Source organism: Camelus ferus, chromosome 18 (genome assembly GCF_009834535.1).
Source record: "Camelus ferus isolate YT-003-E chromosome 18, BCGSAC_Cfer_1.0, whole genome shotgun sequence".
NCBI lineage: Eukaryota > Metazoa > Chordata > Mammalia > Artiodactyla > Camelidae > Camelus > Camelus ferus.
The window spans coordinates 25108589-25230484 of record NC_045713.1 but is presented as its reverse complement, the minus strand read 5'-3'; the positions used below and the strand labels follow the sequence as shown (position 1 = coordinate 25230484).

Sequence of the window (121896 nt, the reverse complement as noted above, 5' to 3'; positions counted from 1 at the left end):
TTAACTGGGTGTTTCGTGTTTTTATATGCTACGTCTGGCAGCCATGACACCTTATAGCTCAAATGGGTAGAGTGGGACCAATTCACCCTATCTTGGCTCCAGGAGCCGTAAGGTGATCCATGCTTGGCCAGTCAGTGCATCCCATCCCCATCACTCATAGAGGCTGGTTCGGAGACGGGGGATATGGGCTTCAGTTCTGGAAATCTGGCTTACACCAATTGAAAAAGAGATTTGTTCTTTTTGTTGGGGTTGCTAAGCTGTGAAAGGCAGCTCTTGGGCTCCAACAAATGAGAAACTGAACAAGAATGAAGTCAAGGGAGGAAAAACAATTGAGGGATGGAGAGAAAGGCAGAAAGAAGAGATTAAACCTTAATGACATTATTAGGGGTCCTGGAACCAGCCTCACTGCATTTTACCTTCATCTAGGCTCCCTAATGTTGATGGAACAGTTGGGGACTGTCTTGATGGCGGTGCAATTGATGATAACAATAATGATGCGACCGAGTTGAAGGCGAAACCATCAGTGGGGATGGTTATGGGAGAGATCAATCTTAATCATGGTGGTGGTGGAAAGAGTGATGGAGTAGAAGGGTGTGTAAAATCAAGGGGAGGATATGTTCTTGCTGGTGATAGTTCTGTTCAGGGTGCTCCTGCTGCTGCTAATGAAGAGGAGGATGTCAGTGATGATGATAAAGAGGGTGTCCGCAGCAGAGTGGAGCGGCCGCCGGAGATGCCTGACGCTCTGTTCTGAGGAGCAGGCGGTGCGATGGAGCCAGCCAGGCCAAAGAAACAGAAGCAGCCAGAGCGTGAGGAAAAGCGGGTTTTGGGTCTGGTGTTGCTGCGCAGGGAGAACTGGGTTCCCACGACTGTGGAGGGACCACCCCCCAGAGATTCTGGCATTGCTCGGGTACCACTTGCTGGAGCAGCAGAAGGCCCTGCCCAAGGGGTCGGGGAGGCAGTGACCCCACAGGGAAGGGGTGCTGTGGCAGCCGCTGCACTTGCTGCTACCCCCAGCACCGCCTGAGCCCCAACTCGGCATCCCGCAGGATGCCGACTCCACCCAAGCTCTGGTTAATGATCCTCTCCACAATTCATCAACTTTTGGGTCTTGGTGCAATGCTTCCTTAAGACTATGTCACAAGAGTGCCAAGATTTAGATCTCTCAGCCATAAGGTCATCTTCCAGGGGCCCTGGCAGGGCAGCTCCGGGGGGTGGTCATCTCCATCTTCTAGAAGCTTCTTCCCTGTACTGCTTTCTGCCATATGATTATGATTATTTTCTCAACATTCCTTGCGTTGAAAAGGCTCGGAAGCCTACACCATACACTTCTTAAGGGCAGGGGCTGTGTTTGAGTTGTTTACGGCTATATTTGTAATATAAACTATAGTGTCTGTCACATAGTAGGCGCTCAAGAACTACTTCTCGACATAATGAAAGGTTTTATTGTGGTGGTGGTGACGGTAGTACTGGCGGTGGCAGTGAGGGTGAGGAACAAAGACTTTGGGGGTAGGGGTGATGGACTCAGAGGACCCGGCCTAGCCCATTGCTTTAAAAAAGCTTTTATAGAAACCAAATCTGTCTTTTCCCTCTGTAGCCAGCCTAGAAAAATCAACTGAAGGTGGATTTTGGAGGAAGGGTGATTGAAGCTGGAGGGAGAGGCTATTGAGGATTACCTCCAATCCTTAGGGGGACTGTTATGTCCATCCTGTCTGTCCTTCTTACTCCCCCAATTTGTGAGAAGGCCGCCCTCCCTTCCCCACACCACCCAGTCTTTAGAACTCGGCCAGTGGGGAGCCCGGCGCTGTGCGCAACGGAGGAGGGGGCGCATGGTTTGCTGTGCCGGGAGCCGCGGGAAGGGCGGCGGAGGGGACTCCTGGAGCATCGGGCGGTAAGAGGGAAACTGAGATCATGGTGTCGGGAGAGAGAGGGCTGGAGAGGAAAGGCAGAGGCCCAGCAAAGTAGGGAACAGCCGGGGGTTCGTGGAGAGTGAGGGGAGGGACAGGAGGGAGAAGGGGCTGGGGGAAAGTGAGGAGCGGGCGTGAGAGGGTGCGCTTGGGCTGGGAGTGGAGGGCTGAGGTAGCGTTCAGGCTGGGATGGGGTCTGAGGGAGGAGTCCTTGCAGGTCCTAGCGCGCAGGTGAGGGGCTGAGGGGCGGAGCCAGGGTCGAAGGGAGGGATCGCGGTCCAGAGGCCGGGGTTCCGACTCGAAGCTCGCAGGCACCGGGGGCGGTGCTGGGTTGGGTTCCGGCTCGGCGATGCGGGTGCACCTGGGCGCGCTGGCCGGCGCGGCGGCGCTGACCGGGGCGCTGAGCTTCGCGCTCCTGGCAGCCGCCATCGGCACGGACTTCTGGTACATCATTGACACCGAGCGGCTGGAGAGGAGCAGCCCCGGGGTGCAGGACCCGGCAGGGGCCGCCAACAGCAGCCAGCTCGAACCTCTGAGCTCGCACTCCGGTCTCTGGCGGACCTGCCGGGGTAAGGATGCACCCAGGGACCCGAGGCGCTGGCGGCCAACGACCCTCGCGTGGCGCACGGCTGGCCTGGAACCTGTTGCTTGGCGCGCCCCCCTCCCCCAAGCCCCAGAGCGCAAAACTCGGTGTGTGCGGCGGGAGAGGAAGGTGGGCAGAGGGCTGGGGCTGCCGTCGCCCTTCCGAGAGGGGCTCTAGCTCCTCCGCGCCCGCCCTCCGGCGTGGACCATCCAGGGCGGGTGAGGGCGAAGCCGCGGGCCGGGGTCCGGACTCCGGGGCCCCCGCCAACCGATTCCTCTGTCCCATGCAGTCCAGAGCCCGTGCGCGCCGCTGATGAACCCCTTCTGGCAGGAGAACGTGACCGTCAGCGACTCGAGCCGACAACTTCTCAGTGAGTCCCGGGAGGGTGGGATGAGGAAGAATCCGGGGCTGGACACCAGTTTTGGGAGCTTTTCTCCAAAGAGCAGGCCGGGGCACGGCGGCGGGAGCTGCCGGGGCAGCTTCTGACACCGGCGGGGGGGAAATGGGGTTAGGGGCATGGGGCGCGGCCCTCTTGCTCCACCTGTAACGTTGTGTGGTTGGGGATTCATTCGACAAACGTTGACTGCAGGCTTTCTGCGGGTCAGGCACCGAGCAGGTTATGAAGCCCCAGGCCATGCGCTCAAGGGGCTGGCAGATGAGCTGGCGAGACCGAGGTGGATGCGCGCAGTAATATTTTAGAGTGACAAGCAGCACGAGGGAGCGTGGCTGGGAGGCCGAGGAGACACCTGAACCAGCCGAGGAGGTGACTGTTGAACAGATAGGTCTTATCCCACAGACCAGAAGGCACAGCCCCTGTCGGCCTTCTCTGCATCCTCAATGTTGAGGACAAGCGCTTGGCAGCAGCAGGGATGTAGTAAATATTTGTTGACTGCTTCAAGGGAGGCAACCAGAAGGCAGAGAATAGCCCCCTCTCCTCAGGGGCTCTGTGCCTGTTGTTCATGGCTGATTTCCCAGTGCCTGGCACAGTGCTTGGAACTCAGTAAAGGCGTGAGGACTGAATGTGAGAAAGCAAACAGGCTGAATAAACACTGGAAGAAGGAGGGATAGAAAAGTAATAGTTGAAATTACTGAGGCTTGCAGCCGGCCAGATACAAAACTGAACACTTTCCATCTGTGTTTTCATTTAATCCTCATAGACTCCCTACAAAGTTATTGTCATCTCCATTTTAATCTTTGTTTTTCCATTGAGGAAATTGAGGCCCAGAGAGGTACCATAGAAAGAACCTGATGAGGAAATGAGGACTGAGTTCCACAGACCTTGAAAAGTGTGGGCAGTTTTTGATAGACTTACTGAGGCTTGGGCATGTGACTCGTAAGAATAAAGACAAGACCCCAGCATGGCCCAAAAAAGCTTCCAGGATCCCTTTCCAACTCCACTCTCCCCTTTGCTCCTTCCTCACCAACAATGCTGGCCTTGGGCCAGTTTCTGGAACGTGCCAAGTTTCTTCCCACCACAGGGACTTTGCACATGTTATTCCCACCACCTGGAGTCTTCCTGTTCCCATTGTTCCAACTTGACTTGGTTAGCTCCTACTCATGGTACAGGTTGTGTGACATTTTTAGAGTTAAAGTCTGACTCTTTCGTTAGACCATGAACTCCATGAAGGCAGAGACCATATCCATATTGCCACTGCTGGATTCCCAGTATTTATCATAGAGCCTGGCAGAGGGGTCCACGAGCCAAGGTTTGCTGAGCAGGTGTGAGAGTGAATGCAAACTCTATTATTTAGAGGTGGAACTCAGTCCGTATTTGTTGATTGAATGAGTAAATGAATGAACCAGACCGTTTCTCTAAAGTCCAGCGGTATGTTGGGAAATATTAAACAACTGGCTCTCTGGAGGAGGGGAGAGTCTTGATTTGTGGCACTTGCCAATTTCTGTGGTGTATATATTCCTATTGTGGTCAATTTCAAGCTGGCAACATGATGTCAACTGACTCCCCAAATGCCTGAAAATGTAACAATTGACTCTGATACAGTCTAGCTCCAGCACACCTCTGTGTAAAGTTCCACTGAGGGAGATGTCCCCCAGACGCCTGGAACCTGAGGGGGTCGAGGAAAGGAAGCGGCCTCACAGACTCTGTCCTCAGCCCCAGGCTGCACCAGGAGGAACTTTGGGTGTTCTCGGAGCACTGCTTCAGGAATAATCAAGAATTTCTGTCCATGAAGTGAGGGAGATGGGGGTCAAATCCCAGCTCAGACCCTTACCAGGACCCTCTGTGATCCTGGGGTAGGCATCTTAACCTCTGAGCCTCAGTTTCCACATCTGTCAGTTTTTAAATTTATTTATTATTATTATTTGGGGTGTGGAAGGGAGGTAATTAGGTTTATTTATTTTTATTGGAGGCACTGGGGATCGAACCCAGGACCTTGTGCATGCTAGGCATACACTCTACTGGGCAATACCCTCCCCTTCCACATCTATCAGAATGAGACATAGAACCAGGAGGGGGTGTGGTCAAGAGTCCACAAGCTAGCTGGATGAAAAACTTGACCTTACCCAGGACCTCATCTAGTACCTGGTTGTCGTGGGATCTCTCTGTCTTATGAAGGAATAATTTGATATAAAAGTGCTAGATATGTAGTAAGTGCTCAATAAACACTAGTCCTCTTTACCATTCCTTCCAGCTTCTCTTAGATGTCATTACAGCTATGGTGTGCTGGCCCCTGGCTGGGCTGGGTGCTGGCATTCAGTCTAGGGTGAATTGGATGGTTAACTACAGTTGGCACTGGTCTGGACTCTTTGTGAAACTTGGTAATGCACCAACCCTGTGTGCTGCAGGATTTTGAGAAACAGGCAAAACTCACATTCACAGTCTGTTCGTCTGTTCACTCCTTGGATCCAGGTCTAACCCCCAGCTTCACCACCAACTAGATGTGTGGCCCTGGGCAAATTCCTGTACCTCTCTAAGCCTCAGTTCCCTCATGGGCAAAATGAAGGTAACTGTCATCTCCCTTCATAACGTTACTGCGAGGGTGAAATGGGAGAGCGTATTTAAAGAGCCTCACACAGTGTCTGGCCCCTGCGTGTCATAAGTGTTAGCTGCTATTATTACCATTGTATCGTCCATGACAGACAGGAGGCTGCCCCTTCAGACTGCGTGCTTGCTGCAAATCACCCCTGGAGAGAACTTTCCCCCAGAATCTCTATCCCCAGGAAGAGTTTAGAATGTTGTCCAAGTTCTTTTATTATATGAAGATGTTTCATTCCTTTTAGAACCTGCTGCAGAGCCCAGAGAAGAGAGAGGCCAGTTGACAAGCAGCACGTTCTGCGAGTCAGCGTCCTAGACAAAGCTTTGCTGGGGGGTGGGGTATAGGAAAACCCACTGATTCTCCTTCTAAGAAAACCCACGCAGGCAGCTGACTTTAGTACCCAATAAAAATCTTACCTTGCTTGGATATTTTGTCTTCCTGATTAGCTCTGGGGATGTCATAGGTTTGGTTCCTTGGCTAGGGACTGGAATTAATTTTGCTGAGGGGCGGGGAATGGTCATCAAATTCAGCACAGTTTAGATAAAAGAGCCATAGTCTAGAACCAACCAGACTAGCTGTATCAGCCAGGAGTGTCTTGGTGGCAAGTGACAGAAACTCAAATTATACTCGTTTTAACCAGAAAAGGAATTGCTGGTCCACTAACTGAAAAGCTCGAGCCTGCTGGGATCCAGAGAACTAAACTCAACTTCCTTCCTCTCCTTTCTGGGCTTTGCTTCTGTCTGGGTTCTGCATTCAGCCAAATCTCCTCCGGTCTTGGCAACCAAGCAGAATGAGCCTGTTGCCCAATAATTCTGCAAAACCTCCAGGCAGGTCTCTCACTGGGCCAGACTGGATCACATTCCCAGGTCTGAACCAATCACTGTGGCCAAGGGGATGCAATGTGCTGATTGGCCAGGCTGAGTCAAGTGCCTCTTGTAGCACGTGTCCGGGGGGGTGGGGTGGGTGGGTCAGCCTCATCATAGATAAGGGCCCACTTCTCACCAGCCGTGGGACTTCTGGCCAGTCACCTGCTTCCATAAATGGGCTGTTTTGAGATGAAATGAGATCATATAAGCAGAGCACCCAGCATGGTACTACCTAAAGTTCTCCAGTTGTGGTCTCCTCCTTCTCTAAGTCATATTGCCTCCCTGAGCCTCAGGCTTCTCATCTGTAAAACAGAGCTAATCACATTTGTTTGTGTACTTGGCACATACTTATTTCACTCCTGGCACCGGGCTAGCTGCCAGGGACAGATCGTGGTGAGACTGGTGGGGTCCCTGCCACATAGAACTTAGTGTCTAGTGCAGGAGGCAGATAATCAACACATGGACCAATGACTAAATAAGCAAAAAATGGCTTCAACTAGTAGTAAGTGTCACAAAGAGAATACAACAGGCACGTGATAAAAGGTGGTGGGGAAAACTTTCAACGGAGTGGTTGAAGGGCAGTAAACTGAGTCAGTGCTTAGAGAACAGGTGCTGTGTGCCGGACCCTGTCCTTCGCTCTTTACATGTTTCAACCCATTTAATCTTCAAAACAGTTCCATGATCCTCCTTACTTTTCAAACGAGGAAACCGAGGCACAGAGAGGTTAGGTAACTTAACAAGGTTCGCACAGTAACTGCTGGATTTGGGATTTGGACTCAGGCAGTTTCTACTCTTTTGGAGTGATGCTATACTGAGTGTAATTTCAGTAGAACGTGAGTGTGCTAAGATCAGAGGCCGTGGCAGTCCAGAGGAAAAGTTCCTAGCCTGTTTCTTGCATTCTGAGTCCCATTCTCCCACACTGCCTCCTTCAGTGTTTTATTTTTTTTGTAAGAAGACTGTTATCAGGTCCATCTTGCTATGCAACAAGCCCCAGGCCTAAAAGCTGGATTTCTCCTCAGCGTGGATCATGGAACTACGTGTGACCCCTGCTCATCTCTCCAGGGGCAAGAGATACAGGCGTGCTTCCTGATACCTTCTGCATTGGGGTCCTGGTACACCCCCTCTCCTCTTTTGGGAACACTGTCCTCCACCTCTCAGCCCTCATCTTACCTCCAGGTCTCAGCTGAGATCTCCCCCAGCCCTTCCTAACTTCTAGGCTGGGTTAAGCACCCCTAAACTTTGTCAGCTTTGTCAGTGGTTCTCTTCCAGCTCTGACACCTCACAGCTCATCAATCTTGAGCAACTGACGTAAGTACCCTGAACCTCAGTTTTCTCATTTGTGAAATGGGAATTAAAAACTCCTACCTGGTGGAGCCTCAGGTATTTGAGGACAAGAAAGGAAAAATTATTCTCACATTCAGTACTCATGACAGCTTGGCAAATCAGAGCCCATGGTCCAACTGACAGGTGAGGAAATGGGCTTTTAAGAGATAATGTTGTTTGCCTGGTAAGAGATGGAGTCAGGATTTGAAGCCAGGTCTTTGTAGAGTCCGGCTCTTTTCCATATCGCAACATCGCACCTTGGAGATCATGAAATAACTAAGATGCAGCCCCCATCCTCAAGGAAGCCATGTTCTGGTGACAACAGACTCCAAATATTACAAAAATTGAAAAAGAAAAATCCACTTCCTTACCAGGCGTAATAGGACTGAATAGCTCTGAGCATCTCCTGGAGTCTCAAAGTCACACTGAAAGATAATGACATTTCACCCTTTGGGAAAAAGTTCCCGAGACTTTCTTCTTTTGCCAGCGCTTCTGATGTTTCTGGAGAATGACACATCTCTGTTCTCTTTAAGAGCAGAACTATTACTTCACTCACCCACCCCGGGGCGTCCAGACCTCGTAAGCATTCCGGAAGCCTGGTTTTCCCATTGAGCTGTTCTTCAAACAATGTGATAATGGAACATTCACAGTTTTCCTTGGCTTGAACATCTTGCCTTTTTTCTGGTTTGCTTCTCCTTGCAACAATGTATTTCTGAGTCAAAAAGATCTCCTGCACCTGGGTACCCATTTGCTCTTGATGAAACAATGACATGTCAACATTATCAATATTATTCATTCTATTCTGTAATCTTAGCTCTCAAGTGTTGAGCTCCTACTGTCTTGGACTGAAAGGCACCGCTCCCCAAAAGGTATGTCCACGTCCTAACACTTGGTACCTGTGAATGGGACCTCACTTGGAAAAAGAGTCTTTGCAGATGTAATTGAGTTAAGGCTCTTGAGATGAGATCACTGAAGATTAACTCGTGGGCTTGAAATCCTACGACAGGTATCCTTGTAAGAAAAGGAGCATCACAGAGGACAGAAAAGAAGTTCATAAGAAGAGGGAGGTAGACACTGGAGCCAAGGAACGCCAGGGATTGCCAGCAATGCCCAGAAGCCGGAAGAAGGGAGGAAGGATCCTCCCCTAGAGCCTCTGGAGGCTCTAGGTTCTGCCGACACCGTGATTTTGGACTTAGGGCCTCCAGAACTGTGACAGAATAAATTCCTGCTGCTATTAAGACACCTAGTTGGCAGTAATTTGTCATGTCAGCTCTAGGAAATGAAAACCACCACCTCATCTATAGAAGTGCCCCCTGCTCACCACCCAGCCCATTTTTCTGCATCATCACGCTCATTACCTTGGTGACACGTGGTCTGGAATTATCCCCTTTGTTTCCTGCAGGTCTGTCTCCTGGACTGGACTATGGTCTCCATGAGGGCAGAGACTTTGTCCCCTGCAGCGTCCCCAGGCCCTACGTGGCCTGTAGACATTTGTTTCTGAATGAGATGTGGCTGGAGATGGGGGGCACTTCCAAGTAGCGCAGAACGCGGAATCAATATTCGTGTCCCCAGACGGCAGTCCTGAAAATCAAAAAATAACAAAGACTAAGGCACATGAAAAAAAAGAAAACCCACCAAAACCCCCCAAAAAACTAAACCAAATTTCAGCAGGAGAGCTTACAACGCTCCCAGGGGGAGCCCCAGTTCTTGCCCGGACATTTAATTGAACGAGTACGTGGAGGCAGCCGGCAGCGTGTCTGGGGACCTCACATGCGGGGCTGTCGGGCCCAACCAACTCCAGGAAACCTCATTAATTTCTAAATGAGAAATGATTTCATTTCTCAGCCATCGTCTGGGGGCAATGCCGTGCAGGGGACAGATCTTACCGAGCCAGGTTCCCACACCAGCTGCTGTGCGTCCTTGCCCAAGATTTTTCCTTAAGAAAGGAGGGAACGAAGGAGGGGAGGGAGGGAGGGAAGGAGGAAAGACAACTACAGGTCTTGTCCCCTGTAATCACATTTTGTGCTGCGACAGCCCTGGGAGGGAGATCAGCCTTGTTTCCTTGACTCGCCAAGGAAGAGACTTGAAGACAAGGACCCTTGTCCCTAATGAGGTCACATTCAGGGGTACCTGCTGGACATGAATTTGGGAGCCACCTTTCAACCCACTACATCCCTCTGCTGTCTACTCTCAGTATAGCGACCAGGGCGACCTTTAGAAACTGAAGTTAAATCCTCTGATTCTTCTGCCCTAAACTGTCTGGTGGCCCCATCTCATTCAGAGAGACGTTCAGAATCTTCGCCCCCTCCCTTCTGCACGGCTGCCTCCCTCCCCTCCTTCAGGTCTTGCCTCGAATGTCACTTCCTCAGTGGAGCCACTGCTCTGGCCCCTCCCCTGCTTTATTCACTCCCCTCCTCATGTGTCTGTCACCGTCTCTCAACTCTGTCGTTTATTTGTTCGCTGCCTGACTCCACGCACTAGAACGTCAGCCCCACCAGGGCAGGAGTCTTGGCGGATCTGCCGCTGAATCCACCGAGCCGGGGACAGTGCCTGGCACAAAGCCCGCACTCCACACGCATGTGCTGAATGAATAAGCGAATGAGTGACAGTACCTCACAGGGTGCGTGAGAATTAAGTGAGATGATACTTACACAGCACAAAGCCTGGCCCGGCTGAACCTCAATAACTGTTGTTATTTATTAATAACATTATCATTATCGGCATTAGTAGTAGCAGTAGTGTTAATTTCCCCCCCAGTATTTGGGTGCTGGCCCACAGGAGGTGCTCAGTGAATGTTTGCTGACTGACTGAAGGATGTTAGTAACCAGCTGTCCTCCTCTCTCCCCTAAGCCATGCACGGGACGTTCGTGATTCTGCTGCCACTCAGCCTGATCCTGATGGTTTTTGGGGGGATGATGGGGTTTCTGAGTTTCCTCCTGCGAGCCTCCCTCCTCCTCCTGCTCACGGGGACCCTCTTCCTCTTTGGAGGTAGGTGCCCACCCTGCACAGGGCCTGGGTTCCAGGAGGGGCTGCACACAAACACTCAGAAGGGAAGAGGGTGAGGGTACCATCACCTCTAGGGCTTGGTCCCCCCTCCCGTGACCTCACAGCTGGAAGCGATGAGTGCTTTCCAGCCCAGGGTCCCTGGGTCTGTGGTCCCAGGAGAGAAGCAGCTGGGTGAGAGCAGGTTCTGAGAATTGCCTTCATTATTTCACAAAAGAAGCTGTGTTGTGAGAGCTTCAGCATCAGGGCTGCGGGCTAGCAGGAGATCCTCACTCTCTCATGTGCCCCTGCCATCCTGAATTGAGTTTAATTGATTAAATGCTGTCCTGACACGTGATTGATTAAAATCAGGCAATGGCTGGATTTCATAGATGGGATTCAGCACAAGGCTGGTCATTTTTTAAGATTAGCAGATTATGGGATTAGCAGAGTTTGCGATTAGCAGATACAAACTACTAGATATAAAGTAGATAAATAAGGTTCTACTCTATAACACAGGGAACTACATTCAATATCTTGTAATAACCTATAATGAAAAAAAAATTTAACTGAATCACTTTGCTAAACACCAGAAACTAATACAACATTGTAAATCAACTCTACTTCAATAAAATAAAAAAACCAAAAACAAAACAAAAACAAGAACAGTGATGACACATACACTCGGAGGGGAAAAAATAAAAGGAATGCCTGGAGGTGAGAATGCTCTGAGGCTCCATCTCCTCCAACCACCTGCTATTATTAGTATTGGCATTTATAATTCACTGAGTGACTCATTCTCCAAACAGCTCCTCCCCAGTAGAATTCTCCCTGATGGAGAAATTCTGTAATTTGTCACGAATCAGACTACAAGCACCTGATGTGTGGCAAGTGCCAATGAGGGGCTGAGACGTTCATTTAAATTAATTTAAGTTTAAATAGCCACGTGCGCCAGTGCCTATGGGACTGGATGGCGCATTTTAATTAAACACGGATGGAGACTCGCTGTGTGCTAGGTGCTGTTCTGGGTGCTGGCAAATCCAAGGTGAGCCCTTTGAGAACTCACAATTGGGGCAGACAGATATTTGTTAAGTTTGCTTGTTTCATAAATAAATGCAAAATTGCAACCCTGCCTGGGGTAGTGAGGGAGGGCTGGGCGGTGCTGTGAATCAACGGGGGTGTGCCCAGCTCCAGCGCTGGGATGCGGGGATGGATGGGAGTTACTGTGGTAGGAGGGGAGGAGGGTGCCCTGGGCAGAGGGACCAGCAGTGGGAGGGAGGGGTTTGATCTACTCTCCTCTGTTGCCCTTGCAGCCCTAGTGACCCTCGCTGGCATCAGCATCTACATCGCATATTCAGCTGCCGCCTTCCGGGAGGCGCTGTGTCTCCTGGAGGAGAAGGCCCTCCTGGACCAGGTGGACATCCGCTTTGGCTGGTCCCTGGCCCTGGGCTGGATCAGCTTCGTCGCCGAGTTGCTCACTGGGGCGGCCTTCCTGGTGGCAGCCCGCGTGCTGAGCCTGAGACGGAGGCAGGACCAGGCCATCTGAGCCTGGATGCCTGGTCGTGATGGGAGGGAGGGGCTTGGCCTGGGGGCCTCATGGACCCATCCAGGTGGGCTGTGGCCTCCTCTTGCACAAAGGCCACCACCTGAGAGCTGCTGTGGACTGAGCTCTCGGCCTGGCTGTCATCTCAGTGCTGCCTGGCGGGGTATGTGCTGAGTCCATGCATGTGTGCGTCCGTGTGGGCTGGAGGAGGCCGAGGGAGTGCAGAATCCACAATAAAACAGAAACACCCTCTTCGTAATATACAGAACTTACCAACTGCAACCTCCCTGTGCCTCCTTTGGCTTCATTTCATCCTTACCTCTGCCCTTTGGATGAGCTCCTCCTCTTTGTTAAGGAAATGGAGGACCAGAGAGGTTAGGTACATTTTGAAAAGACACACGGCAAGCTAGTGGCATAATCTTGGCACTCTCTCCAAGATCAGCACTCTCTCCTTTATCACAGCTTTTCTGAGCAGGTCCGTGGCCAGCTGGCTGCGATGCGGTTCCTGTGTGTAGAGGATGCTGCATCTCAGACACTGGGCTCCATGCTTCACGTGACCTGGAACCAGGCAGGAGGGCACTGTGGGAAACCCTGAGGGAAGACAGCGGAGATCTGGGCTTCTCAGCAAGCAGGTGGCAGATGTGTCCTCTCTGACCCCAGCCAGGCTCAGGCTCACCTGGTCGAGTCCTGAGTCTCGAGCAGAAAAGGCTCAGTTGGTGTGATGATTCTCAGTGGCCAGCGACTTGCTTTTGAAACAACACAGAGTCATCCCAGAGATGAAAGCCCCTCTTGGACAGTCAGGTAGTCAGTGGTCCCCTTCATGCGTCACTTCATAGATGTCAGGAGGCCTCCGAGGGAGGAGCTGAAGGATCAGCAAGCTGGCGATGAGCAGGCAGGGAGACAGGCAAACCTGTGATGCCCAAGACAGACTCATCAGCAAGCTCACCAGGAGAGGGAAGAATCACCAGCACTCACAGTGCAGAAGAATAATCCTTATAATCTTGCCATGATTGTCACTCTGACATCACCCTCACCACGACGTCATTACTTTCACTCTGACATCACCATCCTGACCGTGACTTCATTACCTTCACTCTGACATCCTCCTCCTCATCAGAGCATGACCATCGCTGTGACTTCATCGTCCTTCCCACGGCATGATCATTCTCACAGCTGACATCCATTGTGTCATCCCCTGCTGTGCACCTGCACTGCTCTACATGCCCATCCGTCAACCAGTCGTTCAACAAACACCCACTGGAAGCCCGTTTCATGCTAGTGACCCTGCCAGAACAAGCCCTTGCTCTCTGAGCTGCCACACCATTGAGGAGAGACGGAGGCAGATGAAACACATGGTTGTCGGCGAAGACTATGGAGATAAGCGGTGCAGGGTTCAGGTGAGGGAACTGAGGCACAGACGGGTTAGGGAGAGAAAGGTACATCTGGGACTGAAATTCAGATCTGCCGGATTCCAAGATGACTCTTTCCATTTCTGCCGACCCTGTCTGCTCGTGGGTTCAGGATATTGCTGCTGCTTCCCTTTTGGTCTTGCTGGAAAAGCACAAATTGAGTGGACTGCTCACAAGCTCCCCCCTGTGGTGAGTGAGGACGGTTGCAAAATCAGTTACTAGGCTGGGCAAGAGAGATGAAAAAAGTTTTCACAAAGTTGAGAGCAACCGTGCTAGTGAGAGGGTGGTCTTTGCCGCCACCTGCTGGGCATATGGTAGAACTGCGTCAGAGGCTGGACTTGATCTCAAATTGGTCCAAGGACATTTGTTTTCAGCCCTGAGTGTCCAGCAATAGATTAACACTGGAGGGCAGGAGTTCTCAACTGAGGCGATTCGCTGCTCCCTCTCTACCTGGGGCTTTTGGGGATGTCTGGACACAATTTTGGTAGTCATCACTGGGAACGAGTGCTACTGGCATCTAGAGGGTATGCTCAACGTCCACAGTGCACAGGACGCCCCCACAACAAAGGCTTTCCTACTCCACGTGCCAACAGCGCCCAGGGTGAGAAACCCTGCTAGAGGAATGGAAAGGAGTAACAGGAGAAAGCACATGTGTACTCAAGGAACTGACAACATAGTTGAAAATAATCTCATGCATTCAATAAATATTTCCTAAACACCTGCTAAGTGTCAAGAACTGTTCTGGGGTCTGAGGACACGTTAGTGGGGATGGATGACAAGACCCCTGCCGTTACGTGGAAACAGACGGTACATACATGAACCAAGAGTACGTATGAGAAATTCACATAGCGAAGAAAACAGGGTCATGAGATGGAGGCTGGCTGGGAGGCACTACTCTAGGAAGGATAGTCAGGGAGGGCCTCTTGGAGGAGGTGGCATTGTGCTGAGACTCAAATGAGAAACCTGCCATGTGGGGAAACATCAGACCAGGCAGGTGACAGCAAGTGCAAAGGTCCTGAGGTGGGAAAAAGCTTATGTGTTTGAGGAAAAGTAAGAAGGAGCGTCGAGGGAGAGTGGTAAGAAGTGAAGTTAGAGAGGTGAGAAGGAGGCAGAGGAGGTGGACTGGGTGGTGCCCATGGTCCAAGGTAGGAGGTGTTGATGATTAAGCTGGATTTGGGATTCTATTCTATCCCATCCCATCCCATCTCATTCCTATTTGGGAGCAATGGGACACCTCCAGAGATGATGCAGACGTGCATCGGCTTGAAGACAACAGTTCTCAACCCACATTTCACATTAGCATCATCCAGGGACTTTAAAATATAACCAAACTTCTAGCAACTGAGCCCAAAGGAATCAAAACCTCAAAAGTGGGCTTGGGCACTGGTATTTTAAAAAAGTTCCCCACATGACTGTGCTGTGCAGTGAGGGTGAGAACCACAGCTGAAGACCCTTTGTCCCACTCCTGAGCATGTATCAGGAGAAAACTCTAATTTGAAAAGATACATGCCCCCCAACATTCATAGCAGCATTATTTACAATAGTAAAGACATGGAAACAATCTAAATGTCCATTGACAGATGACTGGATAAAGAAGATGTGGTATACGTATTATACAATGGAATACTACTCAGCCATAAAAAAGAAAACAATGCCATTGGCAGTAACATGGATAGACCTAGAGATTACCATACTAAGTGAAGTAAGTCAGACAGAGAAAGACAAATACCATATGACATCACTTGTATGTGGAAACTTAAGAAATGATACAAACGAGCTTATTCACAAAACAGAAGCAGACTTATAGACATAGAAAACAAACTTATGGTTACCAAAGGGAAAGGGGTTGGGAAGGGATAAATTGGGAGTTTGTGATTAACAGATGCACTCTACTGTCTATAAAATAAATAACAAAGTCCTACTGTATAGCATAGGGAACTATGTTCAATATCTTGTAGTAACCTATAATGAAAAAATATATATATATACAACTGAATCACTATGCTGTACACCAGAAACTAACACAACATTATACATCAAATATACTTCATTAAAAAAAAACTCAAATGCTGGGAAATTCAACAACTGAAAAAAAAAAAAAAAAGACCCTTTGGTCTGGTGAGCGGAGAGCAGAAGGCAGAGAGGGGCTTCTCCCATCATCCAGGTGAGCGATGAAAGGTCGGACCAGGTGGAGGCATGGCTTAGATTCAGGGTGGGCTCTGAGGATTGAGGGGAGGTGACTTTTACTTATAAAAAGGTAAACAGGACAAGAAGGAGGGGTGAGCAGGTGTGTCCCCTTTGCTGTGGGACCTCAGCCCGGACCTGTGTGCTTTGCTCCAGATCTGGCTGGACCCCCTGCCATGGACAGTCCATGGTACTGGGCCACTCCCCTCTCAGAGGGGACTCTACCTGGCAGTGAAGAGTCATTCATTCACTCGCCCATTAATCTGTCATTTACTCACTGATTCATCCATCCTCCCTCCCTCCATCCATCCATCCATGAATTTGTTCATCATTTATATATTCATGCACTCATTCACTCATCTCTTCATTCACTTCTTCACTCATACACTCATTTATTCATCTGCTTATTCAGTCATTCCCTAATTCATACACTTGTCATTGACTTGTTCGCTTATCCATCCATCACTCATTCCCTCATGGCTTCACTCACTCATACATTTATCACTCCGTTCACTCATTCGTTTAACAACTACTTACTGGAGGTCAGATGTACTGTTTGGAAAACTGGGGGTTTAGCCGTGAACAAAAGTGGCCAAAACCCCTGTCCTCACAGAGCTGACATGTTTGAGACAGACAACCAACATTATGGGTAAAACAGGGTAAGCCACCTAGGAAGAGGTTCTATAATGAAGTGGAGGAGGGGACAGGGACAGGTGTTCAGGGAGTGTGACCTAGGCAGTGACTACAGTGTCCCATATGGTGCTCTGCTGAGCAGGACTGAAGGACCTCTTGGACCTAATTTCACACTGATTAATCAGTTCATGAGCGTTTTCTGGGCCCTGACTGTAGAGTCAGGGAGGGGAGTCTCCCTGGAGGCCAGACAGAGGAGGCTGAGTGAAGACGCAGCCTCAGTGTCTCCAAGCTGACCTCGTGCCTCTTCCCAGAGAGGCGCCTCAGTGCTGAGAGGATCCCGGACACGGCGAGGGGAGGAGTCCAGGGGAGCCCAGATCTCACAGAGCAGACACCGCTGCCCCATTTTGCAGATGAGGAGCCTGAGGACCCGGAAGGAGAGGACTCCCTACCGGTGGGAGAACCAGGACCCAGACCCCGTCTCACCCAGTGTTGTCATCTGTTTTCTTTCTCTGACAGCCCGGGGCGGCTGGCTCCCCTCCCTAAGAGTCAGTGGCCTGGATTTCACTTACAGGGAAAGAGGGAGCAACCCTTGGTCTTGCTCATCCTCCCCATGAATGACACCCAAAGGCTGGGACGCTGATATGAGGCCTCTGTGAGCGCTGGGGAGACACGTCACCTCTGCCCTGTTCTGGCAGCGGCCTGCGCTTTCCCAAGTATTTACAATTAGGTCCCCCTGGAGCGTATGGAGGATGGCAGTGGGTGGTAGGGAGAGACAGAGGGAAGGACAGAACAACAGGTGGACACACACACACAAACAAGAGACCCAGAGGCACACGAAGTAAAAGAGATAAAGACAGGCAGAAACAGAGAGGGCTGGACGGCAGGCTGCGGAAGACAGTGAAGGGTGGGGCTGCGTCCCGAGAGAAAGAAGAGAGAAACAGGAAAGAAGGGCAGAGACCCCGAGGGAGGAACAGAGAGAAATGGGAAGCAGAAAAAACCAAGAAACGGACAACGAAAAACCAGAGACGCAGAGGACTCAGGCAGCGGCGAGACTCTCGGATTCAGAGGGTGGCGGAAAGAAAGGCGACGGTGAGCTTGTCCCTCGCTGGCAGGCAACCTGGGGAGACCCCCTGCGGCCCCCAAGGCAGCGCAGACCCGCGGCCCTCCTTCCACCAACGGCCCTGGAGCCCTGGCTTTCCCCCTTCCCGGGACAGACTGGTCACCTGGCTCGGGGCGTGGGGGTAGGGGGGAGTCCCCGATGCTCTGGAATTTGAAGGCCTCTTGGGATGCAGGGGCTACTGGACTGGGAACGGATGAGGAGGAAGAAGAGACCGGAGAAGTAGGAAGACTGGGATGAGGAGGCGCAAAGACGCAAACAGCATCCACTGTGCACCCACTGCACACCAGGCACTCCTCACCCGCGTGATGGGGCTGGATTCTCACAGCAGCCCCGAGGCCGGCGCGGCGGGCCCCGGGCTGCTGATCGGGACGCACAGCCTCCGGGAGGCCGGTGGCCCGCCGGTACCACACAGTCCTCCGCACAGAGCCAGGCTTCAGAGCAGGGTCATCGATGCCCAAGCTCTGCTTCTCTGCTTTGTGTGGTCCCACCTGCATTTCACCTCTTCTCTGATTCTCCTGGGCGGGGGCGTACATTTTATTCTCAACCTTGTTACGTCAGCCGTGGGGGCCGTGGGAGGACGGGGCTGGGGGAGGACGCAGCCCCAGGGGCGCAGCACGTGTTTTGCCATCTCCTTCTGCCGTCCTGCGTGCTGGGTGGGTCCGGCCACTGGAGGAAGGGGTTTCTCCAAGGTGCGAAGATGCTTGTCCCAGTCTCTCACCATCGCGGTTGCCCAAATCTCTGTCCTGGAGGATAGCAGATGCTTCTCCAGCAGGGGCTCTAAGACCCCACCAGGATCGCATCTCAGCCCAGCTTAGACTAGGGAGCCATGAGAAATCAAGAGAGGTCCGAGGAAGGCCGGAGCAGCCTGATGCACCTACTCCAGCTCAGTGGTGTGGCTGTGGGGAGGTCCCTGCCTCCCTCTGGGCCTGTGTCTTCTTGCCTGTAAAACGGTCCCATCTATTGTCCTTCCCAAGCCCTCTTTACCCAATTCAGTCCCACAAATGTCTCCTGAGAGCCTTTTTGTGCCAAATCATCTGCCAGGTAGTGGGGACACACCAGTGAGGAAAACAGATGGTCACGAGGTCCCGATAAATCGGTCAGTTGCAGATGTGATTTTGAGGTCTAGGAGGTCTGCTTCGGGGCATGGCATCCACTGTTCTGCTGGCCTTCTGGTGGCCAGAGTTATCCCACCACCCTCTCTTTTAAGCAGGGGCCCCCACTCAGGGGAGGAGAGACTTTGTGAGGCTGAGGCGGCCAGGAGGCGTGGTTTAGGGAGGCTGGGGTGTGGGGTCAGGCAGCCCAGCACCCGGGAGCTCCCTCCTCTACTTCACAGATGTGTGACTTGGGGAAGTTCCTTCTCCTTTTTGAGCCCCAGTTTCTCATCTACCAGCGGCTGTGTGCTTGTCACAGGAGGACTGACAGATGGCAAAAGAGGAAGCCACCTCACCGCTGCTCAGATGTCCCAGATTGTCCCTGGGAAGCGTCTCCCCAGTGCTCAGCCATGAGTCACTGTCATTTGCTCTGGCCTCTTGTAGAAGACTCCTGGGAACACCGTTTAGGGTGGGACACCCAGCACGCAGGCCCTTCTCACACCGCGGAGCACGTTAGAGTTCTCCACTCAGGCTCCTGCTTCCCATCGGAGCCTTGCTGCTGCCCTGCAAGGAATGGGCAGCCGCCACGGTCCCCACTGAGGGACACACCTGCAGAGGCTCAGTGAGGCCAAGGATGCACCAAGGTCATCGACCCAGCACTGAGACTCAGCACCGGTCTTCTGATGGCTGAGCCAGGCCCCATGCTTCTGCCTGGCCGCCCAGCATCTGGGTCTGGGGACCCCCTGTGACACCGACTGTGGCGCGGCTGCACCTGGGACTCCTGGGTTTCGAATGCGTGCAGCTCTTTCGTCACAACCTCATTAAATCGACAGCCTTGTGCCTGCAGTGCGTGGGGACCTCTTCCTGAAAGGAGGACATGGGGATTCTGTCAGAACATCGACATTTGTTCCATATTCATTTCTATTTCCTCAATTAGAAATGCTTAATTTAACGGAATACTTGGAGCCTCAGAGGAGGAACAAGCATGTGATGACTAATAAAATATTTATACGCTGGGAGAGCTGATTCCCCCATCCCCTGCCTCCTTGCTCCTTTGTGGGGCTCCCTCCCTCCTGCGCCCCCCTGGGTTATTGAGTCATTGTTTGGAAGCAGCCTCGGGGAGCCCGAGGGGCCAGGTGATGGCTCTCCTGTGATTCCCGGAGGCAGCCATTGGTTTTTCTCCTCACCTGGAACTTGGTCCTGATTTTGCACCACGGAACCAGATGGTGTCAGACCTGGATGGGATAATGTCCGCATCTGAGCTTCACCTTTGACCCATGAGGTCCTTAGAGGTGAGGTGTGTGCTCAGGGCGCTGTAGTTGCTGGCCTCACAAGGGGACTGTTGTGGGTTCAAGGGTATATACTCCAGAAGATATGCTGAAGTCATAACTCTAGTACCTGTAAATGTGACCTTATTTGGAAAGAGGGTCTTTGCATTTGTAATTAGATTAATTAAGATGAGGTCATGCTGGATTGGGGTAGACCCCAAATCTAGTGACTGGTGTCTTTATAAGAAGGTCATCGGGAGACACAGATACCCAGAGAGGAGGCCAGGTGAAGACAGAGGCAGAGATTGGCGTGATGCTGCCCTAAGCCCAGGAACGCCTGGGGCCACCAGGAAGGATCCTATCCTTGAGTCATCAGAGGGAACACGGCCCTCCTGACACCTTGATTTTGGACTTTCAGCCTCTACAACTGTGAGAGATGCATTTCTGTTGTTCTAAGCTGCCCAGTTTGGGGGTACTTTGTTATGGCAGTCCTGGGAGAGTAATACAGGCACCATAACAGGGTGTTTTTTAAAAAATATATATTTTTGTTGAAGTATAGTCAGTTTACAATGTTGTGTCAATTTCTGGTGTACAGCACAGTACTTCAGTCATACAGGAAATATACCTATGTATATATTCGTTTTCATATTCTTTTTAACCATAAGTTGCTACAAGATATTAAATATAGCTCCCTGTGCTCTACAGTATAAACTTGTTGTTCCTCTATTTTATATATAGTAGTTCGTGTCTGCAAATCTCAAACTCCCGATTTATCCCTTCCCACCGCCTTTCCCCCCCAGTAACCACAAGTTTGTCTTCTGTGTCTGTGAGTCTGTTTCCAGGGTGGTTTTAAACATCAGAATAATAGTAACAGCTACACCATCAAGTACTTCCACGTGCTGCGATCCCGGCTCTCCTTCAGTCCTAAGCTGCCTGTGAGGCCGGCGCTGTTACTGTCTCTTCCACGATGAGGAGACTGAGGCTTAGGGATGGGAAGCAGCTGCCCAAGCATGCACCCCTGGTGAGAGGGGGGTCTGGGGCTGGGCTGAGGCTGGGTGAGTGGCATCTGTGCCCTCGAGCACCACCCCTGCCTGTTTTCTTTGCTGCTGTGTAACAAATTGCCCCCTTCTCTGCAAACCGTGGCTGAAACCAGCAATGACTCTTTTACATCTCTTGTGGTCTTTGAAGGTCAAGAATTCAGGAAGGGCCCAGCTGGTGGTTCTGGTTTAGTCTCCTGTGCAGCGGCTGGGCCTGGAGCAGCGGCTGGGCCTGGAGCAGCGGCTGGGCCTGGAGCAGCAGCTGGGCCTGGAGCAGCAGAGGGAGCAGCGGCTGGGCCTGGAGCAGCAGAGGGAGCAGCGGCTGGGTCTGGAGCAGCAGAGGGAGCAGCGGCTGGGCCTGGAGCAGCAGGGGGAGCAGCCCAGCAGGCTGAGGGCTCCTCCCTCTCCGTGTCTCCTCGGGGTCTCTCTGCCTGGCCTAGATTGGGCTCCCTCACAACGCAGTGGCAGCAGGGCGGCCAGAGGCTCAGGGGTCCAGTGCAGGTGCTCCAGGGAGCAAGGCATGAGCTGTGCTGCCTTTTGCAGCTTAGCCTCAGAGCCGTGTGCGCCCCTCTGCTGCCGCCACAGGCCTGTCCTGATTCACGGGGAGGGAACACGCCCCCCCCCCCCGACCTCCCTGGGAAGAGTCTCAGGGGCACTTCCTAAGAAGAACATGGGGGATTGGAGGCAGTGTTGGAAGCATCTTCAGATGACACCCCCTGCCACCCTCTCCAAGAGTAACCTGCTTTCTTAGTCCTCACTCATTCACTGTTTCCACCTGCAAGGTCTCAGCCGCACGCCTGCTCCAGTCCCCAGCAAAATCCCAATGATTTATCCGAGTCCTCAGCAAGAGAGAAGGCTGCAGGGAGAGGCAGGGGCCAGATCGTGGAAGTCACAGAGAGGAGCACAGAGGCCAGTGGGGAGGTTTTTTAGAAACTGGTAAAATACATACAGAGTAAAACTGGCCATTTAAACATTTTTAAAATGCACAATTCAGTGGCATTTAGCACCTTCACAATGTTATGCAACCATCACCACCATCTAGTCACAGAACGTTTTCATCACCCTAAAAGGAAATTCTGTACCAAATGGGCAACTTTATGGAGGCGGTGACACTTTTGTGATCCTCTAGAAAGATCTCTCTGCCCATTGCTGGGGTGATGGGCTGAAGGGGAGGCTGGTGGGGCTGGAGGGATGAAGGCCAGCAAAGTGGCTGCTACTCGTGTAGATGGGAGAACGAGGTGGCCCAAACGGGGCAGAGGTGATGGGAAGGTGAGAAGAATTCACAGCTGGCGGCGAGGCAGTCGGATTGCTGAAGCTGGTGAGTGGGTGATGTGGGCAGATGATACCAGCTTCCCAGATGGAACCATAATGTGAGCGGAGCTGTGATTTACAGAGCTGGAAGATGCCGGAAGGCAAGCTGACTGGTGGTACTGGGGGAGAGGAACAGGCAGTGAGTTCATTCTGGAGGATATTGAGTTTGAGACTCTGGGGGACATCCACGTGGCCACGCCCAGGAGGCAGTTGGCAATACTTCTTAGGACAGAAGGTTGGATCAACCAGGACTTCTCGGCCTCCACCCTGGTGACGTCTGAGCCCAGGGGACTCTGTGCTGTGAGGGCCACTCTGCACACTGCAGGATGTTGTACCATCTCTGAACTCTACTCAGTAGATGCCAGCTGCACCCCCTTCCCAGTCACGATTGTCAAAAATATATCCAGATCCTGCCAACTGTCCCTTGGGGGGCACGATTGCCCTGGTTGAGAACTATTTGGTCCAAAGCTTTGGAGGGTCACCTGTGTCTAGACGGCAGTGTAAGCCTTTGGGATCCTTGAGACGCTCAGAGGGTCAGTGAGAGAGAGGAGAGGCCCCATGTGTCCGTGATAAACACCAGCTCTAATGGGGCAAAACTGAGGAGAGCACAAGGCTTATGGAGAAGGACGGACCACGGAGAAGGAAGGACAGAAAACCCCAGAAATGGGCAGATCGTGGTGCTGTGTGCTACCCACACCCCCCTGTGTCCACTGATCCCTGAGTTCCTATTTGTACTTTGGGGCTGGGGGTGGTGGGGGCTTCAGAGCAGGCTGGCTCAGAGCACAGGCCGCATGTGTTATGGTGGACGGATGCCTCAAGCTCCTTGTGCCTGCACTTCCTCCGCCGTAAGACAAGGTTAATGTCAGTAACCGCCTTGGGTGGGGGGGGGTGATTACACGCGCAGATGCCGCACAGAGCTTAGAACGGGGCTTCTGCTCTGTAAGGGTAAACCCGTGTCGCTGTCCTCAGGGTTCTGCTCATTTCCGGACCTCGGACCTCGCCTTCACTTCATGGATTTGATTAACTCCATGATTCATACATTCAGTGAATACATATGGGAGACTTTGCACTCCCCCTGGGGGTAGAGAAGTGAGCAGAATGAAACAGACCCCGCCCCACAGAAAGCCTGGTTTGGGGAGGGCTGGGGGAGACAGACATTAATCAAGTGTCACGCGCATAATTACAAACGGAGACAAGCGCTGTGACGAAGGGCGTGAGGCTACGAGAGGCCAAGATGCAGACGCCTGCTCTGCCCAGCTCTGGGGCAGCTTCTGAGTTTGTGGGGCCCCAACACTCCACCAAGGGAACAATTCCAGGCCGGAAGCCCTCTCAAAGGCTTCTCTCATTGTCCTGGAGAAAGGAGTCCTGTGAAGCAGTCTTAGGACCTGTGCTTTCTACTGAAGGGGGGTTTGGTCCCTTCACATTTAGCTTTGGATTGAAATGCCAAGGACTCAAAATAGGGATGAGAATGCCGAAAAACAGAGGCAGCATTAAAGGTGTTTCCTTCACCTCCTGGCTCTTCTGGAGAGAACCGCCTGCTGGTACAGGCTGATATTAGTACTGATGGTGGGGGACAGGGGACACATACACACACACCTTCCCTGAAGCATTTTCCTGGCAGGATGGATGCCACCTGGTGTGACAGAAAGAACTCCTGGTTAAAGGCTCAGAGATTTGAACCCTAGTCCAGTCTCTACATCCAAGCCCATGGAATGACCTTGAGCTCAGGCCGTCCCCCTCCTGGACACTAAACGTTCAGTCACTCTTGCACTGGAGTCCAGGCCTTGGGGTGGAGCCCCGCGTGGAGAGGGGGCCTGGGGGAAGGGCAGGGTCAGATCCCATCTTCACTTAAAGATGCTGTTTTTCTGTTCATTATGGATATATGGAGGATAATTTGATTTAAAAGCACTGCACCACAGTGTTGTTTATCTGGATGAGTGAGTCACGTGGTGCTCCCTTCTGTTTCGCACGCAGGGCCAGTGCTCCACTTGCCTCACCCTGGTTCTGATCCACGTGGGCCTCCTGCTGGCCCCACCCTTTATCTTGGGGGTATTGGGGTTGAAAATGTCCTTCTGGACATTTGGAGGACATCTTAGGGCTTTCAAAGCTCGTGCACTTTTGAGATCTCTTTTCGAAACTTTGGCTGCCCCAGAGAACACTCAGTACGTGGGCTGTTGGTCACCCATTCACAGATGAAGAAACTGAGGTCCAGGGAAAGGAAACAGCTTACTCAGGTTCATAGATCAAGCTACCAAACATGGGAACTAGGATCAGATCCCAGATCAGGTGGATTTTTCTGTTCCATCCCCTGGACAGTTTGGCAGGCACAGTTTAATGGAGCAGTAGATGACGTCAATAATATATTATTACTTTTCCCATTCACAACGTATTCATTATAGAAAATTTGAAACATACTTTTAAGCAACAGAAAGAGAATAAAAATCTCTACGGGTCCACCACTCAGTGATGATGCGTGTGAACATTTTGGTTTATTTCCTTCTTGTCTTTATATACACTTAGCTATTCTTGATAAAGGCACACAAACATCCTTAACTAGATGGTTTTCTTTAATTCTTCCAGCATCTGCATGTTCCCCTTTCATCCTCAGGCATATCTTTAAGTTTCACTAAAGTAGCTGCTCATACAAACAAGGCCACCACCAGCCCACAGGGTACTGTTGGGTAAATTAGCAAAAGTCTCCCCTCCAGGTAGGGGCATATAGCTCAGCAGGTGGAACCAGAAAATGTCCTTCTGCAAACCAGCCCTGCACCAGGGCACACAGTCTGGTGAGCAGGTGCAGTTTGTATTTCACCCCCACCTTGGGTCCTCGGAGGGAGGCCCTTGTGCAGTGCACTACCTGCCCAACCATATGTGGTAGCCCTGGGCACAAAAGCATTCTTGAAGAAGGTAGGCATTTCTGAATCTTTTTAGAGGATATCAGTATTAATCAAAGATTCATGCGAAATTCATGCAGATGATAAAATTACAGTTGAAGTAAGCGGGGCAATGAGCCCAAACACCTTTGATTCCAGAGTTCTTTTTAAAATCTCTCTTCCAAACGAATTGCCCATTTCTGTCACCCTGGTATCTAGCAAAATACTTGACATGGAGAAAATGCTCTGTATTTGTAAAACTGAATTGAAATGCATAGTGTGGTGGTTCTAAAACTGTCTGAAGATTCTTTGACACTCATCCTCTGGGAAGGTGGAGTCTAATTTCCTCTTCTTTTAAATAGGGGCTGGTCTTCATGATTTGCCTCCAAACAATAGGTACTGGAAGTACTGTTGCGTGACTTCTGAGGCTGGGTCAGAAAAGACAGCACGGCTTCTGCCTGGATCCACCTTCGCCTGCTTCTCCAGACGTGAGGAGGCAGAACTGAGCTGCCATGTTGTGAGGAAGCCCAAGCAGCCACGTGGAGGGACCACATGGCGTGTTGTAGCTCCAGGCCCAGAGGAGGTCCTGGCTGATCGCCAGCATCAGTCCCTGGACGTGAGAGGGGGTGACCCAGATGATTCCAGCCTCCAGCCTCCAGCCTCCAAGCTGCACCAGCTGAGGCTGAGTGGAGCAGAGACGAGCTGCCTGCACCCAGCCCTGCCTACTTGTAGATTCATCAGCAAAATAAATGTGGTCACAGTGATAAGGCACTCAGTTTTGGGGTCGTTTGCTACGTAGCACTAGACAAATAGAACAGTACTCTGTGGAACATTGCGTTGATAGCAGAGGCTGTGGGTGTCTGCCCATCTCCTTTTGGCCTTCGTCATTTCCCCTTCTGTGCTGATGGCTTTCTGCCAGGCTCTACGACTCTCTCTCTGTTTGAGGGCACTCTTCGGCCTCAGGAGTCTACTTGGCCAATACCTGGGGTAGCTGGAAGTGCAGGGGAGCTGCGACCCCTTGGACCAGCTCTTAACCTACTGATGGGTGGAGCTTGTAGCTACTCCAGCCCCCTCGCCTTCAGATGGGACAGCCTTAGGTTTGTCTAATGACAGATTACATCAGTGGAATGGCCAATGAGGAGAAAGAAGATGAAATTAGGGTAGTAACTTAAAAATTTTATTTGCAAAGTGCTATCCTGTTTGCAAATCCCCTTCCTGCCTTTATCACATCACATGAGAAGCGTGGAGCCCATCTGCTGGTAAAGAACAGTCATTTCTACCTCCAGGAGAGGTAGAGACTTGCTGGTAAATGACGATGCAACTACTCGAATCCTCACCTCCTGATTCTTTTAACTCCATGGGCTTTTTCAGTTCTCTTGAATGAGTCCTCTGGCTGCAGGTACCCACAGAAGGGACCACCTGTTGCCAGATTTTTCCAGAACTCCAATTTCGATGTACTATAAGATGATGCCGATTAAATCACAGGTCTTGGTTTGGAAAGTGGGAGCTCTGAGCCAGAGCCCCAGGGTCAGCTTAGTGTTTCTTAGACTGGAAGGATGCAGCAGTGGTGCTCAATAGTCCTGTGTTCCCTTGGCATTTCTATCCTGGCCTCTCAGCCCAGCAAAGGGCAAGCAACAAAGGAAATGATGAGAAGGCAGAAGAAAACCCAGTGGGAAGCCAGAACCTCGGCCGGATTAGCAAGTGACCAGAACTAAGTCATCAAAGGGCCCAGATGAAAGGATGAAGATCACTCAGGGAGAGTTTAAACACAGGCTGCTTAGGTGGTAAGAGACCTAAAGTGAGGGATCAAAGACGGCTTCAGGACCACAGCGAGGCCAGCCGAGAGCCGCATCAGCCTGTGAGGGCTGCGAGCAGGGCAGGGCTGGGGTGGGGTGAGGCGAGGGTGGGAGCGGGGGTAGGTTGCGCTGACACAGCAAAGCTTCACCTTCAAGCTGGAGGCAGAAGTCCCGGAGTTGGAGAACTCGGGAGAACTCCTAGGTCGTAGCCATCATCTTTTGTTGTTGTTGTTATTTTTCCTTTGTGTTTTGAAATTATAGGCTCATGGGAAATTGCAAAAATAGTACACAGAGTCCCATGGACCCCAGTGGTGACATCCTGTGTAACCGCAGTACAACATTAATGTCAGGAACTTGACCCTGGGGCAGTGCTGACGGGACTGCAGACCTTACTTCTGTGTGTGCGGGTACAGTTCTAAGCGGTTTCCGCCTACCTGTGGATTCCTGTCACCACCACTGTCGTCGAGACTCATCACCGCAAAGGAACTCCCTTGTGCACCTATTTATAGTCGCATCGTCACCGCCACCCCGTGTCTGACGGGGTAACCACTACTGCATTTCCCATCTCCAGAGTTTTGTCCTTTAGGGAATATGACATGAGCGGGCTCAGACTCTATGTAGTCTCTTGAGACTGGCTCGTCTTCACCTAGCACAGTGCCTGTGAGATTTGTCCATATTTGCCTGTATTCACAGCTCCTTCCTTTCCATTCCTGAGTGGCTGTCAGGATGCCAACAGCATGGATGTCACACAGCCAGCTTATCCAGTACACCCACTGAAGGACGTGAGAGGGCTGCCCAGCTTTCGGCAATTATGACCACTGCTTTCATTGAACGGCACATGTGCTTAAAGGGGGAGGCTCCTCCCACAAACATCCCTAAGAAACATACTGTTAAGTTTAATTTAAGGGTATTGATTCAGATGCCCCCATGTCAGCTGGGGATCCTTTGCAAGGGTCTGCAAGAAGAATTTGTCTCATGCCTCCAGGACAGCAAGGACATGTATTTCAACTGTTGGTAGGCTTTTGTCCAAGGGAGCTGAAAATCCTGTCACTTATGGAGTTTCATGCTTTGCTTTGGCCACTGGGAAGCTGAGTTTGTGGTCAACAAGAGGGAGGGAGCAGGAAAGTGGGAGAAACTGATCACCTTTGTTAGTCTTTGGGCATCTTGAGTGTCAGAGCTGTGAACAGTCCATCCTTGTACCTCTACATGCCAAGCACAAGGCAGGATGCAGAATAGCTGAGCCCAGTGATGCTGACTCCACCTTTTACTGTGGTTCCCTCCTGGTTGCGGGGAGCAGTAGGCTCTCTGTCCAGTGGACCCGGCCAGGACCACAGGGCAGGGGGAGCCCATGAGCGTGTGTGGATGTGGGAGTAGGGGAAGGCAAGCCTTTGGAGACTTGAGAGGTGGACTGACAAGAGGGACTCAGATTTCAGATTTCAAAGAACAGGAAAACAAATTCTGATGACCAAGCTTTTTCCCTACCCATTTTTTATCTCGCCAAGTAAGTCCATCAACCACCCAAACACACACTCACACACACAAATCTACATACAAAAATATAATCACTACCATTTCCTGTCCCTGACCATGTCTCCCTCAAACAGACACACACACACACACACACACACACACTCAGCATCAGTATCACCCAGGAACTTGTTAGAAGCGCACACTGTCAGTCCTCTGGGTGATGCTGATGAGTATGAAAGTTTGAGGACCATCGAACTAGAAGAACACGTCAGGGTGTAACTTGACAACAACGTATTATAGATAAAGTACATTGAGGAAAGAGGAAAACAGTTACAGAGGAAAGGTGCAGAACGGGCCTAATTAAATCAAAGAGAGAAGCATCCTGATAAAAACAGTCCACGAGTGGGTACCGCGTGGAAAGACATAATGCCGAGACCACAGTACTTCAGTGCTGAGCAGCACAGTGTAAGATGCTGGGAGCAGAGTAGCCACATGGAAGAGACACAGTCATGTTTTATTTATGGCTACGAGGAGAACAGCGTATGTTTTGCTGGGAGCAGCTATTTTTCAAATGTCTGTAGATGTGATTGGGCTGAACAAAGTACAAATTAATTTAAATGCATCGCTGAACTTACCATAACTTTTGCTGTGATGTGTTTTCTCAGACAATTTATACTGAAACTACTGTCGGGAAATTTCTGAAGATTAAAACGGGGTCCCCGTATGCAAAACAGTTATTCTAGCCCAATGGCCTGTAGGATAAAATCTAAACTTATCAGCAAGGTCTGCTTCTCTGTGTTTCATGATCTAGCCTTTCTTGTCTTAATAGGCTGGTCACTCACTGACACCCACCCCCCCCCAGCCCCCACCATTCCACTGTTGTCCTCTGGCAATATCACTTCACATTCTTGAAGCAAACTGATGAATTCCGCTACCAGTTCTGCTAAGACCCCACTCAACATCACTACTTCCAGCGAACCTCTTCCCAGCTTCCCCAGGAAGCCTCGTGGTTTGCTTTCCCTAATCCCATGGCACCCAGGACACGCCTCCATCATGGCAGGTGCCTGCACTGGGCTGGAATATGTCTGCTTCCCAGTAGATAATGAATTCCTTCAGTGAGGGGATTGTGTGTTCTTTCTTTTCTGTGTACATAGGACCTGGCTTAATGCCTGTCTCATAGTTAACACTCAACAGATATTTGCTGAGTATGTTCACTGCTTAAACAAATTACGCCTGTTATTTATCTAAAAGGTGCACTTATCTGTTAAGTCAGGCATAAAGCAGGCATTAGAGGGTATATCCTTTGCAGCCCAACTATATGAAGTTGCTTGCAAGATCAATGATGAATAAAATGAGAAATAGACCAGTCAATTGGAAATAGAAAACAATAACAATAATAAAATCACAGAGAGGAAAAGAGAAAATTAATCAGAAAAATCCTAGACTAGTAATGTTGTGCTGATGAAGCATGGCATTTAACTTTGAGCTTCCTGGCAGTCTAGGCAAAGAGGGAAATTGTGGGTTATATAAGTTGGTTTGATCAATGAATCAAAGTGGTTCATCAAGAGAGATGAGTGGTTTCATGCCAGGAATTTACTGTATAGTTCCCTAAAGATCAGCAAAGTGTTAGATTAGTAGTTACAAATGACATTTATTCATTCATTCTTCACATATTTTGAGGCATCTTCTATCCTAGAAGCTGTAGATGCTGTGTTACAGAGATGAAAAGATACGTTCATGTTTTAGTGCAGGAGAGAGAGGAAGTGACTCATAAAATAGTAAGAGTGTGATAAGCTCTGTGTTAGATGGGACGTCAGGAGGCTTTGGGAACCCAAGGCAGACATCTTAGCTGTGGGTAAGGAGGGGAGGCTTTCAGAAGGATGATATGTGAGCGGAGTTTTGAAGGATGAGTCATGTCGGCCAGATGAAGAAGTGGGTGGGAAGGGGGTGGGAATGGATGTCCCAGCAGTTTGAGCATCAAGTGCAAAGGTCTGGAGGAATGAAGACGCAATGGACTGCATGTTTGTGTCCTGTCCCCCCACCCCCCCACCAATTTATATGTTGACATCCTAACCCTGATGTGATGATATGAGGAGGTGGGGCTTTTGGAGATAATTAGATCACGGAGGTGGAGCCTTTCTGGATGGGATTAGTGCCTTTATAAAAAGAGACCCCAGAAAGCTCTCTTACACTCTTTTAGCCATGTGAGGACACAACAAGGAGACAGTCTGCACCCCAGAAGAGGACTCTCATCAGAACCCAACCATGTTGGTACCCTGGTCTTAGACTTCCAGACTCCAGAACTGTAAGAAGTAAATGCCTCTTGTTTATAAACCACTCAGTCTATGGAGCTTTGTTATAGCAGCCCAAACGGACCTAGACTGGTGCACTGGAGAAACTGCAAGCAATGTGGGCTTGAAGCCTGGGGCATGTGTGTGTGTTGGGGGGGAGCAAGAGGAGAAACTGACAAGGGAAGCAAGCAAGTGTCTGAACACAAAGGATCCTGAATGACACAAAAGAACCATGGTCTTTGGGTTCTGCTGAGCATGAAACGGGGAGCAGTGAAATAATTTTAAAAGGGGCAGTGAGGCAGTCTGTCATATGTTTAGAAGATGCAGAAATGCAGAATAGCCCAGCTTTGCTCTGGAGTCAGCCCACGCCAGCCCAAAATTTCTTTGCTGTGAGGCCAAGCGCTTTGAAAACACTGAAGCCTGAACTGACATCAATTATGCTGAAAGGGGGAAAAATTAATTAAAAGTTTTCGAAGAGCTCTATTCTGCCTTCTCTATTTTCATGTTATCTGCAATGCTGCTTTTTCTGCTGGCTGGGAGTTATTACAGTATAACATTTTCATGTTGCTTGTAGGGTAATTATGTCAAATATATGGGAGATGATAAGCAGCAGTTTGTATTATTCTGTGATTAATCTCCATACATTCTGGCATTTCAATCTGGCCTCAGCAGACTAGGTTTGCTAAACTCTGGTGTAAAAGGAGGATGCGGGGGAAGAGCTGGGAGGGCTGGGGAGTTGCCAGTGAGGTGGTTCTGGCTGGAAATACCTCAGTTCTTCAAAGCACCCACCAAGCCCAGGCTTCACGGTTCATGCTCTCGCCAAGACTCATTCAGCCTGGTGCTTCTGGAAGCATGATCTTCAACTACCTTTGTTAGATTCACCTGGGATGCTGTGTCCAAGGCACACTCCTGTCCCTCGTCCCTCAACCCATAAAATCAGCATGACTCTGGCCCAGGAATCTGCATTTCCAACCACCCTACTACCCCCAAATCATTATTTTCTCTTTCTTCAATAAACATTTATTGGTCATCTACTAGGCACATATCCTAGGTATCTGGTTTCTTTCTTCCTTTTTTTTTTTTTTCTTAAATTGAAGTATAGCCGATTTACAATGCTGTGTTAGGCTCTAGTGTAGAGCACAGTGATTCAGTTACACACACATATTCTTTTCCATTTAGGTTACTACAAGCTGTTGAATCTAGTTCCCTGTGCTATACAGTAGGACCTTGTTGTTTATCCCAAATCATTCTTGGATACTTAAAGTTTTCCAACAGCTAATCTAGATCACAGTGAATTGACTCAATTTTTTGAAAACCCCAAATCAAATATGAAGGTTTTCCAAGATGGTGTTGAAGGAAGGAGCCAACTGTGGGATTAAATGCTAGCTTGGATGACCAGGGGAGATCCTAGCATCTCCTTCTCTGGATTTCTTTTAAAATATGAATTAGATGATATTGGTTTGTTGCCACCAAGGATAGGATAAAGCATGTCGTGTAAGACATTAAAAAAGAGGAAACAGAATATGAGCATTGGTTCTGGACGAAAAGTTTGGGAACAGGCCCTAAAGCTGGAAGACAGCCTGGAGCAGGGGCACCGCTGTGGAGGAGCTGAGAAGGGGCTGGCTTCCCGTCCGTGTTGGACAAGGGACTCGCAGTTCCCAAATGCAGCTCTTCTGCCAAGTTCACTTTGGCAGACTTCAGTAACCTCTGCTCTGACAGGCAAGAAATATTGTGGCCCATGTCGGGTTCTCTTTGGTCTATGATTTATTGATGGAGAGTATGAAATTTTCATTAAAACAGACTGCTGTTTCTCATTCATTTGTCACATTTTTAATTTATGTTTTAAAACATTAATAAAACCGACACAATTAATTATTTTTTGAAATGTCAAACACATTGAAGATGTGGGCTTGGTAGAACAGGATTTCCTGGTGTAGCGGAGGGAGGAATTGGGTCAAGGAAGCAATCTGTTGGTGACACTGAAAACTTTTCCCTCCCTGAACCCCATGGCCAGTTTAACGGTCTCTGGTCTCTTAATGGATGTTGTGGTTTACAAAGTACTTTCATTTTCTTTATCTCGAGATATTATTTGGTGTGGCCTGGGGACAGTCCTGGTTTACCCTTGTGGTCCTGGCACTATTGACAGTGTTCACTGTTTCTGTTTGGGTGACAATTGTACAGTGTTCTGCGTCTAAGACTGCAAGGGCTTTTGCGCTAGATTAATTGGTTCAAGTTCTTGCTGACCACATCACCTTCTTTAGCCCGTTTCCGCATTTGTAGAGAGGAGGTAACAGCTAAGACCGATTTTATGTGATTATTATGAGTTTAGATGAGATAATGTGACAAGACTCCACATGTACAGTGCTTGGCATACAGCAGGTGATTAGTATATGATTGCTGCTGTCTTATGTGTGGTCATTATTATCATTGAGACTCTGCTCATTTTAAATATTTATTTAGGCACTAAGTTATTCAATCAAATTTATTGAGTCCTTCCTTATATTCCAGGTATTTGGCTGGGGACTGGAGAGACAGTGATGAACTACTTTTTTTTTAAGTCACAAATATATACAGTATAAATTATACAATTTAAATATAACACAGATGTAACTATTACATTAAAATATGTTTTTGGACACTGAATGGTCTGTAAAAATTGGGTGAATTTTGGGGGGGTTACAAACACTTATTCTATAGCATTCTGCCCCTGGCCCCCTCAACGTTCATGTCTTTCTCATATGCAAAATATATTAATTTCATCCCAACAGCCCCCGGATCGCAACTTGTACACAGTGAAGTATATAAAACATAAAAGCACAACACACACATGCCTTGTCTGGGTTAATACAATTAGATAGCCCCAAATTCCATAAACAGACTCGGGTATGCACTGAGCTGTCTCTCTCCAGCCTCAGGCCCCTGGCCCTTGGGTCTTTTCCCAGGAACAACCAGCAACACCGATTCTTTGGGTCCCCCAGAGCAAGTATATTTATATATTCTTCCTACTCTACCTTACTTTTTCTTTTCACTTCTTTTTCTTCCTCTTTTTTTTTTAAACACAAATGGGAGCAAAGTAAACACTGGTCTAACCTGGCTTTTTACACTTAACAACTGATCTTGAAGATTGTTCCATATCAGTACACAAAAAAGCTTTCTTGTTCTTTTTACAGCCACTTTTTGATAGCTGTGTGGATGTCAATGGTGAATTATTAATGGTGAATCAGTACAATGGAAAACTTCTGCAGGGTTTTGCTGTCATGAAAGGAAGTTTCCGGCATAGAATAGAATGAAGGGAAAAAGCCAGATTATAGTTGAGCACATCTACTACCATGTTTATGTAAAATGGAATATATACATGTATGTGGATATCTATGTAAATTGGGAAGAATGTTCATTAGAATATCCAAATCAGTGTTTTAGTCCCTTTGGGTTGCTAAATCAAAAATACCATAGACTGAGTAGTATATAAACAATAGAAATTTATTTCTTACAGTTCTGGAGGCTGGGAAGTCCAAGATCAAAGTGCCAGCCAATCTGGCGTCTGAGGAGGGTCTGTTTTTTCGTTCATAGCCAGCTGTCTTCTCTCTTTGTCGTCACATGGCAGAAGAGGTGAGGGAGCTCTCTGGGGTCTCTTTGGTAATAGTACTAATTGCATTCGTGAGGGCCCCACCCTTGTGACCTAATCTCCTCCCAAAGATCCCACCTCCTAATACCATCACCTCAGGGGTTAGGGTTTCAGCATATGAATTTTGGGGGAGCTACAAACATGTAGTCTATAGCATTCCACCCCTGACCCCCCAAATTCATGTCTTTCTCACATGCAAAACATATTAATTACATCCCAACAGCTCCCACATCTTCACTCATTCCAGCATCAGCTTTAAAGTCTCATCTACATCAGGAATGGGGGAGACTCGAAGTCCGATTCAACCTGAGGCAAAATGCTCCCCAGCTATGAACTATGTGAAACCAACAGATTGTGTTCTTCTGAAACACACAAGGGCGGGCAGGTGGAGGACAGACATTTCCATTCCCAAAGCGAGCGGAGAGAAATAGAAAGAAGAGAAAAGCAACAGGACCTGAAGAAGTCCAAACTAGGAGGCCAACTGTATGAGATCTTAAGGCTGGAGAATTAATTTGGCTCAACGCTCAGCCCTCCAGGCCCGCTGGGGCGGTGGTCCCATCCCCAGACACACTGTGCTGCCTTTTGCTGCAGGCTGAGGATAGAGGACACAGACCAGGAATGGTGGTGGTCCCCAGAACCTCAGCTGTGCGCCCACTCTTTCCTGACACTCATCTCCGTGGCTGGCTGCCTGGCATATCGTCAATGCCTTAGACATGCTGCAGATAAAAGGAAACGTGTCTGTACATAAAGAAGCCAGAATGGCTTTGTCAGAGGGACCTTCAAATCCACTCTAATTTGTTTTAGAAGCTCATTTGCAGACTTCATTACTTTAGCTGATTTTAGTAATAAATTCGTTGTGACTCTCCCCATTGCTAGCCATGGTTCACCAGCGCCGGATGCCTCTGCCCAAATCAACCTCCTCGTCTTACAGATGATGATGTTTATTCCCTGGACTCTTCCTGGAGTAGAGGACAAGGCTTGGTGAATTTAGTGGTGTTCAGATTAATACATGAAGAGCTCTCAAAGCATGCAGTCCCTGGGGGAGACTTCCACTGAGGATCATGAGGACTTAAGGGGGAAGGGACTTACCTAAGATCAAACCAAAGAGCCAGGGCTAGAACCAGGGTATCAGTCCTCCATGCTTGGGGACTTTCTATGGCACCGTATTCCATACACCCCCAAGAAGAACATAAAGGACGGGAGGGCTGTCTGTGCTATGAGCCTTCAGTTCCTTCATCTTGACTTGATGAGAATTCTGCAGGTGATGTCCCCGCAATGAAGGATTCGGTGCCATGCCGCATTCATCACAGAACTCCTAAGAGCAGTGCCTACAGTTTGGAAATCCTTTTTCCTTGACAAATGATATATTTCATTTATTTCCCACGATCTTCTTGCATTATTTCAATATTATTAATACTCGGCAAATATATTAAAAAAGTAATAAACTGGCAATTATGATTGTGCTATGGACCCCAAACTGCAATTATTCATTACATTTCAATTATTAACTTCACTTCAAATGTCTTTCAGCAAAGACTGCAAAAAGAAAAAAAAATCGCGATGAAACTCTGCGCTGGATCCTGGAAACCCATGTTTCACTCAGACTTGACATTGCTCTGATTTATCTGCTATCTCAGGGCTAAAGGAATCAAAATAATAACAAAAAATCTTCCTCTTTACTTAATAAACAATAACCATCAACACTTGATATTTCTAGGGAGCTTTTTTAACCCTTCCTGAGACTTAGCATCTATTCTTGTATTTTATTTGAAAACAGTGGTCATGAAGAGTGTGGGTCCAGGATGATTCCAGCAGACTGACTGGGGACGCTGAGGCACGGAGAAGCCCAGGGATTAGGCAGGGCAGACACCTACTGCCCAGATTCCCTCCAAATAACATCCCCTCCTCCAATGGCATCTCAGCACCAGCCTCAGTTCCAAGATGACTCCTGACCCCAGGATGAAGTCAGTCACTGAAGAAGGTGAAGATGGTGGCGATGATGGGAGAAGCTGTTCGCTGGACTTGCACTCGGTCCTAAGTACTGGGCATGCGTGGCCTTGTCTAATCTTCCCAAGAAAATCTCCACAGGGAAGAGACCATCATAGCCCCATTTTACGGGAAGGTTAGGAGACCTGTCCAAGGCCCCACAGCTAGTATCTAAGTAGTAAAGCCATAACAACCGCACTTCCACCAACAATGGTGATGGCGATGGCTACATGAATCCATGGAGACCATGTGCCAAGCACAGTACTCAGCGTGTTGCATGTGCCGCCTTGTTCAGTCCTCACCACAAGCCCATGGGGTACATGGCACTCTCACCCCCATTATATAAACAAGGATCCTGAGACTTAAAGAAGACTAAAGAGATTGCTGAAGGTCAGTAACAACCACTGCCTCGCCCACCTCGCCCACCTGCTCCTCCAACACCCCCACCAAGGACCTATGCACATCGTCCCATTTCTCCCAAAGAAGAAATTAACGATGGGTTAACTTCTACCAGCGTTGAGGCCTTGGAGAGATCCTCTTTTGAGAATGTGGCTCAAGATTTGCCCTCAAAGCAGTCCTATATCCTCCACCCCCACCGTCTCTCATGTTGCCCCTGGAGGATAAGTGATAGCTATAAAGGATATGAGGAATTTCATTTTTTAAAAATAAGCAAATTGTATTAAATTTTAATGGTGGTCATTATGGGCTGGTTTGTCTCTGGTGCTTAAGTGAGTCCTTCAGTCCCCTTTGAAGAGTTCCATTTGTACAGATTAATTGTCTGCAATTTTGTCGGGCACGTCCTCATCCCAGTCATCGGCACTGCAAAGCCTTGTCCCCATCTGGGCAGAGCTCAGTGATGTAGCGCTTTGGCCTTTAAAATATGCACAATAAATATTTTAGATTTGCTGACGAATGACTTGCTCTCACTACAAGGCTGCAGAGTTTGCAGGGATTGAAGGAGGAGGAGGTTGAGTGAATTTTGGAATGAGAGCCACTTCAGGCTTCCCAGAGAGGTGCTGGGTATCCGGCGAGTGGAGCGGCTTTCCCAGCCAGATGCCACTGTAGCTGGGGTCCTGCTGGCTTTCCGAAATGCTACACAGTGTCCTTCTTGTGGGTGGGCATCACCCTCCCAGGATGACTCTCTTCCAAGGTGCACAGAATAGGCACTTTTTACCGCATTCATTTGACAAGTCAATTTTCCATTGAAACATCCAGTGGAATCTTTAGAGCTAAGGACCAGATCATGCCACTCACCTGCTTAATACGTTCCAGAGTTTCCTGTTACACTTAGAATAAATTCCTAACTCCTGACCAGGGACCTAGAAGGCCCTGCATGATCTACCCCCACTGCTCCTCTGACCACTTCACCTACTCATTGCCCATCACTCACAATACTCCAGCCACACGGGTCCTTGCTTATCTTCTGTAAACACGCAGAGCATGTTTCTGCCTCAGGATCTTTGCACTTGCTGCTCCCTCTTCACAGAATGCTCTGCCTCAGCATCTTCCCATGGCTGCCTCCTTTTGCTCATCTAGATCTCAATTCAAATGTTCCCTCTACTGTCAGAAAGAATATGCTTGAGCACCAATCTAAAGTAGGGGAGATTCCACCATTTGCACTACTCTCCATCCAATTATCTTATTTTATCAACTCTTATCACTATTTGAACTTGTTTGTTCGTTTTGTTTATTTCTGTGTGCTTTACTTGTTCGTTATCTGTCTCTTCCACACTAATGTAAGCCCCATGGATGTAGGGCCTTGATCCACATTGTTCATCACTGTACCCTCACTGCCTAGAATGTAGCCCAGCACGTTGTCAGTGTTCAGAGCACATCTGTTAATGAAGGAGTGGTTATTTCTCGAGCACTCATGATCGGCAGGCTGGGTGCTGGGAATATAGCATTAAATGACACAAATGTGGCTCCTTTTAAGCGAACATTTTATATTCTAGTAAAAGTCTTCGGTCTTTGACCTTCTAAAGTTCAGATAACAAGCTTTCAGGCAGACCCTCCCAGGCAGGAGTGACCGGGGTCCAAGTTTGGGCATGGTACTGGGGTCAGATCCTGAAGTCCTAGAGATTTCAGTTGTTGGGAGAGTTTTTAGGGATCATAATAGCCAAACTTTCCTATTTACAAGGCTCAGAGAGAGGGAATGAACTGAGCAAGTTCACACAGCAGGTTGGAGCTTTACTTCAGAGAACTAAAACACAGAACTTTTGACTCTGGAATTGCCTTTGTTCAATTTCATCATCCTGACCTTCAGGTCTTGGTTCTGAAAGGCTCTGGTTTGACCCAATAGTCTACATATTGTTTCAAAAGAAGATTTACACTAGCATATTCCAATATAACCTATCAAAACAAGATAGGTATGTTGCAGATGGCCAACAGGCACATGAAAAGATGCTCAGTATCACCAATTATCAGAGAAATGCAAATCAAAACTACAATGAGGTATCACCTCACACCAGTCAGAATGGCCATCACTAAAATGTCCACAAACAATAAATGCTGGAGAGGATGTGGAGAAAACAGAACCTTCCTACATTGTTGGTGGGAATGTAATTTGGTGCAGCCACTATGGAAAACAATATGGAGATTCATTAAAAAACAAAAAATGGAGTTACCATATGATCCAGCAATCCCACTCCTGGGCATATATCCAGAGAAAAATCTAACTTGAAAAGATATATGCACCCTAATGTTCAGAGAAGCACTATTTACAATAGCCGAGACATGAAAGCAACCTAAATGTCCACCGACAGTTGAATGGATAAAGATGTTGTGTGTGTGCATATATATATATATATATATATATTATATATGCACACACACACATACACAATGGAATACTACTCAGCCATAAAAAGGAATGAAATAATGCCATTTGCAGGAACACAGATGGACCTAGAGATTATCATACTAAGCGAAGTAAGTCAGACAGAGAAGGACAAATATCATGTATCACTTATATGCGGAATCTAAAAATAAGACATAAATGAACTTATTTACAAAATGGAAATGGACCCATGGACATAGAAAACAAACTTGTGGTTACCAAAGGAAAAAGGAGGGGAGGGATAAATTAGGATTTGGGATTAGCAGATACAAACTACTATATATGAAATAGGTAAACAACAAGGACCTACTGTGTAGCACAGGGAACTATATTCAATAGCCTGTAATAACCTATAATGAAAAATAATATGAAAAAGAATATACATACATATGTATAACTGAATCACTATGCTGAACCCCGGAAACTAACACAACATTGTAAATCAACTATACTTCAATTAAAAAAAAAACCTAGAAAAAAAATTAGGTGTGTTGGAGCTGAACCCCAGATAATATGCCCAAAGACCTGTTCTTAAGGGGCATCTGAGCCAGGTAAGCATTCCCATGGCTCTTCCATAACCAATCTATCTGTCCTTTCTTTCAACAATTCTCCGCGCCTATCTTGTACTAGGAAACAAAAATGGCTAGGCCTGCTATGAATCTAACTTAATCCTTCATATACATGCGGCAGGGGCCCTAAGTCACAGCAAAGCTATCTGCCAAGAGAATGTTCCCCGCTTCTAGTTCACAGAATGTCCTACAGCCCTCTCCCTTAAATATCTGCTTGGACAGTAATTCTGAAGGTCTCACAGACTATTCAACTGCGGCTTCAACACTGATCATTTCACTGAGTCATCCACTGACTCTTTCCTCGGAAACTGTACATCTCTTGCGGCAGTAATTTAAGTCTCAGATGGGGTTCCTGAGATTGGGATGTTTAAAGAGGTGTGTGCTTGAGAGGCCCTTCTGTTTCTGTTATCTGACTGTGGCAGAGTCCTCAGGTGCCCACTCCTCATGGAAAAAGAGCAATGGCTTCGCCTCCGTGATGACTCTCGGAGCAAACTGGGCTCTAAAAAGCGGTCCTTGAGATCCTGGCTGAAACCCTTCTTTTCCCAGTGTCCTAAGGAGGGAGTTGGAATGGGATAAGTTATGTGTTGTGGTTTTCGGCATTAATGAATATGAGAAACTAAATTATTGAATTTTGCAATGCAAATTATATTTTGGACACAAATTCTTCATTTCTGAATGCTAAGGACTCATAAAGAATGTCAATGGTTTATGAATTAGGCCATTAGCATGCAATTTGTGATTCTAACAGCACACGAGCACCGTGTCATAAGTAACTATATAAAGTGTAGTGTTGTCTAAATTTTCAAAATATTTTGCTGGATGCATTAGAAAGTTCTCAAAAGACTCCAGCGGCTCACCCTTCCTTTCTTCCTTCCCTCCCTCCCTCTCTCCCTCCTTACAACCTTTCCTCCTCCCCCAATTTTCTTTCTCTCTCCCTCCCTCCTATCCTCGGTCTCCTTCGATTTTAGTGCCCTTCCTTCCTTCCCCCGTCCTTTTCTTCCCTCCCCTCCTCCCTCCCTGCCTTCCCTTCCTGTCTCCGAATCCTTCTCTCTTTCTCCTTCCGTTGGCTGACTACATCAGTTGTTATTCCTACCCTTTCCAATCCTTTCCCAGATTGCATTGCGGGAGCTGGAAGGCCTAAAAGCTAATTAAGATGAATCCCCTTGGTTTTAGAGATGGAAACTCTGAAACCCAGAGAGTGAACGGGCCTTCTCCAAGAACAGAGCCTACACCAACAGAGCCAGCTGGAGCCACGTCTCTGACGTCTAATACGCACCCCTCCATCGACCCCTTCACGCTAGTGTGCAACTGACTCGTCTCCGACACCTTCTTGATAATGTTGTCATGGAGGGAGAGAGAGAAGGTGGGATTACAGGGTCGCAAGAGGTGAGGGCCCTGGAGAAGAAATAAGGATGCAGCAGGGCAAAGAGCATGCAAAATTCACCCACTCTACAGTCTGCCCAGTAGGATGACCTGACCTCAGGGCAGGCAGGAGCAGCAAGTGGAATCGGTGTGGAGTGAATTTTCGGTCCAGTGGGAGGAATAGGCCTTACAATTAGACCATCAGTCAAGGAATAAACTACCACGTGAAGTTCCCTGGCCACACCTCAGAATCACCTGGGGGAGTTTTAATGCCGAAGCCACACATCAGTTAAATCAGGATTTTGGGGGTGGGATCTGGAGCATCTGTACTTCCCCTTTACAAATTCTACTGTTTAGATAGGGTTTAGAACCTCCAGTATAGCCCGGAAGTTCTAAAGTTTTAGTGTGCATGAGAACCACTGCAGAAGTTGATTATCAACGCTGGTTCCTGGGGTCCTCTTCCCAGATACCCTGAATCGGTTACTCCCCTGTCCGTTCTCCGGCCACCACTTCCGTTCCAGTGCCAGGGAGGAGCCGGGTCCAATGACGGTTTGACATCCATGTGACTGGATGTTACCTGAAAAGTGGCTTTACCTCTTGGTGGGTGTTAAGCCAACAGACACAACCAAGTCAAAGATGAGAAGAAGGAAGGGTTTATTACTTATAGCAAGGAAGGAGAACACTGGGGATCTTTCTCAAAGCAGTGTCTCCCTGAATAGCAAAACTGGGGAAGTGTCAAGCTTAGGTGTATGCATATTCATGAAGGGGCTTGGGTGGTGTATGCATATTCATGAAGGGGCTTGGGTGGTGTATGCATATTCATGAAGGGGTTTGGGCAGAGGAGAATTTAGCATAGAACTGGGACAAAGGTTTGACAGAGTCCAAGTTTTAGTTGATTAAAGTCACAAGAGTCACAAAAGGTCAACATACCATGGCTTAGGTTCTGCCCAGCCTGGGGTCTCAGCGTGTTACTATGCTTCACTTAGGTGGGGGCTGTAGTTCCCGCAGAAGTCAAAGATACGCATCAGATTGTTACATATTTCCCTTGAGGAGGAACTAGGAGTCTGTTTTTTGCTGAACTATTGTCTCTTAATTGCTTTTCCTTTGTTCCTGCCTTCTTTCATTTCCTTAAGATCATTAATTACTGAGACCTGTTCAAGGGCAAGGCTGATGGCCTGGCTCAGATCACAAAATGGTTTAGGCCAAAAATGGCTTCTCTTCTGTCAAAAGAGCCAAACCTGGTTCTCCTTCTCCTGGGACCTCCTATCCTGTCTTCTTACGAGGGCTCTCATTCAAGGCCCAGGGCTGTAGATGGCTTCCGGGAGTCCTGCTCAGAATCCGACTGGGACAGCAGTACGCCATAGCTCCACGGATGCGGGCAGGATCGTAGCCTTGCATGGCAGTAAGTGATATGAAAAAAAAACCAAACCAAACCAAGCAACCCTTCTTTTAAGCCTAACATTTCTTCTGTTCCCAGGTTGAATGAGTCTTTGTTCTTGCTTCTCCCCCTGGCCAGCTTCAATCTCTTCCAGACAGCAGAGGTGCTGGCGGAGCTGCTCTTTCCCCCATCTATCCTCTAAAATGCTCATCTGAGGATCAACCTGCCCCCACTCCTGCCCCCTTCCGCAGGTTCTCAGCCTTCCAGAGATCCTTGCCCAGGAGACCCTCAAAGTCAATGATCTCTGGCTCAGTTCTTAATGGGTGGAGGGCTTTTGAGTCAGCTGGGGACGCCTGAAAGGAGCCATTTTCCAGGAAGGTAGTGAACAAAAGCACTATGCAAATGACCAAAGGCAAAATAAACCAGCACCAACCCCACTCCCACCCCTCGGAGGCGTTTGCTAAGGGAGGGTCTTCAGAAGCTCACACACCTCGCACCCCCGCTGGCCGGCTCCGTGAGTGATGGCCACAAGGCAAACAGCTCACCTTGGGCGATAAAATATTTAGAAGCTAACTTAGCACCCCCATGCTTTATAAAGAAGAAGGTTCATGCATTTTTAAATTATTTTGTAAATCACGTTGAAGGCTGACAATGCAGATTTACCACTTGGGCTGCAATTTAAATACCAGGTTATCCCCTCATTATGTTAACAGAGCAAAGAGCAGTGTAGTCATTCCCCTCTGATCCGCAGAAAGCCTGCCGTGCTCCCGTTGACGGAAGCTCCATCCCCCTGCACCAGCTTCTGCCAGGCGCTCCGCATGGTGCAAGCCGTGGAGGGGAACAATGATTGGATGCTTTGGGAGAACTTGCTGGGTTTGGGGGAGCAGGTCAGAAGGGGCGGCAGGGCCTATTAACTAGAACAGCATGGGGGCGTCTGCAGAGGAGGAGGGACAGCGGGTTGAAGCCAGATGTATCTCCCTTCTTTATCAGACATGGATTCCTTCAAGAAAAAAAGTGTGTGTGTGTGTGTGTGTGTGTGTTGTGTGTGTGTGTGTTGTGTGTGTGTGTGTTTGTGTGTGTGTGTGTGTGTGTTTGTGTGTGTGTGTTTGTGTGTGTGTGTGTTTGTGTGTGTGTGTGTGTTGTGTGTGTGTTTGTGTGTGTGTGTGTGTTTGTGTGTGTGTGTGTTTGTGTGTGTGTGTGTGTGTGTTGTGTGTGTGTGTGTTTGTGTGTGTGTGTGTTTGTGTGTGTGTGTGTGTGTGTGTGCGCGCGCGCGTGCGCAGAAGTGTGCATTTTTGGTGAGCAAATTCATGTCAGAAACTATCAGGAAACAAGCAACTTGGGTTGGCAGATATCACTGAGGTGATGGGGAGGGGAAAATAATTTGCTAAAAAAGAGCTCATAGACCTCCACCCCTCACAGGGAAGAGACAGGGTAATGGGATGGATTTGGAGTCAGAGCCCGCTCATTAGCTGTTTACAACTGCGTGACTTCAGGCAAGTTCCTTAGCCTCTCTGAGCATAGTTCCCTTTTCTGTAAAGAGGGGAAAAAACAGTACCTCCCTCGATAGTCTCATGTGAAGGTTAAAAGACCCACAAGAGAGAGGAAATTAGCACAAGCACAGAGTAAAGAGCTCGTTGTGGATTGGCTAAGAACAAAAAAAATCTCTTGATTAAAAAAAAAAAAAAAGACCAGGCATCTTGTTTGGAATTTACATACGTTATCTCATTTTGTGCTCACAACAAACCCATGTAGAAGCGTCCATTTCATGCCCATTTCACAGGTGAGGGGACTGAGGCTTGGATAAGAATGGAGCCCCAAATTACACAGGAACTAATAGGCACTAATAGGCAGAGTTGGGATTTGAATTTGGGTCTCCCTGACATCAAAGCCAGGTATTTCTGATTTCCCGTGCCTCCTTACTTAGCAAGTTTAGAAAAGCCAACAACACAGTTTTCCTTATTAAATCATTTGGCAAAAGGCCTCCACTCTATGCCCAGTGCTGGGGATAAAGACGGAGAAAATGTTTACTGCTCTGTTAGACCACTTGGTTTCATGGATTTGGAAGCTGCAAGGGCCTTTGAGATGAACAGCAAGTGATGAACATTTATTAAGCACCATTTGTGTACCTGCTATGAGTTAAAGACAGTGATGGCTTTTGTATTGTGCAATTTGTATCGTGCAAGGTGAGCTAGCTCTGCCCCAGGGCCTTTGCACTTGCTGGAATGCTCTTTTGCATGATCTGGGCACCGCAGCTCTCTTTCATCTTTCAGATCTCACCCTCTCAGGTCACCTCCTCTGAGAGGCCACCCTAGTGAAAGCAGAACTCCTGCCTTGTCACTCTGTTGTGCCTCCGTCTTTCCTTCCCACAGTTGGCACAATCTGTAATCATTGTGTTCAGTGATTTATCTCCTGCTTATTGTCTCTTTTCCTCCAGGAGAATGTAAACTACTCTGTCTTTTCCGTGCTGCATCCACAGCCCTGGAGACATCATCTGGCACAAGGCAGGTGCTCAATAAATATTGCCGAATGGATTGAATGGATGTGCGAAGGAATCAGTGATGCTCTTTCGTCTTCCCGAGCCCTGGTTTCCTCCTCCATTGAATGGGGGCAGGCTGTACCTGCATCACAGGGTTGATCTGGGGTAGCTGCCCCCCAGGGTCATACACACTGAGGCACCTGGGACGATGAGAGCTCAGTAGACACTGCTGCCTTCTCCTGTCCCCACCTTGGCCTGGCTTCGCCTTAGGAGAGGGAGAGGACAGACACTGTGTGTTCCTGCTTCCCCGGGGCAGCTGGCAGACTGAGAAACAAGCTGACATTGGAGGGCTGTGGTCTTTGCTGGTGAGGTGGGTTTTGAGCACTTCGTTCAAGCAGGGAGTGACAGGGGAAGGGCTCTGATTACAGTTTCTGGGCTGTGATCGCCTTGATCTCTCCACCGGACTGTTTCTCTGAGCAAGCTTCTTCCCCAGACTCTCCCTACCCCTCAGAGGAAGCCCCAGCCTCGTCCCCTCCTGCTCCCCCACCTCCTCAACTTCTCTCTTCTGTTTCTCTACCCTAGTTGTCCTCTCACTTTGACTCAGTGATTTCCTTCCTTCCTAAGGAAATGAACAAGTGTTTACTGAGCCCTGCGTATGTGCTAAGTACTATGCCAGGTACTTCACATGGATTATCTGGCTATCTCCTCACAACACGTGGGGGAGTGACGTGAAATGACCTGCCCCAAATGCACAGCTGGTAAACAGGAGAGCTGGGACTCGAACCCCAGTAGCCAGACTTCAGAATTCACGCTCTTAACCACCACCCTCACCATCTTTGACTCATCCTAAGAGTTAGCTCCAACTCTGATCAGCCTAAATCCAACTTTCTTCCTCCATCTTCTCTTCCCTCTTCTTTTCCATTTCTCACTGTTTTCCTATCTTTTTTTGGGGGGGGCGGGGTTGGGATAGAATTCATCTACCATCAAACACACCCTTTTAATGTGTACAGTTCTGCGGTCTTTAGTACATTCACAGAATTGTGCAACCACCATTACTGTCTAATTCCAGAACATTTTCATCACTCTAGAAAGGAAGCCTGGACGCCTGTGGAGCCACGCCCCATTCCCTCCCTGCTCCAGCCCTGGGGACCACAATTCTACTTCCTGTGTCTATGGATTTGCCTATTCTGGACATTTCATTGAAACAGTATTGCACAATATTTATCCTTTTGTGTCTGGCTTCTTTCACGTAATGTCTTCATGTCCCAAGTTTAAAGTGTTGATGGGAGAATGTACATGGGTTGGTGGGAAACAAACTCAACCCACATCTGTTGGCTTTCCTTGTATAGCAGGGAACGCGGGAGTATCACTTTGGTGAAGCGAAGGGTACAATGGAAGTTGGAGTGATGGCGAGGCTGGAAATGTGGGTTTCAGGTGATCAGGTGATGGCTTCAAATGTACGCAGCGACTTGAGATTCATCACCCTAGGTCTTCCTTCTACTTTTGGCTCCTGCTTGAAGGTGCCCAAATTTCCTTCTAAAGGGACACCTGGGTGGCTGGGGGAACAGACCAGCTTTCTCAGTTTTGATGCCATTCTCTGGAGGACCAGCTTTTCTAAGAGGAGGTTCTGTTAGGTACCATTTTCCTGCAAGTGTACGTAGGTTTAAGTCAGTTAGGTAGAGTGGGCTACACCAACCTCTTCCCTGCAGCCACACGGCTATTCCTGGCTGCAGCCTGACCTGGGAGGGTAACACCAACTCTGACTCAGGTTTTCCATTTGAAGAGTAATTGTTGATTACCTACTAAGCTCCCATGCTCTGCTTTACACATGGTATCTCAGGTACTCTCCAAATAGCCCAGATTGCTTAGCAGTTTTATCCCCATTTTACAGATGAGGAAATTATGGCACAGAGACATGACAGAAACGACTCTAAACTATTCTACCAACAGCCAGCTGAGCTAGAAGTCAAACCTGGGTCTGATTTCAAAGCCCCGACTCTTTTCCACTCACCACGTAAGCAGCGTGAAAATCACTGGTCATATTGCGCAGTCCAGTTTGACTGCTTTGATGTCTTCTAACTTTTATTTTATTAAGGTTATTTGGTTTGCAAGCAATACAAATGGACTGTGGTAAACTTAGTTCTAAAAAGTAGGACTTTATTGAGAAGGAACTGGGGGAATTAGCATAAGGAATCCCAGAAAGTAGTGGGTAACGAAGAATCAATAAAGGCAAGAACATGTGTGCTCTGGGGATGTAAGCTCAGGGGTCCATGGTGCTTCTCTTGGGGGCACCGTGACTCAGCCAGCTTCAGTGACATACAGCCCCTAAACCTTAGTCTTCCGAATGTCCAAGTCCCAGGAGGGAATCCAGTTTGCCCAGCCATAGTCCGGTGCTCATGCCTGGGGTTGTTCAATTACAGATGGGTGGGCAGAGGGGGAGGTCACAGAGCAGCACCCCTTTTCCAGAGGCTACATTACTGTGAGCCAGGAAGACATCCCAAGAGGTGTTAGTACGGTAATGTTGGAAGGTTTTGTCCCTACCGCTGTATTTTCTTCTCCATGTCCAGCAAAGACCACCTCAAGCCTATCCTCTTACTTCGAGACAAATCAAAACATAAACCAAGAAAACAGGAGCGAGAGGAAAGGATTACACTGGTATGGCTTATCTTTTCAGGTACAGGGATCCTGCCCGCTAATAAACTGGGCTCAGAAGTGGAGCCCTGAGATAATAAGGGGGAAGAGAAGCAGGGAACACGGTGTGCAAAGGGAGTGATGAGAATGACAAAAAAGGCTAAATTATAGCCTCCCATGGTATTGCGGGAGGAGAAACCATGGAAGGCTTGTCTGGAGTGGCCCCACTCTCATCTTGACTGTGACACAAAATGGATAGCGGATCTCTCAGAACAACTGGATTGTCTTGTTTTCGTCAGTCACACCATGGTAAGCTCAACCCCCACGTCAATTTGTTAGATGGCAAAATCAGCGATCACCAAGGCAAGGCGCCGTTAGCGGACAAGACAATTTCATCAAACAAAATTTCACCAATCATACATTGCTGTTTGTCATCAAGATACTTAATACACCAGGGGCTGCACCCAAAGCTCCCATAATCAATTTCTGCTAATTTGCCCATTCTCTGGCTCTGCGAGGGTGCTGGTAATTTCATATTTTACACACCCACAGAGGTTACGGTAATTGATTCCGTTCTGGAAAGTATTGTAATGACTTTGAATGAACTTGAAAGGTTTTGCATTTGTTTTCAGAGGCTGTTAGAGAGAGTGATTCAAACTCTGCCACACAGGCACAATTTGTAAAGGCTGGACATGAAAACGACAGATTAGCTTTTCTTGGAGACAGCTCTCTTCTCGTTATAACCTCCCGGCTCACGAGGCAGGCCGGGCTCGGCACTGAAACACTCCACTTCCTTTTTATCTGCATCTCGATGGTGGCGGAAATCATCTCTGAACATCTGAAGGAAAAAAAGGCAATTACTGAAAAATTCTCCTGGAATGACTTGGCTTTTGGAATTCTATTTTTTTTTTTCAGACAGACACCCAAAGAGGAAGTTGGTAGAGATGAGAAGTAGAAATTTTCTTCTTGACTTTGGCACTTCTGAAACCATATACACATATTCGATGTTCTTTTGCTCCTGAGCTGCCCGTCTCCTTTAAGCTGGTCAGGCGTGGCTGTGGAGAAGATCGCAGGAAAAGAAACCTTCAGCCCTCTTGCAGTGGCCCCAGGAGTATGGCTATTGTGATGGAATTATTAGAGCGGGTTTCCTGGTTGCCTGACACTGAGCTGAGTAAACATTTAATCTGAATGCATCCCTTTAAGGTGACCCAACCCTTTTAACAGATTACAAAATCTAGGCTCAGCAAGGTTAAATGATGTGTTTAGGTTTCTCAGTCTGCCTGGTTACAGCCCCTGTGCCCTTAACCACTCTACCACTCTGCCATCGGTGTGCTGGTAACCTGTAACAACCGGCTTTCCACAAAAACCAAAGCCAAGAAACAAAGCACAGCTAAACTAAACAAAACTGGTTTGTGGAGTTTGTCAGTTACTGCGGTGTAAGCGCTCCCACCACGGCTGATCTCAAGCTACCAACGTGATGTCGCGGAGTGAGTATAGAGTGACGAGTTGGCTGATGAGTGCTGCTCCCCATCGAAACTTCTCCCCCAGCTGTTCACGTGACCCACCGTGGATTCTGTTTTCTGACTTGCCCTCAATACTTCAGCTCAGACGACTTTTGTTTGGAGCCTTTGCTTTCAGATTAACTGCTGGATGCTACCACGTCAGTTCCGTCTTCTGATTTTCACCACCATTCGGACTCACTTCTGGGGAAACACGTTACTTTTTCTTGTTTGGCTGCTCTGCTGGGATGGCCTTCCCACTGAAACGGACCTGCACAGAACCCAGTTTTTTCAAAAATATGTTAACATCTCAGCCAGCCGCAGTGCTTGAGGATGGAGGTATTCTCCTGAGAGCAGGTGTGGGGACATTTTAGATCACGGGGCGTTCTGGTTGGACTGAGCGGCAAGCTGCAAGCCCACCGATATGTGCCCATGTTGCAGCCAACACAGATGGGCTGAGAAAGCACAGCGGACTCTTCAAACGGGAGAGAAACCATCTGGGGGATCTGCCTGACTTCCCACGCTGGGGAGCCTTTCTCCGGACTCCACAGGAGCGGGGACGCCAGGAGACATCTAGGACTTGCTACTTGTCAGTAAGGAGAGAGCAAACGATGAGACCCCAGGCCAGGCTCCCTGGAGTTCAATTAGGCCGTACTGACAACGTTCTAAGCTTTGGCTTGGAGGGGTCTCTGGGACTGCTCTCAGGAAAGGGTGGCAGAGTTGGATTTAATAAGGAGGACGTGAGCCACAGGGAGAGAGGGAAACCAGAATCTCAAGGGTTTGGTGGAAGATGGATGGCGGCAGGGACAGGGGCGTGGGTGGTGCCTTGGGACACCCGAGAAAGATGGGCAGGGCTGCTGAGAGGAGAGAGAACATCAAGGAGGAAATAGCTCTGGCTTCCTGGAGAGTGATGGCAAATCTCCTGTATGCATTGCTGAACGCGAGACAGTTGACGCAGCCGAATGGAAAGATGCCCAAGGCTGACTGAATGCCCTGCTCTAGGCTGGATAGTTCACACGTGGTGCTTTATTTTACCCTTGTAAGAACCCCTTAATGGGAGTGGAGCTGAGAGGAGGTGTCATTGAGCTGGTGTGGTCGGGGGTCAATGCCAAGACTTTCTGTACCCCCCTCACTGCCGTCTCACTGAGAAGAAGGCAACACGTTTCTCTAAGCCCTTCTGTTCTTTGATAGTTGGGCACACCCTCTCTGTCCTGGAGCTCCTGGCTTCCGAAGCTACTGTTTCTTGAGCTCTTACTAAGCTTTAGCACTCGGCTAAAGATTTTTCACCCCCGGTTTTCATCAAATCCTCTCCACACTCTGGTGAGATGGGTGTTAGGCTACTGCCACTTTTCCAAATGAGAATGCTTCATCTTGGAGGTAAAGCCACTTGCTCAAGGTCACCTCATGAGTGAGACGCAGAGCTGCGCCCCAGCCTGTCCCTGACTGAGAGCCAAGATGTGCTCTGAGCAGCTATGACTTCTTGTCTCCCGCCCTCCTGATGCCTTTAGGACCAATTTGGCAGCTGAAGATCTGGGGTAGGAAACAGCATTTGTGCAAGAGAACAGGATGGTGCTTTGACTGACAGCCTAGAAAGCTGCTTCTTTTTCTTCTGGGGTCGTCACTGCTGATCTCAACACCTTCACCCTTCAGCGAACATGTGACAAGTACTAGGAAAATAACTGATGGCTGTTAATTCTTCCATCCCAAACCCAAGGGTGAATGAGTTAATCCCAGAGTTAGAAATGAGGTTTCAACTTCAAGTTTACACCCAGCAATGAAGTTTTAGGACAAGCTAGACTTTTGTTCTCTAAGGGAGAGGCTGTGCTGATGGGAAAAGGCTATATTGTGATGCTGTGTCCTTGTCTCTCACCCCAACACCCTTTAGGCTAAAATCCATCAATTGAGGTAAAAAAGAGCTTAGTGGCTCTTGGTATGGAGTCAGTTACTCTAGCCTGCAGGACCCTGATTTTTTTCATCTGTGAAATGGGTCTGACAGAGAAGAGAGAGAATAATTCCTCTTGCCCGGGCTATTATAAACCTTCACAGAGAAAACAGAGGTGAGCAAATGCAGGTAGGTGGTAGATGGACGCTGTCATCCAGGTACAGTGTGGGGGCCATGGTGTGGGGGCTGGTGTCAAACAAGACAGGGGTTTGAAGCCCAGCTCTCTCATTTATTGACGGGGCAACCTTGGGAAAGTGTTTTAGACTTTCTGAGCATCTGTTTCCTTATCCCCACAATGGAGATGGTAATCGCATTTGCCCCCTGGAAAGACGGGAGGATGACATGGGATAACACATGGGAAATGCTCAGTGCAGGGTCTGGCACCCTGTAAACAGAGAATGTTAGCTGTTGTTCTAACAGGGACCTTGTTAATCATCCATCAGATGGCTTCAGTGGGAGCCGGGGGCCATATGGAAGGTGCAGACGAGGGCTGTTGTGGGGGCGTGGGGGAGGGGAGTTCAACCTCACTGAGGGATCCAGGAAGAGCCTGGGGGTTCCTGTGGTTTGCGCTGGGTGCTGGGGCCAAAAAACAAAACAAAACAAAACAAAAACAAAACCACTTCAAGAGTGATTCCATGGAAGGGACCATATTAATTGGACATTCCAGAGACTCTTCTAGACACTTTCACATCCATCATTTCCCTTAATTGTTGAAGAACACCGGTAACATGTCTGAAGGGGAAGGCAGTTCTTAGAACGACCCAGAGAAGATGCCATAGCTCCCAGCAGTGCAGGTGGCTCAGTTCTCCCTGCTCTGCGCCCCCACTCCTGGGGACCCAAGGCAGCCCCGGGTCCCAGCGGAGCTTCTGATGACCAGGACACCACTCCACCCCCCCGCCGCCCCCCGGCGTGTTTCATTCTGTCTCTCCGCAAGCCCCGGCCCAGCAAGACGCCGGTGGCCTCAGCTAATGTTCCTGAACAGCCCGTTCCTGGAGACCCAGACAGCAGCCCAATTATCTCGGGCCAATCGCAGGCCTGCTCCCTGCTTGGGGCCCACATCTAGAGGCAATTTCTCTTTTTCAGGAGAGTCCTCCAGGGACCTGAGAGCTGCTGTGAAGGTAATTAGGAAAGTTTGGCCATGGAAACCCGTCTCCCCCTCCTCCCCGTGGAAGGGAAGGGAGGGGGCTGCCAGAGGCATGGTTTGGTTTTTCTAGGCGGCCGTGTCAGGATCAGAAGAGAGAGGACAAAAATCTAGGGACTGCCTGTGTGTACAGAGACCTCTGGACCACAGAGGTTTTTTTCATGTGTTTTCAAAACAGGCTTGAGGCACATCTCCCTCCCCCTTCTCCAGCCTCACTTCTCTCCTTACTCCTACCTCTTCTTAGCAACTGGTGATCAATAGCAATTAAGGTACTAATTATGGCTCCTCAACTCGCTGCACCCAGGAACCATCTCTGCCTCCTCTCTCATCCTTCCCTTTCTCCAGGTCCCACTCATCAGCAAGGTCTGTTGGCTCTGCGTCCAACACACACACTTCAGATAACTTCCCTCCATCTCTGCTGCTGCCTGGGTCCAAGCCACCCCCCTCCTGCCCACAGCACCAGAATAGGTTCTTAAGTCTGGATGATCCGTTGGAAATGCAGATCAGGTTACGTGGCACTACCCCTTTTAACCCACCAGCTTTGCTTTAAAAATAAAAGCCCAAAAGAATGAAATAATGCCATTTGCAGCAACATGGATGGACCCAGAGGTGATCGTACCAAGTGAAGTAGGTCAGACAGGGAATGGCAAATATCATATGATATCATTTGTATGTAGAATCTAAAAAAATTACACAAATAAACTTATTTCAAAACAGAAACAGACAAACAGTCATAGAAAGCAAACTTATGGTTACCAAAGGGGAAAGGGGGTGGGGAGGGATAAATCAGGAGTTTGGGATTTGGAGATGCAAGCTACTATATATAAAATAGATAATAAGATCCACTGTAGAGCACAGGGAACTACTTTCAATGTCTTGTAGTAACCTATAATGACAAAGAATATATGTGTGTGTGTATATGTGTATAACTAAATTACTAACACAACATTGTAAATCCACTATACTTTGATTTAAAAAAAAAAGCCAAAGCCCTCTCTGTAGGCTGACCTGTGGCCTGTCTCTCTGGGCTGTATCCTCATCTCTCCCCAGAGCTCGCCCCATTCCAGCCCCCCCGGCCTTCATCACGCTCTGTGATGACGCTCTGCCACACTTGGGGCTGTGCACTCTCTATTCCCCTGTCTGGATTCCTCTCCTCCAGGCCATCGCAGGGCTGGCTCCTTTAGGTCTGAATAGCATGTTTATGAAGAGGTCTTTCCTGACCACCCCTCTAAAGTACCAGCCTGCCCCACTTCCCGATGAACCATGCTCCCAGGCCCTCTTTGTCTTTCTTCATAGCATTTACCACTGTCTGAAAATATTTTTTTAATTTATCGTTTGCTGCGTTAGGAGCTGCGAATTGCCACTAGAATGTGAGTTCCGTGGGGTTAGGAACCTTTCCTGTTTGCCCATCACAGTAGCCCCATCACCAGAAAAGGTGCTTGAAAAACATTTGGAGAAGGTATGAATGAATGCCAGGCATGAAGGCAAGTGATTTTTATATCATGTCTTATTACTACGTCCCCTACAGTCTTTGACTTAGGGATCATTTTCATCTCCGCTTTACTGGCGAGGATACGGACAGATCGAATAGACCAATGGGCAATGGCCAGACCGTATATTGCAACAGAATTTGCTCTGATTTGCTGTGAGGCAGCTTTGAGGGACTGCTAACATCTCAAGGTCACACAGCTAAGGAACAAGCAACAGGATTTGGGTCTTGTGTGTTTGATTCCATAAACCCCTTTTCTTCCATCGCCATGCTTTTATTTCAAAGAGGTCTCTCCCTTTCTCTGCCTCTAAACTAAGGCACCCAGGGCGTGGCCACAGAAAGGAGAGGACGGGCAAAGAGGGACAGGCAGGAGGGTGGCAGCTCTGGGAGCACTGGGGAGGAGAGCAGCAGAACAGAGGGTCCAGGATGGTGGCCGGCCGAGTGGCACAGGGAGCTTGATTATAGAAATTCAACCTCATTGCCCTCTTCCTTATCCACTTCACAAAATGTGCCAGATGTCAAGAGTCAATCATTTGTCCTTAGATTGTTGTTTGTCTAAAAATAAGTATGACTATGGAGAGATTCATGGAAAGGAGCAGTTAGTATTTCCATCCATCTTGGTGAAAGATAGTAATAATATGAATTAATAGCCATACCAGGGTGCAGCAGAAATTTTTAAAGTCTACAAGTGAGACATCTTTAGGGGCCATGTCTTTCTCTAAGTTCCTCTCTGACAGGTGCTCATTTGTCATGGAAATAAGCAGAGACTGTCTGCCTCTTCCATTGCCAGTAGCCGGTTCCCAATTCCTCATCCTGTCAGGCCAGACGCAGGCAAGTTTCAGGGACAGGATATGAAGCCCAAGGAAGCTGGTGGGCAAAGACTGGGGACAGGGATGGGAGTCCCGGAAGGAGTCATGGTCCCTGGGAGCAATGGGGTTATCCATCTGGATTCAGAACGGAGAGAGGGTGCTGAAAAGAGCGTCTGGTAGGGTTAGCAGCAACCCTCACCTTCTTCTGATTATAGCAAGGCAGCTTGCTTTGGGGAACTACCCCTGTCTGACTCCCAGCCTTTACGGTTGGGTTAGGACTGTCCCAGGCTCCTCTTTTCAGTGCCAGGAATGAAATATGATCCAGGCAGGTCCAAGGGGATAGCTCAGTGTGGTTTTTATTTGCATCTCCCTGATGATTAGTGATGCTGAGCATCTTTTCATGTAATTGTTGGCCATCTGTATGTCTTCTTTGCGAAAAGGTCTATTTAGGTCCTCTACTCATTTTTTAAATCCATTTAGTTGTTTTTTTTTGCTATTGAGTTGTACGAGTTCCTTATATATGTTGGATATTAACCCCTTATCAGATATATGGTGTGTAAATATTTTCTCCCATTCTGTTAGGAAGGCTACCAGCAACAAGTCGAAAGGTTGACAAGTATTGGCAAAGATGTGGAGAAGGGGGAACCCTTGTGCACTGTTGGTAGGGATGTAAATTTGTACAGCCATTATGGAGAACAGTACGGAGGTTCCTCAAAAAATTAGCTACAAAAGTACCACACAATCCAGCAATCCCACTCTGGGTATATATCCAAAGGAAATGAAATCAGTGTCTTGAAGAGGTATCTACACTCCCGTGTTCACTGCAGCGTTATTCACAACAGCCAAGATATGGAAACAATCTAAATGGTTGTTGATGGATGAATGGATAAAGACAGTGTGGTGTTACATACACAGTGAAACATTATATTACATTTACATTATTCAGTAAAGAATCCTGCCATCTGCAATAACATGGGTGAACCTGGAGGACATTGGGTTCAGTGAAGTAAGTCAAACACAGAAGACAAATACTGTGTGATCCCACTTACACGCGGAAACTAAAAGACTAGAACTCATAGATACAGAGTAGGATGGTGGTTACTAGAGGCTGGGAGAGGCTGGGGGATGGGAGAAAAAGGGAAATATTGATCAAAGGGCACAAATTCTCAGTTACCTGATGAATAAGTTCTAGAAACCTAATGTACAGCATGGTGACTATAGTTAATAATAATGTATTGTATACTTAAATTTTTTTACAGAAGAAACATGATCCTAACCTGGCATATTTCACTCCCTTGGTTGCCATGATGGTTTAAAGACAAAAGCTTGAGTTTGCTGAATTAAGGGTTTTGGAGAGGCAGGCAATGAGAAGTAAGACAGACCGTGGTTAATTAGTGGATTAGAGGCATTCTTCCTCTTTTATGTCTCTCTGGACAGCTGCTTTATCAACTGCTATTCGTTTAGCCTCTCAGATTACCAGCCTGGTTCTTCTAATTGATAGATTATTTAATCTTCTATTTGTCTAGATTCCCAGGACACGTTCACATGGCACAGTGCTGGGATGACTAAAATTCAGTAGATCTCAGTTGGATGAATGAACGGAGGCTGGGTGTTGCCGCCTACGCACCATGCCTACAAATGAGGTGCCTCTCATCATAAGGAGGGTGGTGCCTGTTTGTGGTTTATCACCACAGCGGTTACAGCAGCCCAGGTGTGACTGACTGAGTGGAAAGAGACAACACCTGGGAAAGCATCTTAATTATGCTCCTTGTAGAAAGACAAGGTATCAAAACGACAGTATTTAATAGTAATTGCACAAAACTAAGTAAGAAATCGATTGGACATGAAATGAAAGGTGGAGTGAAATGTAAAGAAATATTATACGTAGGTATATAATGCAGCTTTCTCAACTTAATGCCAGCTGCTGCCTACCCCAGCCTTGGGCTGATATGATCACAGACGGATGTTTAAAACGTGCCTTAGGTTCTAGAGCTGTTTTTCTCAAAGTGTGGCCCATGGACCACCTGCATTAGAGAAACGCAACCAGAATCTCTGGGGAGCCAGAATCTGCATTTGATGCAAAGTCCCAGGTAAGCTTACGCACAAGAAGGTTTGAGAACAAATGTCCCAGGTTTGTCGGGCATGACAGGGACACGTTTCTCAAGGGCCACGCACATCTGGACTTGCTGTGAGCCTGCATTATCAAGCTGAGAAGGTAGAGGAGAAGGACTGGGGCACAATGAATTCTAGAACAAGGGGAACGGACGGTGGGGGAGGCATGAGGAGAGAGATGAAACCTGCCTGGAAGAAATCAAGTGAGTATGAAAGAAGAAGAAGAGTGGGTTTAGAGTAAGATTTGCAGGATACTGAGGTCACATAGAGTGAAAAAGGGGCCCGGAAAGGAATGAAAAGGGAGGATGAATGAATGTCTTGGGCAAAAAGAAATTCAGCTACCGTAGTCCAATCCACGGGCCTGGGAAGTTGCTTGAGTTAGAGATGGTGATAAAAACCAACCAACATGGAGGACATCTCGGGAAAGTAACCTGTGGTAGGAGCATTAAAAATATGAAAAATAGGGGAAATAAAGATGGAATTACGGATGGAAACGGTAGAGAACCTAAATACCATGCTGGTAGTGCAAAGCCATTTACTTTTTTTTAACACAAAACATAAAATTTACTTTTTAAGCCATTTTAAAGCGCACAGTTCGGTGGCATTTAAGCACATTTACATTATCGCGTGACTATCATCACCATCCATCACCAGAACTTCTTCATCTTCCCAAACTGAAACTCTGTACCCCTTAAACAGTAATTCCCCACTCCTTCTCCTCCCCAGGCCCTGGTAACAACCATTCTACTTTGTCTCGTTGAATTTGACTACTCCATGTAACTCACGCCAGTGGAATCATACAATATCTGTCCTTTCATGTGTGGCTTATTTTGCTCAGCATAAAAACTTTAAGGTTCATCCATGTTGTAGTGTGTGTCAGAATTGCCTTCTTTTTCAAGGCTGGATAATATTCCATTCTATGTATATTCCATGTTGTGTTTATCCACTTGTCCGTTGATGGACATTTGGTTTGTCATTTAATGCTTTTGAACAAAAAGATTGTCCGTCTGGGCACTGATGGAGAAAAGTGGTTGAGGAGTTGGGAGGATGGGCAGGAGTTTGGAATGGGGAGGCACTGCTGGCTCTTTGTGGCCAGACAAGGAATCTGGGGGCTGGCTACCCAGGAAAGATAAATAAACTTAATGCTGCTACTAACTAGTGGTGAGTGCATTACTTGCTCTGTTAATTGAGGGAAAAGAACTCTGTGATGGATTAGCTATGTCTTCCACGCTCTTGGCAGAAGGGGGACTGACAGTCCTGTATTTACATTCCTGGTCTAAATTGTTTGGGTAGTTTCATAGCCCCGCCGGGTAAAGCGTTAGCTTCTCCAGCCCTTTAACCAGAGCTAAGGGGCTGCTGGGAGTGTCTGAAGGGTCATTTCCAGCTTCAGATTATGGCTCTGGTTTAAGAGGTTTGAGCAATTCAGCCTCCGCCCTTGGCAGTATCTTGAACTGAAGGATCAATAGTGTTTTATTTCGTTTTCTCTTCCCTCTGCTGAGTCATCAGTGAAGACGGGACAGCCCTGGAATTCTTGATCACAGGAATCCGTGACAGTCCTTCTTCCAGAAAATAAATGTCTGCTCCTTGACTCAAACTCAGGTCAAAGTGAATTGTTGGGGACTGGATGCTTTCAACAGGCAGGGACTCTTCCATCTGTACCTATGCCCTTGGGCTCCAACACCTATTTTGATTCATTCACACCTTTGTAACGGGCTCCCTTGTTCTTGCCTGTCCAGCATCCCTTCCCTCTTCTTCAAGTAACAGTCCTTGGCTCTTCCTCAGGAGAAGTGTCCCTGTCCCATTCCCTGTGGCCTCAGTGGGGCTTTCAGTCGAGGTGCCCTGCCCCGTTTCTACCCCCAGCCACAGGGCAGGCCCATGAGGAAGGCTGGCCAACCAGAGCTTTCTCCAGCCCTGGCAGTGAGCGATTCAGGGGGAGAACCCAGACCCAAGCCTGACTCTTGAGAGTTTACACCTGCACAGGGCAAAGGAAGGAATCTTTCTTTTAGATCACAGGGTGGCAAGTGTTTTCTGTAAAGATCCAGGAGGATCTTTATTTAGGCTTATACCATCTGAGTCACAACTACCCAAAGCTGCTGTTGTAGAGGGAAAGTAGCCACAGACAAAATACATAAATGGATGAGCGTGGCTGTGTTCCAATAAAACTATTTACAAAAACAGGTGGGCTACTGGATTCTCCCCATTGCCAACCCCTATTTTAAATTAAAACCATTGGAATGCAGGAATGTAAGACCCACCTCATGAAGAGAGCTGTCTTAGCACCAACTCAGAGGAGAACAGAAGTACAAGTCAGAGTGAACAAACTTCAGCAAGAGCCACTGACTCCTGGATCTAGCCATGCCTGAAGGTGGCTGTCCCTTGAATAGCCAGTTATATAATCTGATATTACCCTTGATTGCTTAAAGCAATTTGATACGGATTTTTGCCCTTAAAGAGAGTCTTGACTCATATAGACCTCCTCCAGCAGTCTTCTCTTGGAATCCTAAAACTGTAAAATGCCTGAGCAGGAAAGACTTTGGAAGCAGAAAGAGGGAAGGGGTTTTCTAAATCATAGCTTGGAGGCTGCCATGAAGCCTTACCACCTGCCAGAAGCAGGGAGGCTGATCCCAGGCACCCACAGCCCACCCAAGCCCCAAGACACTCTTTCAACCATTGATGGAGCAACTCAATTTGCCAGACACTGCGCCCTGATCTGGAAGGAAGAGGAGAGTGGACACTGACTAGCTTGAACAGTGTATGTGCAGTGTATGTATGTACTGGGGACACGTACACATAACATTTCATGCCATCCTTACAGCTTGAGAAATAAGATCATTATCCTTATTTTGCACTTAAGGAGTCAGCAGTACAACTCGGCAAGGTGCAGTGATTTGCCCAAGTAACCACGATAGTAAGTGAAGAAATCAGGACGTAAGCCCAGCTCTGGGGGCTCCGAAGTCCAATATTTCCCCCAGCACCACTGCCATGTTCCCGAACAAGAGACCAAGAGCGGGCCTTTGTCCCTGTCACAGAAGCAGCATGTTTATGATAAGCCTGTATGTTACACAGATGAGGAGTGGAATAAAGAGACACCAGTGGCACCTGTCACCCTGTTCACCAGGTGCGTTATAAGCAAGCCCCGGCCCATTAGCTGTAAATACCGACTCCAGCTCTTCTTTCAAGTAAATTGGTGGTATTGAATTAGAAAATTTCTCTCTGCAAAATGCTAACAATGCAGTGGTGCTTAAATTTTATGTGTGCGAGATTATGACTAGATACATAAAACAGGAGGAAAAAATCTGCAGCTGACAAGAGTTGGGTACACAATGATTCTTTCTTTCTTTTTTTTTTTTTTTCCTTTTCTCTCAGCCTCTTTCCCAAACAGTTCTTGAGTAGAAGAGTTTCTTTATGGAGAAAGTTAACAACAAAACTGCTGACTATAAGCTGGTCCATGGCATTCATACGGGGATCTGGACAAGCTGGTGGTTTCTGCTTTTCTGGGAAAGAATCAAAGACTGGGAACACTGCAGCCTCCTGAAAAATAGCAACAGTCCTGCTGAACCCACTGGTGGCTGGGATGTGGAAGGGCGGGCTCTGCTTCTGTTCTGCTTGGGGCTGACTTGGCCCCAGGAGCTCTCGCTGCAGGGTGTTGTGTGGGCAGAGCTCAGGCCCTGGGACTGATGGAGAGAGAAGAAAGGGAAGGGGGACAGAGTCAGGGCGTTCTCTTTTCTCCCTCACTCTCCTTTGGCAGACAAGAGAAGGATGAGAAGAGGGTCAAAGAGACAGGCATGACGGAGGGGGACTGACACGGAGTGACAGAGATGGGAGAAGAATTCGGGGGAGGAATCAGGAAAAGGGGAAGATGAAAGAGTTCAGACCAGAGCCTCGAGGACAATCAAAAGAGGCACAGAGATACCAAAGGAGAGAAACACACAGATGCAGACACACACACGTACGGCGAGAAATGTGTGTGCGCACACAGGCACACATACGCCCGGAGAGAGAGGGAGGTAGGGAGAGTGCAAAGAGAAAAGTACACCATAGACAGAAACAGAGGGGGAGCCTTTCTTAGTGTCTTTAACTGTGATATTCAACCTGAGAGAAGAAGGCAAGCTAACTCCATTTCTGAGCCCTTTAAAACTTAATATGCACCTGGAATGTGCTCTGACTGGGAGGACGTTTGAACAGTCACGGAGAGCCCACCCCCAGCCTGAAGATGCTCCTCGGGCAGCAGCGGCTTTGCACAGGCATCCTGTCCATGGTCTGAGAATCTGAACCCGTTGTCCTGGCAGCTGATCCCTCCCAACCCTGGCGACACAACATAAGTTTGCACCAACCCCCTCTTGGCCCCCCCCGGCAGCCTGACTCATGGCCTCTAGTGTGTCCAGCTGCGCCTGCGTGTCAGGACGCACTGACACCCCACAGCCACACCCTCAAAACTCCCAGAAGCCTCTGACGTGACCCTTGTGCTTTCTTTGAACCAACATCCTGGTGGACGAACCACGACCTGGGTTGACCCGGTGAGCACACGGCGGCCTGAGAGAGGCCCACGGTGCGAGCGAGTTATTGCTACTTTGACAGGAGAGGGTGCGGTATTTGCGTGTGCATGGAGACTTGTGTTGTTCTTTTCCAATAAAGGGGATGCCGTCTTGGAGATGTTTCCATAATTGTTCATGCAAACCAGCATCATCTTTGGTCTGGTGGGAGTGGTCGCCACAGTTCTGTTGTACCAACACCGTGTTAGACGGGTCTGTGTGCATAGACAGTTAAATTGTTTTCTCTGTTTTTTTGCCGCTCCAGCAGATGTCTATAGATCCACCTCTGTGTGCACACATGTATTTCTCTAGATGATGACAGCTGCATTTTCTGCTCCGAAGGGTGGGGCAAGCGTTGCCAAGTTTATTGCTGAGTCTCTCTGCTCCGGTCTTCTTTCTGTGCCCAGAAGTAGGGTGGCAGGGTCACTGAAGGTGTTTTTAAGAATTCTGCTAACCCCCCTTGGTAGGCAGAATAAGGACCCTCCTCGCAGATACCCATGATCTCATCTCTGGAATCTGTGAACTTGTTACATGGCATGGCGAAGAGGAACGAAGGCGGCTAATCAGCTGACCTTGAGATGGGGAGATTCCCCTGGACTACCCAGGTGGGTCCGTGTAACCACAGGGATCCTTACGAGACAGGAGGGAAGGGGGTAGGACACAGCCATTAAAGGAAGGACACAGCAATTGGCACTAAGATGGCACAGAATTCAAATCCCGATAGATTCCTGAGGCCCAGGATGGCGGGAGATTCGACCTCCAGCGGACCTTGAGCTACATTATACACGTTGTAAGGTACTAGCATGGTGAATGACACACCCACAGGCATGGCGGCAATTCCGAGGCTAACCACGAAAGGTCAGAAAGAGGGCGGTGGCCCAATTCCTGGGAATCTCCGCCCCTTCCCCAAGGTAGCTGGAATAACATTCTCACTTGTTAGCGTATAAAAACTAGCAACACAGCGCCTCTTGGTCACTCGCTCTCTTGCCTTTCGAGATGGCTTGCACTTTGTCTATGGAGTGTGTATCTACTTTTACTTTAAACACCCCACCCCCGTGTACATCTCTCTAAATAAGTCTGCTTCGACTGAACTGTGGCTCTCTCTTGAATCCTTTCCTGTGAGAAGCCAAGGACTCTCACCTGATGGGGTGCATCCCAGGGACTCAACTAAGACTTGGGACACGGCCATCCTCTCGTGTGCCCCCACCCCCTTTCCTGTATCACTTATAAGTGGGAACATCCTCTTATAAGTGGGAAAGGGAGACAGACAGGAGAGTCGGAGAGATGACGGTGTAAGAAGAACTTGGCTCCATGTCACTGACTGAAGCTGGAGGAAGGGGCCATCTTCCAGGCAACTGCTGGAAGCTGAAAAGACAAGGAAATGAATCCTTCCTTGAGTATCCAGAAAGGAATGCAACCCTGCCAGCATCTTGATTTTAGCCCAGTGAGATCCACTTTGGACTCCAGGGGCGTAAGATTATAAATTTGTGTGCCTCTACATTTGCAATAATTTGTTATAGCAGCAAAAAAAATGAATACAACTCTTATCCCAAAGCCCCATCCCAACCCCAACCTGGAACCAAGATGACTCTATCTCTGGGAGTAGTTTGATGGAAATCATGAGTGGTGTTACCCCAAAACTGGGGTTGCCTCTTGGTGCATGTTGAACAAAAAGACACAACCAAGCCGAAGACTGGGAGAAGGAAGGATTTATTACTTGCTGCAAGTAAGGAGAACACTGGGGATCTTTCCCAAAGGAGTGTCTCCCCCAACAGCAAAATTGGGGAAGTTTTAAGCTAAGGGTACATGCATATTCATGAAGGGGCTTTGGGCAGTGTACGGAGTCCAAGCTTTAGTTGACTGAAGTCACAAGGGTCAGAAAAGGTCAATATCATCATCCCTTAGGTTCCCGTTGACCTGCTGGTTGAGCATTTCAGGCTAATCTTTACCACTGAAACAGAACTGGGAGACTTTGCAGCTGATGGATTATCTCTGCTACTGTTGCTTCTCTTCCTTGATAACAGTCATTTGTTTCTTCATTCTTTTGTTCCCTTAAGATCATTGATTACTGAGACCTGTTCAAGGGCAAGCCTTGTGGCCAGACTCAGATCCCAAAATGGCTTAGGCCAAAAACGGCTTCTCTGCTGTCAAGAAAGTCAAGCCTGGTTCTCTTTCTCCGGGGACCCCCTCCCTATCTGCTGACAGTAGGGGGCTGGAGGAGGGAGGCTGCCTGGGCCACCCGGTCAGTCGAGACCATATCAATATTTGCTGCCCAGAGACTCACACTGTGACACCAGACTCCAGTCATGCTAGGATCACAGGCAGTTGCTACTGAAGGCACCTCCTCTCACTCCAAAGATGCCACTTGCAGACGTGCATGGGTGGGAGGTTTGTTTCTGCAGAGAGACAAGGTCTGATGGGAAGACAAGGAATTCTTCTCAAACCAAGCCCACTGCTGTGCCCACTCAGGAGGTGTCTTGGGTTCCTTGGCGAATGAAGCATCTTTGTGTGCAAGGTTACCTTGGCCAAATTCTCATTTTCAGGAGCATCCCCACAAGTCCTGTCCATCAGGACCCTGGCGGCGGAATGAGCACTCCTGGTATCAGTTTTCTCTTGACTGCTGCTTTGCAGAAGCACTATTTCATCTCACCTTGCCCTTCTCTCTCCTTGTCTTTCTGCTTCCCCTTTCTGTTTCACACTGCCAGACTCTCTCCCTTGCTCTCAAAATTAAAAGGGACTAGCAAATGCCTAGGCAGCCTGACACGCTGTGGCAGCATCAAACACTCCGGCCGGTCTGGGGCTGCTTCTGCCACGGGCAATCAGCCCTGGAAGTTCGGAACAGTTGTGTAACAGGAAGTTTCAGTCCTCACCCTCTGCAGGCTGGGGCACCGCCGATGAGAACAACATCAGGTAGCATGTGTCATCTTTAGATTCAGCAGAAAGAGAAAACACAATAAAGGTATTTCCATTTGTAGAAGTAAAAAGAGATCAGTGAAGGGCCGTGAACCCATGAGGCATCTGAGCAGATCCAACAGGAAGGAAGATTTTATCTTGAGGTAATTGAGGGTAGAGATTAAGACTGTTAGTTCTAGAGTTAGGTCCGAATCCTTGCTCCACCACACTGAGGCTTAAACTTTGAGACTTGTTTTCCCCATCCGTGACATGGGTTTCTCAGTCTCTATCCCAAAGTTTGCAAGAAAGCATTGATAAAAGAGAACCCTCTATGTTCAACATTTTCGTTTTTGAAGCTCTAGCTTTGTAACCTCACTTTAATACCTCTGTGCCGCAGTTTCCTTAAATGCCAAATGGAAGTATCGTTGGTACTCAGCAAGTTCTTTGGATTTAACACCAGTAAAGGTGAGATTAGTGCCTGGTATTAGTGCGTGTCCAGTAAATGGCAACGAGGTTGTCACAGGACTCTCGTTTGCAAATGATGGAAGCCCATCCTGACTCGACTCATGGAGGGCAAAAGGTGATGGTGGGTTGTGCGCTTGAGAAATCTAACTATGGACAGGTTGGGAATACAGCCAGGGTCTATTTCTCCTGCCAACTCTCAGCTTTCCCCTCTATGCCTGCCAAGTTGTTTTTGTTTGTTTGTTTTGGTCTTTCTGAGAATGGCTTTCACCTGCCTCCATGTTACGTTTTTGTAGCTTCTCCACCTGGTAGAGTACAACTCTACCTCCAGCCTCAGGTGGAAATACCCTGGGGAAGAAGTGTGACTGGTTTGGCTTTCATCTTGTTCCCCCATCCTTGGATCAATCACTGTGGCCACAGTGGTGAGGTTCTGCGATTGGCTCAGCTTTAAGCACGTGACTGTTTTGGGGGCTTGTATGTATGGTTGGAATAAAAGGAGAAGTTATTTCCCCAAAGCAGGGAGGTGGCTCAGGCTGAAGTAGTAGGCTTCTGCTAGAGTTAAAAAAAATTCCCTGCGTATTTTTGGGGATATAAATGGTCCTCAGCCAACTGTCCTCTACCTATTGGACTTAACCTCAAGGATTCTTATCTATAAAATGGGATTCTCATAGTACTAGAAGTGAGAGTAACATTTTTTACAACCTAATAGTGCAGGCACATAGTGGGTGCTTCATAAGTTTCTTTGCTCTTCCCCTCTCCACAGCCAGAGGCGCAGGAGGATGACCGCATGAGACCACAGAGCTTCCTGAGCAAATCTGCTAGACAGCTGCCTCTCCCCAGGACCCCAGAAGGTCTAAAGCGAATGGAACTCGAGAAACACCGCTCTTACCACTTAGTAATTAGGCCGTGATTGTTGTTTATCTGTGTGCTTTACTGTAACTCCCTCTGCCCGAGGCTGGTGCTAGAGCTGGGAAAATAAAATTTCCTCCAAACTAATTTAGTTTTAAGAGGAAAATGAAAGTTTAAAGTAGTTTAATGTTTCAGCAAAACCATAATGGCTGGGGAAGATTGGACAATGTGAACCAATAAAGCACCCTAATTCTGATAATAACTCAAGGCTTAACTCTTCCCCACGTCAAAACCCATCCTGATGCTGACATTCCACACAGGCCAACGCACACACAGCGGATGGTGGAACCATCATTCTTCTTTACTTATTTTGGTTTATTTTTAAAATAAACAGCTTCACTTTTGACTTTAGTGGAGCCCTGAGGACATAGCTGCTAATATCCTTTATGTAGCCCTGTGGTTATACTCTCAGGAACACTCTCCGGTTGATGCATTTCCATTCCATTCACATGTTTTGCTCAGACCAGGGATTTGATTCTCAGGGTAAGAGTCCCAACCTTGGGTTGAAGGCAGGAGGCAGTTGTCCAAAAGTCCTGAGCTAAAACATGAACTCTAAAAGGTGAACCCTCTGGGAGCCTAACCTTCTCATTTATGAAATAGACAGACTAAGAAAGACTTGTAGGGTTGCTGTGAGAATCAAACAGGACAGTGATATACAGTATCTGGCCAACGAGAGCGAGAGAACCAAGAAGACAGCATCCCTTCACTTGCCACATTTGTCGGATACCTTCTGTGTGACTGCCTTCATTATGGGGTCTAAGGATCCATAAAACCACGGAGGACAGGTCTTAGCATCCCAGATGACCTTTGCAGCTTTGCCTCCTGCCATCAGACCTGAAATAGCCTGTGTTTCAGCCAATTAACATTTTATTTTTTAACCAAATTCCAGAAAACCTTTTTCTCTTTCATGTGTGTTATCCTTTCTGGCTTAGCTATATTTCCCCCTTCTTTGACCTGGAAAAGCTCCTATTCATTCTCCAAGATCAGGCTCAAGTTTCACTTGTTCTACAGTCTTCTCTGACTGTCCAGACATAGTTCCTTGCTCCCTTCACTGTCCTCCATAGCACTGTTCCCATCTCTGTGATAAACCATATTTTAGTTTTATAGCCTCTCCTCACATGTTTTACTGCAGCATGAGCTGGATATGTTTTCCTGGTGTCCAGGTGTTTGGTCCATGTCAGGGTGATGAATGATTAGAGTGTGGATGGAAAACACATGGCATGTATGCCACAGTTTTCTGTTCCCTGCTCATGACAGACATCACTAATCAATAGGCTCAAGCTCAGGGTTTGTCTCAGTTGAGTGCTTCAGCAGACATTCTCAATCAATTATGTTAAAATGTGAATGGAAACATATTTGCCAGACCTGAATCAGAGGATCTTTCTAATTAATGTTTTCCAAAAACGATTCCTTTGATCACTTCCACTTCCATCAGGGACTTGAAACTTTGGAGATGGTGCCCAATAATCTGTTTGGTATTTTTTTTTACCCCTGCTTCTTTTTACTTTCTTTTTCTTTTTTTTTTTTTAATTGACTTATTTATAATGTTATGTTAGTTTCAGGCATACAGCAAAGTGATTTAGTTACATATCTATATATTCTTTTTCAGATGCTTTTCTATTATAGGTTATTACAAGATATTCATTATAGTTCCCTGTGCTATACCGTAGGTCCTTGTCATTTATCTATTTTATATATAGTAGTGCATATCTAATAACCTGTTTTTGAAAATAAAAGGTCAAGGTGATTGTCTTAGACACGCTCAATTCTGAGACCCACAGATCTAGGTCACCGCCTTGAGTTATTTAATTGAGGTAAAGCTGCATAATTGGTTTTCTGTACACTCCTTTGAAAAATACCAAAAAAAGAGAAGGAGGAGGATGGCTCAGGCAGCATCTCTGCTCCTAACTCCACAGACCCCTCAGCTTGACACAGGTCATACTCCAGACTTCTGATTTTCACTGATCCCACACCCCCAAAAACTCTGTCCTGAGAATTCCTTCATTTTCTCCTTCTTCTTTATTTTGTAAAGTCACATCAAATTGCAGCAATCTCTGTCTACAAAGATACTTTTAAAATCTTGAAATTTCTCTCACTCCCCTCTTTGTTTCCCCAGAGTCATTGTGGATGTTTATTCTAATTGAGCCAAGAAAAAGTTGGCTTTGGATGGCAGCCAAACACAAAAACATTCTGTGGCAAATCTACACCTATTTGCAAAGTTGGGAAGCTGCTTTTCTGAAAGAGTGAGTCCACAAAGGATTCCACCCACTTAGCTTTCCTATCCTTCAAGGAATTCAGGGTCCTTTGCACAGAAAGTCAGAGCTTCAGTCTCAGCCCCTTACACTTGACCGGTCCTCTCTCCATTCCCCTCAAGCTCACAACAGCCTTGGCTCCTACTCCGCCTCTGCTTCTCCTCTCTCCCATACTCTAACTTTTAATCATCTCTTTGTCCAATTATCCCAAACAGGTGACAGCAAGGGGATTCCAGATGGGATTTGGGAAAAGGATTGGGAATAATGATAGGTTGGGAAGAATTTCAGGTAGGCAGTGGCATGATTAAGGGAAAATAGAAGAGGAAAGTAGATTCCTTGATATTATTCATCTTGATTTTTTTTCCTGAGTGCAATAGGCCAACTGGTCTACCTGACAAACAGAAAGGGAACTGACATTTGTTAAGCAGTGATTGTGTGATTTGGAGCATTTACCTATATCACTTCATCATTTCATTTACTCCTTTGATGAGATCAGTTACTATCCGATTTTTACAGTTGAGGAAACTGGGAATTGGAAGAGTTTATTTCTCACTCCTTCATTTCTTCAAAAAAAAAAAAAAATAGAACTTCTTGAAGGTCTGCAGGGAGCTAGTCTCCAGGATGAACTTCAAAAGACACTTCCTGTGGCTTCATGGTACTTACAATCCAGCAGTGGAAGAGATATTAATCAAATAACCACAGGGATACTTGTAAAGGGACAGCTGCGACACGTCCCACGAAGGGAAGGCACATGTTAGCCGTGTGAAGTGTAATCTGCCATGTCTGGGGGAACTTCTTGGGGAATGTGAAGTCCGAGCTGAGTAGGAGGTAACCAGAGAAAGGTGGGGAAAATTTTTACAGGTGGGGGATCTCCGTATACGTAAGCCTTCTGAAGGGAGGAAACTCGGTAGGTTAAGAAGACCTAAAGGAGGCTACTTAGCAAGAGTATGGTGACACCAGAGATAGTTGCAGGACTCAGGCCATGCAAAGCCTTTTAGATCACTGTTTTAGTCATTTTTACAGTGTAAAAATGTTCTCCAGGCAAAAACATCATTGCCTAAAGCTTGGGCGTGGGGCAGAAAGCTGTCTCAGCCTCTCCAAGCAGAGTTCCAAGACTGTCAAGTCTGACCCTTAGGAGGATGGGCCCAGCCTTGGGATGGTCCTGCAGATTCAGAGAACTGGTGCTTGGTGCTGGTAGCCTACTCCCTCCCCAGCTGCTTCTGAAGTCTAGCCCTTTCCCTCTCTCCACCTTGCCCCTTTCCATTACAACTTTGCTTGGAGGGCGAGTGGCTGCAGGAAGTAGATATCTGGAAAACATAAGCGTCCTGAGCCATAGTAAGATTTTGGTCATTATCTTAAGATTACTGGGACATCGTAGAAAGGTTTTAACACGCAAGGCCATGAGTTTTGGTAAGAACATTCCACCGCAGGAGAAGGGATTGAAGACAGAGCAAGAGCGACAGCGGATCACCAGGGAGGAGGACTTTACACTTACCCAGGTGATGGGGGTGGCGACCTGGGGTGGCGACCTGGTGGTACAGGGATGGAGAAAAGTGTACTTATTTCAGATATTTTACGAGCTAAAGCTGTAAGGACTTTATGGTGAATTGGATACAGGAGCAGAGTGAGAGAGGTACCAAGGGAAACTTTCCTCAAAATCACAGTTGTGTGTGATCTTGGCCAAGGGAGGAGAAGAAGATCAAGGATGGAGTTTTGTAGAAAAGGGAGAGAAGTCTTTTGGGAAAGAAGAGCATGAAGAAGAGTCACCAGAGACATTGGGAGGTAAGGAAGGTACAGGGTCATGGAAACCATGTGCTGTAGGTAATAAGAAGTGATCTATGTAAATTGCCACAGGCGATCAACTACATGAAGTGTTCATCGTATCTGGCAACCAGGACATCCCTGATGACACCAGACTGATCTTCTTTCTACCCCTATATAAACTGAGAAAGCTCCAAATTCTCTCCAAATAGACAGTAGCTTTTTATTATGTATGTTTGGAACTATTCAAGGCCTGTATGAAAGTGTTTTTCCCTCTTGAGTGGAGTAAAACCCAGACACTGTTAGTAAAAACACCCCCACCAGTCACAGATACTCTAAACCCCGCCTCTTTTCTCCAAATCATTGCTCTTCAACTCTAACTGCACCCGTAACTTACCCGAGGGACTCTAGAAAATTGCCAAAGCCAGGGCCCAGTCCCCTTACTAATGGAGTCAGAGTTTCTGGCGACACAGCCTAAGTCATTATTATTCAAAGTTAACTGATTATGGGCCTTAAATGTATTTGCAAAATCCCTTCACCTTTGTTATAGGATATAGCCTAATCATAGGAATGACATTTGCAATGAATTTAATGTATCTCCCTCAAATTCAGATGTTGAGACCCTAGTCCCAACCTGATGGCATTTGGGGATGGAGCCTTTGGGAAGTAATCAGGTCATGAGGGTGGAGCCGTAAGAGGCCAGAGAGCTGGCTAGGTGTATTTCCACCACGTGAGGACACAATAAGACAACGGCTGTCTGCAAACCAGAGTGGGCTCTCAGCAGACCCTGAATTTGCCAGTACCTTGATCTTGGACTTCTCAGTCTCCAGAACTCTGAGAAATAAATTTTTGTTGTTTAAGCCACCCAGTCTATGGTAATTTGCCATAGCAGCCCAAACTGACTAAGATAATATCCTGTCATATTTATAGGTCCCACTCACATTTAAGGCAAAGGGATTATATAGGGTGCCTACAGCAGCATAGAGTCTTGGGGTCATCTTAAAATTCTGCCTACCACAAGTTGGTATAGTGGTTCTAAATCTTGGGCAATTTTTCTCCCCAGGGAGCATCTGACAATGGGTCTTTGGAATAGGGGTGTGTGCTACTGGTATCTAGTGAGTAGAGAACCGGGACACTGCTAAACATCCCAGCATGCACGGGACGTTCCCCCCTAGATAAAGAGTTATTTGGGTCCAAACGCTAATAGTACCAAGTTACACTGAACTAGAAGAAGAAGGATGAATTTTGAGAAGAGGCCTACGAGATTACTTGGAGGATGGTCAGCTGTGTGGACTCCATTCCTTATCTGGCTCTATAAACACCTTTCGTTAGAGGAGAGATAGTCAGAAGCTAAGGGAACACTTCTTTAGAGCATTTTCAGACTGCACAGAGCTGGGTATGGCCCCAGAATTGGAGAAATGTGATTTTCTGCCTTCCAAGTGGAATGGAGCAGCACTCTGTCCCCCTTCTCCTGGACCCAGAAGGATTGCAAGCCACGGGGGCTGCTGGAGAGGGAATTCTCAGCATAGACATTGAGTAGTAGCTGCAGTGAAGTCTTTCCACGTGGGTTTGTGGGCAGTGGGTGCGGACCAGTGAAATCTGCAAAAGGAGAGAAGGACTAGACGTGTTCAGGCTTGGTAACTGCAGCTGATAGGCTGGTTTGTGGGCTCAGGTGGCACTACAAGAAATTCACAACTAGAAATCACTTTAAGAGGGGGTTAGTTTCCAAAAATCAGGCTGGAGGGGACACACACACCATAACTTGGTCATTAAACAAAAATGTGTTAGTTACCAGGGAAAGCCAAATTGAAACCACAGTGAGACACCGTTCCACACTCACTAGGATGGCCGTAATAAAAACGACAGACAATAATAAGTGTTGGCGAAGATGTGGAGAAATTGGAACCCTCATATGTTGCTGGTGGAAATGCGAACTGGTGCAGTTGCTCTGGAAAACTGTCTGGCAGTTCCTCAAAAGGTTAAACATAGAGCTCCCATGTGATCCAACAATTCCACTCCTATGAATACACCCAAGAAAACTGAAAATGTATATTCACAAAAAAGCTTGTAGTTGAACATTCACAGCAGCATTATTCACAACAGCTAAAAGGTGGGAACAATGCAAATGTCCATTAAGTGGAGTGGATGAACGAAATGTGGTCTGTAAACAGGATCAAGTATTATTCAGTCATAAAAAGGGATGAAGTACTGATACGTGCCACAACAGGGAGGAAGCTTGAATATACTGTGATAGATTAAAGAAGTCACAGGAGTCCACATATTTCCTGATTCCATCTGTAGTCGCCAAATCCATAGACATAGAAAGCGTATTAGAGGCTGCCAGGGGTTGGAAGAAGGCAGGAATGGGGAATGACTATTGAAGGGTACAGGGTTTCTTTTTGAGGTGATGCAAAATGTTCTGGAATTAGATAAAGAGGACGGCAGCACAACTTTGTGAACGTACTAAAATCCACTGAATTGCAAACTTTGAAACTGTCAATTTTATGGTATGTGAATTATACCTTAATAAAAAATTATGAAAAAAGTAAATGTGATCTAATTTTGTGGTCCAAGAGAGGCTGAGATCCGAGATGGCTCCACTACATATGGATAAATCACAATTTCTAGGAGGATTCTTGACCCTTCCCATGACAGCCTGGCTGTAAGTGTGGTCATACTCCAGTGAGTGTTCCTGGATCCCACTGTTCTTTCCTCTGAGTGTCTTTCCTCCTGATCCACTCTTCCCTATCCAAATCCTTCTGTTCTATCAAGGCAGAGTGCAAACTACCTCTACTGGAGAGTCAAATATTCTCTCCATCTTCTCTTGAACTTGCATATTTATACACTGCGCGTGTGTGTCTGTGTGCATTTACCTTGGCATTGGTTGTACAATATTTTGCATTATGAACAAATGACCTCGTTGGACTGTGAGAATGCTCAAGGGCAGGGTATTCATTAAGATTCCTTTTGTTGCAAGTGGTACAAAGCCAATTTCACTCTCATGACAGAAAAAGCAAAACTAAACCAAACCAAACCAAACCAAACCAAAACGCAAAAACAAACCACCACCGCCAACAAAAAACCATCTAGAGACTGCGCAACTTTCAGATGTGGCTCCACCTAGGGTTCCGTTCTCTCTTTCCATACTTTGGATCTACTTTCTCAGTCCTTACTGCAGATTTATCCTGCATCCTTTCAGGTCAACTCCAGTGGTGAACGAGTGCATGGTCTGCTCTCCTGTTAGAACCAGCTCAGCTTCAAAGTTTAGCTCTGAAACCATCTCATGGGTGAGAGGAATGGGATGCACTGAATGGCTGGGATTAGACCTCATATCTGTCTCTTGTGCTGAGGGGATTCAGATGGATCCCACGGTTTAGGAATAGGCAAGTGGCTGGTTTTCAGAAAGAAACTGCAATGGTGTTTCGAATAGAACAGGGGATCGATATTGAATGGCAAAAATTAACAGGTGTCCACTGTGGTTCATTTCTGTATGGCCAGAACTCAGAACAGGACAGGCATTTAGCAAACATTTATTGAATTAAATAGAACCCTGAAATGCTAGCTTCCAAATCACAATCTGTAGGGAAGAATTGGCTGAACAGGGAAGACATGTGATATTAAACCCTCGGTACCTTGGGGGTTTATATCTAAAAAGCACATGCTCTGATTGCTATTTTGGATATTTCTTTTAAACCAGTGAAGGTGTTCCAGATATTCTAAAAGTCCAAATCAGTGGGTCCGAGTCTTTTTGTTTAGTGACATAGCTATGGTTACTCTTTTAAATTCAATGGGAGCCATAGAAATTTTAGAAAATTTTACAGTATGCAGTAATTCACCTGAGATTTTGGGAGTTCCTGAACCCCTAGGAGTCCGGGAATAATGAATGGCATTGGATTTTGTGTATTTCATGATTCCCCATTGTTTTCAAATTCTTTCCTCTTGGAACTACCCCGACTCAGGACTAGAGGGCAGTGTGTGCTTAGAAACCACATCAGACACAGTGTGAAAGCGCCTTAGATTTTCACACAAAAAGGCTTGTTCACTGCTCAGTTAACAAGTAAGTCCTTCCCCGCTCCCAGGAGGGAATACAGTCAGCCCCCTGTGAAGAAAGGGATGGGGAGAAAGGGAGAAGCGCTGCCTAAATGTTTCCCTCATTTGTATGTTGATGAAATGTCGGCAATCTCCCCAGAGTTCAAGTGCCTGGTTTGGATTGATTTCCCAGCAAGGATCCTGGTGTGTTGGGATGTGCAGCATATTGGGAGCATCTGAGGTTCAAAGTGCCAGCCTTGCCTCTGGCTTCCTGTGGGATCTCAAGGAGGCCATTCCCTTCTCTGTGCCTCTGTGCTCTTACTTGCAAAATGAGGGGATTAGATTAGCTGCTCCCAGATAATTACAGTATGTGATGCCTCTCAGGTTCAAATATTTCAGGAGCGGTGGAGAGATGTGAGAAGGAAGAAAATGCGGCCAAGGAAGAGTGTGGCTGCACTCAGAAATGAACATAGAAGGAGATCCCACGAGGACGCGGCGAAACAACAAATCCAGCAAGCGAGTCTGGACAGTTGAAGGAGAAGACCCCTCTACAGTACTAAATGGTTTGTATATGAAAGCAGCCTGCTTATCCAAAAGGACATCCAGTACTGCACGAGGCAGCCCCTGAGACAGCCCCAGTGAGCTCTCCCTCCTTGTGGAATCCACTCCCCTCGAGTCTGCTCACCCTAGTGACTTACTTCTAACCAATACAATAAGGAAAACGTATAGGATGCCACTTTGGAGATGAGGTAACAAGAAGATAGTCTTGAGCACTCTCTTTGCCCTCTAGCTTTCTGCTTTGACTAAGCCGGCTGCTGTGTTGAGAGCTGTCCCACGGAGAGCACTCTGTGGCAAGGAACTAAGGAAGGCTTCTGGCCAATCATCAGTGAGAAACTGAGGCTCTCAGCCCAGCAGCTCACATGAAACTGAGTCCTGCCAATAACCACACGGATGAGCATGGAAGTGGGTTCTCTCTGAGTTTAGCCTTCAGATCAGACTGCAGCCCTGGCTCACAGCTTGAGAGAACTAAAGCAGAGGCACCCAGCTGAGCCATGCCTGGATTCCTGACCTACAGAAACTGAGATAATAAATGTTTGTTGTCTTAAGATGCTAACATTTGGGGTAATTTGCTATCTAGCAATAGATAACTAATGCAAGTATTAAAGAAATGCTTTTCAAACTGTTCTTCTCCCTGGCAGTGTGACTTGGGTCTTTTCACTTCTCTAAGTCTTGGTGTTTTCACCTGTAAGTGGTACTTACATCAGAAGATTGGTGTGGGGTCTAAATTAGATCACGCATGAAAAGTGCTTGCACAGTGTTTGGCACAAGAGCAATAAATGGCAGCTCTCATCATTATCATCAAGGTAATCAAAGGAATCCAATAGTAGAGGGGTGGGAACTATGGGTATTTCCTATTCTTTGTCTACTAGCACACAGTACCATTGTGTGCAAGTGACTGGTCAATCACAGAGCCTCATCCTCTGGCAACAATGACTGGCCCAAAGGGCAGGCGTTGAAGTAGAAGGACCAATGAGAGTCATTTCCCAAGATTTACATAGGAGAGAATTGTTGGTAGAGAGGCTGGGAGAAAGTTCCTGGCGTGGGGCAGAATTTTGAGCAGCTCACATCTTACAGAGAAATCCTCTAAACTTTCTCCAAAACAGAGGCCATCAGTAATTTCCAGCAAAGCTCTTTGATATTTATTTTATTTCCATTAGAGTTAAATTCGAGTGATTAATGAAGCCTAAAAAAAAAAAAATCCCGAAAGAAATAAATACAACAACAGAAATGGAACCGACTAACGCCCTCCTCCAAAGTCTATCTGCAAATAATCTCTCATGGTTTAATTGGCCCTTTTAGGTAAAACCTCTCACTGTTGCAAAAGAAATTGGTTCTTTTTACTTCAGAGAGTGCTCAGGGCTGATTGAGGAACGAGACCTGAGGGCAGATCGTACAGTGAGCCCTTTTATCTCTCCCTGTCCAGGAAAGCAGAAGCTTCGCCAGGGATGGGTAGGTGGGAAAATACTCGTCTCCCAGATGCCCTGGGAGTCTCCTGGAAACCTCAGTGATACTCCCAGAAGTCAGGCTCTGATGTCTTCCTCCTGGGTGGCCAGGCTGGGTAATGGCGGGTTGCCAGGAAACACACTGATTTATAGAATAATCCAACTATAAATTACCTCCTTGGAAATTAGAAAAGACTTATTTGTGAGCAGTTTTTTTTTGGTCTTTTGAAGGGATAGATCAGGAGTTTGATTTAGGGCATGTTGAGCTTAAGACAGCCAAGTGGTAGTATCGAGGCAATTGACAGGATGAGTCCGTAGGTCAAGGGAGATTCTGGCTGGATGTACACATGTGGGAGTGGCCAGTGTGTGGAGGGCACATGGAGCCATGGCCCTGGATGAAATCATGGAGGGAAGGAAAATTCTGCTCCTCTTGACTTTGACATAGGCGTCTCTTTCCTTCGGCAGGTGAGCTGAGCAGAATCCCAGGATGCCCCATGGGGATTGATCAGCTTCTTTTCTTGGGTTTCCTGGGAAACAGCTTCAGTCTCCCAACCATCATTGTGCTTCTGACTCTTGTAAGGGCGTGTGTCCCATTGTCAGGGGCTAGAGAGGAAGGCAATGAGGAAGGGCTCCTCACTGGCTGTGATGGTCAAATTTATGTGTCATCTTGCTTGGCTAGGGTATACCCAGAGAGACGGTAAAACATTGTTCCTGGGTGTGTCTGTGGGGGTGTTTCTGGAAGAGATTAGCATTTGACTCAGTAGACTGAGTACACAAGATATGCCCTTACCAATACAGGTAGGCATCGTCCAATCCACTGAAGGGCTGAATAGAACAAAAAGGTGGAAAAAGGTGGAATTATCTTCTCTCTTCTTGAGTTCAACACTCATCTCTTCCTGCCCTCAGACATTGGAGCTCCTGGTTCTTGGGCCCTCAGCCTCTGAGACTTAACACTAGTGGCCTCCCCACTCTCCTGGGTCTCAGGCTTTGCCTTTGGACTAGCTGTTCAACCCACAGGTTCTCCTGGTTCTCAGGGATTGAGACTTGGACTGAATTATACCACTGGCTCTTCTGGTTCTCCAGCTTGCAGATGACTCCATAACTGTGTGAGCCAATTCCCAAAACAAATTTCCTCTTACATCTCACTCTCTATTTCTCTCCTATTGGTTGCTTCTCTGGAGAACCTTGATAAATCAGATTCTGGTACCAAAAGTGGTCCTAGAGGAACAGAATTTTAAGGATGAGTTTTCTGAATTGATTCTGGGTTTTCTGGAATGGACTCTCTAATCTGATTAGATTGGAAGATGCTAATGACTCTTTTTTCCTGTAGTGAAGAGAGCAGGGATAGTCCATGGTGTGGATTGCTTATAGAGACACATGATATCTGCACTGGCTAATGCCTAATCAACCACTTAGAAGAAGTAAGGAGGTAAGTAACTGTTCGTGATACTTTTGAACGTATTTAGAAAACTAAGGAATATAATGATGTTGGTTCGTTTCTCCTAATGTTGCTGGACAAAGTGGTGAGAGAAAAGGATGAGCTCGGGGATTCTAATTCCCAGCTCAAGCCCACATAAAATGACCTGGAGCTTCTAGGTGTGCCCTGAGGGAGAGCCTTATCTCCTGCAGCTGCAGGGCTGAAACTGCTGAAAATCAAATACAGGACCTCATCCTGTAATTGGCTGAATTATAAAGCCAGTTGAATTCCCAGCCTCCCAGGGTGTCTACTGTTAAAGTGAGGGCATTGATTGGAAAAGAATGGGATTTTATAAATTGGGACAGGGACATGTGTGAAGACTCTGATGAAGCTGGGGACATTGAGCTCTAAATTCTGGGGAAGTCCTTTTTGCCAGTGGAAGAGGTCTCCTCACCCGCATTGACAGCAGCCTCCCCACTTATGGGGATGAGCCTTTTCACCTCCAGTTGAGGGGATTAACCCTGTGTTTCCTGAGAAAATGATAATGGCCTTCCCTGAGGCAGCTGCCATTCAAGATAATGCCGATTCTCTTTAGGACCCACCTCCAGCGGCCCTTTCTGCTTCTAGACCTATAACTAGATGCATACACCAACATGGTTCCTAAAGGTGAGGTTTGAAGTGTGACCCACGAGGAGGTGCGTTACACTCCAAAGGAACAACTTGACCTTTCTCAATTCTACAAGTAGAGATATGGGGGAGTGTGTAGGAATGGGTGCTAAGGGTGAGGGAGAATGGTGAAGGGAAGATGAAATTGGATTAGGTCAAAATTACTGATATGAGCCAGGAAGCAGAGTCTGCACTTAAATGTTGTAGCTCCGAGATTTAGAAAACACTTTAACACGTTGGTTGGTTGGTTGGTTGAAATGTGGATCAAAGGATGGTCCACGACGAGAGAACTGGAAATGCCCCATCTCTTTTGGATCCAGAGGCTTAGGGAGCCTGGAATGTTGGGTGGATTTGTCATGTAATACCTGCTCACCCACACTGAGAGGGCTGGAGGATAGACCTTTTACCAGTACTTTAAGGACTACATTTGTGAGGGGAGTCCCAGCAATCTTGAAGAGCCACTCAATTGAAAAAGCTTGATGCAATGGCACTAGTTGGATCTTGGCGTGGCCGGAGCCAGATGGCAGCACTCAATCACCAAAGACAACGTGGGCACGGTCAACTGAATGGACAGCAGAGTCGAAGTAGAAAACAGGAGAGTCTGACTGACACAGACCTGTGGTGTCGGCTGCTTAATCGTGGTGTTCCTGGAAGTCATACGGATAGGAAGCCAACTAAATTCTTACTTGATCTGTATAAGCAGAAAAGTTCCAGGTCAAGTGAACAAAAATTCAATTCAAATCATAAAAACAGAGTCACATTCATGTTCCCTCAGTCAATTAATTCCTAGACTTGAGCCAGTTTACAGACCCAGAGCCCCTCAAATGAAGGGAAGCTCAGGTCCTCTTGAGGGAGGACCCAGCATACTCCTGAAAATTGACACTGTGAATCATTCACCCAGCCTGCCTCCCAAAGACCTGTGGCCTTTCCCCAAGTCACTGTGCATTGGGGGAAAGGAAAAATTAGACCTTTTGGGGACTACTGGACAATGGCTCTGAAATGACACTATTCTAGGAGAGCTCAAATGCCACTGTGGCCCTCCAGTCACAGTAGGAGACTATAGATGTCAGATGATTGAGGAGTTTTAGCTCAGGTCTGTCTCACAGTGGGCCCAGTGGGTCCCCAGGCCCACCCTGAGGTTATTTCCCCGCTCCTGAATGTGTAGTTAGGACAGACGTACTTAGCAGCTGGAAGAAACCCCGTGTAGGTTCTCTGACCCATGCAGAGAGGGCTACTACGGTGGGAAAGGCCCTCTGGGGTAAGTCACTTCATCCCTGTGAGCTTCAGTTTCCTATCTATACAATGATAAGCTGGACCAAGTGATTCTCATGGACCCACATCACTGTGCTTTTTGTTCTCTATCAATTCCAGCAGGTTAAAACCCAGCAAGTTGCTGCATGTGCTTGAGCTCTGGCCAAGTCCTAAAAAATTATGGCAGATACCATCTGGCTCCAATCTTTAGGAAGTCTACAGAGGCTTCTAGAGCAACCTCCCCCCCATCCCCGCCCCACTTTTGCTCTGTACCCCGGAGGCAAGGGAGGCACTGAATTCTGTCATCTCCACTCACAAACCCTTTATGGTGGATCATTAGGATGAATTTGTCATGAATAAGAAAGAGAAGGGATACATTCAGATGTTAATGGAATCCTGCATTAGGAATCTTGTAAATTCCGCTGGAATATTTCATGTCAGGCGATATAGTATAATACGAGGGCTGCTGAGAGTGGGGGTTGGTTGAGAAAAGACTGATCCCTTTGGGGACACCAGATGCAACCCTCTATACAGCTGTCCTGGGTAATAGAAGAAAGGAAGGCTTATTCAACAAATATTTAATGAGTACTTACTACGTCCCACACTCTGTCTTCACGATGCCAGATGTCTCAAGCAAGAAAATCACTTTGGAGAAGAACTAGGTCCCCAGACCCAGTTCTGCTACTCAGCAGGGACAATGTGGAGCAAATTTCTTATTTTATTATTTTTTGGGGGTGGGAGGGAGGTAAATTAGGTTTACTTATTCATTTATTTTTAGAGGAGGTAGTGGGGATTGAACCCAGGACCTCATGCATGCTAAGCATGCGCTCTACCACTTGAGCTGTACCCTCCTCCTGGAGCACGTTCCTTAAACTTGACAATCCTGTTTGCACATCTGTAAAGTGGGCATAACAGTATTATCTCCCTCTTAGGGTCATAATGGGGTCTAGAGAAGACAGTGTTTGCCAAGCAGTTGGCCCAGCTCTCAGTGCATAGAAAGCGCTCCAAAACTGGCTGTTACTATTACTTATCGCCACATGCCAGGCAGAATGTTTTATGCTTTGCTTACGCAGCTGCGTTATGTTTTCTTATGTCATCTTGAGGCCAGAGGATTCAGCTCCACAGTTTAATAGTAGAGAAAGTGGTCTTGCTGAGTGGTAGGCGCTGCTAGTCTCTCCACCCTAGGATAAGGAAACCGAGGCATTCAAAAGTCGTGTGATCTCGCCTTTATTTCTATCATTTTGAATTCTCTCAACAGCCCCGTTGTAGCTGATTTTCATTTTCCAGACTGAGAAGCTGAGGCTTGGAGAGATTATGGTACCCCAAAAGTCAAGGTAGAGTTGGGAATGAAAGCACAGCTCTGATTCTCAAACCCACGGTCTTCCCCCTAAACAATGTAGCAGAGTGATTAAGAGTTCCAGCTTTGGAGACAGATGCCCTGCGTTCTAATGTATAAAAAATGACAACCTCTAAAACTGAAGCATCCCTGCTCACCTCCACCCCTGCTTCCCATTCTCGGCTTTATTTTTCTCCTAAACACTTGTCACCTTCCTACAGGTTGCACATGGCACTATTTATTTTGTTTATTGTCTTTGTCCCCTCTACTAGAATATAAGCTCTGTGAGTACAGGAATTTTTCCCCCTGTTTTATCCATTGCTGTATCTCCACTCCTGGAATTTGCCTGGACCAAGGTAGGCCTATCCGTAATAATTTCGTCCACGAGTAAACTCAGCTCCACCACTCTACCGTTTAGTAGCTGATGACTCGCTTCGGTAGGTTCCTCATTCTCTCCACAGTTCATTTTCCTCAGTAGCAAAATGAAGAAAATGCTAACACCCACCTCACACAGTGGATGCGAGGATTAATGGGGTTAATGCATATAAAGGGCTTAAAACAGGTCAGGAACACAGTAGGTGCTCAATGTACTACTGTATACCCATTGCAAGCCAGTACTGTAATGACACGAAGTATCTCTTGGTGACATCTACGGTGTCAGTGTTTGTTTTACATATATTATCTAATTGACTACTTTAAATAATTATTATGCTCATTTTACAGATGAGGACGTGGAGGGATTAAAATGTGATGCCTTTTGCCATCATGTCCTTAATCAGCTTCCAGGGAAGGCATCTTTATGGTACCCCAAAGTCAACCATTCCAATTTTTCTTCTATGGAAGCTAGCTAGCTGCACTGCCACCCTGGCATTTCAAGTTTCCATTCATTAAACTTAAAAGCTTTACAGAATCCGTGTTGGTTTGGAAAATGCCTCAGCGACATCCTCCCTTAATTAATGCCAGTCTTAATGTAAAGCCACATTAATAGGACCATTGTATCTTGAGGTCCTGGGTGATGCAATGCCCAGGAAAATCTATTTATATCCAAAGTATTTTAAATAGTTTTCCTACTCCCACCCTAAAAAAAAATCAATTTATACTAAACGCTGTTGTAAAATCAGATTTATCACCTAGGGGATTAAGAAAAACGAAGGGCCAATTTAATGACAGGATTTAGTTCATTATTTATCTTCTAGCATGTAAATTATAGATTGTTATAAATTTTTCATTCTTTGGGTGCCCACTACCTAATTCCAGAAAAAAAAAATGCAGAAGCCTGCATTACAAAGAGCAAGTGTCTCCTCTCTGGGCACAGGAGCCATCTCCTCTGCCTTCTGACAGACGATAATCTGTCAAAATGAAAAATTAATGGCCGCTCCCTTAATTCATCATCGCCTGCCTCTGTTCTATTAATGCCTCCCCCCCTCTTCCTTCCCTCCTTCCTCCCTCTGCCTCCCACTCTCCCCTCCGCCTCCACCCACCCCCATGGCATGACTCTGTTCACCAGCAGTGAACTGGAGGGAGAGAACTGGACCAGCAGTGGGAACAGAAAAAAGAAAATCAAATCCATTGACTTCTGGACCCAAGGTGCATCTGTGACAAGGGGAAAGGAACAGTTCTACTTTACTCATTAAATACAGCAGGGCCCCATGATGCAAATACTGATACAGCATGTGGGTACCACCAGGGGCAATCTTGGACACTCTAGCCCTCAAGAAGACCTGTTGTGGCCATTGGGTGGGGCAGTTATACTGTGTAGAATTTGAATATCAGCAGCTTCACTGTGCAAACGATGAACCTTGGAATTTGGCAGGGAAGCTTAAAAGCCATTTGATCCAACTCTCCTGTTTTACAGATCAAAAGACAGAGATTCAGAGAGGAGATGGGTTTTGCTAAAGGTCATGCAACTAGTGAGATTGGCACCACTACAAATTATAGACGTCAAACTCAGCTGGGCTATCAAGGTAAGCTATCGATCTGTTCATTTGTTGTAAATCATCTCTCGTCTAATTCCCTTAAAGACTCTTCCAAATCTCATTCAACTTCCCTAGCTCTTTGTAGAAATCACACCTCATCGTAATAACTGCGCCATTTACCAAATATTTCTAGCTCTCCACTTTGTGGACAGATGCTAGGGTTGTGCGTCTCTGTTCACCTTGAGGTTAGGTTTGCTCATGTGGCTCGCTTTTGGCCAATGAAATGTGAGTAGCAGCTTTAAGAACAGGTGCAGAATGAACACATTCCCTTCTCACTGCAGTGGCAATCATTTCGGTATGGTAGATTTGAGACATTATCAGCCTGTGGTCCTCAAGTGACTATGATGAGAATATCCCACTGACCCAATCACCATATGCAGTAGGAGTGAGAGAGAAGTTTGGTTGTGTTAAGCCACTGAGATACTGGGGTCATTTATTTTTCCTACAGCAAAATTTAGCTTATTCTGGCTCTGGAATTCATGGGAAAAGATTGAGGTCACCAGGCTTTCCCTTCCCCAGCTTCCTGCAAGTGCATTTACATCTGAACCCTTCCTGCAGGCGCATTTACATCGGAACCGTCTTCCTCTCATTTCCTCCAGGCTGAGTAAATGAGGGATCTCTTTCATAAGACACATCACCTTCTCCTAGATCCTCAGCATCTCCCTTCCTTTTGTTAGTGCCTCGTCAGTGTCTCCTTTCATTGGCTTCTCCCTGCTTACGTTTTCATCCAATCTCCTTTCCATTTCTCATTTAATATCTTTGAAGGTTGTCTACTCATCCCAACCCCCCCCACCCCCCCGTTTCTCTCCTCTGTTCCCTCTCACTCCACTGTAACCAGGCTTCTCCTCTCAGGGCTCCAGTGACGCTCTTGGTGATGCTCAATGACAGCTTTGTAGGTGCAGTTTATTTACCATGCTTGACCTTGTCAATGGGTCTGATGCTGTTGATTCTATTTCTCTTTGAAATACCATGACCCTTGGCCTCTATGACATCTAATTCTCTTGGATCTTTGCATGTCTCTTGGCTTTTTCCTTTCTGACTCCTTGGGTATTTTTTTTCCTTCAGCCTCTACATGTATTGTTAGTGTTTCTCAGAGTTCTAGCCTCCTCATGGGTCCTCTCTTACTGCATACTTTATCCTTCTCAAAGTTTCAACTTTTTAGGACACTTATATCGTATGTCCAGTGTGTATGTCTTCCGCAAGACTTATATAACATAGCTAACTACCTACTGGCCATTTCCAGCTGATGCCTATAGATTTGTCAACTTTAACATGTCCAAAACAGCATGCATCCTTTTTCCCCCCAAACTTGGTTTTCCTTTCTTTTTCTTCATTCTAGTTGGTGACATGATTATCTTTCTAAATAATCCATCCATTCCCTCCTTGTTTTCAGAATCTCAAAGCATAAATCAGGTTATTTCTCTTATAGTCCTTTTTCCCCAAGAGGATGAACTAGAGAGAGGGGTCAAGTTGAACTTCAGCTATCTGGAATGTCAAGTTGCTTTTACTTCCTTTTCCAAAGAGGGGAAAAGAGATATTGATCAAGGGAAGAGAATCTACCTTGAGAAAGGAGAGGTGGTGTGTGTTTAGTTGTTACTCTCTGGGGTGACTCTGGGAAAATCCATTCACCCATCCAGGCCTCTCCCCCTTGATAATTGATGGAATTGGATCCAGGGATCTCTGTGGGATGTTTTCCTGTTCTGGTATCATATATCAGATGGTGTTTAAACAGGCTCTGAATCCTAGACTCCTTCACCCTCTCAAAGATGCAGATACTGTTTTTGGGTTCAAGGTGGAAGTTATAAGGTGGCATTTTCATGGGACTGGAGTGGATAATGGGATTCAAAAGGCCTAAGGCCCATGGAGCATAACTTAGCCGCCCTTCCCAGAAGATAAGAGAAGAGGCAGAGAGAATGTGCTGGGACAGCTGAATGAGGGATTAATCAGTCTCAACAGCCTAGTGGCTATAGGATAATCATAAAAAATCACAGCCAGGATTGAAATTGTCTACAAAATCTCTCGTGTCCTTTAACATGCGGTCTCTGGGCAGCCAGCTATTCCTCACCTTAATGAGCTGACCACACTGGCTGGCTGCACTTATTGGTGATTTTCAGGATCACCTTGGAAGGCAGTTTTTAAGCTCTTCGATGATAACCTTTCAATCATGCTCTGTCAACCTACCAGTCCTACGTCAGTCTGGCATTTCAAGCTCCTCATGACTGGTCCCCGGCCTTGCCTTCTGCTACTCCCCCTGCTGTATCCAGTGTATCAGTCTCCATGGGGAAGAGCCCTGTGACCAGATGAGGAGACAGAGAATTGATGGGGTAGATGGTTTGCTGTGAGTACAGCCACAGGCACGCCCCCCTCTAAACCTCTCTTTCCTATAATATCCCTATCTCCTTCCTGCTTTCCACCTTAGTACATAGAACCTCAGGCAGCCAACTGAGAGACAATGTACCATAATACTCAAGAATAAAGGTTTTGGAGGTATGCGTGGTCTGGATTTATATTGTTGTCCCATCACATATTAGCTGTGTGACTCTGGGAGAGTTGCTTTACCTCTCTGAGTCACACTGTCTTCATCACAGCTCTTCAGCTCAACATAAGTTCTAGTCTCCATCATCTACGAAATCATCTGTCCTCCAGAACGAATTTTCATATCTTCCTTTAAGGCCACTCAACCTTTCCGGCAGCCTGTGTATCAACCGCTCCTTCCCCAATTGTATCTGTTATCTGTGACACTCCTTTCTGAATGCTGCTCCAATAGCATTGCCCTTCTTTTATACTTTAAAAGACAACATGGACATATGAAGGTAGAAAAATGGGAATAGAATGTGGAATTGAGACTTGCCTCTGTTATTAGCGAAATGACGCTGGACAGATCATGGAACCTAGCTGAAACTGAATCTGAACCTCCCTTACTTTAAATTAAAATTAAAATTTAAATTAGAAATCAATGATACTTTTTTCTCAGGTTTTTCTAAGTATTAAGTGGGATAATTTTGGGCTTCATCCATCTGTGGGTACTGAATGAAATCACATTAAAATTAAAATTTGAGTTCTTGACTATGGCAGACCTGCCCTCCCAAAATAAATTCACGAATCCTCATGGTATCCATATGTGTCCCCAAATCTGGTCTGTTTTTTCCCTATGCCTATCCATGTCGGGTGTGACAGGATGCTGCTTCAAATGGCCCATGTTCTCAGTGATAACTTTCCAATGTCTAGGCTTCAGAAGGGTTGGCACTCTCACTCCTCAAAGCTACTGGAACCGGAAATGCTGCTTCTGAATCCAGATGCCAAAGACCCAAGACGTACATCCTGAAAAGCGGGAGGGGGATGATCCTTCTGTGCCGGGCTAAGACAGGCAGCCCTACCACTTGCTTGCTTGAGCTCCAGGTGTCACAAGATTTGGTCAGAAAACTTTTCCACTCTCTTCCATGCCTCACTAGGCTAGGAATCCACCCATTGTTTCTGGCAAGAGTTCACAGCAGTGCCAGCCTGAGGCTGGGGTGCTGTTTCCCCCCCCCCATCACTGGTGCTCAGGTCCAGTGACACTAGAGCCCAGACACACCCGATGCTGGTGGACTGGAAGTGCCAGTGCTGTGCCTCATTCCTGCCTCAGGGAGTGTGACAAAGGCTTCTCTTGTGTAACGCTCGGTTGGGGTGTCACACTGTTAAGTGCTTAAGACTCAACGTATTACAGCAGTGAGTGATGCCCACGTTATAAGTCACTTCCCTGAAGCCACAGAAAGCGCGTATCTTCTTCTCCTCAGCAGCTAGAATGCTCCTTCCTTTTGATGCTCATGCCATGCTGTTGAATCTGACTTGCAGAGCTAGCCTCTGTCTTCTCTTCAGCGTATCTTCTCAGGACTCCCTGTTCCTGATACAGCCTCTGGTGGGACACCCTCCCCCATCAGATAAGTCTGAAACATTCCCGAATGCCTCTGTTGACTGGGACCCTCTTCCAACTTGCTCCTGAGCATCTGTGGAGTCCCAAATGGGTAGGACTGTCTTCTCCTTCCACCCACCAGAAGCACTCTGAAGCCCAGCTTCTGCCCAGCTAAGTCCCCTCTTTCAAAGCTCAGAGCACCATGTGGGCACTCAGAGGTTAATTCCTTTTCTTCCTACCCCGTTCTATCATGACCTTGAAGACAGAACTTCTGGACTTGAGAACATCACATTCTTTCCCATCTCCATCCATTCACCAGTAATTTCCCCCCTCACTTGAATAAAACAGCATCAAAAAATAGATTGGCTTGATTTCCCAATAAATTGCCGTTGCATAAGTGTCTGTTATTTTGCATTGCTGGAATATTCAGGGGGAATTAATGATATTGTTGAGTGGCTACTATGAAGATTTATGCGTGGATCCAGGGAGATTTGCTTTCTTGCTTTCTATTTTTCCCTCCTCTTAAAGTAATAATAAAGATTACAAAAGAGAAATAAGCAGGGAAAGTTAATTTGAAATGAATCTTTAATCAGGTTTCATCTGTTCAAAGCGAACGTCTCCTTTGTTTGAGCGCCGCTGCGGAGGCGGAGCCCGGAGACACCATTTTGTAGCTGGATCCGCAAAGTCAAAGCCATTCTGACAGAAATCAAACGAGAAATAATTTCTCCCTGAAGGAGTTCTGTTTCAGCTTAATGACGGCTCGAGTGTTCCTGTCGAAATGGCATAATGGGGGTTTTTAATTACGATTCATACTGTCCGGTTTCATGGCAAGACTTTTACTTATTTGTTTTTTTTCCCTGAGCTCAGTCAGAAGCTCATTTGTTGAGTGTGTACTGCCAAACGCGGAGTTTACCCCAAGGTGAAGGAGTGAATTAGCTACGGAAAGCTGACCCGTGCCCCGATTTCCCCTTTATGGAGGAGGAGAGGGAGACTGCCTTGGCCGGTGGGACTCCATAGGGTCAAGCTGGAGCTGGAAATTTCTTTCTCAAGACCAGCAGAGAGGCACTAATTAGAAGAATGAGTTGAGCCAATGCAGTAAGAGCCCCAAGATCAAGAATCCAAAAATCAATCTAAAACAGCCACAAGGATCATGGTCCATGCCAGGCACCTAGCCATTCCAACAATTAAGGCTGCTCTGGTGTTGTGTAGTGGAAAAAGTGCCTGCTATCATGTCACTGGACCTGTGTTCCAGCTTTACAGAACACTGGGGTCACTGAACCTCCCTGAACCTCAGCCTCCAGTGCCGCAGACGGAGACTCAAGTGAAGGGAGAAACGCATCACAGCAAAAAGAGACTTGTAGTCTTGAGCTGAGACCCACTCCTTGCCTCTTGTTGGTCTGCAGAGTTCCTTAAGCTCTCTGCGTGTCCACTGCAACATGGAGAAGACACGGATACAGAAAATATTTGGAACCATGTAATGTTCTCATACTAAATTAGAGGGAGCTCAGTTTCTTCAAACCCAGTTCTGTTCCCCATTTGCTGCTAGAGAGAGAGCTGACATTATCTTTGGGTTTCTCGGCTTTGAATGGCTGCATATCTACATAATGACTTTCCTTTGTTTCTTGGCTGCCTAATTAGTTGAGTTACAGTATTCTTGTTAACTAATGGGCCTCTAGACCCTGGGTCTGGGCACAGGTATTTTACAGCGGGACTATAGGTGGCCCGGGTGAAGAATCTCTGTGTTTTCCAATTGGTATACAAGATAGAATTCAGAATGATTCTGGCTTATTTGGATGTTTGAAGAACAGGATAGGGCCTCCCAGGAAAGTAGGAGGAGGAATTAGCTGCCCTTTTCCCCTTCTACATTGCTAAAATTTCTTTCCTTTCCCCCACCATGTAATTCTGCATGGATGCAGGTGGTTACAGGGGAGGGTGAGAAAGCTTGTTGAATTAATGTAGGAAATTACTGTAAATTGTGGAGGTGACAGAATCTTTGTGAAAACCACCCTCTCTGCATCACGCCTGGCTTAGAATATTATCTGCCTTCAGTGCATTGGTCAGCTGGACAAGAACAGCACCTAAATTTCACTGCTAAGTCATCTCTGTCCTAATGTGCAGGCCCTTAGGACCACAGCAAAGGAGGGCGAGGAACTTGAAACAGTAACAAATATTACCTTGATTTTGATCCATAGAGTAGATGCTCAATTAAGTATATATTGGATGAAAACAAAAATCTATCAACCAACACAATGCTGTGGATCTAATGGGCATTCAATATTTATTGAATATCAAAGTTCTACAGCCTTGGATGACTTGATTAACGTCTCTGAATTCTGTTTGTGATGTCTCTTCCATCTCACATTTTACGAATTCATGATTGGTAATTAGAATTCATAACTTCCTATTTTATGAGTTTAGGCATATTCATCTTAAATCTTTTCTGGAATGAGGCAGAGGAAATGAAGAAAGAAAAAGAAAGGTGGAGAGGGTAAGTCTGTTTAACTATGCTGTATTTTCCGTGGAGCAGTATTTGAGAAGAGGAGACGGGATTTGACCATATGATTGTTCATTGGATAAAGTGCCACAGAAGTGACTGCAGCCATGGCCACCTCAATCTCCATGGTGCCGAAGGTCACAGACTGGGATCCAGGCCTGTGGATGTTCACCTTTCATCCTGAAGGCAGTGGCTTACGCCTCTTTTGTAAGAGCCTGACGTTAGGAGATAGTTCGGACTCCAGGAGTAACAGGAATTTGCATTTCTGTTCCAGAGGGAAGTAGCTCCCTTCAGATTCTTGAAAATGACATAGAGACCATCCCAAGTCACTTCCCCCACCCCTGGAACAGCCTGGTTATATTAATGAATTTTAGGATCACTGAAATGTAATCTTTGATTTACATAATCTCTTGACCACAGTAAATGTTGCTGCATTCCTAATTTCCACCCCCCCCCTCCCCGTTTACTCTTTTAAAGTAACAGCTCTTTCCTGTTTATATCTGCCTGGAAAGGAGAGTACATAGGTATACAGCTGGGGCTCTGCCCTGCTTGCTGGTCTGAGTTTCCAGAACACAGACTATCCCATCTCAACCACTTAAGGTTATCCTTAGTCCTCTTCTCCCGAAGTCATTATCCATTCTCCAATGTGCCTAGAACACCTTTGGATTAAAGTCTTCAATTATAAACCTGCATTCAAGGCAGTGCAAGAGTCCTGGTCATTTGCTTGACTATCAGTTCCATTCCTTTTCTGGGCAATGATTCCATCCACTCTGCACATTTTAATTTTTACTGCACTAGGCTGGGCTGCAGGTCAACTCACAAAGCATTTTGTAACAGAGGTCCTTCAAAGTTGTGTGAACTCCAGTTGGCTTCTGGAAAGCAGTGATAAAATGAAATCAACAAAGAGTTCTGAGCCTTGGGGGACAGCTGTGCCAGAACAAAAAGATCCATTGTCTGGCTGCATCAGTGGCCAGCCAGAGACGAGGTGACGGCAGAAATGCAGAATTCTGTGTGAGATGATAGGCCCTGTCTCCACTGTAATCAGCTAAAAGGAAGCAGCCATGGGGCAGATTTTGGGGTGGGAGGTAGGGAAGAGGGTGTAATCAGAGATGGGAGGCCTGTGTGGAGATTGCTTTGGCTGGGGTGGTGGACAGGAGGATGCTCTTCAGTTAGCGATGAGCCCCTTGTTACCAGCTCGCTTAGTTCTCCTAAGAGCTTTGAGAGGAAGGAATTCTTCCTGGTAGGTGAGGAAACAAACACATGGAGGTTAAAATAACTGCCAAACAGTGTTACTTGGAGTAAGTTAAGCTGGTTTAACAGAGACCCCTCCCCCAATTCAGAGGCTTAAAGAACAAGGAAGTCTCATTCTCTCTGCTGACCTAGTCCGGGAGGAATGTTCCAGAGCAGGTAGGTGGCTTGGCTCCAAACGGTCATTCATGGTCTCAAATTCTTTACACTTACTAGTGGCTGTGCCATCCCCTGGGGCCATGCTGTCATTCCCGGTAACTAATCAATCATAACTACAGGAAGGTCACACATGCTAGAGTTTATGCAAACACACACACACATGCACACGTCCAATTCCATCATTTTGGTGAGATCTTCCACCCGTTTTCAGAAGGGCTATCAAATGTAGCGTGTGAGTCCCAGGCTGGGCAGCCGCATCTCGGCTAGAACTCCACTGCTAGTGCAGATTGAGACGGCGGGTTTTGGTAGACACCCAGACCCTCATCTCTTTACATTGATTACTCTTTTCCCAGTCTTTGAATGACAGTTTCTATCCTTCAGTCTCAGGTCACGTGTCACCTCATAGAGCTGGCCCCTCCCTCGCCTTCATCTGGAGTTTTCTGTCTTCGATCTCAGCCACGTAGGATTCATCAATCTGAACCGGGAGCTTTCTGAGACGGTTTCCTGGTTTGATTTTCTCCCTGGGCTTGGGGAGGCCATGGAAGGAGAGAGAGAGTGCAACCAACCCTCTTGCAAATATTGTTAAAGAAGAGAAAGCAAAGCAAGAGGCCGCTGGCTGGGAGCAGCACTACAGCATCGATCGGGTAATTGGAAGCCCTCGGGTGTGAGTCCTCATTAAGGCGGAGGGATATGGATCATTTTCTAATGACACCTCTTTGATCCCAGCAGCTCAGCATGCAACCTGCCTCCACGGTTGGGCTGCAAGTCAGGAGAGCTGGCGGGGTCTGCAGCCAGGCTGCCTGCCCTATGTTGTTTCTTATAATTAGCAGGTGCTGGGGGTGTGGGCTGGGCACCCAGAGGGCAAGGTGGCTGCCTGTGCCAGGGAAGTTCCCATGAGCCAGCCCCAGAACTTGGGAAGAGAAAGAGGGTGGCTAGGGGGTGACGGATGGTCCCTGGGGCTCTATGATGTGGTGGTCAGGGCGGAAACCTCTGTCTGGGGATAGTTTTATTCCTCAATTTATGGCTTCCTGCTGCAAACTGATAAATTTTCATTCCTGGAATTGGAGTCATTCTGATAGGTCTGTGGAGGGAGATATTTTGGGATGGTTCTTTTGATGTGTATTATCACACCATGGAAAGAACCATAAAAATAGTAGTCATTCTCTGAATAGTCAGTCATTAATGGTATTGATTATATTTTCCCCAGTGTTTTGGTTTGCAGATTTTTCTTTGGGTTCAAAATTTTCAAACAATGAAATGCATCAATCTTAAATGTACATTAGGCAAACCTTGATAAATGCACACACCTGTGTGTAACCCAAACCCTTATCATACTATAGAATATTTTCATTACTCCAGAGAGTTCCCTTCCCAGTCGGTTCCCCTTTACCTTCAAGAGGCAAACACTGTTCTGATTTTTCTGTCATCCATAACTCTTTCTGTTCTCAGATTTCACAGGAATGGAATCATGCACTGTATACTGTTTTGTTTATGATGTGTTCACTCAGTGCGATGCTCTTAAGAGCTGTCCATGCTGTTGCATGTATCAGCAGGTTATTCCTTTGTCTTGCTGAGTAGTATTCCATTGTATTGATATACCACAGTCTGCTGATACATTCTCCTATTGAGACACATCTGGTTATGTGTCTAGTTATAAGCTATTATGAATAAAGCTGTTATGAAAAATTTTTGAACCAGTCCTTTTGTGAATGTATGTTTTCTTTATCCTGAGTAAATATTTTGAGGGTGGAATTGTTGGATCATAGGGTCAATATATGTTTAGATTTCTAAAAAACTGCTAGACTTTTTTTCCCCCACAGGAGCTGTACAAGCAATGTATTTGCAAAGTAACATGTAAGAGTTTCTGTTGCTTCACAATCTCTTTAACGTGTTGTTGTCAGTTTCTTGTTTGTTTGTTTGTTTGTTTTAAATTTAGCCATTCTGGTGGATGTGAAGTGGTGTTTCATTTAGTTTTAATGTGTTTTCCCTGATGACTTTGGAGGTTGAACCATTTTCCTATGCTTATTGGCCATTTGGATATATGGAGTGTTTAAAAAAAAATCACTGGCCCATTTAGAAAACGGGGTTCTTTGTTTTTTATTCTGGATAAGAGCATGGACTCAATTCAGTGAGATCAGCAGTCATTTCTGGCTCCTCCACTTACCTGTGTGGCCTTGGGAAAGTCACTTTAATTCTTTGGGGTATAATTTTCTCATCTATAAAATGGGACTAAATAACAGCTGAACACAGTTGATACAGGGGACAATGTATTGAAAGTATGAGGCACAGTGCCTGGAACACTTCAGGATATCGGTACGTGGGAAGTTGACTATTGCTCTTGTTTGTGGTCAGTACGGCAAAGCCAGAGCTAGGAATTCTGCAGGGACCAACTGTTACATACTTGCTGAACCAAAGTGAATTGAAACTACCTCCAAGACTCCTAAAAGCCTTTGCGCTGATGCAGTAGTGATAAAAAAAAAAGATTTGGAGGAGGACATTGAGAGGATGTGGCCATGGGCTGACCCGTGAACCGGGCAATTGGAGGCTCCCCACCAACTCCTCTGTCCTTGGAATATACATTCTGCCCACCATTCCCACCGTGGGAGTTCCCGCATTTGAGGATGCGGCCTTGGGATAGTAAGTGTTGAGACCATCTGGATGGGATAGTGACTGAACCCCTCTGAGGTCTCTCTATAAACTGTTAAGATTCTGGAGGGCAGGTGTGGAGATCTGCTCGTTCTGTGGCTGCCCAAGTTAAGCCTCGTATGTTAAGTCCCCTTACGTACTAAGCCTGCCTCCTCCCAATCTGGGGTGGTCTGCCTCTCTCTTTGGTTTTTCCTTGCCCTCAGTGTATGGCGGCCAGCTAGTGAGCCAACAGACTTTAGGGGTTTCAAATACTTCCTCAGACTTCACTCCACTTCATGCTTACTGCCATCCTTTCAGGTAGGCACTGTCACCCCCATTTTTATAGATTAGGAACCTGAGGCTCAGAGAAGTGAAGTGATTTGCCCAAACCACACAGCATCTCAGCACTATAGCCAAGGTCTGTAGCCATGTGCTCAGACGTCTAACCCAGGCTCCTTCTACCATCCTGCCTCACGTGGCTCTGAACCAGGCCTCACTCAAGTGCCTCATCTGTAACGTGAAGGGGCTCAGGAAAGTGAATTCTGAGGCTCCTTCTTGGGTTTGTATGTCTGGAAGAGAATGGGTTTCATGATGGAAGGAATTCCTCAGGGCAAACAAATCTTCAGCCAAGGCAGTGGAGAAGGAGAAGTTCCCCAAATCCCTGTGGATCACATCCAGGCCAGGGCGCGGTGTCTTCTGAAGTTTGTTTCGCTGAAAGTAGTGGGATTTGCCATTGATCCGGTGGCTAGTATCTTATAATCCATCCCTCCACCCATTCAGTATATTTTTTGCACACTACTGAGTACCAGCTCTGGTGCTGGGCACGGGGGGTCAGGACAATGAAAAAGAGAAGGAAAGGGCCTGATGTCATGAAGCTTCCCTCCTAATGGGGAGGGACTGGGTAGAATCAGGAGAGAAAGCTACTCCCATGGGACTCTGCAGTTGTCGGCACCTCCTGCCAAGAGAGGATCATTGGTGAGGAAGTGGAAGTTAGAGCTGCCTCTCCCTGAGCTGAAGGCTCAGAGGAGGAGGCTCACTGATGTCGCGGTGGCTCAGGGCTGCCGGTGCCCGGGTGTGTTATATCACTTGGCGCCTTTTTGTTCTGACTCCTCATGATGGGCTGTCTCATCTTCCCTCCTCTCATGGGGCTAGGCACTGGGGACTTAACAATGAAGAGAACACCTGAGGCCCTGCCCTCCTGGAGCTTATGGTCTTTGGGAGAGAGGAGCAACCCCTTGGTCACTCCATCTGTGTGCAATTACAGTTGGGACAGGAGCCATCAGAACACATGGCAGGTGCTGCCTCAGCTTCCTGGAGGAGGTAGGCACGTGTGCTAAGCTCAGAGGGGATGATGGCTTCCTGTGGGTCAACAGGGTGAAGAGAGGAGAGAACATTCCAGGCAGAGGGCTCATGGCATATTCAAAGATCATATTTGAGACCCCAGGTTACTCTTCTATGTCCAGGGTGGATGCACACCTGGCCCTTGGTAGACACCTAATGGTAGTTCGCTGAACTGAATTAAATCCAGCTCTTTTCTGTTCTCCTGATGGGAAACTGAGGGCGCTAGGCAGTATTTGGAAGGAAGAGGTGACCTCATCTTGGTTAAGTCCATGGAATCTTCTCTCATTCAATTTATTCTAATTAAAAATACTGATTAGTGTCATTTATTGGCACCAACTCTGTGCCAAAGACCATGTCAAATATTTGCCATACATTTCAAACCCTAAAGCAATGCTCCAAAGAGGATTGTGCTGCCCCATTTTGCTAATTAGGAAGCTGAGTCCCCAAGATGTGAAAGGGTGCATTCAGTGCAATAGGACTGGCTCGGGGCTATGCCAGGATTCACGTGTACATGTTTACAAAGCCCACATTTTCCTCTCCTGTCCCTTGCGGACTGCACCTTTGCTGGAGGTAGGGGGTGGTCCCAGTTAATCTGCTCAAGTTAAATTTGGTTCAAATTGCTTTCTAATGAAAGCTGTCCAGCCAGGATCTCAGCAAGATCCCTTATGGAGAAACTGACAGCCAGAGATTGCCAATACAAAGTAATTAATATGGAGTAATGATGAGTGATAAGAGATGAAGATCTAAAGTGAACTATTAAATGACAATATCATTTTCTTGTCTTCTTCCCTTATGCACACTGACAGGAAGAGGGTTGACATGGTAATTTTATAAAACTCTCTGACACTTCCTGTTAACTCCTCTCCATTAGCTTAGTATGATAATTGGCAAGAACAGACACACGAGAAAAGGAAACACACACTTGAAAGATGGAGAGGTGCTTCACTACAGGACATGGTACCCTTGTGTCTCTGAGGGCCCAGGATTCCAAATACACTCAAAACAGTAAGTATTTCCTTGGGCACATCTAGGAGTGGAGAATGTGCACAGCAGAATCTCAAAAGCAGAGGAAAAAATGGACTTTCTACCTCCAATCTTTTGTTTATGTTCTAGCTCCTTCTGGTACACATCTCTACCTCCCCTCCACTCATCTAAACTTTACCCATCCTTCAAAGCCCAGCTAATTCTCATGTAGCCAAGATTCCTCCATCACATTCTCACCTCTCCTGACTTCAAACATATAATTGGAGGCAGGAGACCAGACTTTGGAATTTGCCCAGGACTGTGGGTAACGTGTGAGCCAGGGTCTGGAGTCTCCACTTCCCAGAGAAATCCTATAACCCAAACTCCTTACTTTTATATGAGGAAATTTGAGCCTAGAGAGGCCCAGGGATTCAAACAAATAAAGCTGAAGTTTGTTGAGCCGTTGGAATTGTCTCTTAGAACTTGATTTTAAAAATTTTGCCTTAGCGACTCAGATTGCAAATAGAAACATCAGTGTTATATGGGATGAACCAAATTGTGTCCCCCTTCCCCATTCATATGTTGAAGTCCCACACCCCTCCCCACTTCCAGTTATGCAGATATGGGTTCTGTTTGGAGATAGGGTCTTAACAGATAGTGATTAAATTACAAGGAGGTCATTTCAGTGGGCCCTTATCTAAAATGACTGGTGTCCTTATGAGAGGAAATTTGGACACAGACACAGGGAAGACACAGGGAGAAGACAGACATCTACAAGCCAAGGAGAGAGGCCTGGAACAAATCCCTCCTTCACGGCCTTCAGAAGGAACCAACTTTGCTGACAACTTGCTCTCACACTTCTAGCCTCCAGAACTGTGAGAAAATAGATTTTTGTGGTTTAAGTCACACGGTCTGTGGCACTTTGTTATAGCAGCCCTAGCAAACTAATACAATTAGCCAAAATAAATAGTAACACAATTTCAATAAATACAAACCCTTCTGCTGCTCTGAATAGCAGTATCTTTTATTGAGGGCTGGCTCTGTTGTACACATTAACTCATTTTTTTTGGAGTCTTTCCTTTGATCACAGCCCAGGTTTCTCTGGTCCTAAAAGTAGAATATTACTGTGGGCCAGCCATGGTAGGATGAGTGACAAGTGGCAAATTAGATGAGTCATGGGGCAAGGCTGAGCCCCGGCATCTGTTTGGGGGAGAAGAGGATAGGAGAAAAGGACTGTTTTTAATCAGGTGGCTTGACATTTGAAGAGATTGGATTCCAACTCAGAGCACTACGATTGTATTTCTGCCAAGCCTGGGAACATATGGGTGAGTGAGACAGTCTTTTTGTGTTTTTCCAGACCCCAAACCATCTCTAAGAAGCCCTGGAGGCCACTATGTGCGTGACTGGATAGTTCTGTCCTTCACGCATTCATTCCCTGAAATAAACATTTCGAACAGCGTTGCCACAGAACTGAAAGAGCATGTCTTTGGATTAAACTTGGCCCTGCCACGTGCCTGCCACGTGCCAGCCACGTGCCTGCCACGTGCTAGCCACGTGCTTGCCATGTGCTAGCCATGTGACCTTGGTCACACCACTTAACCTCTCTGAGCCTCCTTTGGGTTGAATTAAGGAGGCCTGTTCCCATTACTGCCAGTGACTCTGACCTGGGATTTAAGGTAGGGCTAAGAAGATAGAAACCCATATGACTTGCCAACATCAAATCCGTTAATGATCTACTTGGTGGAAATAGATGTATTGTCAAAGAAGTAAATGTCCACCAAATTTTATATAAACTAAACTCACTTCTATGCTGCAATTTCTTCTTTCCTTCCTCCCTCCCTCTCTCTCTTTATCCCTCCCTCCCTTCCTCTCTTCACTTCTTTCTTTTTCTGCAACCAGCCTTTTTTTTCTCCACTGTAACAATCTACTTTCTGTTGTGGGTTGAATTACGTCTTCTCCAGAAGCTATGATGAAGTCTAACCCTGGTACCTGTGAATGTGACCTCCTTTGGAAATGGGGTCTTTGCAGATGTAATTAAGTTATAAGTTAGGATGACGTCAGATTGGAGTAGGGTGGACCCTTAATCTGGTATGTCTGGTGTCCTTCTAAGGAGAGGAGAAGAGACACAGAGATAGGAACACATAGAGAGGAGGGCGCCATGTGAAGATACAGACACACAGAGGGAGGATGGCCATGTGAAAATGGGGCCAGAGACTGGAGTTCTGCAGCTTCAAACCAAGGAACACCTGGGATTGCTGGAAACCACTCGAAACTAGAAAGAGAGCACAGCCCTGCTGACACCTTGGTATCAGACTTCTGGCCTCCAGAACTGTGAAATAATAAGTTTCTGTTGTTCTAAGCCACGTAGTTTGTGTGACCTTGTTATGGTTGCCTTAGGAAACGAACACACTTCCCTCGGGCAGAACTGTCCTCACACAATGCTGATGCTGGAGTTTTGGCTTGCTTGCCATCTTGGTTCCGAGGTTGGACCCTTATTCACCTGCTTCACCACCACCTCCAAAACTTCCCACCACTAAGAATATCTTCAGAATACCCAGGGGAGAACCTTCCAGTGGGCCACTATGTTCATGCCTTCCTCCAGGGCTGGATGATATTAACAAAAGATTTTCTGAGCAACACTTTCCAATAAGGTGCTTGGAATACATCAGTGACCTTTAAGCAAAGAGCTATCATAAGGAAAAGGCAGCCCACTGCTTCCTTATTTTTATATGGACTTGCTTGACCTCAGAGTGGAGGAAATATACTCCTAAACCTTCTGCCTCAAAAGCTCACAAAAATCATCTTTCAGCACCTGTCCCGGTTGTGGCTCCTCCTGTCCAGAGCCTGCCCCTTTTCAGGCAGGCCTGATTCCAAATCGTTCGTGGGACAAGGCAAGGTTGTACCTTGTCTCTAGTCTTATTTATTAGCACATTACGACCACTAATCACAATTAAAAATAACGATGCCATCAAGATTATTCAAATCAGGGACAACCAATTTCAACTACCATTACTTGTAGATGGAATTATGGGTCTTGCACTCACTTCAGCACTTTTAAAGGACTCCTTTCTTTCCATTATTCCTCCATCCCCCATCAGACTCTTGAATTATACCGGGAATTAACTTAATATGTAAAGTCACTTCTAAATGAACCCTGTTCTGCTCCTTTTGCTTTGCCTGCCCTTAAGTCCCTGTATCTCCCTTGGTAGCCTTCAAATGTCAAGGCAGGGCATTCTGAGTCCAACATCTGGTCTTGTTCTTGTAAACAACATTTTTTTCCCCAGGTAGATGTTTCTTGGGGTGAGTCAGTGCTTTGCTCGTCTGGGTCATTTACATGGAAATGGCATTCTGCACTTGGTACTTCTAATATGTAGGATGTTTGTTCTTAAAGCATCCAGGGTTTTCTCATAGCATCAGATGCAGGAAGGCCCCTTCCCCTGCCCTGGTTCTCTCACTCTCTCTCTCCAGGTCTCTGCAGGGGTGGTGGGGAGTGGAGGAGGGCCTCGGGGGAAACTTCCCTACGAGGTGAAATTTTAGCTGAGACCTGAATCGTGGAAAGAAAGCAGTTTGTAAGGAAACCGGAAATTGCATTTAAGGCAGAAGGAGCAGCAAGGGTAAAATCCACGAGGTGGGAATGCCCCTGCAGTGCCTGAGTAGCAGAAAGAAGGCTGGTGAGGCTGGGGAATGGCAAGAGTGGAGGAGTGGTAGAAGACCCAGCCAGAAAGGCAGCAGCGCAGATGGGGCAGGACTTTGCGGGATATTGGTTCCTGGTTTATAAAGTGATGGGGGATTGTTGTCTGAGACAGACACACACGCGTGGGTCGCCCTTCCTGGTGATGAGGCACAGTAGAGGAGAAGTGTCCCCTGGAGGAGTGGAGGATCATTCAGAGAAGGTCACTTTGACTTCTTCCCCTCACCCTCATCAGTTACTCACCACATCCTTTTGGTAGTGACAGTGGTCACCTGATGCTCCTGTTCCCATCTCTCCATATTCATCACCTCTGCCCTAGATCCGGTCCCTCAAACTGAGGCTGCCACACCTGCTCCTCCTGCCTCCCATCTCCTTCGGTCTATACCTAGAATCTATTCTTCAGTCTGCCCTAAGAGGAGAAGCGCAGGCAGTAAGTGCTCTTCCATCACTGACAACATGACAGAATCCACTCTGCCTTGGCATGTCAGACGCACTGGGATTGTCATGTATCCACATTTTTCAGACTCCTAGCTCCCTCCATACACTTCCCTCTACACACACACACTCTCCTCTCCCTCAGATTTTCAACTGCTTCTGATACCGTTTCCTCAACCTGGACTATTCAACCTCCACCTGCTCCATTTCCTGCCTACGAACTTTCATCTCATTTGTAGCGTACGACAGAAGCACAAGATTGGGAGCTAGAAAGCCTGAGGGTGAATCTTGGCTCTGACACTTACTAGTCTCTGTGAGTTTCAGGGTACTCACCCATAAAATAGGAACAATGACACTGTATCATTTGAGATGCTGTTGGCTGCAGGTAATGGAAAATATATTCAATAGTGGCTTACACAAAAAAATTGGAGTCCTAGAGTTGAGGGAGTGAGTAAACTTTTCCCAGAAGCTCTGCAGTGAGCTTTCCATTGTATTTTGATGGCCAGAGCTGAGTCACATGCTTGCACTTTGCCAAGTGCTTGAGCTCATGATCAGTGGCTTAGAGAAATCAAGAGTTACTCTTTAAGCTGGGAAGAGGACCGTATTTCACATGGCCAAGTGGAGGATGGTGAACAAGATGGCAGCTTTCTCAGCAAGCAGGAAGATGGTGGTTGGCTTTTGGACAGGAAACCAAATGTCTAACACAAGAAATTGCCTTGGAGGGTTGTTGTAAGGATGAAATGAGATGATGTGTTAAAGCCAGTACAGCATTAGGCTTATAACAGGAGCTCATTGGATGGCAGGGACTTATTATGACCAATCTTAAGTGTTTCCTCGTCTTTGAAGACTTCTCCAGTCCTTCTGGATGGAATGATTGAAGCCTCCTTTGAGATTCACACAGAACACTGAGCTCATCTTTATGTTGGGAGGACTGAATGCAGTATTGGAGTTCAAGCCATACATTGGCCTTGAACCTAACTTCCAAATCATTCTGGAACTTGATGATTAGCTACACTTTTCTCTGATTTCCCAGGACCTGGCACGCAGTTGGTGCCCAGTTAATAGATCTGAATAGAACTGTGTTGAGTGTAGAAAGGTGCAGTGGAGGAGAAGGGGAAGAATACTCTACACAGAGTAAAGGCCCAGTCACAGAGTCATTATAATAGCGTCGGACTCTCTGGCAGTGACCTAACCAACGTCATTGTCTTTCACTTTGTCTTCGTCCTTCTCTTGGCCCAGCGTTTCTGGTGTTTATTGCCCCTATAAAGAGTGTAAAGATGAGACAAGGCTGCCACTTGGCCACAATATAGAGAGAAGGCTATGCCCTCTCTTAGTTACCCTTCTTTCTCTGTCCCACTTGCTGGCTTTTTAGTTTTTGCTTTAATGTGCTCAACATCATAAAATTTGATAAAGGAAATTAAAAAAAAAAAAAGCAGGAATTGATTTTAAAAAAGGTGACACATGACAAAATACCAGGAAAGGAAGGGGGTGGATAGGGACTTTGAGCTACATCTCTCATCACACCACCTCCCGCCTCCACAGGGATTTATCTGGCTGGAAATGAGGTTTCCAGGGACCTCTTCAGTGGCAGATACATGGGGAAGGAGCTGCTATGATGCTGCCATATTTTCTGTCTTCTACCATGTGGAGTAACCGTTCTGATGACAGCAGACTGGGAGTCCCCTTCTCCTTCCAGAGTATCAAACTGAGGTCCACAAAGCACCCATTTACTTATTTTTAAAAACATTACATGAATGATAAAAATAAACCTTCTGGGTATAATCCAAGCACTTCAACTCAGCATGAGAGGAACTCTTTCTCCAGCCTTAGCACCTACCGATCTTGTATACTCAGTGTGTGCACCAGCCCTAATGGACATTTTCTGCCCTTTCTCGCCTCTGTGTCCTGACACCTCCACCTGGAACGAATTTCTCAACATCTCCCAAGTGTGTGCATGTACACACACACACACACACACACACACACACACACACAGGTCCAGCCAATTTCATCTCATTCTACAAGTTTCTTTCTTTTTTCTTTTTTTCCTTCCTCCCTCCCTTCCTTCCTTCCTTCTTTCCTTCCTTTCATATATTAAGCAGTTTATTTACAAATAAAGTGAGCACAAGCTTTTCCATTCTACAAGTTTCTGATGTCACTTTCTCTACGAAGCTACCCTTGATCTCCCATGTATGATCACGAATCCCACCCCATGCTCCCCAAGCCCTCGCCCCTAGTTTACCCCTACGATACTATAGTTAGGACAGTGATTTGTAATTTCCTTTTGCTCTCCTGCCTGCTAAGCCCCTCAAGGGCAGGAACTTGGTTTTATTCTTTATTTTATTTTTTTTTATTGAGTTTTAGTCAGTTTACAATGTTGTGTCAATTTTCAGAATAGAAAACAATTTTTCAGTTACACATGACCATACTTATATTCATTGTCACATTCTTTTTTGCTGTGAGCTACCACAGATCTTGTATATATTTCCCTGTGCTATACAGTATAATCTTGTTTATCTATTCTACATATGCTTGTCAGTATCTACAAATTTCGAACTCCCCGTCTGTCCCTTCCCATCCCCCTCCCCCCTGGCAACCACAAGTTTGTATTCTATGTCTATGAATCTGTTTCTATTTTGTATTTATGTTATTATTATTATTATCATTTTAGATTCTACATATGAGCAATCTCATATGGTATTTTTCTTTCTCTTTCTGGCTTACTTCACTTGGAATGACATTCTCCAGGGATATCCATGTTGCTGCAAATGGTGTTATGTTGTGATTTTTTATGGCTGACTAGCATTCCATTGTATAAATATACCACAGCTTCTTTATCCAGTCATCTGTCGATGGACATTTAGGCTGTTTCCATGTCTTGGCTATTGTAACTAGTGCTGCTATGAACACTGGGGTGCAGGTGTCTTTTTGAAGTAGGGTTCCTTCTGGATATATGCCCAGGAGCGGGATTCCTGGGTCATATGGTAAGTCTATTCCCAGTCTTTTGAGGACTCTCCACACTGTTTTCCACAACGGCTGCACCAAACTGCATTCCCACCAGCAGTGTAGGAGGGCTCCCTTTTCTCCACAGCCTCTCCAGCATTTGTCGTTTGCGGACTTTTGAATGACAGCCATTCTGGCTGGTGTGAGGCGATACCTCATTGTAGTTTTGATTTGCATTTCTCTGATAATTAGTGATATTGAGCATTTTTTCATGTGCCTTGTCCTTTCTCTTGTTGATGTGATGTATTACATTGATTGATTTGTGTATGTTGAACCACTCCTGTGTTCCTGGGATGACGGGAACTGGGTTTTATTCTTCAGCATCTCTCCAGCACCTGACACGGGGCATCACGTGTAGCAGCGCAACAAGCTTTCATTGAATGAATGGTGTCATCAGTAGGAGTAATGGATGTGGCTATGGGACAATCCCTCTGAGAATCCATCTTGCTGTTATTTTTAAGGCGGAATCTCAGCAAGGAGAGGTCACCTCTCCCTGACTTTCCCTCATTCATTCGTTCATTTATTCTTTCATTTTTTTTCAATCAAATGGATTTTGGAAAAATCTCTGTAGCAAGCGCTGGGCTGGGCAGCAGGGACACAGTAAACAAGGCAGGTTTGGTGCCTTGCTTCACAGACCTTAATAATCGGGGGCTTATTCTGGGGGTTGGATTCTACTCACTATTGTATCACAAATATTTATGACGGTTTTTGGCACTCAATAAATATGCTAAATAAAATAAAAAAGGAAATGGTTTCAGGATACACACACATCAGAGTGAGGTTATACAGAAAAAGCAAATGAGTTAGGGTTTTCAAAGGAGAGACAAGGGAGGTCCAGGGACACAGATGTGGATCAGATTATGGCTATGCTGCTGGATGTGACTGGGTTCAAGTCCCATTTCTAGCATGATGTCATCTTTGACAGTCATTTTAATTTCTTTAAACCTCCTTTTCTGCATCAGGAAAATGCGGATGATGACTGAATAAACCTCATTGGATTCATGTGAGAATTCAATGAGTTAATCAATCCAAAGCTTCCAGCATAGAGGGAGCCATTTATTAAATGTTAGGTTATTGTAATTATGAGTAGAGGCTTACAATGGTACGCTGTGTTGGAAATGGCAGTAAGTGGTGTGTGTCCGTGTGTTGTGTGTATGCACGTTGGTTTTAGGGGGTGAGACTGGGCAGTTGCTAGGGGTCAAGCTATAATGTTTCCCATGCCAGGGGGAATGGTTGACCTTAATGGGGTGCCACTGAGGATTACATGTAGGGGAGTGGTGTGGTTATGTGTGTTCATGCAGGAGATGAGGAGTGTCCTATTCTATGCGGTAGCAATAGGGATTCTTTGAGAAGAAGGAAAGGAAAAAGAGAGGGAAGGAGGAAAAAATCAGAAAGAAAAGATGAAGGGAACTAACGGATGAGGAGGAGGAGGAGTAGAGGAAAAGTAAGAAAAATGGTGGGCGCATCCGCTCGGTGTCAGGATTTAGGGCTGGCATCTAGATTACCGAAGTGTCTCAGGGTGGGTACTGGAGCTGAAGGGCAGGGAAGGGGAGTTGTCGTGGTGATTTACGGGTCTCCATCTCGTTGTCTGGTTGAATGGGAAGAGCGAACTCTCAGTGGCTCCCTCCTCCGGACCATATAGTGAGGCTCCTTGGCTGGCCTCCTTGTCTTAGGGCACACCTGAGGCTGAGCGCTGCCTGTGTTAATTATGGGGGGCCAAAGCTCCAGAGCAGCTCGCCCTGGGGTGTGCTTTGCAGCCTCTGGACATCCAGCTGATCTTGCAGGAGTGTGTCCCTGCAGTGTCACAGACAGGCTCAGCAGCACAGCCCCCATCCCCCTTCCCTTCCGGCAGTAAATCCAAGGATATTTTTCTAGCTTTAATTTATTTTTTAAAGTAGCTTTATAAGCCTGCTAATAAAAGGAAAACTTGCTCCTTGCCTGACTGTCACTCAGCCTCGGCTTGCCTCCCCGAGCCTGGGAAACTGGTTGGAAACAATGCTGGCTTCTTTCTCTCTGCACATAAAAAGATTTTATAGATCTCCAGTTCCCTACAACTCAGCCCAAAGTAGCTCTCACTTGACATTCTTCAGAAATCAACGTTGTTCCCCCTTCAACCAAGCTGCTGGCCCGTGCAAGGTCAGGCTTTGCTCCAGGAAGGAGCCAACTGTTTGAATTGCACTGGCCAGGGCTGCCTGGCCCCCTCACTGGGATGTTTCTCCTTCAGATGACACCTCCATCTTGGAGAGGCTTTGAAACCGTTCACAGCACTGACAAGAAGCTTACACTTGTCAAACAGACTCTGTTCCTTGCTGAGCTGCAGCTGGGGGCTCGGATGTGAGACAAAGGTCTGGGATGTTGGTTCTCCCACCCCACTCCCCATTTTATTCAGTGAAGGATTATGGGAAGGATGACTATTTTGTGTCCATGCTGGCTGCCTGGTGATCATTCCCTGAGTCCCTGACCCCAGTGACCATGACAAGGAGCCATGGGACATGCACATCCTCTGTGCGGGTTCCATGTTTACGATGTGGGTCTGTGACTGGAGGTCAGGTATTTTAACATACCATTTAATATCAAACAAATGGAGCACAAATTGGCCTGAGGCTGGGGTTTTGCAGCCTCCATAGTATTTGCGTTCGGAACCAGAGCACTCTGTTTTGCGGGCCTGTCCTGTGTACTGCATGATGTTTAGCTGCATCCCTGGCCTCTGCCAACTAGATGCCAGAGAGCCCCCCACCTCCAATTGTGACAACCAAAAGTGTCTCCAGACATTGCCAAATGGCCCCTGAGAGGGGGCAGATCACCCTCAGTTGAGAACCACTGGTTTAAATTATACATTCTTGACGGGGCTGATATGGAGCCCAACGGGACACAGAATGGTCTTTGTGTGGTGAAAAATCTTATTCTTTATATGCATAAAGCACAGATATTCATAAGGTACATACCCAGATACACAGCATATCTGTGGTGTTAACATTTCATGGAGGGTGTTGATTAGGAAAAAAAAGTCTAAAAAACACTCTTTAGGAGAGTGATAATGAAAGAAAAAGCATCAGAAACACTGGCCTAAAGACGTACAAATTGAGGCAAGTGTGGGTTTATTTTTCTACCTCTCAAGGGAGCTGAATCCTTCTTGTTCATCCTTGAACTCAAGGAAGTTATACTGATTTTTACCCCAAATGTCATCATCAGAAGCTACAGTCCACAACCCGCACATAAAAAGGTTTGGAAATAGGGTCCACAACTCAAGACTTCTGATGTCACTAAACCTTTCATCGGTCAGAATTCGTCTCCTTTTAGGTCCAGTCTGCTCATCCCTGGCATCACTGTTGGTGGAGAGGGAAGAAGCGATAACACACTGAGTGTCTGCAATGTGCCAGGCTCTGAGCAGGGGACTTTACATCAGTCCCCATACTGACACTCTGAGGAATGAGTTATCACCATCCTTATCCTGTGAGAGAGAGGCCAGGAGAGATTTGCAGCTAGCAAGTGATGGAGGTAAGATTTGGCTTTGGAGATGAAGTCAACTGTAGAGGTCATAGTCCTTGGCTCTGAATAGATGATCCATAAATACTAATGCATTAGTTTTCTTGGGTTTTCTCTTTTTTCAGTATACCAACTGAATTGGCTATAATTTAAAAAAGAAGAGCAAGCAAAGTTATGATAGGTTGGTTTAAATCTGTCTCCTTCTTTCTTCCAGTCCCCAAGTATTTATTGAGCACCTACTATATTTTATGCTCTCTGCTGGGTGAATAAGACAAATAGGTCCCTGCCTATGTGATGCTCATCGTCTAGATCTGCTCTGTCCATTATGGTAGCCACTAGCCACACGTGGCTCCTGAGCATTTAAACCGTGGTCAGTGCGACTGAGGAACGGAATCTTTAATTTTACCTAATTTAAATTTAAAACCTGATACTTGATTCAGTTAAAAAAACTTTCAAGTGTGCTTGCCACATCTTGTGACTCTATCATTTCAATGGTAAAGTTTATCAAATCTAACTACAGACTGATTATTTCCAGTGAACATTTAGTGTCTACATTGAGAGGTTCTGTAAGTGCAAAATAATACACTGCATTTCAAAGACTTACTAAAAAATGTTATAAACTACTAATGTTTAGAATACTGACTATATGTCAAAATGATAATATTTTGGGTTAAGTAAAATGTATTGATCTGAATCTCACCAATTTCTTTTAAATTTTTAAAGTGTGGCTAAGAGAAAGTTTGAAATTAGAACTTTGGCCCACATTCTGTTTCTATGTCCTGACGCTAGCCTACAAAGTCATGGGTTAATTCTCCCTTTTCTCCCAACCTGCCTGCATTGACTTGGGTAAGCTACTTCCACTCTAAGCTTTCATTTCCACGTCTGTGAAATACAAGCAGTAATAAGATAGTATAGAAACATTCTGTAAATTAAATGAGAACGTGCATTCAAACTTCTTGGCAAACTGGCAAGTAGTAGGAGCTCCGTAAATGCTTGTTAGACAAATAAATTAAGTCCTGTCTGACTGAATGGGGCCAAACAATACTTAATTTCTTTCTGATTGAATAGATAGTTCATACTTATCAAATATTTAAATAATACACGAAAGTCCGTGAGGAAAGTAAAAACTGCCTGGAGTCCCACCAACCCCCTTTTATACAGACAGCAGACACTGTGCTTGTGAGTGTGTCGAATTTCAGCTTTCCCACTTACGGGGCTTGCCCGAGTAATTACTTAATTCTCTGTTCCTCAGTTTTCTCATCTATAGAGTGGGGATAGTAAAAGAAAGTATGCCAGGTAGTTGTCAGGGGATCAGATGAGTTAATTCTTAAAAAACACTTAAAATCATGCCTGGTGCATGATAAGCATTATGTAAACATGAACTGAATCTTAAAAAAATACCTTTCTGCTCCCCTGCTCACCCCCACACTCTCCCAGTGTTAGCAAATATTAGCATCTGTTGTGGATCCTTCACGCGTTTTCCCCCGGCCCATAAATCACGTGTGGCTGTTGTAATTGCTTGCTTTATGAAAATATGTTCTTATGACATACACCTCTCTGGAACATGACTTTTTTTTTTTGCTTACAATACCTAGATGGTGGAATCTGCTCTACCAAGTTAATTGGTGTCAATGAATGACTACATAATAATTCCATGGCAGAGACGTAAATCCTTTTATATAACCATTCCCCTATTCTTGGCCATTTTCTTTGTTTGCTGGAAATTTCTGAGCATTAAAACGTGATGCTGGAAAAGCAGGGGAGAGGCCTGCCTGATTAATTATACTTCCAAACTTGAGTAAGCTTTGGGGGTTGAGCTATGGATTTGATGCATGTGACAAGAGGTTCATTTTGAGTTAAGTAACTATCTGAAATCACCCAACAGTTAGATAATTGACCCAATTTAATTTTCCTATAGAAAGACTACCGCTGATTTGTCTGCTTGATCTATAGGTATGTCACCATGCATATTACAAACCAGTTGGCTAAGTATGAAGCTATTATTACTAATTAAAATCACTTTCCTGCAGAGCCCTCACCTCCTCTGCCTCACCAGCCCACCTGCCCACATTACCCAGGATTCACTTCTTCAGGAACGGTTAACGTGAGCCAAAATCAATAGCTCAATTAACAATCAGGATTGGGGCTTCCAGGCAACAGAGATGAGGATCAATAACTTATGTTCAGAGAAATTAAAGGAAGTTGTTAAGTCAAGTGTTTAAAAGCTGCAGACACAGACTATGGGGATATCCATCAAAACCCGCTAGGTTCGTTCTCTGGAGAGATTGGGAAGTACATCTTTCTTTGGCCCATCTTCCACATGGATGAGCACCTAATGAAGCAGGTACGTCCTCACCAATTCTTTTCTGAAATAAATCCCTGGGCCCCGGGACGGGCATGAGCATCTGCGCTGACTTGAGGGAGACTCTTCTTTCATCAAAGACAGTAACGGCAAAAGCAGAGATTCAGAGTCATCTCTCAATATCCTCTCCTGGGAGGGCAGAGGGAGTGAAGTTGGCCTTCATCTTTGATTCTGTTTGATCTGCTCAGCATCATAACCATTTAATCATTCAATCAACATTTAATAAGCACTCACTCTGTTCCCCTAAGCTTGACTTTTTGAGCCTTCTTGAGTTGAACCCTATGTATATTTCACATACTGCTACTTGGATTAGTTAGGGTGGGCTGGACTGAAGTAACAAATAGCCCCAGACATGTAATGGAACAACACAACAGAAGTCTGTGCCTGTTCTGTACCAGTCCTTGGTGGGTATTCAAGTTGAAGGGCAGCTCTTCCGTAAGTGGAGGCTGAAGCTGCTTTCACCTTGTAGCTTCTCTGTCCTTTAGCACCTAATAATCATCTTCATCCAGCTGATGGAAGAGGCAGGAAAGCACGGAGAAGTTACACATCATTTCTCAAAAGCCTGTGCTCAGAAGAGCATTCAGTATTCCCGTTTCCATCACATGGCCTAGCCCTTAATCACCATTCTAGCTGAAAGAGAGGTTGGAAATATAGTCTAGCTATTATGTCCAGGAGATGAAAAACGGGAGAACAGATTTTGGGGATCAGCTAGCTATATCTGGCTCATTATCCTTATCTCCCGTTGTGGATATCTGTCATTTTGCTTGCCCATCATGTCTTCCCTTTTCTTTTTGCACTAGAATTCCTCTTTCCTTTAGAGAACTCATTCCAACCCAGATGGGACAGTCCACCCTTTCTGGTACAAGGTTGTGAACATGACCAAAAGTTAGGCCAGTCATAATCCCTCTTGGGATATTTCTGTTGATCTATCAACAAGGGGCCATCTCTTTCCCCCAACCTGCCTGGAGTTACTATGAGTCTTGGGCTGCTTTGTACACTGTAACTGCAATTTGACTAACACTTGCCTAAGTCATAGGGAGAACTGTGTCCCATTATATCTTCTGTGTTTGCTGGGGAGGAAGATGGATCCCTGAGAACATTGCTTGAGCCCTTGGATCCAACTGTGCCTGAAGCCTGTTATCTCTGGACTTTTCCATAAATGTTTACAAATTCTTTGGCCTCTACGGGCATCCAAGCTAACTGGAGACAGACTTGCTTGGGATCACTTACACACCAAGTGGTAGAACTGGGATTTGAACCCATGCAGTCTGTCTACAAGGCTCTTGCTCTTAACCATTGCGGATGAGTGCCCCTAAGAATGCTGATGCGGACATGTGTGTTGTGTAACACTTGTGTTATATAAATGAGCCAGTGGGCGACCAAGGCTCTGAGAAGCTAAGGGAAGAGCTTTGAACCCAGGCAGGATGAATTCTCTGAATGGGTAATTTTGGTAGAGGTCTCCTAGTCTCCGATCATCTAAAGCCTTTCCCCTACCTGTTAGCTGAGGCCTGGAGTTTCTTATCCAGGGACCAAAGCCATTCAGGTCCCAGACTAAAATCACACTGTCAAAACCATTGTCCCTGTAAGAAGACACAGTAATGCCAAAAAAGGTAACAGCAATGGTTTGAAAGCCTCAAATGAGTCCAAGTTTTTCTTCTTCCACTAAAAAAGAGTCAAAAGACCCCATAAGCTACATGTTCATTAAACATAAGATGGCAAGAGAGAAATGCATAGCAAGTAAGATCAAAATCATTTATAACCAATAGATAACTATTGGCAATACTTGGTTGTATTTTTCTTTAATGATTTCCCTTATTACTAACAAAATTGAGAGATGTCTTTTATGCAAAATTTTGGCTTAAACACATGCCATAAACATTTCTGTCCACCATTAAAAGCCTACTGCAAACACTGTTTCCAGTGGCTGCATAATATCCTCTTACGCAGGTAACATCTGTGCAGGTAGTTTGACCGATCTGCAATTGAATATTTATGTTGTTTTCAGCTTTTCACAGTTATAGATAATGCTGGTATTAACCAGTTTTTACTTCCATATATCTTTTCATTACCAAAGTGACAAACTGCTGTACATAAAATTTTGAAAAAGGAACAAAAAACCCCACAACCACCCACCACCATCATAACCACTGCTAATATTTTTCTATATTTTCTTCTAGTTTTTTCTCCCACACATAATTTTGGGCTTACCTTTTCCTGACTATAAAAGTAATGTATGATGACTTTCTAAGGATTTGAAAGCATAAGCAAGAGAAAAGCAGGAACAAAAATCATCCATAAGTCACCAGCTAGAAGCAATCACTATTAGCTCTCTGCCTATTTTCTCACAGTATGATTATTGTTGTTGTTATAATTAGTATTAATTATTTCTTATTATTTTACATGACTGAGATTGTGCTAAACCTGCAATCCTTTTTCTTCTTGTTTTGCTTAATACCATATTGTGAGCATTTCTCCTTGTGATTAAAAGCTTTAAAAGATATTTTAAAAAGCAATGAATATGACAGCATGATCTTTCAGTGACTAAACACCAACCCTTCAAGTAGATGTGTCACAATTAATTCAACATCCCCCTGGCGGGGGACAACTTTAGCTATCATGTATTGCTGCAAGAAGCATCTCTGCATGTACATTTCGATCATATTTCTGGTGATTTCTTCAGCAAAGAAAGATCCTTCTTTGCTAGAAGTGGAATCACTGGCCATGGACGAAGTGTATGAACATTTCACAGACTTCTATATGCATGTATTTTTACACAGCAGAGCCAGTTAACACACAGGGCATGCCATGTTGTGTCCTGATTTTGACTTATCTTGTTAGCATAAGATTTCCTCTGAACATCGAGCTCCTTGAGGGAAGGGACAAGCTCATACATTTTATATCCCCAGCCCAAGGACTTGCACAAAACCAGGCACACCTCTACTTCAGAGGCTGTATAGATTAGCAGTGAGAGCACCAGTTGTGGATCCAGGCAGCCTGGATTTGCATCCTGGATGCATCACTTACCAGGAGGCTAATTAACCTCTCTGCCCTTTGATTTCCTCATCTGGTAAAAGGGAAGCCAAGTTAGTACCAACCTCATTGGGCCGCTGTGAGGATTTGATACATAGCTCTAGCATGTACTAAGCACTCAGTAAGTGTAAGTGTCATTCATCCTTTTTGAATTGGAGGGTCCTGTGTATTGGTTAAAAGCATGAGCCTTCAGAAATATGCAGCCTTAAGGTTTATGCTGCTGTCTGCGGTGAGAGCTTCAGATGTCATTCTACTGCCGAGCTTTACCCTCTTCATTGACAAAATGCCTACTTTATGGTATAATTGGTATGTGAAGATGAACTAAGATGATGTAAGTTAAGCATTCAGCATGCTGTTAGGAAATCTTTAAGAAATGGGAGCTATAATAATTACTATAGAAGGAATACAGGCGTTCTGTAGCATATTCCAAACTCCATTCTCAGTGACAGCCAGCATTAGGACTTTGATGTGTCCTGGTAGACATTTTTTTTCCATTTGTAGTCATAAACACCTGTGTGTGTGTGTGTACAGTTTCCAATGCTACTATGATTCTTATTTTTCTTGTTCTCTTTTTAATCCACTGGTGGCTTAGAGGTTCTTCCTTTTATTTCTGTTCTGGAGGCAGGTCCTGGTAGTAAGATGAGAGATGTCTTCATAGGCTCTTTTCACCTGCTTGCTGGCAACACTGCCCCGGGCAAGACGGGATGTTTAGAAGCAGAAGTCTGGAATAATCACCGCAAGGAGCACACAGCTTCCTTCACATCTGTTTCATTTGTGTGCGTTCTGCACTTTCAGGCAGTGACTTTGGGGAGATTTGTTCTATCATTATTTAAAAGGTAATTGGTGGGGTATATAGTTCGGTGGTAGAGTGCATGCTTAGCATGCACAAGGTCCCGGGTTCAATCCCCAGCACCTCCATTATAAACAAATAAATAGATAGATAGATAGATAAACTTAATCATATCCCCTCTCCAAATAAATATAAAATTTTTAAAAATTTAAAAAAAACAAAAGGGGGTAATTAAGTCCCTGAATGTAATTGTGGACTTGTCCACTTCTCCTTGAAGTTCTATCATGTTTTGCTTAATGCATTTTGAAACTCTGCTATTAGGTGCATACACATTTAGGGTTGTCATGTCTTCTAGATGATTTGATGCCTTTATCATTATGAAATGACTTTCTCTTTCTCTGGTGATATCTTTTGCTTTAATATTTACTTTGTCTGATATTAATATAGCCACTCCAGCTTTCTTTGAATCAGTATTATTATGGTATATCTTTTTTCTCCATCCATTTACTTTAAACCTATTTTTGTCATTATATTTAAAGTGCTTTTTTTTTTTTTTTTTTTTTTTTTTTGTCAGCAGAGTATAGTGGGGTCTTGCTTTTTTTTTCATCCAATCTGGTAATCTTGGCCTTTTAATTGGTGATGTTCAGCCCATCTAAGTTTAATGTGACTTTTGATACAATTAGGCTTGAGTATTTCATTTTGCTACCATTTTCTATGTAGTATCTGTTCTTTATACCCCTTTTCTCTTTTTCTTCTTTTAGATGACTGAATTTTTATGATTTAATTTTATCTCCCTTGTTGATTGATTTGGTATGACTGTTTGTTTTGTTATTTTAGTGGCTGTTTTAGGATCTGTAGTGTATATCTTTAGCTTATTGCAATCTATTGTCAAGTGATATTATACCACTTCACATACAGTATAGGCTTCTCTGGCATTTATGCTATATTTATCGTATAATTTACTTATATGTGTATTCTAAACTTCTAAATACATGTTTGGGTTTGTTAATTATCTTTCAAAAATATTTAAATAACAAGAGAATATCTTATACACTTACTTTTAATATTTTATATTTCTTTGAGTAGATCCATGTCTCTATCTGATGTCATTTTCTTTCTTCCTGAAGGAACATCTTTTAACATTTCTTGGAGTGCAGCAATGATGGAGACAAATTATTTCAGCTTAAAAAATGTCTGAAAATATTTGCTTTCATTTTGAAAAATATTTTTGCTGTGTATAGTATTCTAACTTGACTTTATTTTTCTTTTGCTACTTGAAAGATATTGCTCCATTGTCTTTTTGCTTGCATTGTTTCTGAAGATAAATTTGCTGTCATTCTTATCTTTGTCACTATGTAACATGTCATTTTGCTCTGGTTGCTTTTAAGATTTTTCTCTTTATCACTGGTTTTGAGCCATTTAGATATGATATTTTGTGGTAGTTTACTTTCTTTTCCTTTTACTTTTTTTTGCACATCAATTTTATTGAAATTTTCAATTCTTTTACTCCATGTGTATTTTATTTTAGACATTGTAGTTCTCATCTTTAGAAGTTCTATTTGGGTCTTTTTTGTATCTTCCATGTTTTTTCTTATCTTTTTTAACATATAGAATACATTTATGATAACTATTTTAATGTCTTTGCTAATTCTAACATCTGTGCCCGTTTTGGGTCAGTTTGGTTAATTTTTCTCCTCATGGGCTGTATTCTTCTTTGCATGCCTAGTAATCTTTGATGTGATGCCAGACATTGTTGGCTATTGGATATTTTTGTAGTTCTATAACTATTCTTGAGTTTTGATCTGGAATGCAGTTTTACTTGGAAACAATTAGATTTTTTTGGCTTTTGCTTTTAAGATTTGTAAGGTGAGATCAGAGAAGTGCTTAGTCTAGGGCTAATTGTTCCCTACCACTGAGGCAAAATCCTTCTGATTACTCTGAATTGTAATGTTTTTAGTCTGGCTTGGAGGAATGGGCATTATTCCTAGTCTTTGTGAACATCTGCTACCATTCTTTTTAATCCATCAAATGGTTCTTTCTTTGACTTTGGGAAGTTTCCTCATGTATATGTACCAATCAGTACTCTGCTGAATACTCAATAAGGACCTTTTACAGATTTTCAGGGTTCTCTCACTGTGCAGGTCTCTACTCTCCAGTACTATATCCTACATATCCTAGCTGCTTTGGTCTCCCTGGAACTTAGCTCCTCAACTCAGGAAGCCCACTGGGCTACTCCTTGATTCCTCTTTTCCTGTATTTTGGCCTGGAACATCCCTTTGGCAGTATTCTTGGAAAGTCCTATGGCTCATCTCATTTGTTTCCAATCTTTGAAGGATCACTGTCCTTTTTTGCTTGATGTCCAGTATTCTGAAAATTGTTATATATATTTGTTGTTGTGATTGGGTTGTTTTTTTTGGATGGGAGAGTAAATCAAACCCCTGTTACTCCATCTTGGTTGGAAGCAGATGTCCTCTATAGGCTAAATAATTTCCCAAAGCCACACAAGTGATTTGTTTCATAGCTTGGAGTCAAATCTCTATCATATTTCAGTTCTCTTTCCTCTCTTTCTGAAGATTTCTGCTAATGTGAACTCTTTATGGTCTTTTTTATTCATATTTTTAGATAATGTGATCTACTTTTTCCTACAAGAATTTTGTTTTGAGACAAGGTTATATTCCATTCTGTTTTATATATATGAGACAATGGCAAATAGCAAAGACTGAATAAGATATCCATGTGGTAATTTTACCAGTCCCCAGGATTTGAGAGCTCTCTAAAACACTTTAGAAAATATGCTGCATTTTTAGCAGCAATATCATGTTCCATGTTGCATCATTCTTTTCATAATTGCATTCTTGAAATACATGCTTGATGCATAATCAGCTCCACCTCCCACTTTCAATTATATTTACTGTATAGCATTTCCCAAGGGAACTATTAAAAACACATACTTATTAGCTCCACCAAGTGTTTTCACAAAATAAAACTCTCTTTTCCCTGAGATTTTGAACTTAGGGATAAGAGTCCTTCCAACAGCATGGCAAAGGCAATAAAATAGTTTGGTGAACAATCTCAGAGTGATAAAAATTTTCCTCTTTTAATTAATTTTCTTCTTAAACAGAGACTTGAATTTGAGTTTGAATTTAAATTTTTAAACACTTTCTGCTGAAGGGTTAATTGCCCACTTTCAAAGGCATCATCTTGGGATATTTCTGCAGGAAAATTTATAGCTTTAATGATTACTTAAATTGTTTTTTTTTTCTTAATAAGAGCCTTAGACTGCTAACTTCTAAAGTGATCCTCATCTACTGCAGTGGTTCTCAATTCTGTTTTCATATTAGAATCACCTGGGAGCATTTAAAAGACGTCAGTGCCAAGAGTCCCCACTCAGAGTAATTAAATCAGTATCTCTGGGCATAGAGCCTGGGCATCTGTATATTTTAAAACTCCCCTGGTGGTTTTAGTTTGCAGCTAGGACTGAAACTCCACCTGAAAACCTGGTGGAGTGGAAAAGCCCTCATTTTACTGATAAGAAAATGGAAGCTTAGAAGGGCTAGCTGGTTGTCTAATGTTATACTGAGAAGATACATACTCAGTGCCCTGCATGCAAGGCACTGTAATAGTGCTTCAAAGACATTTTCTTATTCAGTCCTTATAATAATCTCATGATTTTTTTTTACCCCATTTTATAGTCAAGGGAACCAAGGTTCACAAATGCTGAGTAACTTTTCCAAAGTTATATTGTTAGAAACTTGGACACACATCCATTTCCTGATCCTTAGCATAATGATTTTCTCATTAAACCTCTCTATGTATATTGTCACTGGAATTTCTTTGTAATCTTATTCACAGAGAGGCATCTTGGGATTTCATGCATTGGGTTCAGTAAGTGACATATCAATGGCTGGAGCCTCTTACAGTGCCTGTTTATATCAGATGCTTGATGTTTGTTAAATAAATAAATGCATGCATGCATGCATGCATGTGCTCATCAGACTTGTTGGTTTTAAATAAAAGAGAAACTAGATCCAATTGCTTTAGGCAAAAAAAGGGTATATTGGCTTGTATCATTTTAAAGTCTAAGCATCCTGAATCTGGGTCCTCAAATCCTACAGTAAGAAGTCTTATTTACCCCCATTTCTTCTTTTGGTTTTCTTGTGTCTTAGCTATGGGCTCAGGACTGATATTCATGGGCTTTAATTGGTTTGGTTTGAGTCATGTGTCTACTCTTGAACCAATCATTTTGTGGAAGGGAAAGTAGTAGTCTCATTGGCTAGGTTTGGCTCACCTGACTGCCCCTGTTGCCAAAGAGATGGTGGTGTTAGCTCTACTGAACCACACTGACTCAAGAAGAGGAAGAGAGGCTCATATCCAAGAAAGCAGGGGTTGAGATGCTGTCAACAAATAGGTTCTGGAAAGGCAGAACAATAGGTGCTCATGACATTGGACTAGGAGGGGTCTGATTAAGCTTTGAAAATTATCTCTTGAGAGGACTGGATATCAGAGACGAGCCAAGCCATTAGTAAGCTCTCATCTTCTCCCAACTTACATTCCCAAGGCTTTGGAAATCCACTTCCCCAGGGGCCCACAGAAGCACTTCATCAGCCTCGAATGTTGTCCACATCAACCCAGAAGCCAGTCACTCCTTTCTGCGCCAAGACAGAGATAAGGAGCCAGATGGAGACTGTTTTCTGATAGGATACCAAACATTGTAAGAACCAAGTTTATTTATAGGGTGTGTGTGGTGTGTGGTGTGTGGTGTGTGTGTGTGTTAGATCCCCATAAAACTAGAATTAATTAAGGCATTAAGTCCCCATTAAGTAAATGAAAACAGTGAATCTTGTCCATCTCACACATGACCTACTGGGAATGTTGCTGATTCATGTGAATCTTAAAGTGAGAGAGAGAGAGAGAGACAGAGACAGAGACAGAGAGACAGAGACAGAGGGGGGTACTGGCACTGACTTCTGAGGAACCATTAAGAGCTTGGGAGTACCCAATGACACAGTTACTCTGAACATGTGATGAATAACAGCAACATCATCATTTATTGCTCCAGTGATGAACATTCACAGCTGCTAGAAGTGTTTTTATGAGGTACTGTTTTAAGAGAAATGAGTGGTGTGGTGACAATGCTATTCTGAGTTGAAGCACCAGAAAGCTGGGCCTTATAGACGCTGGCTGGAGCTGGAAGAGGTTTCAGCTCAGGAGTCAGAACACAGTAATACGTGGAGACAGCGATGGAAAGCAGATGGGCAAGCAAAAAACATTGAGGATACTTAGCTATTGGTTATGAAGTGTTCCAGAAAGTGAGAAGAGCAAAGGGCAAGACATTTGGATCATCAGAAGACCAGGCATGTAACAATGCTGATGGGGTGGTTGCGATTTATGTACAAAAATGTTCAGCACAGTTACCACTAATAGTATGAAAAATGGAAATAGCTCAATTATTTCTCAATTATATAACAATAGAAGATTAAATCAATTATGACGCATTCATTTATCTACTGTTATACAGCCATCACTAATGATACTGTGAAGAATTTGCAATAAAATGGGGGAAATACTCTTGATCCGTGAAAAATGAGCAGAGTACACAAATAGAACATTGTCTCAATCACTCTTGTTTCCATTTTATGGTCCCACCATTTTCTTCATTCTCAAATTCTTAATAAAAACATATTTTGTTTTTATGCTTATAAAGCCAAGACAGCTACATTGTAGAAACTTGGAAAGCATTGAAAATTGTAAAAAATAAACTGATCCACAATTCCTTTACATAGTGATAACTTCTGCCAATGTTTTGGAGCATTTCCTTTCAGTTTTTCTTCTTTTTTCTCCCTGCATGTGTTACCCTAGACTTCTCAGTTCTTCAGAATTTTTGGAAACACTCTTGCCTTTGCAATGAATATAGCTTGAGCCTTTCTCTCTTAAACTGGGGGAAGTCCAGTGCCTTACAAAGATATCTGTGGATTTAGTGAATTCACTCTATTTTCTTCCATTCCGCCTCCAGGGATCATCCCCCCAAAGAGGGCGCACTGGCCCCCTTTCATGTATCTTCTCAAAAAGGCTGTGACGTGAAAAAGCTCTGGGATAAGCTGGGGTTAATTACAAAAAGTGGTAAAATCACTCTTCTTGGAATTCATTGACTATTCTTTACCACTAGAATTTCTCATTGTCACATACTTCTGTAAGTTCTAGCCTCCCACCAGCCTAACTGCTATCTTGATCAACCAGCATTCAATTAAATAATCCTATTAGTGTATTCAGCAGTTTAATTCTCCTGTCATTTCATTCCATCTAGACATGTATAAAGAACCTTGAATTCCAAATTCAAAAATTTCTATACACTTGCTCTCCCATACTAAGGAGAAACTACTCCCTTAATATATATTTTTATGTCCCCTAGAATAACCCAATTTTACTTTTGAAATGACATATATGAATATATATACACACATACACATATATGCACATAATATATATATCTATAAAACACACACATATAAGATATACATAAAGAATATATATGTTCATGTGCATATATATGAATTTTAATGGTCAAATACTGACCCCATTCTTTTACATACCACTAAGAAATAAGAAAAAAAAACCTTTGCCAAAATATTATGGCTTGCCATTGATTATAAGACATATCTTGACCTCAATGATGTTACCATGTGAAAACATGTGTATCTAAGAGTGAGACAGGGTATGTATCAATCAGCTGTTGCTGGGATAAAGCTATATAAAAAACCACCCAAAACTCAACTCAGTATCATACGACAGTAAGGAACTGTTTCTCGCTCAAGCATCTGCTGGTTTGCTTAGGGGCAGGAAGGAGTCTGCTCTACTTTTGCCCTCTGGGACCCTGGCTGAAGGGGTATGGGTTTCCATGGTATGTTATTCCCATAGCATGTCACTGGAGTATAAGAGGGCATGCCAACAAACAAGCAGCTCTCGCCCCTCTGTTTATACCATGTATCACTAACATCCCATTAGCCAAAGCAAGTTACCTGGCCAATTCCAAAGCCAAGGGGTATATATGGGGATATACGTAGTCTGCCCATCATGTTAAGGATGCATATATAATTCACTATTGAAGAGTGAAGCATTGAGACCAATAATTCAGTCAACAGGGTATTTCAAAATCACTATGCCTTGTATTTTATGCCCCTTCATAACCTATCTCATACACTTGTTGGAACAAACGAGATCATACATACATAAAGTGCAAGAAGGAAAAAAGGAAGTTAATATACCAAAATGTTAGCAATGGTTGTTTCAGATAGGTGGGATAAAATATGGGTTTTGTTTTCTTCTTTGTCATTTAAAGTTCTCTTAGTTTTCTATGATAGGTAGGTGTTGCTTTTAAAAGTCAGACAATAAACTTACACCTACGTACCTCATTATTTCCTCCAAGGAAGTCCATGTAGGAAGGTAGTTGTGGAGAGAAATAAGCAGTTATTTCAGAGGAAATTCAGAGGAAGGCACTGGTCTTTGGGGATGTGGCAGTGGTATACACAATTGAAGTCCCCAATATTAGAGAGATAGGGGTATGAGGCAGATGATTAAGATAAGAAACTGTGATCTGGAGGAATGACTATCGCACGGTTGTCAGAATGGGTTACCAGAACTGGGTCCGTGACGCCAGGTCCACTCATTAGAGATGGGTACCAAGAGATCAGAACAAGTGATGAACTCCATGCTCTGAGCATTGAGCCTGAATACCTGACATCTTTCCTACCTCAGGTAAGAAGTAGATCTGGAGATGAAGTGAGGCTGAATTTAGAGGTGGAGCCAAGGGACTTTAGTTGTGAGCAGAGTTGGCAAGAGGACGCTGAGCAGGAATGATCAACATCTGTTAACAAGCAGAGTGTGGTCTAACACCAAGGACCACCAGTGGTTCTTAAACTTTATCATGTATCAGCACTGCCTGGAGAGTGTGTGAAAATTGCTCGACTCCACCTCCAGAAACTCTGAGTTACTAGGTCTCAGATGTACGGAGACTGTAGATTTCAAATAAGCACCCAGGTAATGCTGATGCTGCTGGTCCAAGGACCACACGTTGAGAACCACTGTGCTAAGGCAACTGTTCTCAGCTTGCTTGCAGTTTATACCACCTGGAGAGCTTTTAAATATCCTGATGTCTAGGCTGAACCCCAGACCAATTAAACCAGAATCTAGGGGTGGGACTCAGTCATCAGTATTTTTTTTTTAAAAAACTCCCAAGGTGAATACAATGTGCAGCCAGGGTTGAAAACTGCTGCTCTGAGGAGAATTAATTTAATCCATTTAACTACTGAGTACATTGGCAGCAGGTACTAAATTAGCACACCACCAACCACCACCCCTTTCTCTGCAGACCAAGGAGTTTGAAATTGTTCCTGTGGAAGTCTCCTGGAAGAGTGAAGCTTAAAACTTGGAACTCAACTACCTTCCTGGGTCCCAAGGAAATTAGGCAAAACTCCTGATACTGGGTTGAGGAGAAACATGGTGAATCTCGATCTGGTTATGTCCTCCTTGGAGAGGGACAAAGGTCATGGTCAGATGCAGGTTGCTTTTGTTGAAAAGGAGTGTCATGAAGATGCTGAGGTCTTAAACACAATGTGGCATGTACTTAGCAGGTGAAGAACACTGTCAGCCTTCTAAGTCATCTCCTTAAGTCTTTGATGTTGCTATGGAAGGAGTCACAGAAGATGCTTCCAGAGCTACATCTTGAAGGAGGTGGAATATGCCCCAAAGTCTTACCTCCTTTATCTCTTCTTCTGTTTCTATGAGACTTTCTTCCAACCCAGGCATCCAGCAAGACTCATTCTCTGGAGGGTTTTTTTTTTTTTTTTTTTTTTTAAAGTCTGAGATAGTAGCCAGCTCTTTTCCAATGAGGCTTAAAGCATACCTCCTCCCATGGGAGAAGTCTTACACCCTTTCATCCTACACCTTAATAAAGTACACCTTCACCATCACCACTAAGACACCATCAAAGTGCCTTGATTCCTTTGACCATCAAAGGAATGGCTCTCTAATGGTGAGATTACAAGCGTGGGTGCAGAAGAGGCGTGTCTTCAGAGACTTTGTGATGGGCTGAATTGTGTCCCCTCAAATTCATATGTTGTAGTCTTAATCCCCCAGTACCTCAGAATGTGACTGTATTTGGAAACAGAGTCCTCATAAAAAGATAATTAAGATAAAATGAGGTCATCTAGAGAGGCCCTTGTTCAATAAGACTGGTGTCCCTATGAAAAGAGGAGATTTGGACACACACATACAAAGGGAAGGTGATGTGAGGACATAGCAAGATGTCCATTAACAAGCCAAGGAGAGAGGCCTTAGAAGAAACCAGCCTTGCTGACACTTTGCTCTCAGGCTACTCTCCTCTGGAACTACGAGCAAATAAAAATTTCCTGAACTATGAGAAAATAAATTGGAAAATAACTATGAGAAAAACCACTGATTTGCGGTACTTTGTTATGGCAGCCCTAGGAAACGAATACAGGTTTGAATGGATGATTTGTTCAGGAAGGATTCAATTTATCTTCCATAGGACTGAACCAAATGAGTGGAAATTAGAGGCAGATGGAACTGGCTCAAAATAAATGTAATTGAACATTCTGGACTGGCTGCTGCTAATATAAATAATATCTCCCTTAGACAGTGTTTGTCTCCACTTATGAGTATGGGAGTTTTGTTTTGTAAGTGGGAGAGTAAAATTTTTTTTTTGAGTGGGGGTTTGGAAGGCCAAAGTGTGGGACAGGAGAACCAAGAGGGATGGCATGATGTTTGTTCTTCATAGAGTCCCTTGGGCTTGTTTTGAATCCCTATGGAAAGATGAGTTTAGATGCATAAATTGAAAAAATAAGAGAGAGTGGATCTAAGCTATTTTAAGTACGTCCTTGGCAAAATTTCTAATACACAGAACACTCGAAAATGTTAGGTACCAGCTTGTTTACTATCCCCTTCTCCTCCTATGTCTTTGTAGCAGACACCTTTTGGTGGGCCTTACCAGTTGACAAATGTCGTTTCTCCTCTGGAAACTTCCCATCCCCATTCAAAGAATCATGAGGGCAAATCCTAATAGCCACGGTGGTGATGCTGTGTGATCTGAACCCTCTGGCTGTGGCTGATTGGACCAGGAATGCTCACCCGACCCCAGCTGGGCCAATCATGGATCCTCCCATGGAATTTGGAGTTGGACTTAAAAAGACTCTGGGCCCTATCAGGCTGGTCCATAGACACTCAGAAGCTGAGGCATACCTATTATGATTACTGTTGTTATTTGTCTAGTGTACTGCAGGTTTGCAGGAAGAGAATGACTCTGAATACTAGAAGTAAAGGAGAGGTGGAGAGAAGTTAGACACT

The 121896-nt window shown here is 45.9% G+C and overlaps 1 protein-coding gene across 2 annotated transcripts; it reads left to right on the top strand.

The window, feature by feature from the left end:
• Positions 1 to 2122: 2122 nt before the first annotated feature.
• TMEM114 (transmembrane protein 114) lies at positions 2123 to 65317 on the top strand. 2 transcript variants are annotated; one of them, XM_032459470.1, is made up of 4 exons: positions 2123 to 2473; positions 2777 to 2857; positions 10520 to 10657; positions 11965 to 14285. In XM_032459470.1, exons 1-4 carry the CDS (start codon positions 2254 to 2256, stop codon positions 12195 to 12197), a joined length of 672 nt encoding a protein of 223 aa, XP_032315361.1. In that variant the 5' UTR covers positions 2123 to 2253; the 3' UTR covers positions 12198 to 14285. The 2 variants fall into 2 exon arrangements, with proteins under 2 accessions (XP_032315361.1, XP_032315360.1); XM_032459469.1 differs by lacking the exons at positions 10520 to 10657; positions 11965 to 14285 and adding an exon at positions 65182 to 65317.
• Positions 65318 to 121896: the final 56579 nt, after the last annotated feature.

What these genes read in the sequence shown, in the direction of transcription:
- TMEM114 (XM_032459470.1), top strand. Translation starts at nt 2,254, where the DNA reads ATGCGGGTGCACCTGGGCGCGCTGGCCGGCGCGGCGGCGCTGACCGGG. An exon ending in TCTCTGGCGGACCTGCCGGG is followed by an intron (nt 2,474 to 2,776) that starts GTAAGGATGCAC and finishes TGTCCCATGCAG; the next exon opens with TCCAGAGCCCGTGCGCGCCG. An exon ending in CTCGAGCCGACAACTTCTCA is followed by an intron (nt 2,858 to 10,519) that starts GTGAGTCCCGGG and finishes CTCTCCCCTAAG; the next exon opens with CCATGCACGGGACGTTCGTG.